At 37.9% G+C, this 144179-nt stretch overlaps 7 protein-coding genes and 1 long non-coding RNA gene across 10 annotated transcripts; all 8 read left to right on the top strand.

The window, feature by feature from the left end:
- Positions 1–5632: 5632 nt before the first annotated feature.
- On the top strand, positions 5633–48239 carry hmga2 (high mobility group AT-hook 2). The gene is made up of 5 exons (XM_055190721.2): positions 5633–6644; positions 10478–10564; positions 16175–16225; positions 36694–36726; positions 46482–48239. The coding sequence occupies exons 1-5, from the start codon at positions 6534–6536 to the stop codon at positions 46524–46526; spliced, it is 327 nt and encodes a 108-aa protein (XP_055046696.1). The 5' UTR covers positions 5633–6533; the 3' UTR covers positions 46527–48239.
- Positions 48240–52036: 3797 nt separating this feature from the next.
- On the top strand, positions 52037–62822 carry LOC129431717 (uncharacterized). The gene is made up of 3 exons (XR_008639905.2): positions 52037–52141; positions 59663–59766; positions 59856–62822. It is a non-coding gene; the product is annotated as an uncharacterized lncRNA (long non-coding RNA).
- Positions 62823–64634: 1812 nt separating this feature from the next.
- On the top strand, positions 64635–66505 carry b2m (beta-2-microglobulin). The gene is made up of 4 exons (XM_055189774.2): positions 64635–64866; positions 65490–65762; positions 65842–65872; positions 66008–66505. Exons 1-3 carry the CDS (start codon positions 64803–64805, stop codon positions 65853–65855), a joined length of 351 nt encoding a protein of 116 aa, XP_055045749.1. The 5' UTR covers positions 64635–64802; the 3' UTR covers positions 65856–65872; positions 66008–66505.
- A 2431-nt stretch (positions 66506–68936) lies between these two features.
- irak3 (interleukin-1 receptor-associated kinase 3) lies at positions 68937–77759 on the top strand. Of its 3 annotated transcripts, XM_055189771.2 has the most exons (13): positions 68939–69188; positions 69974–70156; positions 72573–72616; positions 73388–73454; positions 73829–73980; positions 74071–74135; positions 74249–74360; positions 74471–74589; positions 74878–75076; positions 75153–75206; positions 76578–76745; positions 76924–77365; positions 77442–77759. In XM_055189771.2, exons 1-13 carry the CDS (start codon positions 69074–69076, stop codon positions 77573–77575), a joined length of 1854 nt encoding a protein of 617 aa, XP_055045746.2. In that variant the 5' UTR covers positions 68939–69073; the 3' UTR covers positions 77576–77759. The 3 variants fall into 3 exon arrangements, with proteins under 3 accessions (XP_055045747.2, XP_073725107.1, XP_055045746.2); XM_055189772.2 differs by lacking the exon at positions 77442–77759 and having other exon boundaries at positions 68937–69188; positions 76903–77044; XM_073869006.1 differs by lacking the exons at positions 72573–72616; positions 73388–73454 and having other exon boundaries at positions 68938–69188.
- A 1328-nt stretch (positions 77760–79087) lies between these two features.
- helb (helicase (DNA) B) lies at positions 79088–97644 on the top strand. The gene is made up of 13 exons (XM_073869016.1): positions 79088–79678; positions 79844–80200; positions 84269–84507; positions 84653–85552; positions 85726–85903; positions 85979–86120; positions 86249–86385; positions 89699–89783; positions 90081–90140; positions 90272–90548; positions 93119–93267; positions 93659–94277; positions 96631–97644. Exons 1-13 carry the CDS (start codon positions 79468–79470, stop codon positions 96748–96750), a joined length of 3474 nt encoding a protein of 1157 aa, XP_073725117.1. The 5' UTR covers positions 79088–79467; the 3' UTR covers positions 96751–97644.
- Positions 97645–98625: 981 nt separating this feature from the next.
- dera (deoxyribose-phosphate aldolase (putative)) lies at positions 98626–107311 on the top strand. The gene is made up of 9 exons (XM_055189773.2): positions 98626–98783; positions 99261–99358; positions 99484–99631; positions 101171–101266; positions 101385–101519; positions 101918–102046; positions 106562–106674; positions 106754–106903; positions 107012–107311. Exons 1-9 carry the CDS (start codon positions 98753–98755, stop codon positions 107066–107068), a joined length of 957 nt encoding a protein of 318 aa, XP_055045748.1. The 5' UTR covers positions 98626–98752; the 3' UTR covers positions 107069–107311.
- A 26025-nt stretch (positions 107312–133336) lies between these two features.
- mgst1.2 (microsomal glutathione S-transferase 1.2) lies at positions 133337–136456 on the top strand. The gene is made up of 4 exons (XM_055191147.2): positions 133337–133493; positions 134023–134182; positions 135935–136029; positions 136111–136456. The coding sequence occupies exons 2-4, from the start codon at positions 134066–134068 to the stop codon at positions 136355–136357; spliced, it is 459 nt and encodes a 152-aa protein (XP_055047122.1). The 5' UTR covers positions 133337–133493; positions 134023–134065; the 3' UTR covers positions 136358–136456.
- A 1375-nt stretch (positions 136457–137831) lies between these two features.
- On the top strand, positions 137832–139771 carry mgst1.1 (microsomal glutathione S-transferase 1.1). The gene is made up of 4 exons (XM_055191146.2): positions 137832–137948; positions 138411–138547; positions 138630–138724; positions 138801–139771. Exons 2-4 carry the CDS (start codon positions 138422–138424, stop codon positions 139045–139047), a joined length of 468 nt encoding a protein of 155 aa, XP_055047121.2. The 5' UTR covers positions 137832–137948; positions 138411–138421; the 3' UTR covers positions 139048–139771.
- The last annotated feature ends 4408 nt before the right edge of the window (positions 139772–144179 follow it).

Consider the following 144179-nt stretch of genomic DNA (forward strand, 5'->3'; position numbering starts at 1 on the left):
AAAAAATACACAAAATGACAGTTTTACAATATAAAAAGTGATTGTGGACTGGATTGTTTTTACCTTTTTCATAGTCTTGGGCTAGATGAGTAAAAACATTGGCTTTGATGCATTTTTAGTTTTTGTGTAGCATCATATTTTATTTATTTTTTCTCCCTAATTAGTTGTTCGTGGCCTTTTTTGCCCCATTGACTTCAATTATAATTACATTTTTTTGATTGCAAAGCCATGACACCTTTTTATTATGCATTCTTGATTGTTGGTGTTTTTCCTTTTGCTAAAAGGTGAAATTTGTCATTTTAACTGTTGATCACCATGTGGCACAATTAACCCTTAATTATTTAATTTGTCATCAAAAAATGACATTACAATGGAAGTCAATGGGGCAAAAAAGCCACAAACAACTAATTAGGGTAAAAAAATTAAATCTGATGCTGCACAAAAACTAAAAATGCACCAAAGCCAATGCTTTTACTAATCTTTGACTGTGAAAAGGGTAAACAAAATCCAGTCAACAATCACTTTTATATTGAAAATTGGTCATTTTGTGCATTTTTTCCCCAAATCAAATGAACTTGGTTAAAATCATATAATTTTTGTAAACATTCGTTTTGATCAGTACTGAGGGTGATTAACATATTTATGCAAAAAATAAAAAATAAAAACAACTGATACATTTTTACAGCTGTTTAATTTAGTGGCTTGTTTGTGCACGGGTATGTGAACAACCCACAAGCTTTAAAATGTAACAATTTTTTTACACTGCATGTTGTTATTGTAAGTATTAGTAAAATTTTAATTTAGATTTTAGTTTATATAAAACACAACAATGTCAATGTGGAAATAAAATGGTCCCTAGCTGTCACTGGGTTGGTACCTTTTCAAAAGATAGAGTTAATAATACCTCATTGATACAAAATGTATACATATCTTTACCTAAAATGACCTTTAAAAAGGGTATATTTCCCCAGTGACAGCTCAGGACCATTTTTGTCTAATCAAAAGTCATTTCAAAGTTAAATACCGTGAATTAAATTGACAGCGAACCATCTCCTCAAAGACAACTCCTAAGTCATATCAACACAAGCTTTCCTTTGCTGCGTTAGGTAAATGTTGCGTGCAAGATGTCTTTTAGTACGGTCGGGACACTGGACAACATAAGGCTGTTGTATTACACTAAATTAGTTTAACATCAATAACTTAATAAATAACTTAAATTAGCAGATTAGGCAAGAACAAAGACAGTAGGAAAACAGATGTCCCTTTCAGGTAATGTTTGATCATGAGGATTTTTCCTTGCTTACCGGTCAAGCATCATTTGTCAAAGATTTTTGGATAAGTGCATGCACCATCTTGTTTGCGAGTTCTGCCATATCCGATAAGATTGTTTGCGAAGGTTTGTTTGTGTACCACCTCGGTTAATATTGACAACCCAAGCAGATACCAGGGATCATTGGAAGAGATGAACTAGTCGTGGATTGATAGCAGATCACCTTTACTTTCGGCTCCTTCACCTGCTGGAGTCCCTCAGGGTGGTCCATTGTATTCAATGTTTGTGCACAAACACAGCTTCTCATGGAAATGGAGCTGCCCGGGGTCAGGCCCTCGGGGTCCTGGGAACAGAAGTGTGCTAGGGCAAATTCTACCTGTTGCATGAATTAGTATTTATTGTAGGTTCTGCTGGGCTGTTTAAGCATTGTGGCTGTTCGTTTACACACTCAAAAATGGGGTTTCAAAGTGCAAGTTTTTGATAATGGCGCTGTGTAAATTATGAAAATGTGAATCTGTGATAACAGTGACCACATGCGCTTGTGTTCAGCTTATGGGCATGCACGAGTATAACCAAAACAACAATGGACTGTGTAACAATGGACACTAGGACTGTGTTTGTGTTGCTCAAGATACTGAGTTTAACAACGCAACACCTACGAAATTTTGCCGTTTTATAGTCACAAAACAACCTCTTTGTAAACGTAAACAAAACTGGTGCTTTCGTCGTCTTGATTCTTTGTATTTATGTGCGCAGGCATGCATTGTTTCTTTACAAAGTAACATCGCCATCTACTGGCCTGGCACTCATAATACAGCACTTTTAGTTGTTTTTCACTGATCTGTGTTAATACGTAAATATTGGATAATGTTGTCGTGCATACGTAAAAAAATTAAAGGGACACTTTTTTTTGAAAATATGCTCATTTTTAGCTCCCCTGAGTTAAACATTTGATTTTTACCATTTTGGAATCCATTCAGCTGATCTTCGGGTCTGGCGCTGCCACTTTTAGCATAGCTTAGCATAATCCATTGAATCTGATTAGACCATTAGCATCACGCTCAAAAATGACCAAAGAGTTTCGATATTTTTTCTATTTAAAACTTTTACGCATCGCCCGAAAATAGTCCCATTGGTAACTTTCAATGGCAGGGGACTATTTTCGGGCACTGCGTAAAAATTTTAAATAGAAAAAATATTGCAAAGTCCTTGATTATTACGCCAGAATGAGAGTATAGTTCCTAGCCATATCGGCCTAGAAAATCACAACTTTTAATTTTCCGTCAGTCTTAGTACACGATGTAATTACAGAAGAGTCAAGTTTTACAATTTACATAGGAAAAATATTCAAGCTCTTTGGCGATTTTTTAGCGCAATGCAAATGGTCTAATCAGATTCAATGGATTATGCTAAGCTATGCTAAAAGTGGTAGCGCCAGACCCGGAGATCGGCTGAATGGATTCCAAAACAGTAAAAAAGGAAACACTTTTCAGTATTTTATCATTGTCGCGTAAACGTAGCCCTAAAATTTTGATTCTGAAAGTATTAATTAATTTATTAATTGTATATAATTAGTAGGATATAAGTTACTAATTCCAACTACACGTGCCTCCTAAAAAATTGTGCTAGGTTGATTAAAAATGCAACATCCAAAAACTGTATCTGTGAAAATCAACTATTATAGCAAAAAAAGTGTTTGCACTCACAAAATGATATCGTCAGTGGTCAAAAGTGCATTGCTGCAGATTTAAGCCAAAATATTCACACGGCTTCTAACCAGGCCATCTAAACCAAGCGCACCCTCTCAAGTGCTTAGGAAAGGTGTGATTCCCATGTGTGCCATTTCCATATACACACAGGCCACTCTTGCCTTAACCGTGCTGCTACATTAGGAATACGAGCGAGAGGCTATGAATAGACCAGTGGACCCTGCTGTTCACAGGGGACTCAAGTTTAGCAAGGTGGGAGCTTATTTGAGCTTACGCATTGGTCCGTTGTCTCTCCGAGGTGGCCTAGGAGCTGGCCAGACGTCCGTGTCACTTCAGAAGGAAGGGAATGACAGAGGCAGCTTGAGTTGATAATTTGTCTTTATGACCCCTTGTGACCTTTAACCCTTTGACAGGGAGACCGACCCTAGATAGTCTATTCCTGCGTGACCGAACATGCAGTTTTACAGTGTGGCTAGTGAATGCACCCTGCAATCTAACACATTTTAAACAGATTCAACAGTTTTCCGAAAATGTGGATTTGGTCAGTGGCCATGCAGTAATAGGATCTGGCCCATGAGCAGGTCCGTTTTTTTTCTACCTATACCACTACTTGTATAGGTTAAGACTTAAGTGAAGAGGAAAATGCTTTTACAGTTTGATGTGTGGCTGTAGGCCCCCGGCAGTTGACTTTTTATAAATGTATTGCATATGTGGGGGCCGCTTTGAGGCTGTCTGGGGGTGAAATGGTTAAAATTGACATCGGGTGGCAAGGGGGCTGTGGTTGGTCTTGAATCTTTTTAGTGTGCCGCGGTGGACGAGTTCTCCCACAATTTGCCCAGAGCACTCCCCTCTCCTGTCCGAGAAAGAAAAAAGGAAATGTGTGTCCGACCCGAAGAATGTCTTTTGAAATGCACATGCTCCTGGTTGTTTACACCCTGTGAGCGCTTTGTTTCCTTCACATTCACAACTTGGGTTGCATTTGTGTGATTTACCACCAGTCATTACTTTAGTGGTTAAAAAAAACAGCACATTCAAAAGGAAGTTGTAATGCACATGGAGAACTTAATTAAATGCAAAATCTTTACATAAATTTACATAAAATTTTGATTTTGTGCATATGCATGTGTATTATATGAAGCCTATTTAAATCGTAAAATATGTATAAACAGCAGCCTATATAATAGGATGTTCATGCGCGCATTGCAATGGAAAGCTTTTACGCTCTTGATCCTTGGAAAAGGGGAATTCGCAAAAGGAAGAGTGACGTGCATTTTGCACAATATGTATACATTCAAGTCATATGTCTCCATATACCGACAAAAGTTTTAAAGTTGGCCGTAATCGATCTTGGTAGTACTTTGGGCAGTAATTTGCGGCTGGGGCTATTGATCGTATTCGTTTCATTCGCTGGCGGTCCCGACGCCGCTCTGTCTGGGTAGGAGTGGTCTGAAATTCCTCTTCTCCACCTTCTTTGGGGGTCTAAGAGCTGTTTTTTATGAATGAACTGAATACCAACGACAAATTAAGCGCGCTCTTTCACAAGAAAGGTGCTTCTCGTTTCATTTATTATTATTAAGGGCATGCAAAAAGCATATTTATAATACAGAAGTGCCATGTTGTGGTGTGTTATAATAATTATTTGATTAATAATGAAAATTCACCAAGCACCCATAAAAGTGCGCAAGGCGTTACGCACACGCGTTTCTATGATCGTGCATTAATCACTGATAAACTTTTTGTTACAAGTTCTTTCTTTGCATCGTCGTTGTCTTGCAGTGCTTGGAGTTCAAGATCCTCAAGCTCTTGGTTATAAAGTCCATCTCTGACTCAATTGTATTCAGTTGGAGAGGGTAAGGGAGGACTTCGCCATCCCCCCACCCCTGGTCAGATCGTGGGAAAGGCCCTCCAAGTAAAGCAGTTTATTCTTTGACACTGTTGTTGTAAGTGTAATTGATCGCACTCCACATCGATGGGCGGAAGACTTCAAAGACGCGCGGCTGTTGGAGGTCGCTCCGCTTGCGTTCGCGGCCTCGAGGGACAAAAAGAAGCGCTTCACTTCTGTGGCGACGCACGCTTTTGATAAGTGTGCAAAATTACTTATAGTACATGCTCGTAGTTTGTATGGAGCTGTGCACGTGAAGCATGACGCGTAATATGCGCGTATGGTTTAAACGACTCAATCTGGGCTTCGTTAAATTATACAAAATATTGCTTTTTTAACCGCGTATTTCATTTACAAAAAGTTTATTCCTGCATAATTGTTCCAATAAAAAGTGGTCGCGCAGCACTTACAAATGGTTTTATTATAGTACAAATATAATAGTATAGTAAATATAAATATTAATCATGCCTGGATGAAAAAATACTGTAGTATATTTTACAACAGGCCTATTTATATTACTTTGTAGTATATTATAAAAGTAGCCTATTCTACTTTATCAATCATAGCCTACTAACTTAGTAGTAACAGTAGTAATAACTTTTAATATTTATCTTAGTAAGGGTCAAAACACTAAGAATTTTACTACAGTTTACTATAAACTGTAAATAGACCTAGTAGTGCTTTTTAATGTTGGTGTCTTATGGGGAATGATTATCATTTGTTTCTATTACAAATATCACGGTAAAACCATTGTTACTGTAGTAAAACCATGGTTAATTTGTGGCTGAAATTAATTTAATCATGATCACTAGCTATGGTCTAATGCCATTTGCGTACTGGTTACAATTAAACAAATAAATAGTCTTAAATAACAAATAAACACACTATCTAATGTGCTGTTTCTTTAAACTATCTGGATTGCAGCCAGTTACATGAATGGTGTTGGACACGTGAGTTTGTCTCGATGTGGTGTCTCCTCTTAGCGCAGTATTTCTCATGTTTTCTCTGGCTGTTCTCCAATTCTCTCTTGCGCGCTCTCCCTCTCTCTGCGCTTCTCGTGCCCCCTCCCTCCTCGTGTTATCCACCCACGGGAAAAGTGATTTTCGCCTCTTTTTTTAAATGTATATACCTCACTCTCATCCCCAGTCAATGGACTTATTTCCGTGTGGGCAGCAGGGGTGCATTTAAAATGCCAACGTTCTTGCCTGAACCCATCCGCGTACAAAGTGTTTCCCCGCAAATTCAGGAATCACCGTTTCAGTAGCGTGAATCTGACCCTGCACTGTCAAGGTCCCCCCTCGCAAATGTCTCGTTTGCACAGACGGTGACCGAAATCCCAATCGATCACTCGGGCTTATTTTATTACCAAAGCCACCCCCACTCAATTCCACAGTGATTTTTTTCCCTCCGTGTATCTCTGTGTGTGTGCGAGGGTGCGCGCGCGTGCCAAATTCTCAATCGAGAGCCAGCAGCACGTGCTTCTCACGGTACCGCGTAAAGGCGCGCGTTTAATTTCTACCGTTTGCATCCCGTTTCACGTGCGCGCCGGTTGTTCAGTCGTAAGCGCGCGCTGCCCGTTCGGATTCCAGCAGCGGGACGTCCGGTGACTGACGGAAAGCTCGTGCTACAGCAACGGAAGGTGCGCGAGACTCGGTTTGGTACCACACGCACGATGAGTGAGCGCGCCGAAGAAGCCGCCGGCGAAGCTTCAGGATCGCAGCCCGAGCCCGCCCCGGCCGAGCCACCGAAGAGGGGACCGGGCAGACCCAGAAAGCCGCAACAGGTCAGTTTGTGCATAGTCATATCATTAAGCGTTGTATATAATTTTGAAATTGCCATTAGAGCGAATTGTGTTGTATTTTTGCTGCTTTAAGAAAATGTAGCCTATTATGTTTTTGTGTGCTGGTTTATGAAGTTATAAGGGGACGATATAGCTACAGACATAATGTATAGCTCGCGCTACTGTTGTAAAGACTGCAAAATGTGATTATCAAGCAAATACAGGTGTGTTTGGTAAATTCATCTGGTTTGCTTTAAACATTTACTAGTCCAAATGATCTATAGCCCACCAGTGATTTTAGGCTGTTTGCATTTACAGATTACCACAGAAAACTGTGCGTAAACGCGCCGTAAACGCACTGTTGCGCGCGGCTTGTTTGTATTTTTTTGGACTTTATACTATATATGTATGTATGCATGTATGTGTATATAGTCTATGTATGTGTGTGTGTGTGTGTGTGTGTGTGTGTGTATATATATAGAGGCTATACCCCCCTATCTCTTATAGAGAACTTATAGCTATATATAGCGCTTTGATGGTATGTTGTGAAGAGGCATAGATAGGGTGAGCAATGCTATATATCGGTCGCTGTTTTAAAATATACCTGTTGATACCTCAACCTGAATCGGTCATTGATGTGAGAAACGGTTACTATAACAACACGTGTGAAATAAAAATAATGTCACGAACATCTTGCTGTTTAGTCATGGACACATTCTTCAAAATACTCACTTTCTAGTGTTTATGATGAGAGGATGTGATTCAGTATTTTAAGTAATTCCCCAATGAGTCACTGCGATCTAATTGAGAGATCCAATAGGATGAGATGGCGAGTCACCAGATCACCAGTTCACAGATTGAATTGGTATTCCTAAAAGTTTCAAATTAAATATAAAATAGCGATGTTTTACATGAAACATTTACACGATTTGTTCTCATTCACTTGTGAATTTATACAAATAAAACGTGTTTTTGTAGCTAAGAGTTGGTGGATTTTCAATGTACCTAGGACATTAACATCACGTGATTATTACCCTGGTATTTCCTGCCATAATGCTATATATAGGCGTGTAATAAAATGAGCAGCTGTTGTAATTAGGTGTAAAAAAAAATCAGTTTTTTTAAACACTGTTAAATATAAATAAAACTGGTTACAACTGTGTTAATATGCAAAATATAAAATGCAAAGGAAATGAAGAACTTAAATGATTGTCATTTTGTCCTGGGTGCCCACACATAGATGCAACCGAGTGCAGGGGAGACCACCAGTAAATGTGTGCATGGTTAAGAAGGATCCTGTCCTTTTGTGAGTGAGTTTTTTTTTGGGGGGGGGGGTGAATAATAGAGGTTGGGCCCAAATGAACACTCAAACCACTAACAAGTAGCAGAATACCAAACCAAATGGCGTTTGCAGACGAATGCTTCCAACGTTTACTTTTCTCGGACATTTTTGGGAGTCCTTTGAAACCACTGGCCTCAAGGTAATTTTTAGTCGAACTTTTAAGTCAAGTTCACACAGGTGCCTTAGCAAGGTAGCTACAAGTGTTTCAAACACAATCTCATGACAATTTGTATGTGTTTTACGAGGTGGCTAATTCGTACGACCACATTTGTACGTTTTTGCATACCGTTTGCTTTCACCCCTGTGACGTTGAGGTTAGGGGCGGAGTTTTGTTATTGTTTTCCTTATAATAATCATACATTTTTGTAAATGAGCCCACTCGTAAAAAATACGTACGAATTCATGTGAGATCAAACTGGAGTTTTACAATTAAGGGCCAGATTTACTAAATGGGGCAAATTAGCGCGAAAACACAATTCCAAAAAAAGTGCAGATGGGAGTGGTGATATTAGTGTATTATTTACTAAAAAGGCGCAAAAAAAATAACGCAACAGCTGATTTCCAAAAATGACCAACATAATCTACTAAGAGCAGCGCAAATTAGTTTAGATTCGCAAATAAGCAGAGCTGATTTTCCTTAGGTGCGAGTGATCTACTAATGCATGATGCGCTGAATGAACTTAATGCGCTTGAGTTCAGCACCACGGACATCTCAGTTGAAAATTTGTGGTGTTAAATCCCAGCTAACAAAGCCGTGGTAAACTGAAAAGAGCCGGAGGACAAAAAATAAGGTTTACAAGAAGTTTTGAAACACCTGGTATTGTATGTCTTCTCCTAGTGATCCTCCAGCAAATAAAAAAAAACATGGCTTGGCAAACAATATTTTTGTATTATATGCTATGTATTATATGTTCCTCTGGCATTCCAAATAAACTGTTACGTGTTAAAAAAATCTATGTGATGCCTCTCCTATCAGCAACAGTTGGAGCCATTTAAAGTGCAAAGTAATTTAAAACATGCTTTTTCCGGCGTTAAATAATGGCGCAAATACCAGTAATATCACACGCGCAAACATTAGTAAATCACATTGCGTGAATCATTTCAATAATCTCCTTCCATAAATTTTGCGTCTGAAAGGTAAACTCCTAGAAATGCATATGCAATGAGGTCAGTCACAAAAATAACTAGATCACCCCTTTTCAGCGCTAATTATTTATTTAATGACAAAATGATGGTTTGTTAGTAAATCTGGCCCCAAGTGCCTTAATTTGAAACAAAAATAGCTAGAATAAGTTTACTTTTTTTATTGAAAAGGTTTCAATAAAAAAAGCAACACTATGTAGTTTTTTTACCTTTAAATAATGTCTCTAAAATTATTTCAGTGATAGAACAACTTTTAACTGGACAAATTGTACTGTTGCTGCAACCTGAGCAGCCTCCTAGCTGCTACAAGCACACTCTGAAAGTGGCGGTGGAGGGTAGAGCACACAGCCCTGCCCCTCCCCCTGCCTGCAGAAGAGTGTCTGATACCAGGCACTGTTGCGCTTTTCAACCACATGGGGGAGCTGCAAGTCATTTTTACATGGAAACTACATAGTGTTGCTTTAATGATGTTTTTATTTGATATTTTTGATATTTTGATTTATAATGCAGTGACATACCAGCCCAGTCTCACGAAATGTCCTTATATAGTCACGTAAATTTTTGATTCTTTTATCGTGATATTATCATGAATTTTTGTATATTATATAACGAATTCCTGTTTTCGTGTGATTGTCACATATTGGTTACTCAACTGTTTTGTCCTATTTTCTTACCATTGTCGCTATGGTTTACAGTTAGAATTACATAAAATGACATCCTTACCCAAACCCAACTCTAACCATAACGCCAGGTGACATATAAAAAAAATTAATCAGAAAAAATAGTATAAACCAATTTATAACGTGACATTGTAATGCAAGCACCAAATCTAACCCTAAACCGAAGCGACAATGGTTTGAAAATAGGAAAAAGCAGTTGAGTAACCAATACGTGATAATTACATGAAAGGAATTCGTTATATGATCACGAAAAAACGCGGAAATTCGTGATATCACGAAAAAGAATAAAAAATTTACGTGACTACATCACGAAACCTCGTGAGACTGGGTAGCACATACATACATTTAAAGAGTTTGGTTCCAAAACGAGATAACTCCGTTTTAAAAAAAATAGTCGAAACGTTTATATTTATGTTATCACGTTTTTATTGTGCTACTTAGTTGTATTTTTTAGATATGAAGGCTTAAATCAAAACGAACCAACTGCAATTTGATTAATATTAATTGGAATGCATAATCAAAAAACAAGATTTTTGAATTATCTCGTTTTGCAACCAAACTTTTCATTTGCTAGGGTGACCACCAACGTGTCCAAGTACTTTTTGGTGCCATTAAGACAGACCTTTTCTGTTTCCTGACCTCATGGCGCGTTCACCTCTTTTCCTCCTCAGGAACCCACAGGAGAGCCTGTCCCCAAACGGCCGAGGGGTCGCCCCAAGGGAAGCAAAAACAAGGGGCCCTCCAAAGCAGCGCAGAAGGTGAGAGACACTTACAAACATACTCAGACACACATTACCTAGCTTACGTTCGGCTCTGGTAACGCATTAATACTAAATTAATCTTACCTTTATATTCTGTGTTTCACAGGCATCAATCAAACGTGCCATCAAAAAAATTTTAAGGGACTCTTCTTAGTTTTTATCAGTCACAGTCTGTATCAGTCTTTCTACCCATCTGTCTGTTTGTTTTTATATTCATTGTACTTACAGTGTTATATATATACAGTATATGGGGGTTGCCTCCATAGCCTGTAAGCGCCGTTTCATCACAGCAGTAAACACCTAAGCTCCAGTAGTAGGGTGACATACACACCTTTAAGTACAAACTTACATACACATGCTCGCACAAATTCTCTCTCTCTCTCTCTTTCTCTGCAAATGACCACAAACATGGAGCTGCACACACGCTCGTGCATTAACTGGATACACTATGAGGGGAACATAGAGCACGTTCTGTTACATATTGCCAAAAGACCTCTGTTCCCATTCCTTACTAATGCCCGTGCAAACAGAAAAGCAAATTGCAGCATCACCGAAGATTTACATTGCGCACAGGAGTTTCTCTAAATGCGACTGTCAACATTTCTAATTGCCCAATAGTGTTTATGTACGGGGAAAACCTTTAAAGACGGGTTGTTCTGGAGAGCTTTTCTTGATGAAGTCATTAACATTTCTTCCTCGCTGGTGTGTGTGGTCTAGCCTGGCATATGTTTGTGGGAAGTCCCTGACCCCTGCCAACTGTCAGTGCATTTGGTTTAAGCTGAGCCGCGTATATGCGGATTCGGTACGCGTTGATATCCGACCGAAGGCTCGGCTCGCGTTAATGTCCTGCTTTGAAAAGCCTAAGCACTTCTCTGCCTCGTTTGGCATTGTTATGATGTGCGTCAGGATCATAAATCTTCTGAGATGAAAAGCGATAAGGCGCCTTTTCACAAGATTTGCTCTTCCACCAGGAATTGCTCATCTTTTAGGATCTTCACACCGAGTGCTTATGGACCGACCCCCAGACTGGTGCAGCACTTGCTAACATAAACATTGGCTAAAAACGAATTATTGCATGGCAGAAAAAAATGCTACAAGTAGGGCTGTCACGGTTATGAATTGTCTAATAGATTGCGACAATTATGACGATTAATTGCCTGTTTTAGGACTTTGATGGTTATGACGATTAATTGTCTGTTTTATTGCTTTGAAATTTAATTCTCATACCTTTTTTGTTTGTTCATGAAATAATTTTCACACATTGTTGGGATTATTTAAATGAAATCTTTTGCAAGGTTTATCTGGCAGTAAGTTTTAATACAGGTAACACATATTTAAAAGTAATCTGATACTGTCTCGTTTATAGAGGTGCTGCAGCTCCCCCTTGTGTTTTTTAGAGAGATGTGCAATCATTGCGGTGATCTGAAATCATCACGATGATGTCAAACAATCGCAATGAGACGATTATTTAATCATTGTGATAGACCTAGCTACAAGTTACGCTGCAAGTTGTATTTCCTTAAGGATCTCACCTGGTCAGGTGTAGAGACAAACTGTGCAGTTGTAAGTTGTTTACGGTAAAAGTGACATAACTTACTTATCCTATTTGCAGGTGTAGCTATATCAGTTGGAAAATAATCATATTTATAATGTATCACTCGTTGCTTTGAGTCTTTTGTTTTATAAAGTGATGCTGTTTTTGCACGATGCATTAAAAGTACCTTTTAATTTTGTGTACTATATCTTTAATAGTATTTAATTCACAAGATTTTCCAAAATTATATGAATTTGTGATTTTATATAAGATTTCGGGGTTAACTTTTCATAAAACAAAAATTTAAAACACAAAATTACTTTTGTTGACCAGTAGTGCTGGGTTTCGATTTAAATTTCAAGAATCGATTCGATTCCGATTCTCAAGATCTTGAATCGATTATCATTATTCGATCCGATCTGATCCGATCTTCGGGATTTATAAATGTTTTTGTAAAAAGCATTATTTTCCAGCTGTTACCGGAATTACAGTTTTCAAAACAACCACTGACTTGCTTAACGTTACTGACCGCCATGTTCGTTGTTTTAATGTCCTTCCATGCATGCGTGAATTCAATGACGCATGAAGTTATTAATTATTAAATCGATCCTCTGAGTTATGGATCGATCTTTAGAAATTAATATGAAAATCAATTCAGAATTGATGAATTGATTTTTTCAACACAGCCCTATTGACCAGTACAGCAAAAACGTAGCAGTCAGTCAAGCCGCATTAATAACGCATTTTATAAAATGATTATTTCTGGTCTTTAATTGTGATTAGCGTATATTTGTGTTTTAATTAGGGATGCACCGAATCCAGGATTCGGATTCGGCCGAATACTGGGCTTTTTGGCGGGGTTCGGGTTCGGCAGAATCCTAGATTTTTTTTCCACCGAACCGAACCCTAGGCTTGCGCTACGATGGTCGACGTCACGCGGCCGTTGATTACACACATCGGGTGCTGACGTGGAGATGAGCTTTTTCTTTCGGTCAGCCTTAGGGGCTGGACACGCCAAAACTTTTAAACACCGCTGAAAACGCCTTGAGGACCCCAAATGCCAGCTGTTTTTCAGCCGAGCGCTTGGTAGCTGTGATGCTTCAGCTGTGAGCCGGTTGGTTGCTGTGGTAATGTCCCGCCCCTCCTCCACTGTAATTGGACGGCCGTGTGAAGACTGACATTGACAAGCGGAGCTTCTCACTCAAAGTTAAATATATTTTCAGCGCGGAGCTGCTTGCTTATTGGAAAAACGAGCGTGTCGCAACGCATCGCTTTCATTGTGCATAGGCTTATGGTAATTGTCAAAATAGTTTTTCCAACTTGTCATCCTGGCATAATGTACAGTTAAAATTAAATAAAATGAAAGTAGGATTCGGTTTCGGATTCGGCCGAATCTTAAACGGTGGATTCGGGATTCGGCCGAACCTAAAAAATCTGGATTCGGTGGATCCCTAGTTTTAATTTACGATAAAACACATCTATGACTGCGCCGCACCCTTAGCAACGTAAACACATGTGAAATATTCACAGTCGGTCAGGGACTATTTTTTCTTTTACTTTCAGTAATTTTACATCATGAAAAATGTTTTTTTGCTTTCATATTTGTATTGTTTTATAAAAACAATAAAGTCCAATTTTGATACCCAAATTCCAGAGATGGGCCGGCCTCAAACTTTAACAATGGAAGATAGGAGAAGGATTTCTGCTGTGTTCAACTATTGTGCACACGTATGAACCTTGCGTATTAACCATTCTTTCCGTCAATGACGCACCTAAACACAACAAGCTCATTACGACTTCAGAAGTGGAAATTATCCAATTTCTAAAAGCGGGTGAAGGCAGCATTAATGTATTATGGATTCTGCCATTGTCCGACTTAATTGCATCACAGAAACCGTATCATATGAACAATCCAGACCAGGATATACCTCATTGACGATTCACACAGTTGTGTCTGTCAACAGATATAACCTGACAAGTTTCCGCCCTGCTCCGATCATTCGATATCAATACGTCGGCCCTAATGACTAACTGAAATATTTTCCGTCAACCAGTCATTGTTGGAACTCGACACTGGGCACCCGGAGGCTAATTTTAACCTCTACATTTGCAAAAGGGGCGAGACCGCCCCTCCCTCAAAAAGCGACGGCCTCTCCGCTCAAGCACGCCTGGACGTCTTGGTGTCAAAGAGGACACTGAGCGTCCAGGCGTGTGTCTGCTGGGACCTGGCTGGATGAGACGAACACAAACATGATTTATTTATCAGGGTGTCGGTTTGCAGACCATTAAATCTACTGATTAAAATTGCAGCATCCCCAACTAAGGGCAGAGACAGAGATTGGCCCAAGAAAGACAGACAGGGATGCACAGAATAAAGACACAGATAAGGAGAGATAGAGAGAATAAGGTTAAAGACGTCGTGAAATGGAGAACATGTATGTCAATGCAGTACAACGTTAGCGTGATTAGCATTAGCTGGAGAATTAGCTAGCAAGTCATCAAAGGTGTTTTTACACCATTTCAAGTAGGGATGTCATGCATCCATGTGCATTTTGTAATTCTGTAGCACTTAGTGCCTCAGGTGACGGTAGGACGTGACCTAAATAGCACTTTTAGTCCTTAGCATATGTGCAAAGGTGCAATTTTTGCTTTGCGGGACTGGCAAACGTTGAGAGGAGGCTTGACAAAATGAATGACATTTAGATACCTGAATGCATAAAACTTTAAAGTTGCATTTAAAATGGCTTCTAATATAAAGTGTTGGTCACTAAAACCAGACTAACCAATGACCGGCTATGGCAAGAACTTTGTCGCTCATTTTTTATTTCTCCAACCTATCATGCTTGTGAAGAACGGTGAAGCGTCCTTGGGGTATTCAAAACAAACTGTGCTTGTTGGAGAAGAGGTAATGTGAGCCTTGACAATGCTTGCATACTTAGCCAGGGCATACAGACCGAACGAAAGACGACCGAACACATCGTACAGAACACGGATACCTGCAGAGATGCATTCAGATCATCCAAACCATGAGAATAGGATTTAAATAATGAAATCACATTGTAATTACTTTTGACTTAAACCTAAAAAGAGTGCATATTAGTACCCCAAAGGTGTTAAATGTATACATATCTGTTCCTAAATGGTACATAGTATTGTATATTGTGTTTCTTTTCAGTGTAGCAAACCATGGCATTGTTAATAGACAAGTGTCGATTTGCGACTTTTGGTTGAACTTGCTTGACAAACATGATACCTCCGACCCCTACCCTTCCTCGGTCATTTGCAGAATTCATAGATGTTTGATGATTTGAGTAAGGTTACGCATGACAAAAGCCCACAGCCAGTAGAAAACTTTATATCCTATAAATAATGAAGACACGTCTTGTCTTGTTAATTGCGTGGGACCGTGGCGGAAAGGCACCATCGGGGTAGATCCTCCTGCTTCCACCTTTGGGGGGAATCATCGGACAACCCAGAACATCTGCGTGGGATTTTTAATCAAACATTCAGGGTTGGGGAAACCCTACACTTCTGTTCGGGCTTTGGTGGTTTTCTTGTGCAGGTGCTACGGTGTAGTTAGACATCACTGTAGTAGACGCTTTAATCCAAAGCGATTTACAGTGCATTCAATCTTGTGTTTTTCCCGAAAGAAAGAAAACGAGATGGGTTTGGAGTTAGTAAATTAAGAGATTGGACATTTTTATTCATAAAGATAAAACTTGAAATGTATAGTCTCAGTGCTCGCTTATTATTAGGCTGTGATGGAAAGCACATAAATGTCTTTCAGAACCCTTATCTGGGTGCTTTTGCTGATAAAGGTGCTCTTATTTACACTTGAATGGCATAAAATTCCTCAAGTGAAATATTACGCTACACAGACCAGGAACTCGAGCGATGGAGACTGTTCGACGTTGGAGGCCCGCATATAAGTTACAGACCTGACACGGTTCTCATTGAATGCATGAAACGTAGCCCCTCTTCCTCTGTGCCCATATATGTTGTGGACCCGAAAAGTTTGTTTATACCACGTGATGAAACGCTGCCCACTAATTCATATTATTTGGCATTTGCAGAAAGCCGAGACCACGGGGGAGAAAAGACCCAGAGGAAGACCCAGGAAATGGGTGAGTTTCATTACATACATTTTAGATAAACAGACAAAGTAATTTTTTAAGAACTGGTTTTATATACGTAACACAGGTATCATAATTAAATAATGACTATAATTAGCAAGCAAAAAAAATTATGGAAATTAATTAAAGGGACACTCCACTGTTTTTAAAAATATACTCATTTTCCAGCTTCCCTAGAGTTAAACATTTGATCCTTACCGTTTTGGAATCCATTTTTTGCATTGCTTAGCATAATCCATTGAATCTGATTAGACCATTAGCATCGCTCTAAAAAAATTAATAAAGAGTTTAGATATTTTTTTTATTTAAAACTTGACTCTTCTGTAGTTACATTGTGTACTAAGAATGACGGAAAATTAAAAGTTGCAATTTTCTAGACATATATGGCTAGGAACTAAACTCTCAAACTGGCGTAATAATCAAGGACTTTGTTGCCGTAACATGGCTACTGCAGGCGTAGTGATATTACGCACTGCCCGAAAATAGTCCCCTGCCATTGAACGTACAAGGGGACTATTTTTGGCTGCTGCGTAATATTGCTACGCACAACTCTTTGGTTATTTTTAGCGCAATGCTAATGGTCTAATCAGATTCAATGAATAGTGCTAAAGTATGCTAACAGTGCTAACGCCAGACCCGGAGATCAGCTGAATGGATTCCAAAACAGTAAGAATCCAATGTTTAACTCTAGGGGAGCTGGAAAATGAGCATATTTAAAAAAAAAAGTGGAATGCCCCTTTAAATGTATTGTAAAGTTAAGTATTTTTTATTATGACATTATTGGAGTTGCAAAAAAGTGCATTCTTTAAAATTATTTTTAAACACTCCAGTATCCATAATGACTTACAAAGACATGAATTCATTGGTCGAAAGTTGTGTGAACTCCATAAATCGGTATTGACGTAATTTTTACTACTTCCGGTTTTCCCTTAGTTTGTTGCCATTTTGCTAATTAAAGAGAAGTTTGTGCAAATGTTTGCACTTCTGTTTAATTCCTCAGACGTTTTCAGCGTTTATCAGCCTCCAAGTGGCGTGTTTAATTGATAGCTAAGGGAGTGAAGCCGCAGGCGGGTAAAAGTGCCACCAGCAAAACTGAAGGCTGATATGGCTTTGTTGCATGCCGACTCTCTCATGTGTCCTCCTTATAGATGTTTCTAAGGCAGACAGAAAAGCAAAGCAAAGCGTACAGACGCCCCTGAACAAACATCAACTTGCATTCTTCAATATGATATATATTCGATGTGGATTGGGGGTCGAAATTATTTTCAGAAATTTGTACATTTGTATTGCATGAAAACATAACCCATCCCATGAGCCAAGCTCTTCCAAAATACCCTACAGATCTCAGCTGAGACCCTTAGCTAACTTCCTATAATTTAGCGTTTACCCATGAACAGTTATTTTTTAACATGTACCTGACAAATTGATAGATTGGTGAAAATTTGCGTTTGTTTCAGTTAGATATCATAATGAAGAGAATTGGAGACATTGGGAAATGCTTCGAAAAACTTCCGAATGCACGAGCGCTAAAATTTGGCATTGCCTTTGTGCTAATATTTTTGGCTCGTGTGTGATAAATTGCATGCGCTTATTCTCATTTGTCAGGTCCTGTTTGTTCTGGACACGTTTTTGCATTCAGAAATAGATCAATGTAGCAGAAGAGAATGGAGGGCAGGTCCTCTAAAAGTTGTAATTTGTCAAGGCTTTGAAATGGTGAGAAGCATTGCAATGAGATCCATTTGGCACATTCACATGTTCAAGCAATAAAAAAGTGTTTGTGTTAATGTACAGTTCGATTTGAATTGCTTTTAAACCAATAAATTACAAAAGGCTCAAGTGAATGTTACCACATACCAGGATTGAATGTGACCCAGCCGTATCTGTTTAAATGATAAAGCGCAATGGTATGTGAACGATTGGTCAAGTCGTGGGTTTCAACTGCGGTTGAGCTCTTTGAACTCAACTGATAAAAGTTTACATTTATTGCCCTATTTCCTTTTGCACCGATGCCGAAGGTGCATTCGGCTGTGCTTTCATGATGGCTGCGTGATGCAGGTACACACTCCCACGCTGCACATTGCCCTACCGCACAAATACACACATACACCCTTCATCCACCCACACATTGATGTCATTTAGTCTTAAACAAATAGATAATGGGGTAAAATGCTTTTTCATGTGCATAAACAAGAAAGTAAAGAAAATGTTGGGTGCTTAAAAAATATTAATGATCAACAAAGTAGGAGGCTTTTATTTTGAAATGCAAGAGAGGTTGAGTTAGATAACAAGTGCGTTGAAAGATGTTTGGTCATTTATAGCTAAAGTATTGATCAGGGGATGATTTTTAACCCAGTTTGTGAAAAGCCAACTAAAAATGCTAATAAAATCAGCCTAAATAATGTAAAGAAATTCGAAAAATATAACCGTGATATCTTTAATATTGACTGAGTAAGGTCATGTCAACGTGTTTAGAAAGTTTTTGACTTCTTTAATGCTCCTTATATCACATAAATAACTTGGTTTTAGTAGAAACTGATGTTTCAATTCAAAATGAATTCTCTGGCTGTTAATCATCGCTCAAATTGAAATACCAATGTAGATACTAATGCCAATAAATCAAAGCGGAAGATATTGTTGTGATCTCCGGAGATGTTTTTATATAATTGGCATCTGTTTCTAAGGCATATTCATCAGACTGTAGTCATACTACAAATATCCTGAATGTGAAGTGGGCATAGTGGTATGACATCCTGTGAATGAGTCTGAGATGCACTTGTTGCCAAGTGTATGAATGAGTATGAGTCAGAGATGGAAAACAGAGAGAGATCGGCTTTGATTTAAATCCTGAAAAAGTTACCATCTGCAAATATGCAAAGACTTCACTGGATTCAGCCAATGGAGTTAAAGGCAGAAATCCCCCATTTTTTTTATGAATGGGCAACGGGAAACATGCCTCTCTGTACTTTTGTATGGGTCATTGTGTTTGGGTTATGATCTGTTTAGTAAGTCACACATGAATGGCATGGTCAAGAGGTCCGCCTTAGTTGCACGGCGGTCTTCACATACAACATGGCGGACAAGAGCTTTACCATACCTCTTCAAGTCGGTTTTCTCCATTCAGCTGCCGCTCGCCCTCCTGGAACTAATTATAGCATATCCTTTTTGGCTACAAGGGGCTGTTGGAATGTTTTCCTTTGCCCCCCACCCCAAACCAGCATCCATTCCCTTAAATAGTTAATATTGGATTGTTTAACTGTATCAATTCCACTTTTTCTATTTCAGCCTATTGAGTGCATCGAATCCTGTCAATTCTCCAAATTCAAGTGCTCACCTGATATTCAGCCACCTTTGTTCATTCTTTATTTACAACAATCCTAGTAGCTAGAGGCTTATTGAGATGGATGCATTGTGCATTGTAGTTTTAAATGGGAAATCCAACACTCTAAAAAATGTGTTTGGTCAAAAAGGGATCTATATTCATGGCAAGAACCGGTTAATCCATACACAAGTTAGGGGAGGCGCAATTTGGTATCATCAATTCACATAACTTGCATGTTTTTGGCCTGTGTGAGGAAACCAGAGTACCCAGAGCAGACTCCACACAGAAAGGCCACCTGACCTAGCCGGGGCTCGAACCGGGGACCTTCTTGGAGTGAGGCAACAGTGCTACCCAATGTTTATATTTGAGCCAACAATGGGTTAACAAACCCAGCATTATTTGTTGAAACAATCCAGCATATGTTAAATTACAACCAAAAGGGTTGAAAGGGTTTCAGCTGGAGAAGAAGTCTGCCACTTGTTTTTGTTTTTTCAATATTTCACAGGTGGCACAGCTGATATGTGAAGATGCTAGTTTGCTATGAGGAAACTTTCCTCCCTAGAGTGATAAGAATTTAGAGCCGATAGAGACCTTGAGTTGTTGATTTCACTATCAGAAATATTTCGGCGAAAGAAATTCTTTACTAAATGAGTTGCTCAACACGCCAGTTGCTGCGTCTTTAACGTACGGATATCAACAATGACCTTTTGTTTTATGGTTATGGTCCAAATTTACAATCGCGCCAGGTGCATTTTGGTCTTGAAAGGGGATCTTGAAGTATAAATAACTCCATTCATTGGGGGTAGAATTGCATTATTTCTGCTGTAGTCCTTTTGTTATTTCTAAATCAGGCCAACAGGAAGTCCTGCAAGAGAGAGCATTCTTTGGATCCTCTACGGCAGGCGTAATGTTATCTGCTAGTTTTGCTTCGGCAGCCAAAAGTCTGATTTATTGACCCTCTCTTCCTTTTCCGGGTGCTCCTCCTGCACAGGTGCGGAGATGGACCGAGTTGTCTGTGCCAAGCGCACAAGCCACACTGTGTTTTGGAAGTGGGGGCATGTTGGAACGGGCTATCTCTGTCCTCGAACAGCTAACATTATTCACTTGTGCACTGCAGTTCCCCTTTCATAGTGCCAATTGGCTTGCGTCCACCGAGTTTACGTGTCTGATTTCTCCACAAGCGAGTGAGACTAAATTGGAGGGAGAAGTTCATGCTTCTTGTGTTTTCTCTAGATCTCCTTACTTAGCGTTCGACAACACTGCCTGTTTGTCGCCACGGTAATAAATGGGAATGCCGGCAAATACAATAGATTTACTTCCCATGGTGTTTTTTCCTAGAAGTCAATCCGTGAGGGATGTCACATGCGCTGAAAAGATCAGGACAAGAGTTTGAAACCGTGATGTTCAACTCATTTTCCGCCAAGAATTCCTTTGATATGAGGTTTATGACAACGTCTTGATTCATGCTTGCTTTTCTCCCTGGTGGTTCTCTCCACCTTCTTGTTTATTGACGGTGTTTATAGCTCACTTCCCTTTTTACCTCTTGAAGCTGAATGAACATCTGTCACCATGAGCAGGTCGAAGTCAAACCAAGGTAACATCATCTGTATGGTGACAATGTATAAACAAAACGACATAAATGTTGAAGTTGGTGTGTTGCATGATTGACTAATTGGTCTTGTTTGAGTGCGTTTACATAAGAGTTTGGCTTAATTGATGCATTTTTAACTTGACGGCTTCATAGTGCCTTAAAATGCCGGACATATGGGTAATTAAAATTTAAAAAGAAAACTATTCGACTTCAACAAATGACTAGTCGTGACCCATCACTACTTTAAATCTGTCATTCACCTCATAAGTGAGCTACTGCAGATTTGTAGCAAACAATTATCGTAAACCTTACACTTGCAACTTCGACTCTACCACTTCACATCTAGGAAGAGTAAATGAGCAAACTAATGAATGAAGAGGCACGAATGAGCAGAACAGGGGAGTAACTTCTTTCATCTCACACAATGATCTGCTGCTTTTGGCCGGAGGACAGACAGTGTTGTCAGGTGGTAAGGAGCGGAATCAGAGCTGAGGGAAATGGGAGGGAGAGTCTGGCAGGGAAGAGTGGAGGCAGTCGGCTTTTGGAGGTTGGTGCGGAGGGGGAATGAGAGCCGCAATTGGGAGTCATCCAACAGTCTCGAACTGGTGGGGAGGCTTGGAAAACCCTCAGCCGCTGCCAAAGTGTGAAAAGATTTTACTCTTTTTTTTCTTCTTTCCTTTTTTAATGTGTGAGGAAGGAGGAGAGTATTGTGAGAGGAATTTTGTGTCAAGCATCAAAACCTTTTAATAGCTTTTGGAAGCCTCTCGGGCAAAATATTGAACTTGGCCCCCCAGGCATCCTAGACAGGAGACTCGGCAGTCAGCTCAGGACTGAGTCAAAGTGTGAATCAGTGGTTTGGCCTTTGCCTTATTTTTTCAGCATTTGTTTGTGTTTACTATTGCACATTTAATGGGACTGAAATACTAAGAAGCTGTCAGCTTTTGTTTAAACAAATAAACAAACTCCAACATGTGACCATAGTGCAATGTTTTCTTTTTGCAGACACTGTAAAATAATGTTTAAATTTGAACAAATTTTTTTAATGCTACGGTATAAACCTGTTACACTTAAAAAAAACTTGAAATATATGTGATAGGCCATTACATAAACCCATAAAAGTCTCGCCTAAAGTTAGCACAGTCACTTAATGCTGCTATGGGACGCCAATTTTCATGATCAAACCAATTCCTGATCATGTCCCACCCTACTTTTTATTCGTCATCTTTTCCATTTAAAATATCTTTCATTGCAAAAATAAAATGACACATTGAGTCGAATTATCTAATCGGTTAAAACGGTTCAGTGAGTAATAGTAAATCATCATCACCTGCTTTTAGATGGAGCAGCATTTACTACACAGAGCCGTATTTCACCGAGAAGCTAGGCAAAATCGTATACATTATCGGAGGTGATTTTCCATGATTATGAACGTGATTGTTGGTGAAATTCGTCTCTGTGTAGTAAATGCCATCTGAAAGCAGGTAAAGGCAATTTACTACTAATCACCGAACAGGCTTTACTGATGAGACACGCATGAGACACGCAGATGATTTTTCCTACCAGACATGTAGGTAAATCTCACGCCCTCTCAGTCAGTCCTACAGTTTGCCAGCATAAATAATCAAAAGGTCTTGTGGGTTAGAATGAACATTTTGTTTGTTCAACATGTTCAGAAATGTCACCTCTCGTAGTTTTGATTTCGTCTGGCAAGACTCTCCTAATTAAACAGATTTTTGTAACTAGCTGCAATGTTTTTTTTAAAACCTTGGGGTTTTGAAGCATGCACTTGCAGAAGCGTAGTTTACACTGTGGCTCGGAGCCATTTTTTGTCTCTCACTTGGATGGCTGTGCAAGCTCAATGCAATGTGAGGGAAAGTGGACATCTCTACCTCATTCTCCACATTCCCTGAGCCCCCCAACCCCCATCTCTAAAACTGTGGGCCGTAACCCTAAATTCCTGCCAATAGGGGCGTGTATTCGGTCCGTAACTCTACTCGCACAACAGGAGTTTACTGGGACCACCTTAACGGATTTCCACCAGTCACCCTTGTGACCCCTTTCCCCCCATTTCATCTGCTATTCCCCCCTTCTTGTTCCAACCTCTGGAAGCTCTTTACTCATTTTGCTTTAAGCCAGTGACCATAGCATCTGCCTCAATAGGTGCTTTAGAGATGAGAATGTGAGAAAGGAGAGAAATGGAAAGAGAGAAAAAAGATGAATAATGAAGAAATAAAATGATATTAAAACAATAACATAGTTTGCCACTGTATGTACTTTCTGAGTGCTTGTTATCCGTTATCAAGTTAAAAGTTAGGATAGTGCATTATAGACAATAATTTGCCTAAAGAGCTGCTTAAGGGGCACATGTCGTGCCTAAAATGCGTGAAAAAACCCTAGGCGTGCAGATTCTTGTCACATGACCTGCGGTGCGCTTGCGGCATTCGAAAAATTTTAATGTTTTTAACTCGATGCGTTACGGACACGCCTCGAAAAAAAACGAACATGTCGCTTCCATAATGAGCGCGTGCGCCACATTTTAAATAACGAACTTAAGCGCTCAAAAGATACGATATGTGAATCATATAAAATTGAATAAGCGATTGAAAACGAAGTATTTGTGTTTGAAGAACAGGGAAAGTATGTGGTATATGTTATTGATGGTGACATCTCATCAATGCAAGACTTTTATCGTACAATGGCCACATGGGAAGTGGTTCACACAGAGGGCTGGAAACATGCATTCTTGTCTTTCTCCTGGACGTTTCCACTTGTATGCCACAGTGACTTTGATTTATGCACCCCAAATCCAAAGAAAAACAACCCCTCTTTGAAACCATGACTTATGAAATGGCTCATGCATTTTTTTAAAAACCTTTTGGGCTGAAGATCTGCAGAAACCCGTATGCATTTTATAAGTATGCACTTTGTATGGGAATCAAACTTATGTTGGCATTGCTATAGACATGCTACAGGAAAACATCAGATGTTTGTTTTCATCTCTTAGATTTTTGTGAAGAACACTAGGGATGTGCAAATTTACGTTTTCATATTTAACTAGTTTGTGGGTTGTTTGAATCCCACTCTGGGCACTCAACTGGGGTTGTCTGAAGCGCTACTGCTCTTTATGTCAAAGCACAACCCATAGGGAGATTGGTTCTGACAGACCAGTAATTTTTAATGACTTATTTTTAGTAAGAGAGAGATCAGGTTCACCTTTATTCAGTTTCACTTAGTCCAAAAACTGGAAACGGTTTGCTTTAGGAATTAAAAAATACACAGCAGTGTTTCAATTCAATTCAAATTCAAATTAAAATACATTTCCCTGTGGTGATTTGCAAAAGCATAAAACTGTCTAAAGTGTTCAAACAAAAGCATCCAGGCCATTTTTCAATCTGTTCCCCTGTACGAACATATATTGATCTTTATGTCATTGCGGTCTTTGCGTGACTAAAATGTTGAGACAGGAAGCCATTCATTGTAGGTTAATCCACAACATCTGCATTGATCTTCTTGAAGACCTTTGTAGTCCATTGTTCACATTCATATACACTGAATGTGCATTGAGTTTAGCATTGTATGTTAATCTCAAATTATTCTAGTATGTTTATGGACTAATATATTACACACTCTCACAGAAATGGACTTTGATGACTACGTCAACATCTATAAATCTGTATTTTCATCTGTAAATTGTTCCGATGGACCAACTGAAGTATTGAAGCAGTTCCCAAACTTAAAGACCCCTTAAAGACTCAACAGGAAAGTTGTGTGGAACTGAAGTAAAACTTGAATTACTGCTGGCCCCCATCCCTTTCTCCCTTTCTTCGAGAAACTCTGGGAACTGATTTCACATCAAACAGCAGAGGCTCTTGAACGGACCAGATCCAATTTGTCTGCGCTTTTCTTTCCCTTCAGAACAACCCCCCCTCCCAAAAAAAAAAAACTCAACAAAAGGCTGCTTGTCCTGCCAGGAATTTTCCACATTCCATGCTCTGGCAGACATTTTTCTCCTCTACAAAGGGCCCTTCGGCAAATTCCCCCTAATCGCAGGATTTAGCCAGGCTCTGATAGGTGGCATTCATAGCACCGTTCGGTTGTAAAGGGTGGTTGATTCGGAGCAAGATGTGTGTTGGGAGGTGGGGGGTGGCACTCGGACCTGGAATCTTTTCAGGATCTGCCGAACGAGTGGAAGCATTCCAACGGAGATCACAAAGCCAGTGCTGTGGCCCTGTACCCTGGAGATGTCTGGCTTGTTTTCCTCACTTCCACCTCCAGTTTAACAGAACATGTGGCCTTTATTCACAGGAGCGAAGGGGGCGGAGAGGCGTGCAGTTACTGGGTGGCTCGTCTGTGGGGTCTGCCTCTAGTAAGGGAGTCCTTGGATACGTTTGCCTCATCAAATCAAGCACTAGTGTTTTTTTATGTTTCCTGTCTTTGTGGAATTTCTGTCAGCAGCCTTAAGGAGACTATGTTCAAGTAAGGTTTTGCACAAACGCAAAACATATGTTAGCGGTTTAAGTTTAAAGCAAATGTGAGACGCATTCCGTTGCTCTAGACTCCCCCCCATATTTCACCAGGCAGCCAGGTAAATTAATATAGCTTATGGGCAAAAAAGGGTCTTGTACCATGTTAGAGAGGAAACTTTTTCACAATTATATGTGTTGATTTTAGGGGAAAGCTGCAGAATTGTGCATAATGAACTGAAACATCAATGGCTGTAGATTCCCTGTTGAACTAAGCATAAGCTGTTGCAGGAATGACACAAAAATAGTTTAACATTCACAATACCACAAGAGCTGCTCAAGAAACTGAGTTTATTAACACGTCTCCAATGAAGTTTACACAGCTTTGGTGCTTTATAGTCCAGGGTCACTTGTAGTAATAAACCTACATCATTGTTCGTTTAAACAAAACTGCTCGATGCTTTCAGCGATTTATTGCTCTGTAATGCGTATGTGCGCATACTTGAACATAATACAGCAGATTAAGTCGTCTTCGCAGATCTGCGTAAATGCGGATCTTTTTGACAGCATCGTCATCTGTACGTGGAATTTTTCAAAAACGCAAAGGAAAGCTTTTCCGTTTCTCACTACATCGTTGTTGTGTAAACATAGCCCTAGCGTAAGAATAAGTAAACTAGATTTCAACCTAGCAGGTAACGTTTAAAGGGACATTTCACTTTTTGAGAATATGCAAATTTTCCAGCTCCCCTAGAGTTAAACATTTGATTTTTAACGTTTTGGAATCCATTCAACTGATCTCCGGGTCTGGTGGTACCACTTTTAGCATAGCTTAGCATAGTCCACTGAATCTGATTAGACCATTAGCATCGCGCTAAAAATAACCAAAGAATTTCGATATTTTTCCTATTTAAAACTTGATTCTTTTGTAGTTACATTGTGTACTAAGACTGACAGAAAATTAAAAGTTGTTATTTTCTAGGCGTATGGCTAGGACTATACTCTCATTATGGCGTAATAATCAAGGACTTTGCTGCCGTAACATGGCTGCAGGAGGCGCAATAATATTACGCAGCAGCCGAAAATAGTCCCCTTAGTAACTTTCAATGGCAGGGGACTATTTTCGGGCAGTGCGTAATATCACTACGCCTGCTGAAGCCATGTTGCAGCAGCAAAGTCCTTGATTATTACGCCAGAATGAGTAACTTTTAAATCGTAACTTTTAATTTTCTGTCGGTCTTAGTACACAATGTAACTACAGAAGAGTCAAGATTTAAATAGGAAAAATATCGAAACTCTTCGGTTATTTTTGAGAGCGATGCTAATGGTCTAATCAGATTCAATAGATTGTGCTAAGCTATGCTAAAAGTGCTACCCATAGACTCGGAGATCAGCTGAATGGATTCCAAAACAGTAAAAATCAAATGTTTAACTCTAGGAAGCTGGAAAATAAGTATATTTTGTTAAAACGTCGAATGTCCCTTTAACATTGCGGAGAGTTATGTCCTTAATTTCAATACTCTTGGAATGTAGCTAATTTGAATAAAAGTGGAAGGATGCATGACACCCACCAAAATTGTCATTCTAGATTCATTTTTGTCTTTCCTCAAATTTTAAATAATGAATGTATTCATGAAGTGACATGCTTCTTTCAAAGTGAAAGCGATAGTGTCTGTTTTTTGCCATCAAGAGAAAGATTTCAGGGACCATGAATGAGAGAGGAGACAAAAATATAGCAGATTCTTGTGTAAGGGAAGGAAGGGGGTTCCCCACAGTGTAAGCTTTGAGTAAATGACTCTTGGCACGGAGAACGGTTTTGGTAAGTCATGCCAGGTTTTTCGAGCCGGCGTCTTCCGCTCGTACTGTAGCCGCTTGGCTTCGCTCTGTCTCAGCACGTTCTGTCCTGGAGCTGATCAGACTTGCAGCTGCACGCTTTCAGCTTTTGCCCCAAGGTACCTGTGCCAGAGGCTGACTTACAACCATTACATAATCTCTTTGTGCAACTGCCCCAAAGACCTTCTCGTATTCTTAGCGAAGAATGAAGGATTCGCAAACTACAGAGAAACCTCGTCTACCAAGAACTTCTCTCCATTCACAGCAGGTTGAGGGAAAACGTGGTTCTGCAGACACATTCATCACCTTTGACGTCTGAGAGCATTGAGTGAACGCTGGGAAATTTAATGCCGATAATCCAGCATTTCTTAGAGACTTATTCTCCTTGTATGAACGATGAATATGATTCCTTTCCTTTTGATGGAAATAATGTGGATTGTGATTCCGTCAGATTTTTTATTACTCAAAGTTGAAGTCATAGCAAAGAAAACGTTGTTGTGTGTCAGACCTCAAAACTAGTTGCTAAGTTACAAAGTTATATTTGTTTTGTAGCTCATAAATCAACACTATCTCATTGTATTAATTTGTAAGACCACATTTGTACTTTTTTGTACAATTTGCCTTGACCTCTGTGACGTAAGGGTTAGGTGTGGGGTTTCGTTATTGCTTTTTATGATAACCGTACGTTTTTGCACTGAAAATTTATTTCGAATTTATACAAATTAGCTAACTCATAAAATATTTACGAATTAGTTTGGGAAAATTCTGATTTGTTTAAATAGGGTCGGCTTATGATGCTTATCTTACTATTTTTGCTTAATTGAAAAGATGGGATACTACCGAGCCATTGACATTGTCTAAAGTTTAGTTTTATGTGCTCACGTGAAACCTTCATGTGCAGAATTTTTTTAAAGTTTAGTATTAGAAACTAAACGCGATAGTTTCACGTGCGCACGCGAAACTAAACTTTAATTTTTGCTCCATGTCCCCTTAGGGGCTCCGTAGGATACATGTGTCAAGTGGTTTTAAGAAATTTTTCTGTCATCATTTACTCACCCTCATGTTGTCATAATCCTGTATGAGTTTCTTTATTTTACACACAAAAGAAAATAAGCAACAATGGTAAGCATACAGTTGAAGGTACCAACTGACTTCCATAGTATTTGTTTTCCTACGAAAGTCTGTGGGCACCATCCATCTTGTGCTTACCATCATTGCTCAGTCCCTCCAGAAAAATGTGATTATGCGATCGCATGATTCAATGCATAATCAGCCAAAGTCCACATATTTATGTCCAATATATATTTATGCGGGGGCCGCATTTTTTGAATACACGCACTTTCGCCGCATAAATTACAGATTTCTGCTAGCAAAATATGCAGGCTTGTATGATTTTCGTAGCCAAAAATCATATATATCTAAGCAGAAAGTTGAAAAATGTTGCATTTATTTCACACATGGCAGCCATGTCCCCTGTTGTCATAGGAATGTTAGGAAGTGACATAATTATACGACGTGAACATCAATGAAAAGCTGCAAACAGTTTTTGCAAGTTTACGCAGTTTTTGCAAGTTCTCGCAATTTCATAGCATAAAATTGCATAAATATCCCGCATTTTCCATTGCATTTTTTAAGAAAACGTGCCGCAAGATCCAGAATTTTTTCCTGAAACAATCACAAAAAATTCTGTTTTTCTGGAAGGACTGATTGCTCAAAATATCTTCTTTTGTGCTTAATGAGGGTGAGTAAATGATGACAGATATTTTATTTTTGGCTGAACAATCCCTTTAGCGTTGCTTGTTTAAAGATATGGGTAGTCTGAAAATAAAAAGAAATTAGGGCCATTTGCCATTGTATTTTTTATTTTGGAGTTACTGTTCATTAATGTTATCATTCCTGAGCACGGTGGGTGTCTCCGCTTTTCTCCGTTTTCCTTGTTTCAAGGCATGCGTAACATTGTAGACTGGAAAATAAATCACAGTAGTGCTTGTTTCCAGTGTGGCGGGTTGTGGCAAGCAATGAATTTCATGGCCAGTTGGCAGTGTAGTGTTAAAGGGACAGTTCACCTAAAATTAAACATTATTTACTCACCCTCATGTTGTTCCAAACCCACACTGTAAAAAGCGAAAAGTTGGATCATTTAAAAAAAATACTTCAATTGGTAACACATAAAAAATGTAACCTAAAGTAAAAAAAAAGTGTTATCAATTAAAGTAAGTTAATCCAACTTTTTTACTGACTTTCTTTCTTAAGCAAATGTTTTGTATTGTGTTTTTTCTAGTAACGATTCTTTAATAAGAAAATGCAAACTAGAATGAGTAAGCTTAAAAATATTGTACAAAATCCGTACACTGTAAAAAATACTTTGCTGCCTTAAATTTTTTTGTTAAATCAACTCGGATTTACAAGTCATTTCAACGTACTATTATTTATCTTGATTAGAGATGAGTTGTTATAACTACAGGTGAGTTGTTAAAACTTATCAAATTAAGTTGACTTTTCTCAACTATATTTTATAAGTTGTGACAACTCATCTCTGTTGACATGACTTGTAAATCTGAGTTGATTTAACAAAATTTAACTAATTTTTCCTTTTTATAGTGTTGCACATTGTCAATTCATGAATGGATGATTCATTTGAGTTCTTTTGAATGAATCGTTTGTCCTATTTAACTGAAAATGATTGTATGATTCAGTGTGATTCATTTACAAAGACTTGAGATTCATGACTATGTAATTTAACACATAGGTCAGTTTGAATCAGTTGCTGTTATTGTCTTTTGGAGCATGACGGACTAAACAATAGTATAATTTTCATTTTTATTGCACTGTTCCTTTAAGATTCCTGAAAATCTTATCATTTCTATGTAACATCAGAAACTGTGAGAAAGTAATGGCCTAGCGCTTGTATATATCATAATTTTAGTGATGTGATAGACGACACAAGTTTTTTTAGCTTGTCGTATAGATGTGTACAAACCGACCTGTATGTACCAAAAACAATTCTGGACATTGTCGATCACTCCAACGGCAACGTTTCCTCGCCGAATGATGAATGTGACCCATGACTTAAAATAATATTTGAGCAGTCGCTCTGTTCTCATGTTGGCATAAAACTTTAATGGCCTCTCAGTTTCTGTTCACTTATAAACACACACGCCTTTACATTGGAAGTTCACCTGCTGAAAGGCGAGGCAGTTAAAATCTAACCGTGCAAATGGTTTGGCATTCCTGATTTTAACAGCCTTCATATTAGCACACGGGATCTAATTTGAAACATGTATGTGTGAAAACTAAACTTGAATTGTTTGTTGCAAACTAATAGCCATCTATATCAAGTCCTCATTTACCAGTAAGGAGGGTATAGTTATATTTGAACCGGCTGAGTAATTCATGCGTGTCCTTTTAAAGATTGTCCAAAGGCAACCAATCACATCAACATTTAACTCGACTAACCCGCGTACAATACAAAACTACAATTCTCTTACAAGATAATGAGCTTTTATCTTATGGCAAGTAGTTTTCTTTTGGTCACCGACCGTAACTTCCTCTATTAAAACCAAATCCTATTAACAATAAAATGAAAGTGTGCAAAATGTTCCTGTATAGCTCAGTGGTAAAGCATTGTTTTAGTACACTGTACAAAAAGTTGGTTCAACTTAAAAAAGTAAGTTATTTGGTTGCCTTAAAATTTTGAGTTTTTTTCCTGAGGCAAATAATATTTTTAATCGGGTAACTTACTTTTATAAGTTGGACCAACAAACTTTTTGTTTACAGTGTAGGGCAAATGTTAATGGGTTCAAATCCAGGGAGCACACATACCGATATAAAATGTATACATTGTAGCAGTGGCGGCTCGTGACAAATTCAAAATAAGGTTTTAAGTTAGTTCATTGCTTTTAGGAGATCACACTAATTTATGGCTCTTTTTTATTTCTGCAGTCAGTCCACACATTAAAAGCAAATCATTTTGATCTCCGGGCTTTAATAGCTACCATGCATTTAGAAGTAATTACACAAAACTTACAATTGGGATGCAAATTGTTTCTGAGAGCTTATTCAAGAGTCAGTTTGAACTGAACTACATGTACAATGAAAAGCACTAATTTTAATGTGTTTAAAGGTCACCTATTATGCAAAATTCACTTTTACAAGGTGTTTGGACATAATGTTTGTTGGCAGTGTTCTTGTCCTTGTTTTTAAATCCCTATTTAACCAGTCTCATTAGACATGCCGTTTTGACTCTCTTATCAATGTGAGGTCACATTGATAAAGCCCCGCCCACTTACAGTCCTGCATTAGCATAGTTTCCACCCTCAGCAAGTCATACTCTGTCTGTTAGATACTATTGTCTCAGACTGTATTAATCAGATCTATTTTAAATGAAAGCGCTCAGTGTCTGTTTGTAAGGGAGGGAGGAGCTGTGGCTCATTTGCATTTAAAGGTACAGACATTAAAGGCGCTCTAAGCGAATTGACGCGTTTTAGACCATAAAACATTTTTTGTTACATACAGCAAACATCTCCTCACTATCTGCTTGCTGCCTGTCCGCTGATCAAACTGTAAAAAAACGCGATCTCTGTAGACAGCTCAGGCTCGACAAACGGCAATATCAACATAGTGGCCAAACCTAGCACAACAAAACATAACAAAGTGTTCCAGCCAATAAACGACAAGAAGGATTTGGGCGTGAGGGTTGGGCGCGTTCACGAAAGCACGGATGGGAGAGGGAGGCGTTAGCTACGCTCCGTTTGTTTGAAAACAGTTCAAACATCAACAGGAAGTGACGTCGCACATTATTCGCTTAGAGAGCCTTTAAGGCTACGTTTACATGGAAACGATCTAAAGAGAAAACGCAAAAGTGGCGTTGCATTATCACTTTTTATTCCGCGTTTATACAAGCGTTTTGGGGGGGGAAATCTGCGTGCATATGGTGACGCAAAAGTGTGTGCTATTCGATGAAGTATGCACTCCAGGCGGCTAGGTGGCAATGTGAAGCACTGACACACAACAACACCAAGTCCACGCGCCTGCGTAGCGCCAAAAACGCCGTCGGCGTGTAAACGAAAGGCACATCTGATAAAATATTTGTAAGTTTTCACCCTCGAGCGTTCTCGTGTAAACAGGGCCTAAAACAGCGCGTTTTTGCTCCCACCCAAATAGGGGCATTTTGGACATGCTATAATAAATCATCTGTGGGGTATTTTGTGCTGACACATCCTGGACACACCTTAGACTTACATTTTGTAAAAAGGCCATAATAGGTCACCTTTAATCTAAAATATGCATCCAGTCATAATTGAAGGTTTGTTACGTTTTGACCTGGACATGAAAAAGCAAGCACCTGTTGTTTAGTAAATGACAGATACATCTTGTGAGTTTAAATCTCACTTCAAATGGCAGTTTCCTATTGATTCATGAAGGTCAGGTGCCAGTGGGGTGAGCGCACATCCAGGTGTATTTCTAGTCAAGTGTTGGGTTTCAGGGATGTCAGGGTGGTGGCTTCCTAAAGGTTTTGTTTTGCACTGTTTTTTTAGAAACAAATTTTTGGATCTTACGTGTTGAACCATACACGTGAGGGTGACAAGGGCCCCTCAGGTCTTTTGGTTTTCTTTTGGCCCTCATCTCAGCAAAGCTTGCAGAAGTTATTCGGGGTGTCAGCTACTGTGTCAGTAACTTCAAAAAGTGAGACAATACTGTGATGTTTCCTTTTGTGATGGGTGGCAAGGGACGATTTCACACGTGTCTTTGTGCGTAGAGGAATGAGTTCAGTGCCACAAAGCAAAGGACTTTATAACATGCATATTTTTGGTTTAAATTATTAAAATAATGCATGTTAAAATGTGCAGAATTAATTTGACATTTACAACAATAAAATGTATTACTTAAAATCTTCCCTGTGTTTTTTCCAAATGGATAAATGTCGGACATGAAGTGGTTCATTTCCAAGAGCAACACATTATGCCATTCAGAGGGCACGCTATGGGCATTAGATCGTCTACAGGCATTCACAGGCAGTCAGCCCTGTATATAATCCTCGGTTTAGGTCAATGCAAGAGGAAACAGGGGGATGTTGGCTTGTCAGTCAGGAAACTTCATACTTTCAAAAACCAGTTGCAGGAGCCAAGCGTGATGCTCAAAACATAATGTCAGGCTCTCCCACATTACTTCATGTTGTCTTCTTGTCATGTCTTGTTATGTAGAAGTTAGGTGTATATTTGTATATGTAAGGATACGATAGATGGATGGATGATAGACGGACAGACAGTCAAACCGGCAGACAGACACATACAGTAGATAGGCAGACAGACAGTTAATTTGATACAATAGATGGATGGATGGATGGATGGATGGATACATGGTAACAGACAGATAAAGAGAGGGATATGGTGGATGGATGGATGGAGGGACAGACAGACAGAAATATAAAAATGAATGGAAGGATAGATTGATAGATGGACAGACAGACAGAGAAAGGATATGATATATGAATGGATGAATAGATAGACAGACAGACATATAAAAATTGATGGATGGATAGATTGATGGACGGACAGACAGAGACACAGACAGACAGACAGAAGGATATGATGGACGGACAGACAGACATATAAAATGGATGGATGGATGGATGGATAGATTGATAGACGGACAGATAGAGGCACAGACAGACAGACAGAAGGATATGATAGATGGACAGACAGACAGACAGACAGACATATAAAAATGGATGGATGGATGATACATGGACAGATAGATAAACAGACAGAGGGATACGATAGATGAATGGACGGATGGACAGACAGACAGACATAAAAAAGGATGGATTGATAGATGGACAAACAGAGACAGGGATACGAATAGACAGACAGATAGAGGGATACGATGGAGTGATGGATGGATGGATGGATGGATGGATGGATGGATGGATGGATGGATGGATGGATGGACAGACAGATAGACAGACAGACATATAAAAATGGGTGGATGAATAGACTGATTGATAGATGGACAAACAGAGACAGGGATACGATGATAAATGAATGGATGGATGGATGGATAGACAGACAGACAGAAACAAATGGATGGATGGATAGATAGGCAAGTTTTATTTGTATAGCACATTTAATAGATAGATTGATAGATGGACAGACCGAGACACAGACAGACAGAAGGATACGATGGACGGACAGACAGACAGACATATAAAAATGGATGAATGGATAGATACACAGACAGAGGCATACGATGGATGGACAGACAGACATAAAAATGGATGGATAGATACATGGACATACAGACAGAAAGAGGGATACGATGGATGGATGGATGGACAGACATAAAAATGAATGGATAGATAGATGGACAGATTGACAGACTGATAGACAGAAAGAGGGATACGATGGATGGATGGATGGACAGACAGACATAAAAATGAATGGATGGATAAAGTGATAGATGGACAGACAGACAGACAGAGGGATACAATGGATGGATGGATGGATGGATGGACAGACATACAAACATAGATTAATAGACTGACAGACAGAGACACAGATAGACAGAAGGATACGACAGACGGACAGACATATAAAAATGGATGAATGGATAGATGGATGGATAGATAAACAGACAGAGGCATACGATGGATGGACAGACAGACAGACATAAAAATGAATAGATAGATAGAAAGATAGATAGATAGATAGATAGATAGATAGATAGATAGATAGATAGATAGATAGATAGATAGATAGATAGATAGATAGATAGATAGATGGATGGACAGATAGATGGACAGACTGACAGACTGATAGAAAGAAAGAGGGATATGATGGATGGATGGACAGATAGACAGACATAAAAATTGGTGGATGGATGTATAAATTGATAGATGGACAGACTGATAGACAGACAGAGGTATACAATGGATGGATGGATAGATAGACAGACAGACAGACAGATATAAAAATGGATGGATGGATGGATGTTTAAATTGATAGATGGACAGACTGATAGACAGACAGACAGAGGTATACGATGGATGGATGGATGGATGGATGAATGGATGGATAGATTGATAAAAAGATGGACAGACAGACAGACAGATAGAGGGATACCATGGATGGATGGACGGACAAACAGACAGATAATGGGATACAGTAAATAGATAAACAAACAGACAGACAGACAGACCGAGAAATACAACGGACAGGTAGATGGATGGATGGATGGATGGATGATGGACAGACAGACAGATACAGTAGACAGACAGATAGAAGGATACAGTGGATAGATAAAGTAGATGGATAGAAAGGGACAGACAGACAGATTTCTGACAGTTTGTAAGAGAAAGTATCTTGCAAACTGTCTTACAGCTAAAGCACAATGTGCTGTCATCATGCATAATTAAAAATAAAGTAAACAATAAAAAAGAAATACATTTATGACCCAGTCTGTGAAAGCTCAACTAAAGATAGATGGATACAGTAGATGTTTGCGTATGTGTGTGTGTGTGCTTATTCCATGTGTACTCCATTTGGAACGTGTGCATCATTTTCACATTTTCCCTTTATCGCCTGTTACATTCCTCGCCTGCTCCCATCCGGTGTTGACATTTACTGTGTTACAGCCTGATAGCATTCCAAGCGGAGCTGGCACAAAACACACCAGCTGCTCGCACCGATCCCAAGTGTGTGTGCGTGTGGGTCCAATTCCAAACACTGGGGACTCTCATGGTTTTATTTTTGCCTGGCACTCGGAGCAGCGGAGAGCCCTTCAGCTGTCAAGCTCGGGTCTTAGAAGCACTTCCTGCGGGGTGGCGGAGCTTAGTGTCCGTGATGTAATGCGAGGAGGGGACAATCTGGGCTTTGTACTGTATCACTGCGATGGACCCCTGTATGTGCACACATGTCTATACTATTTACTCTATACTGCTCGTGGATTTTAAAGGTCGCTGGTCGGGTTGTATTGATTTGTCATGTTGTGAGTGATCTTTATCATGAGAACTACACATTTTCAAAATCAACTTCGTATAGGTTTACATAAGCGAAAGCCATTTATAGTCGGCAGGAGCTTCTTACATAATGTGTGAAAATATAACTTTGACATCTTTAATATTGACTGTGAAAGTTTGAAACCAATAAATGAGCCTTCAGCCTGATTGTGTGTAGTAGTATGTGTATTACGTCTTTCATGTGTAGCAGCTAGTCATTGTGTTCATAAAGTAGTAATCGTTTTTCTTTTTGTTTTCCAGCCACAACAGGCAGTCCAGGAAAAGCCCGCTCAGGTATGTAAAGTCTTGCAACATGCAAAATGAATCCAGCAGATGTTGTGGCACATGCACATTTCCTTATACACTTTTTTTAATGTGTGTCCAGTATCAAATGGAGCTATTGGCTCTTGTGGTCAAGACCATACTGAACAAAATACACATTGCTATTGCTAGGTGTCTTTTATATTTGAGTATGTGTAGAGGCTTTACTAGTTGGGGTAATTTAAGGGAGTAATTCCAGGTTGATGAGGGAGCTACATTTGATCATTAATGCTGATCATAGCGCTATGTGTTCTTCAGTTTGATCCATTTATGGATGGATTAGTCCTTCCAGAAAAACACGGAGTTTTTTTGTGATTGTTGCGGGCAAAAATCCTCGATTTTGCGCCACGTTTTCTTAAAAAATGCGATGGAATATGCGGGATATTTATGCGATGGAATTGCGGGAATTTGCGAAAATTGCGGAACTTGCAAAAACTGCAATGATGTTCCTGTCACATAATCACGTCACTTCATAACGTTCCCATGGCAATAGAGGACACGGCTGCGCTTTTGGGAAGTAAATGCAACATTTTTCAACTTTCTGCTAATATATATGTGACTTTTTGCTACGAAAATGCAGAGATTATGAAATCATGCAAGCCCACATATTTTGTGATCGGAAATATGTAATTAATGCGGCGAAAGTGCGTCGTATTTGGAAGAAATGCAGCCCCGCATAAATATGCGGACTTTGGCTGATTATGCAATATATCGCGCGATCGCGCGATCGCACAATCGCGTTTTTCTTGAGGGACTGATGGATATGCAATCTGGCAGATAGGATTGGTTTTAAAGAGGCGACCCTCTTTTTTACAAAGTACTAAATTACATCAAAATAACATACATTTTCTACACCAACATTACATAAAATAATTTAGGCATTCGGAGCTGATGATGTAGTGGGCGGTGCACCGACATATGGTGCATGCGCACTTTCGGCAACCTGAGTTTGATTCCCGGCTCTTGGTCATTTGACAATCCCATACCCCTTCTCTGCACCCTGTACTTTTCCGTCTTCTCCTTACACTGCCACAGATAAAGATAAAGGCAAAATTGGACAAAAAATTACTTTAAAAAAAAAACTTACATTTGAGGGCTCCCAAAAGAGGTAAAAAACAGTACCCTTTCAAAAAGTACACATCAGGTACCACACAAATACCTGTGCCCTCCTACACACTTCCGCTCAATTTCATTTTCCTTCAGTACTACGACTGGGATTTCCGTCTATTCTAGCGTTTCGAGAAATCTAATTTTTGTAGGACCAATCAGCGAACAGAGGGAGTGGCTAAGAACGATGACGTGAGAAAAGCTATTCGGTCCGTTCTTGCAAAACTGCAGAATATACAGAAGTTAAAGCCGGAGCAAGAACAATGTTTGCTAAGTTTTGTTGGTTTGATCATTCCGACTTGTTGTTTCCGGCGCATGATATACGTCACGACCACACTTTAGCGATTGGCTATGGCAGATCCTGAGTGACTCTGGGCAGATCCAATAGTGTTGAACTTTAACAGAGAACCCACGTACAAGGAAGTAAACGTTTCTCAATGGAGAGAGGTCAGAATCTCTGTACAAATGAAATGTACGAGAGTCTGGTAGAACCAGGACAGCTTTGCACCTTTATTTCTGACAATGTACAAATGAAATAAAATAAAGTAATTCAATAAATTTTTTCTTGCTTTATTTATTATTTAATGGCTAGACCAAGTCTATAATATTTTAATGAATTTACTTGCACTCTTCCGCTAATATCAACGTATTGCAGTACCCCTGTCAGCTTGTAGGTGTCCCCCCTTCAAGCACAACTGTTAAACTCCGCTTATGGGTACCACAACTCAACATGATCTCACGGAAAGTCATTTATTAGATTAATTTATTCGTGTCCATGGCACGAAATTCAGCTTTTTCATGCCTTGAACACAAATGTCTTTTTCGTGTCATTCACACAAATTATAGTCTATAAATAGTTTTTCGTGTCCGTGGCACGACGTTCTTTTTTGTGTCATTTTATGTATTGTTTTGTCATGTTTTTTCCTCCAATTTTTGAATCATTGTTGCTTGGGGTTGGGGTTAGATTGTTTAGAAAAAACAATGAGAAAACAATACATAAAATGAAACGAAAAAGAAAGTTGTGCAACGGACAGGAAAAAGCTATTTATAGAAATTCGTGCTCAAGGCACAAAAAAAGCTGAATTTCGTGCCAGTAGAATTTTGTCATTATCTAAATAATGATTAAATACCTGTGTGAATTGTTTGGTATTTGAATTGTTAACTAAAGTAATTAGGGATGCACCGATATGGAAATTTTGGCCGATACCGATAACCGGTAACTCTTTATATTTTGGGGCCAATAACCGATATATATATATATAGGCCGAAAAATTTATTCATATTAATTTCACAATGAAAAACTCCCAGACCGCGGACATCTTGTCTTTGCGCTAGACTAGCATACTCTTCTTAAGCCCGCAACACGTGTCATCTTCGTGCTATGTCACAGAAAGCACCAATCAAAACTCCACATGGCCAGCAATGAGCAAGTGAAGTGGCTCAACAAACCAAAATAATCCATCATCTATCGGCTTTCATTTATCGGCCTAATTTTGCTATCAGACCGATAACCGATAATATTAAAAATAAGCAGTTATCGGCTGATAACGATATGTCGGCCGATATATCGTGCATCCCTAAAAGTAATAGCCTCCAAAAAAACAATGAATCAGTAATTTCTTCTCAGTCTGACTGTAATGTAAATGAAAACGAAAAAATGTCCAGTGTTTGTAATAATTTGTCTGTCCAGGAAAAATGTGAAACTGTCCGTTTAATTTTGCGGTGGCCTGCAGTAACAGAAACCAGTCAATGGACAAATTGTCCTTTGGTTTAGTTAATAAATGTTAGATGTATAATGGTGTGTAATGGTGGTTTTATACATTAATGGGCACAGGTGTCTTGATTAGAATTCCCACAATTCCGAACCTCCCCCACACCAACTTCCATACATTTACCAGGAATCTGCTCACCTCCCCTTGTTCGCTGGTGCGGACCAGTTTACAGTGTGAATGCATAACTGCAGCCTGATTTGTTGCGATGTGGGAACGCAAAGGCACTGATGGCTTGGAGCCATACTGGAAGCTATAACATGTACAAACAGTCAGTACACACACATTACTTCCCTGTTAAAAAGAGTAATGAGTACAAGTGCTTGTAATGACTAGCAAGCATTATAATGAAAGATGTCTATGTTCAACAGGTCATCCAGAATAATCAAGTAAAATGTATTTATTTATTGTGGTTAGTTTTTCTTCATTTATATTTTAAAAATAATAATGGATAAGTTGATTAACCCATATTTTAGCAAACAGTTTTGACTGTAAATACTGGTTAGATGAGTCACGTTCGAAGCTCTTGTAAAGAAACGCGTCTGTCATCGCATGTTTTATATTAATATGTATAATTAAGTGTAAGTTTTAAGTTTCTGTGTTGCTTCGTAACTGCAAACAGCCTACGGTTAGAATAATGAGCTATATTGCTAGGCAGCAGATTTGTTTATTCAGATTATCATTAATAATAATTGTGTAAATAACAGTTTGTGCTGTTGCTGGATGATTCATAAAGCATTTATCCACTTCAGTCTAGTTAACGTGACTAACATGACGTTTGAAAGTGTCTTAACTTTTGTCTGGATATTTCAAGCCAGTATGATAAAGACATATATCACAAAAGTCCTAGAGCACTATACAGATAACAATATAAAAACAATAACACGAAACATAAGTGTTCTGTAAATGCATACGTTTTACAGGAATTCCTACGTGTTGGCTAATTTGTATGAATTTGTATGACGTGAATTGTAAAAAAATATATATGATTATTATTACGATTACAAAAATAACGATTATTATTGTAAAAAAGAAAAACAATTATTATTGTAAAAAAACACACCTAACCCCAACATAACATGGTGGAAGCAAATCGTACAAAAACTTATGAATATGCTCGTATGAATTAATAGCCACCTCGTAAAATACAGAAGTACCCGTATGAATGTGTTTACATTTATTATAATTATGGATTAATCAATGGGTCATGACAGTCAATATGTTTAATTATGTATCTGTACTATATCATAGTGTTTTTAATACAATATTTTAAATGTATTTAATATTTAAAACTTTTAAGTACAAGTTTTACTTGGGTAAAAGTTAGAAAGTGGTAAACATTTTTGTACTTAAAGGTGCCGTAAAACTGTATTTATCTAGGCATAGATAAATAATAAGAGTTCTGTACATGGTAATGACATATCGTGAGTAATCGTTTTTTTTTTTAATTGGTCGATTCAAAATCGATTCTCAAAGGCCACTAATCAATTTTTTTTCATATTTATTTCCGCAAACATTGAGCGTAAGATTAACGTTAATCTAATTAGTCTTCTCCACTAGACTGTTCTGACTTTTTCAGCATACATTTTTCATCAGAATTGTATTGTATTTAACATAATTGTATGCATTTGAAAATGCATAAATGCATAAAGATGGGTTCTGTTTTTAATGTACCCAAGTGTACCTAAAATAAATGCGTTTAATATACAGGTTTATGGCTCTTAATTTCATTTTATTAATTACCCCGTAAATGTATGCTCACTGTTCTTTTTTTATAAATATAGATTTGTATTAAATCTATATTTGAAGAGTTTAGTTGCAAAACGAGATAAATCCATTTTTTTTAACATTTTTGACAAAACATGTTTATTATTATGTTATCATGTTATTATTTTGTTTTATGGTGCTACATAGCTGTATTTTTTAAGTTATGAAGGTTTAAATCAAAACAAACCAACTGCAGTTGCATTGAAATTAATTGGAATGCACAACCAAAAAATGTGATTTCTGAACAATAAAAAAAAACGGTGGTTATCTCGTTTTGCAACAAAACTCTTCATTTATTGAGTTGAATCGAGAATCGAGTATAAAAATCTATCCGAGAACCGGAATCGAATTGATGTTATAGCCTGTGAATCGAATCGATCTGGAACATCTGAATTGATACCCACACTGTAAAAAAATTCCGTAGAAATTGCAGCTGGGTTGCCGGTAATTTACCGTAGATTTACATTTATGTTATTTACTGGCAAGAGTTTGTTCAAAGTGAAATGAACATTAAACATTTACAAGTCTTTGTCTTTACAGAGTAAAACTAAAAAAACTGCATCAAGCAAAACATTCTGGGAAACAAAATCTGAAGCAAAAAACAGAAAAAAGTTGATGATGATTTCTGATTCCCAGAATGCTTTGCATGAGGCTGTTATTGTATAGTTTTATTCTTTAAAGATAAAGACTTGTTAATATTTAAAATTTATTTAACTTTGAACAAACTCTTGCCAGTAAATAACATAAATGTAAATCTACCTTAAATTACCGGCAACCCAGCTGCAATAACATTGAAATTTCTACGGAATTTTTTTACAGTGCAGCCCTAAACGTGAGCCTCAAACACGATTGCTTCATCCTCCTTATATGCTAGTTAATGCTATATGCTAGCGTTTAGGCTGAAGTTCTACTTTTGACGTTACAGTTACGTTTTGCGGGTCCATACTGAAAAAAACACACAAACTTACCACTCAGAAATGTCAATTAACAATCTTCAAACAATTGATTATTCCTCAGATTATGTATTTTCGTCTGATACAGTCTCAAACATAAGGTCTGTTTACACACACAGAGAGCTACTGAAGGAGCTGCTCTGAGAAACAGCCAATCAGAGCAGAGCTCAACATTATTATTCTTGACCCTTTCAAATAAAGTAATAATACACCAATTCATTAAGGACAAATCCTAGGGTTTTAATGGACACGTAAAACCGTCTCTGGATAATTTTGCACTCAATAAAGCCACATATGTCGATATCAGAAAACAATCTAACATATTATTTAATTTCATATTAGGCATTCTTTGGCACCTTTAAAGGAATAGTCTATTCATTTTCAATATTAAAATGTGTTGTTGCCTTGGCTGGGAATTGTTGATGCATCCCTCTGTCATCTGTGTGCGTGTGCGTGGGCGCTGGAGCGCGCTGCGACGCCTCGATGGCATTTAGCTTACCCCTATTCATTCAATGGTACCATTCAGAGATAAAGTTAGAAGTGACCAAACACATCAACGTTTTTCCTATTTAAGACGAGTAGTTATACGAGCAAGTTTGGTGGTACAAAATAAAACGTAGCGCTTTTCTAAGCGGATTTAAAAGAGGAACTATATTTTATGGCGTAATAGCACTTTTGGGAGTACTTCGACTCGCCTGAAAAGTGTGCTCCCCTTCTCACTCTCATAATGGGAGAGGGAGGGTGTTACTGCGCCGAGTCGAAGTACTCCCAAAAGTGCTATTACGCCATAAAATATAGTTCCTCTTTTAAATCCGCTTAGAAAAGCGCTACGTTTTATTTTGTACCACCAAACTTGCTCGTATAACTACTCGTCTTAAATAGGAAAAACGTTGATGTGTTTGGTCACTTCTAACTTTATCTCTAAATGGTACCATTGAATGAATGGGGCTAAGCTAAATGCTATCGAAGCATCACAGCGCGCTCCAGCGCTTACGTGCAAGCACACAGATGATAGAGGGATGTATCAACAATTCTTAGTTAAGGTAATAACATATTTTAATATTGAAAATGAGTAGACTATTCCTTTAAGGTTTATATGTAGAACATTTAATTAATGAAATGTAGAAAAGTAAAAAACTAGCTTAATAATCCAGGGCTTCCTTCAGACAAGTTACTGAGTGTTCGGGCAATCTACCAACTAGTTGTTAAATATTAAGTTTTGCTCGACTTTAATAATACTAATGATTTTAGGTGTTGTATATTTACTGTATATTGGTTTTGCTATTAAATTCTTGTCTCTAGACCCTTAAACATTAAATTCCAATCGAAATTGTTGCACATTTTCTGGTCCGATTGCCACTTCAGTTAAGCATGGACAGGAGGTGGGGCGGATGGGGGGGCTTCCAGATATGATTAAAGAGGTTTTTTTCTTCTCTCTCCCCTCCTTCTCCATTCTTTCTTTCACCCATGTCACACATGGTAGCGCTTAGCTGGTGCTTAACAGCTGAAGTGTCTGCCGCACTAATGAATGGAGTTTGGCTCATATAACACAGGCGGGCTTTCGCCACAGCTTCTCCTCTGAATGGCAGCAACACAGCGACTTGGGAAAGGAAGAGGGTTATAAATTGTGTCAGTTAGCCTCACCAAATAAAATGAAGCCATGTGGAAAACGAAATCCATTTCATTCTGAAAACTGCCCGGAGCTAAGCGCCTTCCAAGCCCCCTATACAATGCCTTCCTCTCTCAATGGTGGTCATCCCAACAGCAACTGTGGGATATTCAGGTTCGACGCATTTGAACATTTGTAAGCATAGAGAATTGATAGACCAGAATAATGAAATAGACAAAATTTAAAGAGTTCAGATGGAAAAGTGCGTCTGGCATGTTTTCTTGTAAATGAGCGTTTTATCAGACTCTTATGTTTAGGTTAAGTCATTTCAGTTTAATTGCAATAAAATGTTATTAGTCCATAATCGAAATGCCTTATTTTTTACAAATGTCACTTTAGTCAGTCATTAGTATTTAACAAACTTCGTTCATTCGCTGCAAAACCCTCTAATGGCGCTTTTCCGTTGCATAGTACCCCATGGGGTAAGTTGGGCCAATTCACTTTTGGGGACTTTTCCACTGGATACCCGATACTTTTTTTAGTGCCTTTGGTTGGAGTTCCAATCAAGCTGAGCTGATGCTAAAACGTGATGTGAAAACACAGACGATCACTGATTGGTCTGCGAGAATCGTCACTATCAGCGTCATCGCTAAATGCAAGGTTAGCTTTACCTTTGTACTTGCGCTGTCTGCGCTGTGCTTTGTTGCAAGTTTCCAAACTCCCTTTTAGCGATGAAAACATCCACAGGCCGAGAATCAGGAACACCATCCAGGTGTTGCAGTTTGTGGCGGGACATCCGTGACGCGCACATCCGCATGTATGCGCTGCATTTTTGCAACTTGAATGAGGCTCAGTGAAGCGCATAGACTGACGCCACAGGTGTTTCTACAGAAACTCATATGAGACAGAAGTAGTGATAAACGCAATGCGCAAACATCTATTTGTGGTGGTCAATTTTGATTTTGTAATGGACTGACTGACAAATAAATTAATGTACAGGAAACACTGCATTCCAACAATGCTTGCTTTGTTGCTCGCTCCTACTTTTTGTATGATGTCACAGAGCAGTAGCCAGCGGAAACATGACGAGACGCCTTATAATCCGTCCCACTCCGAAGTGGTACTCAACTCAATGTAAAGCTAACTGAGGCAAAGTAAAGTGAACGACACGACCTGACCCGCGGGGATCTATGCAATGAAAAAGCGTCATAAGTGCGTGCGAGCTTTTTTGCAAAAACCTCCACTTCTTTGGACAAAAGAACAGTTGCAAAATCGCTAAAGATGCAACTAGAAACTTCTGAAATTATGAAAGTCAGAATGGTAAATGTAAAAATATAGAAACCGAAGCACACATTAGGGGGCGCTATGATGGATGTGACTGGCACATTCGGGTCATATTCAGGTCCAAGTACTCACAAGGATCCCAAGTTTAAATGTCGTTTCACATTTGTCTTCCATGCACTTTGAGGGTTTTGCTGAAAAATTGATGTGGTGTTTAATGGATTCTGCCAAAAAAACGATGAACATAGGGATGCACCGAATGTTCGGAAACCAAAGTTCGAATACATTTTGATGATGCCATCAAATAGTAACCAGCGCAAGAGGCACGCAAATGCAGCAAACATGTTGGTGAAAGCATCTTAAAACATACAGCATTACAGGTTTCATTTATCGTTTAAAATTAAGACATCCTGAGCACCATGCAGCGTATAAAAAAGACACTGCGGCGGAAATTGGTATTTGTCTGCTGAATGCACAAGCATGGAGAACGAGAGATTTTGGCTCATAGAGCGACGAAGAGCGGCAGCGGTATGTAATAAAAACTTCCTAAAACCAGTAAAGTCCTACAATGACAAACACGCTTATATTAAACGAGAAATAAAATGTTTAATAAGCTTTTTGTTAGACCGCTTTGCTGAGGACTTTTTCCTCTGTCATCTCCTGTCAATCTTGTCGCCGTCTCTCTCTCCCTTTGCTCGTGCTTGACCGTGCACGCAGGCTGCTCAACATACAGTGATATATAAGCGTTGTTGCAAGAGTAATGAATAGGTATATCCCATTTTGCTCGGAAATAGAAGATTGGATTAATATCTGTTTAGCCAAGACTAATTTATGTGTTTTAACAAGTCTATCTATAGCTGTCTGATCAGAGAAGTGACCAGGTGTAAAAGGCCCTATAATGACTGCTGGAATGTAAAAAAGTATAAAATTTTAAATTATAATAAATTGTAAATAAAATAAAAATTGAAATAAATATAGTTAAAAGGACATTCGGAAAATGTAACTTGTGCAATGGTGAGAAAATTGGCAAAATATTAAGGCTGTTTTTAATTTTATTCGACTTTGGCCATGAATTTTCTTTAATATAATACGTGCCGAGAGTATTCGGTCAATATTATCATCAAATTTTTGAGAAACATACTTATTACTGATAAAAAATGTATAGGTTGGATCCCATTAGTATGCCGTGCTTGGTTGTTATGTACATGCAGCCGTTGACTGATCATCTGTTGTGTTTTGCAGGAAGAAGAAGAGGAGGAGGAGGAGGCCGAGCCAGAAGAGGACTAAGCAACCACAGGATTTCACCTCTACCTCATTCAGCTGTCAGCTCTCTCCAAGGGAAAAGACTGCCTTGACCACTTATTATTGACTTCTCACTTTCGTTTATTTTAGTTTTTCCTCATTCGTTTATTTTGGTTTTGTTTCGTTCATGATAAACACACACATACACACACACACACACACACACCACCTCAGTGTGTAAACCCCCAAAAAGACGTAAACGCAAACAAACATCTTGCAGATGACAATAGGAGCCGCCTTGCTGTTCCCACTTCAGCGTTTCAAACTGCTGTAAGCACACAAAGTGGTGCAGGGGTTAAACACAGAATATGTGCTACAGCGGTTTTTCTTGCGCCACACACACTTAAAAGCACACTGATGTTTTTACATCGGTAAAGAAGATACAAACCGTATGGTTTTGTCATTCAGATGGTGCCTTAAATGGAAATACACAAATGTATATACAGTACACACACAACCCCCTCTCTTCAGAGCACCATACCACCAAAGACAAAGTTAAAATAGACACTACAGATACAGATAGTGTACCCACTGATGAATTGGTTAAGCAAATCTTGTCGTAACTCAGAAGTAAGTCCTCCAAAGACTAAAATCCAATGAGGTGTTTAGCACACGAGAGGAAAACTGGTGCGATATAGTCCCATCTATGAATAAATGTTTTTAAAACGTTTGTAAGATAAATAAGCTGTCGCATGTAATGCAGTGTTCGCCAAAATGACAGGGAGCTTTAACATATTTGACTTAAAATTCCAACCAGAGCCTCCAAACTGTTATGCTGCGTACACACCAAACGCAAAGCATCGCGTTCCTCGCTCTAGGTTACTCGTGGGATTTAACTTGTCATGCGCATTTTTAGCTTGAGTTGAATATTTACAAAATTTGAGGCGAATTGTGCGTTTTCGCGCCATCCAATTTGCGTCATTTGTATCGCCTCGCATAAGTTTGCATCTATTCGCGTCTTTGCATTGACTTTGTATGTAATCTACTCGCGCATGAATTAGCATTTGTTGTGTACGCCCCATTAGTAACATTAAAGAAATATATTTTATCAACTATTATGTAACCAATCATTAGTTTAAATTAACCTACAAAATGTCCATACTTGACCCAACCATGCGTTGAATCAACCCAGCATAGGTTCATTTAAACCCATTGGTTGAGTTTGTCCATATTTTCCCCAACTGAGCAGAATATCCAAGTTGCTTTTTAGTGAAGTCAGCGGTGACACAACTACAATATTACTTTTGGGTCGAACTATCCCTTTAAAATCGCCATGTCCTTGGTGATAAATGTAAACTTGACGCTTTCTTTTAGTTTTTCCCGCCATCGATAAATGGCGGGGAAAAAATGCCACGCCGCTCAACAAATCTTCGCAACGTTGGCTTCGCTTAATTTACAAACGTGTACATAATCGTGTTTTATTTTCGTTTACGGCATAGCTTTAAGAACATAACTTTTTTGACGAATAGGGAAAGGGAAATGTATCAACTCAGTCTGGTTCATGACCTAAACCTCAATAAATACAAAAACCACAGGAACAAAACCACGCTATACCTCATTACGCAAAAAAGATACCTGAACAGCAGTGACCGTGTGATGTCGGAAGATCCAGCCTGATCTCACAAGAAAACGTACATATTTTACGAGTTGGCTAATTCGTATCAATTCATACAAAGTTGATCGTGCAAAATTGTACGATTCTCATGAAAAAAATAACAACAACGAAACCGACCCCTAACCCCAACATCACAGGGGTACAGGCAAATCGTACCAAATCTTACGAATGTGATCGTATGAATTATTAACAAATTAGCCAACTCGTAAAATATGTACGAATTCTGGTGAGATAGCGTTGGAAGATCCCGTCAAAGAGTCCTAACGTATGCGAGCACTGTCACCGATGCAATGTCTCCTTAACGTTTCGAAGCTACCTCTGATTTCCACGACCAGCTCGAAAGACGCACGCTGCTATACAGTTCTCATTACAAAGCAGGGAATGGCATCGAGTGCCAATTTTGAAAACGAACCTTGTCGTGATGTTGTCGTAACTTGTCATGAGGGCGGGCGATGCTCTGCGAAATGTTTTTTTGCGAGAGTCGTAATAGAAATCTGAGGTCTGTTTGTAGTCATATGTCGAACTAATCATGCAGCTAAGGGAAAAAGTACTGTTTGTTTGTTCGTTCGTTGTAGTTAAATTTTCTTTTATTTTTCACTAGCGTATATCTGACATTTGTAACAAGACACTCTGCCTCTACAACCGGGATGTCTGTTTTACATTTTTAACTTGAATATATATATTTTGTACTGATTTACTCAATGGTTTCTAAAGATCAAGTGCTTGTATGACACTAAATGAAATTGTTTTGAATTTATTATCTTCTCTTTGATTTCTCCACTTTTGCTCTGAATTTATAGTTTTAGTTTCTTCTGAAATATGTACTTTTCAGATATGTACCTCAAAAAAAGAAAAAAAAGAAAAAATGGACTAATAATCAGCTGACAAATACCTACCTCCAGTCTTAAAAATGGATTGATTTTCACTCGGTTTGTTTCAGTGTATGTGCTGAAAAAACACGTTAACTGCACAAGATCCTGTTTTACAAAATAGTGTTCATCCTAACTCATATGGGCGAGAAGACGGCTATGAAAAGCATTACACGATGAAACGACAAAAAAAGAAACAAACAACTTGAATCTTTCAGGTTTAAAAAACATGTTTGGGTTTTTGTATATTGCATATATGAATATGTTTTTGAAAATTAGTAGATATTGAGATATACTTGAGTAGTGATTTTTGTGTACTTTACACAAATGTGATTTTCTTTTCCTGTTATATGGTTTAAACAGATGTATATGTACTGCGTATTTAGTGAAAAAATACACAATTTTTAACCTGTCACCATGTTAAACCATGGTATTCTCAACTAGGCCTGAGGTAGAAGCTAGTGGAACTGTTGGCATGTCCCTTGATTTCACAACGACATGAGCGTTTTTACATGCGGCAGCTCGGCTTTTGCCACAAACCATCATTGACCGTGACTTAAACACTGTAGTGCTACTACCTAAATGGTTACAGTTCTTGTGAAAGTGGCATGTCAGTTATCCGAATAGACCGCTACGAGTTAAACCGTGGCTTGACTAGACGGACGGCATGTCTTTTGACAACCTCAGAGTTGGCGGTGATTGCATTGTAACACTGTTTTGAGATCAGTCGACCTCAACTCTTACCATAACTTTTACACACGACGCTTAGCGCTGCCGATGTGCACGGCCGATGTTTGTGTCTTTGTTGTAACGAAAGCCCCATAGTGTTCAAATATTTCCTATGCTGGTTTGAATGTGTATCCATACGAGCCACTGTTCATAGGCTTTCAACTCTGGGTGTCTTAATGAAGATAAAGTTAAGTATTTTTATGACAACACGTTCTAGTACAATCGAATACACTTTTCTACCTCCGAGAGGGCCTCTTGTTACCTCATTTTTCAAACTTACTATCTGCTTAAAATTCAGGTGCCGGAGTCCCGAGAGAACGTCATAAATTTATATATATTATATAAATATATATTCATAGTCTATTTTTGTGTGTGGGGGATTTTTATAAGACTTTACCTCTATGCCTCTCAGTCACAAGTTAGATAAGACTGGATGTTTGACTTTTTTAAGCGTTGTCTTACATTATGCAATGTTATGTCGTTTCTGCAGCTGTAGAGATGGAGAATGTCACTATTGGTGGTTACTATCTCAATTTTCTTCTTCACTTGATATAACTTGTTTTCTAACAATAATGTCTGTCTCACGTAGTATTGCTGTTTGTGATTTCACTTAAATTTGCTTGCTTGTTTTAAAAGAAAAAAAAGGACAAAAAAGAAACATATTAGAAAAAAAAGTCCTCTTTATACATATCCACCACAATAAAAAAGATGCCTGTGATTGTTGTCGTGTATGAAGTCAATTGCATGTTTGATTTATAAATATTTCATTTTTATGATAAAACTTTTTGTATAACTACATTGAAAAAGTGACTTTGGACGGGTATATTTGTAGCAACAGCCAACAATACATGTGTCAAAATTATTGATTTTCTTATGCCAAAAGATATTGGGTAATATAATTTTAAAATTTATATATATAATCATGTTCCATTAAGGTATTTTGTAAATTTCCTACTGTAAATATATATATATATAATCTATCATTAGTAATATGTGTTGCTAAAGACCTTATTTGGACAACTATTATTATATAATTATATATTTAAAGTATTTTGTACCCTCAGATTCCAGATTTTCATTTATTCAGCTTTTAGATACTTTATAAATCTCAATTTAAAAAAAAATATTCACCCTTGTTACTGATTTTGTGGTCCAGGGTCACATTTATGGTTTTCTGATACCAAAAATTACTGACTCGTTTTTAAATGTATTTGACCAAATGTAACTATGTGCAAATATTTTTGTATTTTAATATTAGTATTTTTTGCTGGTAATAAGACGGCCATATTGGGCCTTTATTTTGACATATATTGCCGTGTGAGTACATTAGGCTTGTTCGACTGCCTGCGGCGCCGCTAGAACTGGCAGGCGCATGACGTTAAAGTGCCGCGAGAGCGAGATGAGCAGCAGCCATATCACCCTGTAGCCCAAGACAGCTTGCCCACTGAAGCTAAGCAGGGCTGAGCCTGGTCAGTACTTGGATGGGAGACCACCTGGGGAAACCAGGTTGCTGCTGGTAGAGGTGTTAGTGAGACCAGCAGGGGGTGCTCACCCTGTGGTCTGTGTGGGTCCTAATGCCCCAGTATAGTGACGGGGACACTATACTGTCAAAAAAGCACCGTCCTTCAGATGAGACGTTAAACCGAGGTCCTGACTCACTGTGGTCATTAAAAATCCCAGGATGTCCTTCGAAAAAGAGTAGGGTTGTGCCCGGCATCCTGGCCAAACTTGCCCATTGGCCTACTAATCATCCCCTCATACAAATTGGCTATATCACTCTGTCTCCTCTCCACTAATAAGCTGGTGTGTGGTGGGCGTTCTGGCGCAATATGGCTGCCGTCGCATCATCCAGGTGGATGCTGCACATTGGTGGTGGTTGAGGAGATTCCCCCATTCATATGTAAAGCGCTTTGAGCACTGGAAAAGCGCTATATAAATGTAACGAATTATTATTATTATTATTATTATGAAATTACACCTCGTATGATTTCTCGAATCGTTCTCGCGGTACTTTGACGTCATCCGGCTGTATGTTCTTACAGCGCCGCATGCAGTCAAACAAGCCTAGTATCAGATAAGCTACGTTATGTCACCTTCACGTGCTATCGTAAATGTAAAAATTTCCACTTCTGTTATTATTACGAGCTTATCGTGTTTTGTTGTCAGGGTCTTTGTTGACGGAAAACACGTAGTTCATACTTGAGTGTGTCTTGGGAAAATGTTATTTAAACACAATATACTTAACAACAAGACAACGCAATGAACTGAAGTCTGAGGCCCGTCTTGGGGTATAAAAATTATTTCCGAAATTCCCAGCGGTAAACAACACCACATCAGAGATTTTTACCTGGGAAACTTCTGACAGCACATTAAGGCAACCAATTCAGGTGTGTAAAATTAGACATATTTGCAATGGGCCGAAAACCCTGCTATTGAAATGACCTGTTTGCAAATGTAGTTTGAACTCCATAATTGATTTACAACGCAACCATTTTAAGTGTAAGTTACTAGCTTGTGTTTCTGTAGCGTTCTTGGTAACGCATTAGCAATGTAAAGGCCATAGGTTTGATCCCATGAAAGTGTTAGTAACTTAGGATAAAACTAAGACTGGCTGCAGATGACACTGGGCTGGGCCTAGCCGCCTTTTCATTGCACACAACAAACGACGGCCGATAAACCGGAAGTCATTTATTTCCTATGGAGACATTTATTTCCTATGGAGACAAGCAAAGGGGCTGCGTGAGGTGCCCACCGTCTGTGGACAAAAAATTTTCAAACAAGATTTCTGAGCACTTCCACATAGTCGTGTGATTGATGAATCATTTGGTGATGTGTTGGGGCGCTCAAACAAACAGAGTTATGTTTTGATTGCCAATGTTTAGACGCTTTAGGAAATCCAGCCCTCGAATGACTTACTTAAAGTTGTCTCTTCATATTAAGCTAACAAAACATTACTTCTTTAACATCAAACTAAAACAAGCAACCCTGTAAGAAAGATATATCAGTTTTTAATATATCAGTTATTTATTTTAGATATTAAGCTTTGCGTAAGTCTCCTGCGTCTCAGACATTTCTCCTGAGAATAAAATTAAATCTAACAAATATCTTTGTTGAAGTTTTAGAAGACATCGTAAGAATGTCACAAACTGATTTGCCAAGTCAAAATCAAAAGTTATTTATTAAAGAATTAATTTTTGAAGAATTGTTATTTTAATAAAAACTAAAACATTTCTCACTAAATTGAGTAAATTAAGATTTATTTACTTTACTATCCCTGTCCCAAATGGGAACCTAAACACTCACTGTCTTCCTACAAGTCCCCACTTTCGTTACGTAATTCCGGTTTCACTCTCGTGAAGGAGTCTGCTGCGAAGCTCACAATTGCGGACTCGTGCGCATCAAGGGTGCATATTGACCTAAATGGGGACGCCCATGAGCACCCCTTTAACACCTAAATGACAAATGGGACACCCTACGGTCTTGTGGACTTAACAGACACACGCACGCGGTGGCCATTGTAAGTCAATAAGACAGCAAGTCTGCATGATTTGGGATGCAGCCACTCTTATGTATTTGAACAATTGTCTCATTTGTGTACAATTTAATTTCACGCAAGTAATTTTAGAAAAAACCTCTGAGGTATTAAAAAGCAGCAACACATGAGCAATAACATTTTCCTCCAGTTAGTCAACACAGAAGTGTCACCGTTTTTAAAGCAAACCCATAGCAAAACACTGCGGCTGTATGTTGAGAAACCGAGAGGCCAACTCCCATGTATGGAACTTCTAGGTACACAATGTTACGGAATTTAGATGACTGCTTTTTTCCCCTCGTCCCTCCCCTGTTCCTCTTCCACAGTCTCTCCCCCTCTTCCCAATTCCGAAACATCTCTTTAACTCCGATTCTTTGGTGTATTCACGGGGGAGACATAGCCCACCCTGGAGCCCCTGACCTTTGCTCCACAGCACAGTCTGTGAACGGGACAGCGGCCCCCACTTCAAAGCTCGCCGTTTTCTGCACTTTGACAGGGCCCGTCACTCATCCCCCACGCCCCTTAGTCTCGAAACCCCCACCACTTTGCTACCCTCCACCCGCTTCCATACAGAGGATTTGGTGAGCGCCGTGGTGAATGTGCTCCATAATTCCTTTAGATTGACCCAAGGAAGTTTAAAATCTGGGTGGAGACGGTGCTCACCGCTACCACAACCACTTTCAGGGGTGGTCTTGTCACCTCTTTGGGTCTTTGCATGAATGAGACTTTCCTGTGCTCTCATTAACAAAACATAGAGCTGTTTAAAGGACAAGCAGAGGCCACCGGCAAAACTTTCACTTGTGCTTTATTAGGTAATGTCTAGATGCAGATAGCGGACTTGCCAGCCTGATCTCATGGCAATTCGTACGTATTTGTACAAAGTGAATTCTAAAAAAAAAAAACGTTATAATGAAACCTCGCCCCTAACATCAACGTCACAGGGCCGAAAGCAAATCATACAAAAAGGTGTGTGGTCGTAAAATTTAAACCCTGGGTAAAGTCTTTTTTAGGCATATGCAAGCGTACGCGCACAGTCGAAAGCATAGCTTTCCGTTTTTGTCACTGACCCATAAGCCAAATAATTGACTGTGCTTAGCATCGTGCCGCATGACCAACTTGGATGTGCATTATTTTCGAGAAATTCAGCGGCCCATTATCAATTATTCCTTACTTAAAGGAATATCTACTCATTTTCAATATTAAACTATGTTATTACCTTAACTAAGAAGAGTTGATACATCCCTCTATCATCTGTATGCGTGCACGTAAGCGCTGGAGCGCGCTGCGACACTTCGATAGCATTTAGCTTAGCCCCATTCATTCAATGGTACCAATCAGAGATAAAGTTAGAAGTGACCAAAAACATCAACGTTTTTCCTATTTAAGACGAGTAGTTATACGAGCAAGTTTGGTGGTACAAAATAAAACGTAGCGCTTTTCTAAGCGGATTTAAAAGAGGAACTATATTTTATGGCGTAATAGCACTTTTGGGAGTACTTCGACTCGCCTGAAAAGTCCGCTCCCCTTCTCCCTCTCATAATGGGGGAGGGAAAGTGTTACTGCGCCGAGTCGAAGTACTCCCAAAAGTGCTATTACGCCATAAAATATAGTTCCTCTTTTAAATCCGCTTAGAAAAGCACTACGTTTTATTTTGTACCACCAAACTTGCTCGTATAACTACTCGTCTTAAATAGGAAAAACGTTGATGTGTTTGGTCACTTCTAACTTTATCTCTAAATGGTACCATTGAATGAATGGGGCTAAGCTAAATGCTATCGAAGCGTTGCAGCGTGCTCCAGCGCTTACGTGCACGCACACAGATGATAGAGGGATGTATCAACAATTCTTAGTTAAGGTAATAACATAGTTTAATATTGAAAATGAGTAGACTATTCCTTTAATGCACAATGAACTAACGTGAAAATTTAATTTGCATTAACTAACGTTAATAAAGATTAATAAGTGCTGAAAAACAGTATTGTTTATTGTTAGTTCATGCCAATGCATTTACTAATGTTAACAAACACAACCTTATTGTAAAGTGCAAGGCTTGTTTTAAGTATGTTTGCATATTTGTACTGATTTTCCTCACACTGTCTCTGTCCGAGGCGTCAGAGATGAGTGGTACATAAGTGTTTGTTTCTTGTATCTTCCATACTAAAGGATGTCCGTCCACTTTGCTGAGCAAATAAAACTCACTTCCTCTCCTCTCTTGTCTGGGTGCAGCTGTTGTAGAGGACCGACTCCGACACTACTGTCTGCCTAATGTCCTTTATAACCCAATTCATTCTTTTTACAGACCTTTTAAAAACCTCCTTAAGACACTTAAATTTGTGGCTGTAAGTAGTTTAATGACCTTTTTTATAATATGTTCATTTAACATGAATAAGGTTCTTTAGTTTGATTTAGAATATGTATAGATTTAATGCAATGTAAGTAGCTTTCGATCAATGCATCTGAATATTTTGCCTGGCAAAATTGTGAGCGTAATCTCTTAGAAGAGTAATTCTTATTCATCATTCATTTTATCATGTTGATATTAATTCCTATATATTCCTATAAACCAAAGTATCTTGACCTGAGCATGATTTTAATGTACTTAATAGTTATTTCAAATGTTCAAACAAGATAAACATTATTCCTAACAGTTTATTATTTCCAGCTTTATCCATTGAAGGAACATGACTGAAACACAAATGCCCCAAAACGGTTAAAATGAAATCCTTTCAAAAGTGGCACACACATATATGATGAGCTGTATCTGTGTTGTAGTGTTTTGTTGTGGGTATCGTGTGGTTTACTCCTGAAACCACGGATGTGTGGATTGTCTGGGAGTTGAGGATCCAGAGGGGCTGAAGGGGTGGGGTTGTAGCAGTTTTGAGGCCATGTTACGGCTGGGTGCTTCCTGCAGATGAGTGTTTGGAATGGGTCGTCTGGCTGTGAGGAAGGCCAGAGCTGTCTGCTGCATTGTTCCACAACAGGAGGAGGGTTAAGGTTAGCTGCATTGGCCTTTGTCAGGGTTAATGTATGTGTAAGCACACACACACAATGTTACAGAGCTATAAAAACAGTTACAGAGTGACGTGTTCTCAGTCACATATACATTACACGCACACACGCATACCTCAAAAAATCCAGATAAACACAATCCCAAAAGTCCTTCAACTCCAGTGATAGACAGAAAGATGGATGGACGGATAGATAGACCGATGGATATAGAGATAGGCAGACAGACACATATAGATGAATGGATGGTTAGACAGACAGATAATAGATAGACAAACAGACAGAGATATAGACAGATAAGCAGACAGACAGACATAGAAAGACAGACAGACAGATACAGATGGATGGACAGATGGAAAGATAGACAAACAGACACACAGACAGATAGATGGATGGATGGATAGATAGACAGATAGATGGATAAACAGACAGACAAATAGACAGACAGATTAATAGATAGGCAGACTTGTTAGACAGACAGATAGATAGACACAGACATAGAAAGATAGACAGACAGATATAGATGGATGGATGGACAGACATATAGACAGATAGATGATAGATAGACAGACTGAAATAGAAAGATATACAGGCAGACAAACAGATGGATGGATGAACAGATGGATAGACAGACAGATGAATGATGGAAAGAAAGACAGACTGACAGATAGATAGAGATAGAAAGATAGACAGATAGATAGATATGGATGGAAAGACAGACGGATAGATAGATAGACAGGCAGACAGACAGATGGATGGACAGATGGATAGATAGACAGATGAATAGACAGCCAGACAGAGAAATGATGGATAGACAGACAGACAGACAGATAGATAGGCAGACTGACTGACAGACAGACAGATAGATAGACACAGACAGATAGACATAGAAAGATAGACAGACAGATATAGATGGATGGATGGACAAACAAACAGAGAGATGATAGATATACAGACAGACATAGAAAGATAGACAGACGGACGGATGGATGGATGGATGAACAGATGGATAGATAGACAGACAGATAGATGGATAAACAGACAGACAAGTAGACAGAGAGATGAATGGATGGACAGACAGACAGACAGATAGGCAGACATATAGATAGACAGACAGACAGGTAGACATGGAAAGATAGACAGATATAGATGGATGGATGGACAGACAGACTTGACAGACAGATAGATAGACAGACAGACAGGTAGACATAGAAAGATAGACAGATATAGATGGATGGATGGATGGACGGACAGATGGAAAGATAGACAAACAGACATAAGGATAGATGGATGGATAAACAGGCAGACAGACGAATGCATAGATAGATAGATAGGCAGACTTGTTAGACAGATAGATAGATGGATGGATGGACAGACGGATAGAAAGATAGATGATAGATAGACAGACTGACTGACATAGAAAGATATACAGGCAGACAAACAGATGAATGGATGAACAGGTGGATAGATAGACAGGTGAATGATGGATAGACAGACAGACAGATAAATGATGGATAGAAAGACAGACAGATAGATAGGCAGACTGACAGACAGACAGATAGATAGAGATAGAAAGATAGACAGACAGACAGATATGGATGGATGGATGGACAGACGGATAGATAGATAGACTGACATAGACAGGCAGACAGACAGATGGATGGATGGACATATGGATAGACAGATAGACGATAGATGGACTGACTGACATAAAAAGATAGACAGGCAGACAAACAGATGGATAGATAGATGGATGAATAGACAGACAGACAGAGAAATGATGGATAGACAGACAGATAGATAGACACAGACAGATAGACATAGAAAGATAGACAGACAGATATAGATGGATGGATGGACAGACAGACAGACAGACATAGAAAGATAGACAGACGGATGGATGGATGAACAGATGGATAGATAGATAGATAGATAGATAGATAGATAGATAGATAGATAGATAGATAGATAGATAGATAGATAGATAGATAGATAGATAGATAGATAGATAGACAGACAGACAGACAGACAGATAGATAGATAGACAGACTGACAGACAGACAGACAGGTAGACATAGAAAGATAGACAGATATAGATGGATGGATGGATGGATGAATAGACAGACTGACAAAAAGACAGACAAATGGATGGATGGAGATACAGATAAATAGATAGATAGACACAGACAGATATAGATGGATGGATGGGTGAACAGAAGGATAGAAAGACAGATGGATAGACAGACAGAAAGATAGACAAGATAGACAGAGATAAAGATAGGTAGATAGACATATAGATGGAAAGATGGACAGACAGACAAGCAAATAGACAGAGATAGACAGACAGACAAATACATTGACACAAATAGACATAGAAAGCTAGACAGACAGACAAATAAATAGACGGATAGGCATAATAGATAGTGGATAGATAGACAGACAGATAGATAGACATAGAAAGCTAGACCGATTGATAATAGACAGAGAGACAGACAGACAGAGAAATGATGGATAGACAGACAGACAGATAGATAGGCAGACTGACTGACAGACAGACAGATAGATAGACACAGACAGATAGACAGACAGATATAGATGGATGGATGGACAGACAGAGAGATGATAGATATACAGACAGACAGACATAGAAAGATAGACAGGCGGACGGACGGATGGATGGATGAACAGATGGATAGATAGATAGACAGACAGACAGACAGACAGGTAGACATAGAAAGATAGACAGATATAGATGGATGGATGGATGGATGGATGGATGGATGGATAGACAGACTGACAAAAAGACAGACAAATGGATGGATGGAGAGACAGATAAATAGATAGATAGACACAGACAGATATAGATAGATGGATGAACAGAAGGATAGAAAGACATAGATGGATAGACAGACAGAAAGATAGACAGAGATAAAGATAGGTAGATAGACATATAGATGGAAAGATGGACAGACAGACAAGCAAATAGACAGAGATAGACAGACAGACAAATACATTGACACAAATAGACATAGAAAGCTAGACAGACAGACAGACAGACAAATAAATAGACGGATAGGCATAATAGATAGATGGATAGATAGACAGACAGATAGATAGACATAGAAAGCTAGACCGATTGATAATAGACAGAGAGACAGAAATAGACTTTGATTGATGGATTAACAGAAGGAAAGATGGATGGATGGATAGTCACTTTTACAGATAAAAATCTTTCTCTAGTTTCTGTGAGAACAAAGCCTTTGTACCGAGAGTTAACAATCGTAAGAGCTGTAGATAATTGATCAGATTGGTATGTCTTTGATATATATATTCTTACATAATAAATGACCATATAATTCTCTTTCTAAAGCCTTCAAGGGACATGTCTGATTCAAACTAGCACACTTGGATGACCCCGGTCTCATTCATGCCATTCAAGAACGTGACATGACTTCCAAGACTGCTCTAGTCGAGGTGAGTCAGCAGCAGATCTGTACACAAAATACTACAGCGGTGAGATGTCTGAATGGCTTTCTGACATATGATCTCTCTCCATTCACAAGGGCTTGTTTATAGGAATGAGTCACTGGACATCAAAACTACAGGCTGTGTAATCCTGCCAGCTTCCCTTTCCAATACGGAGCGGATGCGACCAGGTCCGGTTTCTCCAGTCTGTGTGTCAGAGCCCGGCTGTTGCCGAATCTGCGCTGGAGCTTAGCGTGGGCTGTGCTGGAGGTGGGCGTGGGTTACAAACCCTGCGTGTGTAGAAGTGGAAGTATGGATGTGAGTGGGCGTTGTTCCCAGTGAAATACATTGGCTTTTTTATATTATGGTAAGACAATGCATTGTGTGTGTCCAGCATTTTTTTTTGCATTTGCAGATGCTTGTAACCAAAGTGACTACTGTGCATTCAAACAATGCAGGTTTTTTTGGGAATCGAACCCGGACACTCAACCAATTGAGCTACAGGAACAATCCGAGCAATATATGTAATCCCGTGCACTACTGCGCTTTGAACTCCTACCTACATCCGAGTATAATTTCAGTGTTTATTTGTATATAGACAAGTAATGCATTTCACTTTGTGAATCAGTCTGTGTGGATCTGCGCCTTTGTTTATGTTGTATGACTGATGTGTGTTTGTACGCTTCTGTTTGAGGGCGTGTCACACCACCACTGACTCACGCCGGTGGTCCTGACTCATCCCAACATCACCAGCACCGTAGGCTCGCGTGCCGGACCGCATAATCCAACCACACTCGCACAGTCATCGAGGAGCGATTTCCCCTTACTTCTCTCCCTCGCTGTTGCTCCGTGTGACTCATCTTGGTTTCATTTTGCCACCCTCCTCCACCCAGCATTCAACTCTCCTCCTTCGCTCCTCTATCTCTCTTTCTTTTCTCCTTTCTCATTCCTATTCTCCCTCTCTTTCCCTTTCCTTCCTGGCTCTGTAAATGACCTCATTTTAATGAAGCCCAGACTTGGCTGGGACACCAAACCGCATGGCTGGAAGCTCCCTTTCTTTCTCTCTCGTTGGTGCTCTAATCTACCCTGTACTTCGTATCTGGCTTTCATTCCCAGAGCTAACAGAACCGATCGGGAAGTCTGGGAATTCTAGAGTAACTCCAAGAATTCCACAATAAATGTTTGATTGCGTTCCATAACTTATGGTAACAATACCACATGTAATAAAACTCCAGCTGCAAGATGAAGCTCACATTTGCATAGGATAGGCAACGCAACGTGATCCAAAACATAAAACATGCCGATAATCTGGGAATCAAAACTGTACTTTAAATAATATTTTAAAATGTTTTTCCTTATGCAAATTTGCTTTTTAAACTTGCACATAAATGGTTCTTGTAAACACGTTTTTCTCAAAAAGTTTTTTTTACTTCCCAAGAAGTGCGCACGAGACGGGAGCAATGTAAAACATTTGAGAATGGGATTACATGAATCATCAGGCTTTGTACAAACTTGAAAGTCCATGCTGGCTTACGGGCATGCCGACGAACATACCACATAAATTGTAAAATAATTAAAACTTTTTGAAATGTTATTTTGATAATACACTTATTTAATACAAAAATGAATCATTGGCAGTACCCGTGCATGTACGATTTTGGCCTAGACTTTATGTGCGGTGCAAAAATCTATTGGCTCCTGTTTTCACTTAGGCCACCTATGTGCTAGACACCGCATATTTGCAGTGAAAATAGCTGTATTTTTGCACAGACATACTTGAAGCCTCTACGCCCCTAGGTCATTGCAAAAACATCCCTTCAATAAGGCGTGAACATTTTGTTATGGTCTCTGACCTCAGCCTTTATGAGACCGTGAACGCTACCACATGCTCGCACAACTGTCCCACGCGGCTACACCACAAACGTTGAAGATTTGATGATGTATTCTAGATAAAGTTGTTACATTTGAGTGAATCTTTATCTGAACAAGAGCAATGATTTCCTCTATTTGACATTAACTAGGAGATCTTCTATTAAAGTTTAAGCTTTGTGTTAAATAGGCTCATTAAGTAAACGTAAAAGTTTAGATTACATTTTAACTATTACAGTTTACCAGCGCAAATCAAACAAATATAACACACATTGTTAAGGACACAAATATGCACAATATGCATGTGATCCAAACCTCTGACTCGGATTAAATTCTGTGCATTTTTCAGTTTCACTTCTAATGCTGGTGCAATGCTGATAGCAAGTGGACAATTTGTGTCATTGCAATTTCCCCCTGTTTTAAGAAAGTCAAAAGCAGGAGCCGAATGTACCAGTTCAACAGAAATTGGATACAATTTTTATTCTCAGTTAAGCCACGATTTTGGATTATTAATATAAATTTCCGCACATATATAGGTCAGTTATAAAACAATAAAAAAAATTCCCAGCTATCACGTGATTTCTTGGAGAAGATCAAGAGTTGGCATCTATCTACTTTCGCTTTTGTTTATACCGTGCCCACAAAACATTTTTGAAGACTTAAAAATGTTGGGTTATTTTCAACACAGCGTTGTGTCAAATAAAGGGATGAATCCAAAAAGCTATATGCTGCACTGTCAGAAATCTAGGTACAAAACTGTACATTTTTTGTCACTGGGGTGGTACCCTAAGGTTTCGTTTTGTACTTTTACAGGTATACAAAACATAATACAATATTGTACCTTTTGTGTACCTTTAAATGTATAGTTAAATGAATGTAACTGGTACAAAATTGTCTTTTCTTTACACAATAAGTCCTTAAGGTTCAACATTTTAATGTTTTGTATACTTATAAAGATACAGAAACCAACATTTAAGGGTACCACCCTTTTTTTCTGACAATGTGAGTTGTTTTAACCCGTTGTTGGGTCAAATATAAATATTTTATTTATGAAAACGATCCAGCATTTTTAGACTAACACACTTAAATTAATACATTTTATTGTATTAAATAAAATATCAAAGCATTTGTGACAAACAAGTAACTCCCATTTTTGTGATTATGTTCAACCAGTTGCTCCCAAGGCAAATTTTGTATAAAAAATCTATTCTTAAAAATCTTCCATCAAGTTTCACAATACCTTTCATAAGTAATGTTAGTTTAATTTTACTTTTTATAAAGTGTTTTGCTTGATATGTGTTCAATGTTTTCATATTTAATCAACTGACATACATTGTAAATGTGGGCACTATATTAAAATTTTTCATTAGAAGGCGAAACAACATTTTACAAAGATCCAGAAATGTGCCCAGGCTGGTATCTGCTTTGGCTTTAATCACACACACACACACACACACACACACACACACACACACACACACACACAAACTGATATGGCCATAAAAATACAAATATAATATTAGGTTGTATACTTTCTGTGTTTCCCACATCACTGACGCTAAATATCCATTGAATTAAACTTTTTTTTATTTGCTTTTGGCTAAATTTGAAATTCTCCCAAAATAGGCCTAGTGTCCACATTTGTAAGCACAATATGGCAATATTTAGCTGAGATACAACTATCTGAAAATCTGGAATCTGAGGGTGCAAAAAAATCCAAATATTTAGAAATTCGCTTTTAAAGTTTTCCAAACTAATATATATTACTAATAAGAAATACATTCTTTATATATTTACAGTAGAAAGTTTACAAAATATCGTCATGGAACATGATCTTAATATCCTAATGATTTTTGTGATCCATTGTCACATTTCTGGAAAGACCTCTGGTAATTATTAAGAGAGATAACAAAAGAGTGGAAAAGATAATGTTTTTGTAAAAAGTTTTTGAATGACTTTTAAGTAAACAACAAGATCAATTATTAAAGAAAATTTTGTTTATTTTACATGCTGCACTCTAAAAAAAATCCTGGGTTATTTTCAACCCAGCGTTGGATAAACAGGGACAAACCCAGCCATTGGGTAAATTAGAGCATTTTTTGGGATATGGATACAGCAGTCAACTGATATTTCAAGTCCAAAAATTAATAACCTCTTTATCCATCCTTGCATAATATATATTTGAGAAAGTGACCAATAACATGGGCATGTAAAAATAAATTCATTGTAGATCAAGTTTGTACAAATGTACAAAAGTGTGTTTAGATGGCACCAGTTCTTACTTTAGCAGCTACTTTGTCACTAGTTAGTTAGATCGGTAAGATCAGTGGTTCTCAAACTTTTTCAGCGTGCGGCTTGTATACAGTACAAGAAAATGTATGACATAAACTTAAAATTTGTGTTACACAAACCATATTAAATTATTAAAGTGCTGTTGGTTAGTAGCCTTATTTTTCTGAGAATTAATTAACCAGAATTTATGATAAATTAATTTATTTTATAGTCATAATAAGTCATTTTGGACCCGGTACAGGGTCGGCCTTGTTGAGGAGGTTTTTAAACCGGGTCCCCCCATCTCAGGACCCCAGTTTGAGAACGACTGTGTTGGACACAAATTAAATCCACAAGCTTATAAAAAGGCATGCCTGATAGCTACTTTATGAATGTTTATCAAATGTATACTAGAATAGGCTTATTAATATATAGCCGAACTGCAGTACACTGCTTGTTATTTTACAATAGCCTGTGTTGACTAGCATATTTGTGTGCGTGTTTGAATTATGATTTTAAATAAGACATTTGCAATTTTAGTTTCGCTTAATGTTCGCCATTTTCCCAAAATAAACATGATTCTTTGTTTAGGTTCCTGTTGGTTTACATAATGGTGGACCGGTTTTGTTTATGAGATGAATGGGAGTGGTTTATTTTGGTAAGTTTGGGTATTTCCAAAAGAGTCCACCAGATAACTGCGGCTGTACCAACCTCCCGAGTGCAAATCTACCCAACAACTTCATTTTACCTTTTTTCTATTGGTTATCACACGTCTTAGGGAGGTTGTACTGGATGTTATGACAGTGCATTTGAGGTAACCATTCTTTCACTTTAGACATTAAACGCGTTGAGATCAGAGAGCTGAAGGATTATCTGCTTGATACTCAAAAATAAAACTCGCCATAATGAAGGCGCTCATTTCTTTTGCGCTGTTCTGCGTTATATGCGTCACAGTACAAGGAAAAGTTTGTAAGTATATTATTTTGCATCATTTTTTTTTTACAGATGTTTACATTTCATTATTAGTGATGTGAAAATGAAACGTAATACCATTTCTGTCAGTAAACAAAATCAAAGTGTGAATGCCTAAAATGTTATATCAAAATAATAAGCTTATTTTATAGCAACAACAAATATTGCTAATAAAGAGGTTATGATTGTCTATATCACAGACATATAGTAGGCCTATATAGATGTTGTGTTTGTACTGTTTAAAAAGTAAAATACAAATAGTTAAATAATAAATGTACATGCATATGCAGTAATTTTGTTTTGGAAATGATTTTGGGAAAGTAACTTCCTCCATTGGCTTTGTCTAAGATTAAAATAGTAAGTTAATAGGTTGAGCACTGTAATCATTAAATCCTTTTAAAATGCATTCTTTATACTTTTTTGTTATGTTGTCATCCATGTTTTGATAATTTAATATTTGTTAAACGAATCCAACAAAAGCTCTTGTATGTTTTGGAAGTTTTGACCTCATTTCCGTGTTTTATTTGCATCCCTCTTCAATCCTTCTTAATCAACCCTTCATTGCTGATTAGATTTAAGTTACAGAATCCATAGACACATATTTTGTTTTCTAATTTCAGCCAGTCCCAAGGTTCAGGTGTACACCCATTTTCCAGGAGAGTATGGAAAGCCAAACACCCTGATCTGCCATGTGAGTGCATTCCACCCTCCAGATATCAACATTGACCTGCTGAAAGATGGAAAAGTTATTCCTGATGCCCAGCAGACCGACCTGGCCTTCGAAAAGGGTTGGCAGTTTCACCTTACCAAGAGCGTGTCCTTCACACCACAGAAGGGGGAGGCTTACACCTGCAAAGTTCGACACATGGACAAAGACAATTCTTACCAATGGGGTGAGTGTTGTGTACCGTGTTTTAAGATATCTCATGGTTTCACAATACTTTACTTACTGAATCTTTTATTTTTCAACAGAGCCAAACATGTAAGCCGAAACAAACAGCAGGTAAGTGACAGCGTGTATAATCTGTTAATTATGCAAGAATTTTAGATACAATTTTTTTGCATTGTTTTTTTGTTTTTCAATCATGACCCATTCGATAATGTTAAGAAGATTAAATGAGTGTTTCTTCTTTTCTAGGATGACCTTTTTTGGACACTTTACATCATCTGCGCAAGTCCATACAATCACATAAGCCGTCAATATGCAATTTTCAAACCAAATGACATTGGTGAAGACTCACCATTATTTTGATTCCACTAATACATTGATTATTCTGTTGTAAGCCTATGTAATGTCCTACTTAAGCATCCTATTCTTCTACATGAAAGTAAAATTATTAACCAAAATTTAGCTGCTACGTGTTTCTGTAAGGGATGATTTCTGGTTTTTGACTTGTTTCGTTCTTCTTTTTGTAAATGCTGTTTTTCAAACAGAGCAGTAGGCACAGTTTAAGTTTAATAATAAAAATGATTGTATGGTGGTTTAGAGTATTTGTAATTATAGCAAGACTACAATTGTTTCTTTAAAAACAATTTTGAAAACTTTAATCCACATTTGCTCCCATGTTTAGATTGTTGTACATTTTTAATAATATTGTTATTGTGAGAAGGGGAGAATAAAATTGAGAAAACCTAACTGTGTTTATTTGCTTCATACAATATAGACACATTTGGTTTCTGTAATAAGTTAATAAGGTAAATAACTTCATGAATGAATGTAATAACACGCTTTTATATGAACTAGTATACAGAGATTTTACAGAAAATAAAAATACCCTACTGAATTAAACCTAAAACATTAATGTCTGCCTAGCAACTGAGCGATAAAATCGGTGATTGGATAAAAAAATGCGCGGCAAGTTACTTTCACTTTCTACACGGCTGTCAAAATAATGTAAAAAAAATAATAATATGTAGCTTCAAAAATGATGTGCTATTTTAACTATCGTCACATTTGTTGTTCAAGTGTCAACATTTGTTCTGACTTAGCCAGACGTCGATTTTTCGCTCAGTTCTGTATGAGGTGAAGTCACGTGATTTCCCGGAAAATCCATATGCGTGTTAGACCGACTGCATGGAGCGCTGCGCAGAACGAACAGCGTATGACGTCACAGTAAACCAAGAGCAGCTCGAAAGCACGTTATTGATATTAAACGAGAAACATGGGCATCGTGTATTTATTACAACAATAATGCAGTAAAAAGCTGAAATAATATAAAATATAATTATGAAAATTAGCAACTTTTTGGTCATGTTTTGAAATTACTTTATGGAGATTCAGCTTAAAAAGAAATTATATATTTGTGTTATATGTGTACTCCCTACTGGAAAATCTAGCTAAGACCAGCATATGCTGGTAGCTGGTTTAAGGTGGCAGTAGCTGGTTTAAGCTGGTCCTCCCAGCCTGGCAAAGCTGGTCAAGCTGGTGAGTCAGTTGGTCTTCCAGCCTGCTTAGTCCAGCTAGACCAGTGGCCGGTTGCATAAACATAGCCGTGACGTTAAGACTGCGTCTTAAGAATAATTCTGACTAACTATCAATTAGTTAGGGCTAATAAGTCTTATTATTTGGATTTAAATAACACCAATCTACATTTCTAGGTAACATACTTAAAACATTTATGATCAGTCTTGAAGAAAAAAATTCATGACTAACTTTTAAGACTAGTCTTAAAGTTTTATGCAACCGGCCACAGCTTAAAAGGTGACCAAAACACAGCTAGACCAGCTTAAAGAGTGACCAAAACACCAGCTTGCTACCAGCAATACCAGCTAAAACCAAGCTGGGAGACCAGCTAAAACCAGCTCACCAGCTAATGCTGGTCTTAGCTGGATTTTTCAGTAGGGCTATTTGACATATCAATAAATGTGTATTGTTAACTTTTTTATTAGCTGTCCTATTTAGAGAATACTTATTAGCATAATAATAGTATAGTATAATTAATTTATTACATAATACATTTTTAAAATGGGGTTAAGCCTGTCACTTTTCAACCAAATTTAGCATTTATAGACGTCTTTAACAACCCTAAAAAGACGTCTTTTCACACGTCACTTTTCAACCAGAATTTCACGTCATTTTGACATCTGGATTTCAACATCTTTTCAACGAGGTTTTGCTGAGTGGGCAACAGACAAAAACCCAATGTTTCATTAATTTAGGTGCTAAATATCAAAGAGCATGTAGACATGTTAGCAATATCAGATGTTTTTATGAGGAGTTTGTAAATAAAGCTGTATGCTTTGCAAATAGTATGTGAACATGGAAATGTTTTTGTTTACTGATGTTGTCCCTTCCTTACCGAAATTAACCATGAATTACAGTAACCACAGTTTAGCTGTGATATTTTGTAGTAAAACCATAGCAAACACGAATATGCATCATTGTAGGCCTAACCATAGTTTAAACATGATGTTGAAGTAATATATTATTGTTAATGTCAATCAATCTGCCAAAAGACATGCATGGCTACTACTTTTACTATAGACCATTTCAAAAGTTGTAAACAACGCCGGTCCAGAAACACTTCCTGTTTCAGTTTTTTATTTCACACATATATTATCTTTAAGATGTTTGTTAAACTTTTTGATTCAGTTCTATACCCAACGTTCACATAAGCAACGTTTATCTAGTGTTAAAAAAACTGAAACAGTAAGTGCTATAATTCTATATAAGTGCTATAAAGTCTATATTAAAATCATGGTAAATGTACATACGAGTTAAAATTACAGTAATAAAAAGTAATAAGGGTAATTTAATTTGTTACATTCATTTATTGATGCATTACTGAATTAATTGCTGGCAAATTTGAACAATCATACACAACATATCAACACCATATCAAAATCTGAAAGGTAAGTAGTCATGGTAAAGATGTTTGATAAGATTTGTGATAAATTACAGTCTTTATTTGAATATTTATAAAACAATTAAACATGAATGCACCAGTTACACTTAACTATAGAGAGCACAAAAATACAACAGTATAGTGTCTAAAAATAATATATTTTTCAACATGAACTAAAAGTAAATAAAGGCCTTATGTTACCTTAGCAACAGTCATTTTTGAGGAAGTGGGCGTGGTTTGGGAATTTCCGAGTTGCAGCAACAGATGTCTACGCACGAGAGCACTATTGAGTGTTACGTTAGACATGCATGAAACAACAAACAAACCCAGACTAAACTAAACAGTTAGTTTAAAGAGCCATGGCAGGTAAAACAGAGCCGTCGATGTTTCTCTTCGATGTCCCGCCGCTGCTTATGGGCGAATTCTGTAAATTGATGGACAGCGGTGTCGATGGGCTTGGATGGCGAGATTTAGGTAAAATTATCTCTTTCATATGTTTATTATTTTAATATCTGACAAATCTGAAGAAATTTATGTTCCTTGGTTCTTTGGTGACAGAAAACTTGCTTTTAAATACTTGACAAAAACTTTATTATGGACCATCAGCTGTTTAACATTAGCACAGATACAAAATTAATTTGTACTGTATCTATGTTTTGGGTTTTATTTCAGTAGGATTTAAAGGTGTTGTATTGGTTCCCATCACACCAACAGAAGCCAACACATTACCAGCACAGCCATTATAGTTAGTTAGTTTCCATTAAAACTAATAGAATTCCCATTATAACTATTAAATCCATTGGAATTCCTTATCTGGATTTTTTTATAATTAAATAAAAGGTTGAGTTTAACAACATTATCTGATATATTTTGCCCTTCTGAAAAATCCAGCTAAGACCTGGTAGACCATAAGCTGGTAGTTGGTTTAAGGTGGAAGTAAGATGGTCCTCCCAGCCTGGCAAAGCTGGTGCGTCAGCTGGTCTTCCAGCCTAACCAGCTAAGTCCAGCTAGACCAGCTTAAAAATGACCAAAACACAGCTAGACCAGCTTGCTACACCAGCAAAACCAGCTAAAACCAAGCTGGGAGACCAGCTAAAAGCTTATGCTGGATTTTTCAGTAGGATAAAAATTTCATTGCATTTTTTTTATAAATGTGTTTTTTTGCTTCATACAATATAGACTTGGTTTCTGTAATTAGTTTGTAGCCTTATTAATGAATGCAATAACAAGCTTTTATATCCTTATCTGATTCCCTACAGCTTTCCGCATCCTTCCCAGTCTCCTGGATGTAAGGTGCGCAGACATGCATGCGGCTGCAGGGAGGAGTCCAACTCAGGAGCTCATGTGGTCGTGGGCCCAGCAAAATAAAACAGTGGGGGATCTGCTGAAGGTTCTGGATCAGATGGGTCACCGTCGTGCTAGGAGTCTTTTTCAACCACAAGGTGATAAATATTTCATCGTACAACAATTTTTGTGCTTTCTTGAACAAAAATATACAACAATAGCTAATATTTTATGACACATACCACACTAGTTTTTAAAACAAAATAAATTGAAATAAATCTGAAAGCTTATATTGCTTTAAAGGTGCCATGGAATGTAAAACTGTTTTTACGTAGGTAGGCATAAATGAATAACAAGAGTTCTGTGCACCGCTTGAAAACAGGCCAATCTCAACATAACACCAACTGTGACTTTACAGTTGAGATGTACACAGGGGCCCGGTTTTTCAAAAGTAATCCACTAGGATTGTGGATAATGGATTGGATCAAATCTTGAAAATGGGTTTTTCAAAGGAAAAAACGGATTACATAATCGGATTAGATCACGTAATCCAATCTTGGTTTTGATCCAGATCAAACCTTTAGTTTGGGTTTTTCAGAACTTTTTTGTAGCATTTGGATCACTTTGATCCAAAAAATCTGGATTAAACTGATCCCATCAGAAGGGTGGATTCAGCGTAGATTTCATTGCCAAAATGTAATTAAAACTTTAAAAATGTATCAAATAATACTATATTTGGATCATGCAGTATCTTACAAGATATCCTATTTATTCATAAGGTTTTAATTTTATTTGTTCATCCTTTAGAATACAGTGATTAGGTAGGCTTTAACATATTCAGCATTTCAGTATAGGCCTACAGCAAAGTAGAAAGAGTTTGGCCCCATAAAATAATCCCCAAACAGCTGTCAAAATTGACCAAAAACAATACGTTTTATTCTGTCACTAATTGATATATACATATATATATATATATATATATATATATATATATATATATATATATATATATATATATATATTCAGTGTTTGTGTTGTAGGTCTCAGATGAGCGGACTGCTGGTAGAGGATGGTGTGTGGTTGTTCTTGTTTTTATAATTTTTTTTAAATGTGTGTTTTCATTTCAAATAAAAATAAATTTATATTGACCCCACACTGGCTATTCTACTTGTTGCTCTTTACATATCTATAGTTCTAGATTGTGATTTCCTATCCTGTTTGAGCACTGGTTATCCAGATTTGGTATTCCTGAAAAGTTCCTATCCGGATCAGATTGATCCAATCCGATGTTGCTTTGAAGAACTGGCTCAAAAGTAAGCTGGATTACGTGATCACGGATCGCAAAAAAAAAGATTACTAAATCCGGATCAATTTTATCCAGATTAAACCTTTTGAAAAACCGGGCCAGGGGTGTAGCCACGAGGGGGCCTGGTGGTCCTTGGCCCCCTCATTTACATGTCCAGACCCTCAGATTTCCAATTGCTTAAAATAAAATAAGATTGTTGATTTCTTAGTCTGATTGATAGATTGGCCAATCAAAATGCTGTGCGATAAAATGCAGCTATTTTTAAACTTGATTGGATTAGCTCATGTCACGCGTTGTTGTGCGTAACTTATAAACTTATAACTGTGCTATAAAGTTATAAAATATATACTGTATATACAAGTTGCCCACTCATTTTAAGATAGGACCCCCTAAAATAAAATTCTGGCTATGCCCCTGGTACACCCCAACATTAAATTACACATTAAATTAACTACAATGTTGTTACAATGCTAAAAACAAAGTTGTGACTGCCGAGTTAGCGCTATATGCTAGTTAATGCTATATGCTAACGTTTAGGCTGAAGTTTTACTATTGATACAGTTACGCTTTGCAGGTCCATACTGAAAAAACAAAAACCACTCAGAAATGTCCATTAACAATCTCCAAACAATTGATTATTCCTTATATCTTCATCTGATACATGCTCAACATAAGATCTGTTTACACACACACAGAGTTACTCAAAAGAGCTGCTCTGAGAAACAGCCAATCAGAGCAGAGCTCAACATTATTATTCATGACCCTTCCAAATAAGGTAATAATAGACCATTTCATTCTAAAGGCAAACCGTAGGGTTGTTAATGGACATGTAAAACTGTCTCTAGATAATATTTGCACTTAATAAAGCCACATACCTTTTAGTAGATATCAGATAACAATTTAACAGATTATTATTTTAATTTAAAGCATTCTTTGGCACCTTTAAAAGAGACCCTAATAAATGTTTATAGCAATATTCTAGTAGGGATTGTTTACATTTTACTAGCAATGAAACTTCCTTTTATGACTAAAACATTTCTATAGGTGTGAAACATATATTGTACCTTAAAGAGGAACCATTCATGCATAAATGTGAAGTGAACCGTAAAGCAAAACAAAACAAAACACGTTCACCAATCGAAAACCACATTACCCATATAGTTCTAGCAAATCGTAACACACACAACAATAATATAACCACACCAACACCACATAATATCAATACATCTGTACATCAAAGTAACCAAGTCCATCTGAATCTTTTCTAGATTTGTGTGTGCTGAAGTCATCTTCACCTCCTCGTTGTCACAAGGTGAAAAATAAACAACCTTTTTTTGACAGTTGTGGCTTAAGGGTTATTTTTTTTAACGTCTTTTTAACATGTTGCATTAAATGAGTGGTTTTCAAAATTTTCGAAGCACATCCCCCCAAATAAAAATTCATGACATAAAAGAATTTCAAACTTAAAATTTGAATGAAACAAAACATATGAAATGATACAATGTAGTGCTGTTAGATGGTAGTTACATTTTTAATATTCGATTACACTGAATTTATTACATAGTAATGTATTTTATAAAATTTCATAAAACTGGAAACCATTTCTTGGCCCACAGTTTGCAAACCACTGCATTTGATGTATTGGAAAGTTATGCATTTAATATATTTTCATTAATAAATAATATTAATTTCAGTAAGATATATATTATATATATATATATATATATATATATATATATATATATATATATATATATATATATATATATATATATATATTTTAGTTTTACATACATAATATTTATTTTATATATATATATATATATATATATATATATATATATATATATATATATATATATATATATATATACACACATAATATTATATGTGTGTGTGTGTGTGTGTGTGTGTGTGTGTGTGTGTGTGTGTGTGTGTGTGTGTGTGTGTGTGTGTGTGTGTGTGTGTGTGTGTGTGTGTGTAATAAATATATTGTATGTAAAAGTAAAAAAAAATATATATATATATATATATATATAAAATATATCTTACTGAAACTGTTGGTGTTTTGCTTTTTATTTAGTTTATTCCAGACAGTGAAAAATCCATTAAACCATCAGCACTTCCTTCAGAGTCTGTGTATGTTAAAGGTAATATACAAAAATATGAATCACAAAAAATACAATTTTGTCGTTGTATTAATTTACATTACTGTTGCAATACAAAAAAGGTACAAAAAACTGTCAGTGGGGCGGTATCCTTGTTTTTAAAAGTACATTTTTGCACCAAAAGAGTGCATATTAGTTCATCAAGTTTACATAATGGTATCAAATGTTGAAAGGTAGATAAATGAACCCTTTTACAGTACTTTAACCTTTGTACTGTTTTTCTGAGAGTTAACTTTAACTAAAATGTACACATTGTAGACAAAGAAAACTTTCACTTCTGTTTGGCGTGGGTTTCACGATTATTTGAGATGAAAGTGGTCTCTTATGAAACTTAAATGTTAATCCCAATTCCACAGGTGAGAAACAGAAGTATCCAATCACGTATTCAGACATCATAGAGGGAACAAGAAATTTTCACCCGGAAATGAAAATAGGAGGTGGCGCGTTTGCCGAGGTCTACTGCGGAAAATGGGAAAACAAATCTTTTGCTGTAAAAGTTTTCAAACAGGTAGTGGCTACTAATCCTGGACTTTACATTGTAAAGTACTTCAATGCTTAAGATGTCACGCTGATCAAAGGTGTAATCCCTTTAACACAGGAAAACAAGGCTGCTTGGAAGGCATTGTGGGAAAAATTCACCAAAGAGATCGAAGTCCTACAACTGTAGGTTCACGTAGTCTGTGAATATTTAAATGATGCAATAAATTACTCAAGTTTGAAAAATCCCATTCTATCGTAATGATTGATAACATTATTATCCTCTGTTTTTTTTTTAGCTACCAGCATCCTAATATCTTGGAGCTATGGGGCAGCTTTTCACAGGAAGATCACTTCTGTTTAGTGTATCCGTACCTACATAATGGATCATTATTTCATAGACTTCATGAGGTAAATCATCCCTGTTTGATCTAAAGAGATCTGCTTACTTAAGATCTGCAACGTTGATTTTCATATGCTACTTTAAAAGTAACTTTACTGTACTATTGTCTTCTTTAAAGGAAGTGAAAACGCCTCTGTCGTGGCAAGAGCGACTAAACATTATCAAAGGAACAGCGAGAGCAGTTAACCATCTACACACGGCACAACCTTGCATGGTTATTTGTGGAAATATTACAAGGTGCCACTGTGAATTCAGCCTCTTTCACATAAGCAACCCAAATTCCCAGACCTGTAATGTCTGTATAGGTGTTTTTATTTTCAGTATCTAAAATCTGGGCATTTTTACAATTAATAATATATTTTTAAAAGTAACACAGCAAATATACGAGAATACAGTATAACTCATAACTTTAGTATGGACTGTTATTTGTGACACGGGCTAATCTCTTATTTTTTCGTGAAAAGATTACATGAGCAAACGTCATGCACTTAATGCTAAAGTTTTTTTATGTTTTGTTGTCAACAGTTCAAACATACTCTTGGATGAGCACCTGCAGCCCAAATTATCAGATTTTGGATTGGCTCATCTGAGACCACATACTGTCAACCAGAGCTGCACCATCGTCATGGATACCGCCTCCCGTCGCAACCTCGGCTATCTCCCAGAGGAGTACATTCGAGATGGCAAGCTGTCCGTCAAACTTGACGTTTACAGCCTTGGCATAGTAAGTTTAACAACCTATTAAAAAATAAACTGAGTACGGACGTTCAACCCTAATTTTTTATGTTTCGTGTTTGTAGGTTATACTGGAGACGTGTACAGGACAGAAGGTGATACAGGAGACCCAGTTTTTGGTAAATGTTCCCCATAACATACTGTAACAAAAAATGTATAATATGAATCTACTATGTGTCCCTTTGGATTAAAGTGTCTGCCAAATGCATAAATGTAAAAGTGATATGGAGAATCTGCACAGATGTACACTCACCTAAAGGATTATTGGGAACACCTGTTCAGTTTCTCATTAATGCAATTATCTAATCAACCAATCACATGGCAGTTGCTTCAATGCATTTAGGGGTGTGGTCCTGGTCAAGACAATCTCCTGAACTCCAAACTGAATGTCAGAATGGGAAAGAAAGGTGATTTAAGCCATTTTAAGTGTGGCATGGTTGTTGGTGCCAGAAGAGCCGGTCTGAGTATCTGCTCAGTTACTGGGATTTTCATGCACAACCATTTCTAGGGTTTACAAAGAATGGTGTGAAAAGGGAAAAACATCCAGTGTGCGGCAGTAGTGTGGGCGAAAATGTCTTGTTTATGCTAGAGGTCAGAGGAGAATGGGCCGACTGATTCAAGCTGATAGAAAAGAGCAACTTTGACTGAAATAACAACTCGTTACAACCGAGGTATGCAGCAAAGCATTTGTGAAGCCACAACACGCACAACCTTGAGGCGGATGGGCTACAACAGCAGAAGACCCCACCGGGTACCACTCATTTCCGCTACAAATAGGAAAAAGAGGCTACAATTTGCACGAGCTCACCAAAACTGTACAGGTGAAGACTGGAAAAATGTTGCCTGGTCTGATGAGTCTCGATTTCTGTTGAGACATTTAGATGGTAGAGGCAGAATTTGGCGTAAACAGGATGAGAACATGGATCTATCATGTCTTGTTACTACTGTGCAGGCTGGTGGTGGTGGTGTAATGGTGTGAGGGATGTTTTCTAGGCACACTTTAGGCCCCTTAGTGCCAATTGGGCATTGTTTAAATGCCACGGCCTACCTGAGCATTGTTTCTGACCATCCCTTTATGACCACCGTGTACCCATCCTCTGATAGCTACTTCCAGCAGGATAATGCACCATGTCACAAAGCTCGAATCATTTCAAATTGGTTTCTTGAACATGACATTGAGTTCACTTTACTAAAATGGCCCCCACAGTCACCAGATCTCAACTCAATAGAGCATCTTTGGGATGTGGTGGAACGGGCCTTGGATGTGCATCCCACAAATCTCCATCAACTGCAAGATGCTATCCTATCAATATGAGCCAACATTTCTAAAGAATGCTTTCAGCACCTTGTTGAATCAATGCCGTGTAAAAAAAAGGCAGTTCTGAAGGTGAAAGGGGGTCAAACACAGAATTACTATGGTGTTCCTTATAATCCTTTAGGGGAGTGTATATTCCTAATCAACAAATTTCAACACTGTCATTTTCCTGTAGAGAGATGTTGTAACATCAGAGTTTGAGGAGAAGGGCTGTGTGGATGCCTGTCTCCGTTTCTTGGATCCAAAAGTGGAATATTGGCCTCCCGCTGTGGCTCTGTCTCTCCTCCGAATCGGCCTAGATTGCACATCGAGCAGAATGCGAGTTCGGCCCGGCATGGATGCTGTTAGTATATACGCTTTATTAAATAAACCTGCACAATACAAGATTGTATCTGTTTACCCCCTCCATGCCTTTTATTTATGCGTGGTCATGATGTTGCTTGTATAAGAAATAAACAAGTGCACGTTGTGATAAACATTATGTGATTTATTTGTTTTAGTGAATTGTTTCCCATGTTTAGGTTCTTCAGAGGTTAAGCCAACTTCTTCCAATCCCCGCATCTCCTGAGGATCAACCACATACACTGGATGATAGCATCGCATTTCAGGGGCCCTACAGCGTCAATGGTTTTGCTTTTAGCATGCCTACAGAAGATGACGAATCGTACAGTCCCGTAGAGGGGCAGCAACCTCACGTAGTCAGCAGACCGCCGGCACCCTGTGAATGCAGCCAGTCCGAGGTGACTTTCCTGAGTGTCGGAGAAAGTTACTCGAAGGAATCTCTCTTGGAAAATGACAAATTGGTGTCATCAACTCCAGATGTACAGCCAGACTCTGTTTCTCATCCAGACTTGTATGGGAGTTGGCCTGTGGAGTGCAGCTGTACGACTGGTGCAGAAGCTCAGGGGTGTGAGGACTGCTGCGCTAATGGCTTTGATAACTCTGTCATATGTTACACTTTAGGCAAGTACCAAAAAGTCACATTACTCAGCGTTTTTGTAAAATTATTAGTAACAGAATGTATATGTTTACTTTTCAGATGATAGTGTGCAGTCCTCTCAGGAAGACATTAAGAATCCAGCAAAAGAAAAAATGAGGAATAAAATTCGCCTGTACAACCAAGGGTTAATAAAAACAGAGGAACTTCTCTCTCTAAAGTCAGACGGATTCTGATGCTTACAGGGATTTTAATCTGTGTTGTACTACTTTATCACTCTCACCTGCAGTAAAGCTCTTAATATTGATGTGTCCAGCAACTAATAAAGCTAACATATGGGATGTTGGATCTAACTTATAAAATAAATACTGTACAGTGTTCTTGTTGTTATTTTATATAAATAAATAAGAGGTAAATAAATGTTTTGTATTGTTTTTATTAGGCCATATACTCTCTTTGCTTATTCATTTAGGCTATAATTTCTCTACACATTTTGGACAGGCTTTTACTTTAGAATAATGTGATTTGCTGCTGAATTTTACATTATTATCAATATTAACAAAAGACTGCGACATTTGAAATCCAATGTGTTTATTTAGTTCAGAATGGAAGGGCAACTTTTCCCGTGTATATTAAAAAACATAACTGGTTGCATTTCAACACATTCAGACCTGATTTTCAGGTGTATAATCAGAATCACTGTGCCTTATTTTGATTGGTTGATCATCATTTTTATTGGATTGAACTGCAAAACATGATGTGGACGCAGGGTCTGAAGGGGTTAAATTTAGCAAAAGATAAAAAGGACAAACAGACTGAATGGAAATGGACTCTGTATCATCTGGACAGGACACATGTACGCCCAACATCTTCAAAAGTAAGCATCGAAATGATTTCTAAATTATATAGATTTATTTATAATATACGTCTTTTATCTAATAATTATACTTTGTATATTTAAAAAAATAGCCTAGGCTAAACACGTATGTGATCTTTGGCAATATATTTTCACAGTCTCCACCATAGATATGTATAATAAAGGCTAGATGTGTTGAGTCTCTAACGTCATCACCTGGCGGCCATCTTCCCTCGGGCAGCTCGCTCACTTGTAGCATTGTGTTTTAGGGGTGCATGTGCTTTTAAATGACCATAACTTCTACCGCTCAAATTTCTACCGATTTTCGAATGGTTTGGTTTCTTACAAACGTTATTAACGTGGCAATAATGTGGGATGCTTTAACATGTTTCATGAAAATTATTATTTTTTTAGTATTAAGTATGCAGTGTTATAGGTACATCTTTGTTTATAACAAACCAAACCGGTAGAAAATTAAGCAAATTATGGTAATTTAAAAGTATATGCACCATTAAAACACAATGCCACGAGTGAGCGATCGCTCCGTGGTAAGATGGCCGCCAAATGCGGACGTTCCCAGCAGCGTCTTTATTATACATATCAATGGTCTCCACTGTATCTCTTTTGAGTTACATATTTCAGAAATCCATCTGTGGTTTAGTGTTAAATATTTCTCTCTTTTTACATTTTTCTAAATATTACCTAACATATTTGACCAAATATGGCAACCCCCTCCTTTTTTACTTAATAAGATGTATTTATGTTGTCGTTTTTTCATTAACGGTTAACATTTATCAATACACCTGACAGCTGCATTCAGTTTTGTTTGCCTCGTGACTCCATTGACGGGACCTAAAGAATAAAACATGAAAGACTTTTATTTTGACATGATCTGATTGGCAATAAAGTGTACACCTCTTTGACAATCTCCACTATTTTGAGTTACACCTTTCAGAAATCCTGCTATGCTTTTGTGGTTTCTAAGTTTATTTGTTAAATATTTTAATTCATCGGTTAATTCTACTATTTTTTTCCATTCACGTTTTAACATTTTGCAAAACACCTGACAGCTGCGTTTATTTTTGTTTGCCTCGTGACTCTATTTTTTTACAGTCTATGCTACATTGAGGGGAAATGAAACGTGAAGTGAAGAGACTTTTATTTTGACATGATCGGATAAGCTGTTGCTGTAGGGCGGTACAGTAAAAACACTCAAATGTTACCTTTACCGCGAACTGTCGAGATCTTTAAACTCGATGCATTACAGCCAACATGCCCCAGCTCAGTTTAAACGCTGCCACTAAAGTCATATCAGGATATATTTTACCTGAAAAGCGCGTTGTACAGTCAGATCAAGAGGATGGTTCCGAAGAGGAAGATGAAGAAGAGGAAAGACAGCCTGAGTTTTTGGACATGAATGAGATGAACTCTGTCTCATCGGGAGGACAGATGTTTAATTTCTCTGTTCCGGCATCAAAAGAAGGTAACAGTTGTTGTCCTTGATTGTAGGCCTAAGTTATTTTAGTTGGAAACAGCATGTAAACAAGGTTGTAAAGCAAGTAAAATTTTGACAAACTATAACTAAGCAAACATTGTGTCATTTCTTAAAACTAAGCCATGATTTTGTCTTGTTTGATTTCATTTGCAGTGGACTTTATTGCTGGTGGTATACAATACCGGGTTGACGGTCGTTTCCCCTTACGTGACCCATGGTGGTGGATCTCGTGCACAGTTCGTCAAGGCCAGCGCAAGGTTTTTCTCAAAGGCTTCCCCTCATACAGTCTCCGCACTGATATGACATCAAAGGAAGGCCAGTCCATTGTGTCTCAGTTTCTTACAGCTTGTGATGCCCAACCTGACTTTGTTAACATGTTTATGGACTGGTTGCCCAAAGACAGACACGTGGAGCTTGGTAATGTGATAAATGCACTGCAGGACTTTGAGACGTCAAAACCAGAACATAAAGCCATAGCTGAAGAGCTGAAGTCACGTGTCAATCGCTCAAGTAGGTCCAACTACATTCATCAGCCTGCCCTTACAAAAAATGAACCATGTTTTTACCACAAATAAAACAACAAAAACCATGGTTACTGTAGTTACCACAAATTAACCAATATTTTGCTACAGTAACCATAGTTAACCCTTTGCTTTTACAAGTAGCTATCAATACTCAAAAAAACTAGTTTACAACACTTTTTTTAAATGGGTCATGTAGGGTGACCATACATGCCATGTTCGTCTTCCAGAAGTTCATTTGTCGACCGCATGGGTGATTCTCACGAAAACTTGGTTTTAAAAATGTCAAGCATGAAAATGTAAAAATTGCTTAAATTTACTTTTTTTCCCACCAGACATTGAAAAACAAAGTCTGGAGTAAATGGGAACATGAATTCAAAAACTTTTACATATCATTTAACACTTTTTGTAACATAATTAAAAAAATTAGTCCTAAAAAATCTCATTACCGCAACAGTCAGAAAACATCAACACTGACATATTTTCAAAATGACATGACAAACCTGAAAGAACATAATTTGGAGATTCTGCACATGCATTTAAAATCAAAGTATTATGCTTTTATTAGTTAAATTAACATTTTATAAGCATCTGTTGCGGTAATGATAATCAAAATGGCGTGTAAGCATTCTGACAAGACAATATTTCAAATTAACTGTAAAAAAATTATCTTACCTGGTAGCCATCTTGAAGTAACTGGTCCATGTGCTTGGTCACTCAAAATCAAACTTTATTAAAATTCTGTATGTGTGCTTAAACTGTTCTCAAAAAGTGTTGCGGAGGATGAGAACATCAGGCATGGACACATCATTTTCCTAATTTTTCTTCATTATTATTATACATGAATATTCAGTAAATATTTTTTCTGTCATCTAAAGTAGTCTAGCAAAACATCCATTTATTTTTTTCTTAATATTTTTGTGTTAATTTGATTAAATTACAACATAACGCATGTTCAAACACAGCCGGACACATTGCGGTAATGAGAATTTCAGCAGAAAATGAGATAAAATTTACAATTATAAATTCTTATGTTGAAATCACACATTGTGCAAGGTAGAACACAGTATTGTGTTAATTCTGATGCTTTTTAATGTTACTATATTACACATTTTAAAGCTAAAACCATTAGTGCCGTGGTGTTTCAATGGTTTTGTGAGAATCACCCGGTTACTGTACAGGGCTCTACACAAATATTTTTTTATACAGGGCCAGTGGTTCAAGTTTTCACTTGCCGTGCCAAATTTTTCACTCTCCCCAATTAAAACATGTCAGTGTCACATATTTAAAAATAATAATTTAAAAGTCAAATATAATTGTATACATATACAACAGACATGTTCCAACAAAAAAGTTCCTAACTTTTCTGCTATACCTGTAAACTGACAGCAAACTGTGCAAAATATTGCATAATTTTTTTCGTCGTCTTTTACCCAAGTAAATGTCTGCTTCCAAGTGGTTAAATAATATAAATTGATGAAAATATATTTTAGTGACTGAGGGTGAAGCACTGGCCCGATCGGGCAAGTGACAATGCTTTTTACTGGCCCGAACGTCTTTCACGCTTGCGCCTGGACACCGGCAGTTCTTTATGTTGAGCCCTGCTGTAGTTACCACAAATTAACCAATATTTTCCTACAGTAACTATAGTTTAACCTTTGTTTTTACCAGTGGCTATCAATACTCAAAAAAACTAGTTTACAAACCTTTTTTTAAAGGGGTCATGAACTATTTTGGCTGCGTCCGAAAGCTCCAAAGGCAGCATTCCAAGGCATCAAGGCACGTTTGAGTCCAATGATTGGTTTACTTCCTGACTCCTGAGATACCTTCATAGCCTTGTCCCACAATTCTATGCGTGGGTGTGCGCGGGTAATGTGATTTGGCCAAGCCTGGTCGAGTTCGAAAAAAAAAATGGCCGGCAAGAAAGCGGCTGAAGCACAGATTTGGTATTAATATAAAGTTTTAATTTCACTTTTTACACCATTTGATTGCATTTTTAGAGAAAAAATATTATTGTAGTTTTCAAATGGGAATAGTTATCACGAAGGCGCTGCCTGTCAAGGCTGTCTAAATGCATTTCCCAGAGATGCCTTCATGAGGCAGTGAATCAAGGCAAGCTTTTGGTTGCAGCCTTTATAGCCAAAATATATAAACACACAATGTATCAAATGAAAGAACAGACCCTCTGCTTTCAAACAAACAAAGTTTCATCCTATATTCATTTGTTCTATTTTTATCACCTGTCAAATATGGGTAGGTTTCTTCAAAAATAAAACATTTTGAACCAAAATTGCATTTTTGTAAAGGACTTTTGATAGAGATCAGATTCAGAGCGATGATCAAAAACATACACAGTTTTTACTGTTTTTGGATCAGTGGATGCTTTAGTGTTTTATAAGTTGGATAAGAGTACCACCTAGTGTGTATAATAGCTGAAATATGGATTGCCGTAAAACCTTGGCATTGGCAAGGAAGCATTTAGTCTTTTTTGAAAATATGCTCATTTTCCAGCTTCCCTAGAGTTAAACATTTGATTCTTACCGCTTTGGAATTCATTCAGCTGATCTCCGGGTCCGGCGCTAGGTTACCTTGGTTACTTTCAATTGCAGGAGACTATTTTCCGGCAGTGCGTAATATCACTACGCCTGCTGCCGCCATGTTACATTAGCAAAGTCTTTAGCTGTGTCCCAATTCAAGGGCTGCGACCTTATAAGCATGGCACCTTAAAGATGAGCACTCGGTCTTTCAAGGTGGCAGCCTCAGAAGTTCGCGATGAGAACTGAAATGAGACGGTCTAACCTTCGGACGACCCATAATTGGCGTCACCTGCTGCACGCGCCTGTCAGCAGGACATAGCGGAAACGTTTCTGACTTATTAAAATAAATATATGAAATCAGAAAAATATTAATTTAGTTTAGAAAATATGACACGTTGATGTAGATTAAACTATTCAACAGTATATTAAATTAATCAACCTTAGAAATATATGCATCATAAAAATAATAATATTAACACACAACATAACTTATAATACTAAAACAGTGACAAACTTTTTTTTTGATAAATACACACTTTTATTTAATGAAGGTTTTAATTGTTTATTTTAGAATATCCAGACGTTATATGTAGCCATTGCAGGCGCGCAATGAATCTTGGGATATTCTCGGCTGTTAAGGATCCATTCGTTCTATCCTTAACATCGCGGAGAAATGAGGACGCATTTTGAGGCTTCATTCTAAGCATCCTTTGAATTGGGACGTCCTTACCAGCCTCAAGTCGCGCTGATGTGACGCAATCGGTCTTAAAATACGTCTTTAGAAGGTCGCAGCCTTTGAATTGGGACACAGCCCTTGATTATAACGCCAGAATGAGAGTATATTTCTTAACCATATCTGCCTAGAAAATTGCAACTTTTAATTTTCTGTCGGTCTTAGTACACGATGTAACTACAGAAAAGTCAAGTTTTAAATAGGAAAAATATTGGAACATTTTGGTTATTTTTTAGCGCAATGCTAATGGTCTAATCAGATTCAATGGATTGTGCTAAGCTATGCTAAAAGTGCTAGCGCCAGACTCGGAGATCGGCTGAATAGATTCCAAAACGGTAAGATTTAAATGTTTAAGTCTAGGGGAGCTGGAGAATTTGCATATTTTCAAAAAAAGTGGAGTGCCCCTTTAAAGGGGCTTTTTTAAGATGTTAAATAAATATTTAGTGTCCCCAGAGCACCTATGTGAAGTTTAAGCTCCAAATTCCCCACAGATAATTTATTTTCACATGTGCCGTTTTTTTTAAAGGTGTGTCCATTTAAATGCAAATGAGCTAATCCCTGCACTAAATGTCATTGCCGTGGTTGGACAGTGTAGATTAATGTCAGGGGCCCTTTAAACATGGAAAAAGTCAGATTTTCATATCTTATTTAATTAACAAGGAAACTTGTTAAAGGCGGGGAAAGAGTTAAATGACAATACACTGCCCAAGAAGAACAATTAAAAATGTATGTATTTTGTGTCATTTAAAATCATAATTACTTTTCTTCTTTCTTATCCACACATTAGGTGCTTGGAAACATGTGAGAGTTGCCAGCATGTATCCTGGTATCATGAAGTACTTGCCAACGTTGCTCCCAGCCCAGTTTATGGCAATAATAAACAAAGAAATAATGAAGCGCCCACCGGAAACACAAGAGAACAGTAACTCAACTCAGCCTGCACAACAGCAACAAAATAATACAGATGTATTGGCCAAACTGGAGGAGCTTATAAAGACTGATGTTTGGAAGCTGGGCTTCAACTATGTAAGTAAGCTTTCTTCTCAGTATGTGTATGACACGAGTATCAAATCCATGACCTTTTGCCAAGCTTACGCAAATGCTCTACCAGTTGAGCAACAAGAAATGTTTAAATTATGGGAATAAATGGCCCTTCCCTTATTTTCAATAGATCATGTATAAGGAATTAGACCTCGTCCGGTGTGAAGCAAAACTGGATGCCTTTAAGCTCTGTGATCTGTTCAACACTATCCCAGAGCTGCAGAGGAATGCGCTGCTGTTGTACACGCATATCAAAGACTACTGCAGAATCACGGGAAGCACGTACATTCCGCAAGACATGCTGGAGGAGAGGATGGAGCACGTGCTTGTTTGGGAAGCTGTCCATTTTCTTGAGGAGCTAGGTGTGCTGAAGAGGGAGAGGAAGAAGGTGATACTTCGAAACTTCTTCGGCTATGAGAAAGGCATTGGTGAATGCCTTAAATCCCTGGTGGACGGAAAACCCTGGAAAATCCAATTGGATGTCCGAGAGGTTCTTTCCCAGGCTCAGCGGGAAAGATTGAGGGCCAAGGCTTGTGAATCTGATGCGAAAACGTCATTACCAGAACCAGAGCACGTGGATCTCGCTGACGTCCAGCTTGGTTCTTCAAACGTAGACCACGATGGGATAACGATGCCGTGTTTATCAGACTCTGACTCAGATTCAGATCAAGCTGTTGTCGATTTGGACCCCGATCAGGTGCGGGCGGCAGAAATGATGTGCGACAACCCCGTGACGGTGATCAGTGGAAAGGGGGGTTGTGGAAAGACCACGGTGGTGAGTCTGGTCTTCAAGGCGGCCATGCAGCAGCAGGCAAGTGACATGGAAGAGGTTTCGAAAGCTTGTAAGGACTTTCAGAATGACTCTAGGAATGGAATGATGCTAGACCAATCCATGGAAGAGGAAGACGGTATGGAGGGCGACGGTGATGATGACGAAAAGCCAATAGAAGTTCTCCTCTCGGCTCCTACAGGGAGAGCAGCTTCACTTCTCACTAAGAGAACCAGTTTTACGGCTTACACCATGCACCAGGTAAATGTTTTTATTTTATTTTGTAATGGATAACATACAACCAGTGGGTCATTGCTGCAAAATAATTCCAACAGGATGACTAGGAACTATCATGCTCAGTTGACCACAGAATGATAGACCAGTATAACCATTTGTACAAGTTGATCGTAGTTTTTTTTTACTTTTTACATCAGGTTTTATGGAGTTTCATGAATAGAAAAAAAGATGAGTTCGGGGAACCCAAAGACTGGAAGTTCTCAAAGGTGCGAGTGCTGGTGGTGGATGAAGGCAGTCTTGTGTCGGTTCAGATCCTTCACTCCCTCCTCAACATGCTTACCAAACATGCACAACTCCAGAAGTTCATACTTTTGGGTAAAACTTTTATTTTTATTTGACAAAAAAAAAAAAAAATACAATTACGTATTTAAAATGTTTTCGTAATTGCAGGAGATGTGAGACAGTTGCCAAGCATTGATCCTGGAAACACACTGTATGATCTGTTTGAGGGTCTCAGGGCGGTCCGCTGGGCCATCGAGATGCGGACAAACCATCGCGCCGAGTCTGAGCTCATTGTTAGAAACGCTGGACTGTGAGCAGATAGCTGTTTATATTTGGTGCACTAGATGAATCTCATATGATTGTGTATTGCTTTGTTGTATTTTGTAGCCCAGTCCTCATGACCTTTTAATCACATTTGTTCTTTCTGTAAACCTTTAGAATTTCAGAGATGGGTAAAAAGAAATGGTATAGCCCATTGGAGTTTGATGCCATCATAAACATGGCTGATCCCTCGACAATCCCATCTGATAAAAGGTTTATTTTTGTCCAGATCTGTGGGGAAGACTATAATACGGGTGAGTTTACATTACATTCTGATTGAATATATGGGTGATTCTCACGAAAACTTGATTTAAAAAAAAAATGATCTTACCTGGTAGCAATCTTGAAGTAACTGGTCCATGTGCTTGGTCACTCAAAATCAAACTTTATTAAAATTCTGTATGTGTGCTTAAACTGTCCTCAAAAAGTGTTGCAGAGGATGAGAACATTAGGCATGGACACATCATTTTCCTAATTTTTCTTCATTATTATTATACATGAATATTCAGTAAATATTTTTTCTGTCATCTAAAGTAGTCTAGCAAAACATCCATTTATTTTTTTTCTTAATATTTTTGTGTTAATTTGATTAAATTACAACATAACGCATGTTCAAACACAGCCGGACACATTGCGGTAATGAGAATTTCAGCAGAAAATGAGATAAAATTTCCAATTATAAATTCTTATGTTGAAATCACACATTGTGCAAGGTAGAACACAGTATTGTGTTAATTCTGATGCTTTTTAATGTTACTATATTACACTTTTTAAAGCTAAAATCATTAGTGCCGTGGTGTTTCAATGGTTTCGTGAGAATCACCCACATATATAATAAATATATAATATGTAACCTAGGTGCTGTTGGCTTCGCTGTCAGATGCATCTAAATCGCTTTTTCGGAGACATGTGTCTCCTGTGTAGGTGTGAACCAAATTGTCTCATACAATCAGTATAACAAAGAGGCTTTTTAATCAAAGAACCACTGCTGGGTTCTCAGGATGTTCTGGATAGATTTAAGGCCCTGGTTACACTTGGTATTGACATGCGTCTTGGTCAAGATCACAAGTGGACCAGAAGACTCTGTCCTGATTATTTCCCTCTGCTTTCGTTAAAACATTAGTGGGAGAAAAGGTTAAAGTTGATGCTGGCTGGTGCTGTGGTCGATCGCGGTTGGTCCATGATCCGTGCGCGTGCGGTTCGCGGATTGATACGCAAATTTAAATAGAGAAAGTTTATCATTTGAACATGTTTCGAAGGCTTTGATGAAATATAATTTGAAGTCATTGTTTTTGTTTTATTAATTATTATCATATGTATCTGTTCACCTAAATATGAAAGAAACAGCAAGATGGTGGTACAGACTTAAGTAGGTAAATTGAGGTTACTGTTTTTATTAGAAAAAGAATACTGGGGAGATAATTTTGTTTGTATGTGCCCTGTCAAGAACAGAACGATTTTATGTTCGCTTGCTTTTTGAAACGCGTCTCTCCGTGTATGCACTATTGAATGCACTTAAACGCGCGTGCACACACAGATGAAATGCCGGTTGTCTGTGAACTAGTAAAAACAAAAGATTTAATTTGAACGTGCAAACAGCAGCGACAGATCAACAACAGAACCAGGATTCATACATTATCAGATATTCACGCAACATTACCTTATTAAAAAGCACGCGATCAGTCCAGAGGATTAATATCCAAAAAGGGCAGATTGTCTCCGTTTCATCTACCACAGTGGTCATTTCTGAAGCAGGATGCTTTTCAGAAAGTTTTGCTTTTGCGTCGTCTCTTTCCGTTTGTTCAAAAAGAAAGATGTTTATGGACAAGGTCAGAGGCCATCAGCGAACGTCTGTCCGGATGCGCGCGAGACGGACTGCGTCGACACGCACCATGTATTAACAAATATTTTAACTGATAATGTTAATCGGTCATAAATTCTTACCTTCGGTTAAACGGTTAAACGGTCAATGTGAGCATCCCTAGTAGGGATGATCACAAATGACTGGAGCTGGACGAACACATTTAACCGCATTGTGCATCTGTGAGTACAGAAAGCTGCTCACTTTAGCGCCTTTGTGGTTAAATTGTTGAAATCACTTCAATGTTAAAATTTGCAAGCTGTTGGAAACTTTTTTAGCAAAGACCACGAGACTTGGATTTCCTCGAGCAGTAGTCTTTATTGCAGAAAGTGTTCTTCGAATCAGAGCATAGAGCCCTGGAGCTGCAGTAACCAAGTCTGACTTTGGGTATACATGCATTACATTTAAAGCCATTCAGATGGAAACAATGCCTTCAGATTACAATATAAACATCAAAGAAAGGTTACAGTCAGGCAAGAAAGGACAGCTGTAAACGCATCCCCTTTGATCAGACAACCATTACACCAGGAAGGGGTCTGTGTAAACGCATCCCAGATCATCCCCCTTTGAGTAGATAACAAATGGTCAATTTGCCCTATGAAAACAAAGGCATGCATTCCAGCTAATAGCTACCATTATCTTGCTGTTTCTTTCATATTTAAGTGAACAGATACATATGATAATAATTACTAAAACAAAAACAATGACTTCAAATTATATTTCATCAAAGCCTTTGAAACACGTTCAAATGATAAACTTTCTCTATTTAAATTTGCGTATTAATCCGCGAATCGCATGCGTACGGATCATGGATCAACTGCGATCCATCACAGCACTAGCTAGCATCAACTTTAACCTTTTCTCCCACTAATGTTTTAACGAAAGCAGAGGGAAATAATCAGGACAGAGTCTTCTGGTCCACTTGTGATCTTGACCAAGACGCATGTCAATACCAAGTGTAACCAGGGCCTTAAATCTATCCAGAACATCCTGAGAACCCAGCAGTGGTTCTTTGATTAAAAAGCCTCTTTGTTATACTGATTGTATGAGACAAATTGGTTCACACCTACATGGGGCATCCCGAGCGAATTGAGCATTGCCGCGGGAAACGCACAAGTGAAAAAAATCTGAACTTAGGCAGATTTCCGCACCGCTTTAACCAATCAGGACCTTGCTGTAGTAGTGACGTGATTACAGGAAGAGAGCAGAGTCTAAGCGAACTCGCATAAGCCCCTCCCATGACGCAAATTTCCGAGTGAATGTCTCAAATGACTAGATTTTTAGGCCAATGAGGCGAGTAAACTCAAATGTTCAAGTGTCGCTTTTGCCGCCTCTATGGTGTATTCACACCAGCCGCGGTAAAGATCATGCTGAACACTGTGGGTTCGCGCTAGAAGTCAGGACCAAAGGAAAAACATTCATGAAAAACAAAACACACAGTAACATTTTATTCAATAACACATTTTTGGTTCACGTTTCAAATGCCCACAGCATTTATAAATGTTTGGTTATATTAACAATAAAATTGTTAAGTGTACGTTCATGTTTACCGATACAACATTTTAATAAAGGAGTTAACTAATGTTGACAAAAACAATGAATTGACCCATCGCTGACATGACATATTTGGAAACAAAGGCTGATAAGAAATATTTATTTATTTCTATTTATTTTTATCTGTCTTTTTGATTTCTTTTGTTGCTTAGGCCTCTGGAATGCCATAAAATTTTTACTTGAGAAAGGTCCTGGACTTGAAGATCATAAAACATCACAATTTGTGGCTTTTAGGAGGTAAGGCCTCATTTAAAGATCTTTACTGTATAAGTAACTAGGAACAGTCTAGATGTGTAATAAGCAAGAATTAAACATGTTAACAAAAGTTATGACCATTTACAATGCATAACATAATTTTTGTTGCATAGGTTAGTTTGATTATTTTTAAAACGCAGAACGATATAACCATAAACATTTGGATCATCTACCCATTGTCAATCTTTGTAAACTGATTTTGTTTATTCAGTCAATGTTAACATGTCCACAATGTTACGTACATGCTGATCTTTTCAATAAAGTTGTTTTTGCTTACAGGAAAGACTGTCAGTTGATCAATGAGCTTTGCTGCACACATTATTCCAGTCATGTTACAAAGTAAGTAAAACTAATAGTAAGTAAAAAAAAAGGACAATTACCACTTCATTAAGAGGCTTTTCACATATTTTACTTTTTTAGAAGCTTATAAGGGTTAATGTAGCTTTTAATGTTTGTTTTCTTAAAAACAGGACTCACAAAAACACATTAGACTTTCGAGTGGGCGATAAAGTTTGCTGCACAAAGAACGGCTACATCTCTGAAAAAGACTCAAAAACGACACAAAACGACTCTTTGCTTGATGCAGCTGGAGCTTCTCATCATGGCTCTCAAAGTTCTCGTAACACTCTCGAAGCCTCCTTCAATGCTACTGGATCTTCACGAAATATTTCAGAATCCCAGAAAAATGACAAGTCTGAAGTGAAAAAAGAACGACTGTGCAATGGTGAAATTTTCTTCATTAAAGAGGTACAGGACTTAGACTTTAATAATGCCAAAAATCGGCAATTCTCGGTCTGAATTGTGCACTCGCTGAATTCATTCTGTGAATCAAATCTCAATAAAAGCGACTATCGTCCGATAGTTTAAAAACAGCCGATAGTCAATGCTGATATATCCTGTCAATCAAAAGAGAACAGGAAATGCTATGAATTTGAGCTCTGTTTATAGAAAATGTAAAAAAAACATCGCCAGTTTAATGTTCAATATTAAAGCCCACCTAACCTAGAAAATGCACTTTTAAATGTGTTTCTATCAGAAAATGAGTCGGCAGTGTATGAACAGAAACTTCATGTTATTATACAAATCCATCTCTTCTTCTTTGTGTAATCTCCTTTAAACCACAACAGTCACACAAAACAGGCTGTTGGGGATCCCCTATCAATGTGATGTCACATTGATTACCCCCCATCCATGACCGCTCTCAGACTCCGCCTTATGAGCGTGTAGTTCAACCTTCTGCCAGAGACCCGTGTTTTGATGTAGTCTAAAGCACATGTGTAAGCGCTCTACCCCCTATTTTGCATACGGGGAGAGGAACAGAAGCTTTCTTGCCATTTAAAGAGACACACACAAAACATTGTGTTTTATTGCAGCCACAAATGACCATGTTCAACATTGCATAATGAAAGATCTGTTGTGTATTTTGAGCTAAAACTTTACAGACACATTCTGGGGAATATTTTTATATTGCTGAAAACACCTACGTTAGGGGCCCTTTAATGGTCATTATATGAATGAATGACATTCAGAAAATTGAATCTTCTGAGTTTAGTTAGAGAAAGTAAATATAACCACCAAACTATCAGCAGATATGAGTCTGAATAATTGGTGGTAAAAACGGTATTGTTGTAAGGTTTTATATCGGTGCATCTCTAAGAATAAGTGGTACAGTAAAACAGTCTTTAACTCTTGCATCATGTTTGTACATTATGGGGTCGTTTACACATCAATGATGTCAGCTCTAAACGGTAAAATTTTTATGCGGTTTGGCTGTTTGTTTACATGACAATGGCATTTTTGGATCCTGAAAATGCTAACTTTTTGATCGTATTTGTCGCTCTGTAGAAAAATGCATACCGTATTTTTTCGGTCTATAAGCCGCAGTTTTTTCATAACTTGGCTGGTGCTGCGTCTTATAGTCAGGTGCGCCTTGTAAGTCAGTATGAATTAATTTTGACATTTATGAGGCAAGAGATAAGATTACCGTCTACAGCCGCGAGAGTCCGCCATATGCTGCTTCTGTATTTATGTAATTCAATGGATTCAGTGATGTGGAATGACGAGTCTGCGAACTTCACGCTAGTTGGCTTGTTTGGTTAATTTAGCCTATTCAACCTTCCAGTTAAGTTCTGTATGCTATGGTTTATCGTTTAAATAACTGATAATATTACTTTCTGTCTGCTATTGTTTAGTTGCATAACTTGCCTTTCCAGATTAAATGTCTGTTTTTCGGCTTGGATTTTGTGAAAATATTTACTAAATAAACGTGACATATAGTCTACTTTGACTTATATATGTTATTTAGTCTTAATTACGCATTTTTGAATGATGCGGCTTATACTTCGGTGCGGTTTATAGTCCAGAAAGTACGGTATGTGCGCAAGATCACAGTTTTTCTTTACAACAGGGGGAGGAACTAAATGGCAGTGCCGTGGTTGGATAGTGCAGATTAAAGGGACATTCCACTTTTTTTAAAAATATGCTTATTTTCCAGCTCCCCTAAAGTTAAACATTTGATTACCGACAGAAAATTAAAAGTTGTGATATTTTAGGCAGATATGTCTAGGGACTATACTCGCAAACTGGGTAATAATCAGTAACTTTGCTGCCGTAACATGGCTGCAGCAGCCGCAATGATATTACGCACTGCCCGAAAATAGTCCCCTTCTATTGAAAGTAACCAAGGGGACTACTTTCGGGCACTGCATAATAACACTACACCTCCTGCAGCCATGTTACGACAGCAAAGTCTTTGATTATTACACCAGAATGAGAGTATAGTTCCTAGCCATATCTGCCTAGAACATCACAACTTTTATTTTACATCGGTCTTAGTACACAATGTAACTACAAAAAGGGTCAAGTTTTAAATAGGAAAAATATCGAAACTCTTTGGTTATTTTTTACAGCGATGCTAATGATCTAATCAGATTCAATGGATTGTGCTAAGCTATGCTAAAAGTGCTAGTGCCAGACCCGGAAATCAGCTGAATGGATTCCAAAACTGTAAAAATCAAATGTTTAACTCTCGGGAAGCTGGAAAATTAGGATATTTTCAAATATCCCTTTAAGGGGCGATATTATCCCCTTATGACATCACAAGGGGAGCCAAATTTCAATTACCTATTTTTTCACATGCTTACAGAGAATGGTTTACCAAAACTAAGTTACTGGGTTTATCTTTTTGTAAATTTTCTAGGTTGATAGACGCACTGGGGACCCAATTATAGCACTTAAACATGGAAAAAGTCAGATTTTCATGATATATCCCCTTTCACAAAATAAGTAGTTGTATTGCTATTTTACACCGATCACAGGATTTGACAGAGGAGGACACGGGACAAAAGCCCAAAAAGAGACGATATCTTACACTAGATGATGAAAATGGGCGGATAATTACTGCCTGCTTCAAGGACCTTCAGAGAGAGTGTAAACTGCGCCACGCTTGGGCAAGAACCATACATACCTTTCAGGTATTAGATTAAATTTTAATTTTGTAATAACAGGGCTCCAAACTAACTTTTTTCACTAGGAGCACAGTGGCCCCCAACTGAAAATTTTAGGGGCGCAACGAGAAAATTTAGGGGCACATACTGTAAATCAACATGCTAACCAAATATTCACATTTCTACTAAGTAATACACTGTATTACTAATAAATACTTTAATGAAAGATGCAGAAAGTACAATGTGCTGTTTCAAATTCAGTGTCAAATCACAAAAAAAGGTCAAATTTACTGGGCGCACATGTGCAACTGGATGTAAAATTCAGTGGCACACTCTCAAATTTTGTGGCAGTCTGGAGCCCTGAATAATGTGCTGAAACAATCTACTTAACTATTAATTTGTTGCTGTTACCTTTCAGGGCTCAGAAGCAGAAACTATTGTGTACGTTCTTGGAGATTGCAAGGGTCAAAACTGGCAACATGTTTACACGGCTGTGACTCGGGGTCAGAAGCGCGTTTATGTGGTGGGTAAAGAGGTCGACATAATAAATGCCATCAAGAAACGGATCACTACTCGTAAGACGCGATTGTGCAGCCTTGTCAAGACAGCGGTCACCCCACCAGCCCCAGGTGCTGAAGAGACCCTGACTCAGTCAGGGATTAGTCAAAGTCCAGTGGTGACCCAAAATTTTGGACCTTCACAGTCCACACCAACTCTGCACACCCCCAGCTTCTCCCAGGCGTTCTGTAGCACCATCAGACCTTCATGCGTGGGACACCTCTACAAAAACATTGAAGCACCTGATACGTCATTAAAAGAGGACATGGCCTTCAGTCAAACATATTCTTGGTCACCCATGTACACTTGTGATGAGTCAACTACAACACAGAATGAAAATGTGTCTAAATTATCTGATTGTGTTGAAAATGCAGCATTAGGAGCGATCAGCTCTTCCCCAATTGAAAGCAGCAGGTCATCTAAACGCCTGGGGCTAGCAGACGACTGTAGCACACCGAAAAAACTAGCAAAGGTAACAGACAGTTTTGAATGTTGTAAAGTATATTTGTGGAAGTTAAGGTGGAATGTACAAAAACAATTGAATTTTGATGAAATTCGTTTGAATTTATGTTGAAGATTAAGTAAAAAAAGTGCTATTACTGAAAATATGAAAATTCTTATGCTGTGTACACACCGAACGTGAAGCATCGCATTCCTTGCTTTAGATTATTCGTGGGATCTAACTTCATGTCATGTGAATTTTTTGCTTGTTGAATATTTTTAACTTGCGCAAAGACGCGTTTGAGGTGAAATAATGCAAATTGCGTTATTTGCATCGCCCCGCGCGCATCTGCGTCCATTTGCGTCTTTGCATTGACTTTGTATGTAATCTACTCGCGAAAATCGTTGAATTTGTGCTTGGTGTGTACGTCCTGTTATTCTGCATGCACACAACTAGCGGAGCATAATCGTTCTTTGTACACACCAAATGTGAAGCATCGCATCCATTGCTCTAGATTACTCGTGGGATTTTGCTTCGTGTCATAATAAATAAATAATTTATATTTTCAACTTGTGCGAAGACGCGTTTGAGGTGAATAGCACATGTTTTCGCTGCAATCGTACCGCCCAATTTGCGTAATTCACATCGCCCCACACGCATCCGCATCTATTCGCGTCTTTGCATTGACTTTGTATGTAATCAACTCACGCAAATCGTTGAATTTGGTGTGTACGTCCCTTTATGCTGCATGCACACCTCTAGCGGAGCATTATCATTCTGTGTACACACCATATGCGAAGCATCGAGATTACTTGAGGGATTTTGCTTTGTGTCATGTAAATTCTTCATTGAATATTTTTAACTTGCGGGAAGACGAATTTGAGGCGAATTTCGCATGTTTTTGCAGCAATTGCGACTCCCGATATGCATTATTCGCATTGCCTCGCACAAATTCGCTTCTATTCGTGTACACACCAAACGCGTCACACCACACGCATCACATTCCTCGCTTTAGATTACTCGTGGGATTTAATGTGCGTCATTCCCATCGCCCCACAGGCATCTGCGTCTATTCGCGTCTTTGCATTGACTTTGTATGTAATCTTCTCATGCAAATCGTTAAATTTGTGTTTGTCTTATGCTTCATGCACACCAGTTGCGGAGCATAATCGTTCTGTGTACAAACCAAATGCGAAGCATCGTGTTCCTTGCTCTAGATCAGTGTTTCCCAATCCTGGTCCTCGAGGCCCCCCTCCCAGAAATTTTTAGATGTCTCTTTATTTAACACACCTGATTTAAGTCATCAGCTTGTTAGGGAGACATGTTTACCATTTTTAAAGGAGGCTGATAAGTTGAATCAGGTGTTTTAAATAAGGAGACATCTAAAACTTTCTGGCAGGGGGCCTCGAGGACCAGGATTGGGAAACACTGCTCTAGATGACTCGGGGGATTTTGGTTTGTGTTATGCAATGCTTCAATAAATATTTGTAACTTGCGCAAAGACGCATTTGAGGTGAATTTCGCATGTTTTCACAGCAATTGCGCCTCCCGATCGCGTTCCTTGGTCTAGATTACTCGTGGGATATTCCCTTTGTGTCATGCAAATTCTTTATTTTTAACTTGCACGAAAATAGCCTGGGTTTCCCCATGCAGCCTTGCGCGCAAATTTATTCACGCTGCAAGTCTAGCATGGAAACTATGGATCTGTTTTGCCCCTGAAATAGGGAACCAATCACAGAACGGGGAGGAGGCAGCAAGACGATGACGATGTCTATGCGACACACCGATTGGCTGTGAGCTACATACAGACGCATTTGATAGACATTTGTAGCGCCCAATAAACGGCTCTGGGCATTCGTAAACCACGGCTCAAATACGAGAATATGAACATGTGGTTCCCAGACCACGTCTCATTCTCTATGAGATTGGTCTGGTGTTAGCCAGGCTAGCGCAAAAATGCATTTAAGGCAATTTTCGCATGTTTTCGTAGCGTTATTCGTATTGCCCCGCGCAAGTACACACCAAACGCGAAGCATCACATTCCTCGCTTTAGATTACTGACCGGATTTAACCTGATGTCAATCGAATTTGTTGCTTGAGTTAAATATTTTCAATTTGCGCGATGATGCGTTCGGGGCGAATAGTGTGTTTTTGTGCAATCGCACCACGCAATTCTCGTCATTCGCATCCCCCTGCGCGATGTTGAATTCGCGTTCGGTGTGTACGCCCCATTACAATGGAAGCTTGGGAACTTCCAGCAACACGAGCTACGCTAAGCGTCTGCGACAGAAAGTCCAGCTACGTTACAAAATTGGCGATGTGCATGTAGCATTACTGTGCTAAGGCTTGTGATTAAATAACATTCTGTAACCTCTTTCTTTAGCAAACCAATTCCGAAGAGTCTCCATCATGCAGCACGAGGATGAAGCTTCTCTCTATCGCAAGTCCCAGCCCAAAATCCCACGGCAGGCAGCTCTTCTCAGAAAGTTCTTCCGAGAAATGAACAGCCATAGCCTTTGCTACATACAAAAGATGAAAAAGCCAAACAGAATAGGTTGTGCTCGCATTTTCTTCAAAAGATATATTTCACATAATGTGGGTTTCCAAATAATTATGCATGTAGCTGCTTTAATAATTGTAAATTATGAATAATTTGATAGTTTTCAAAGAATAGAGTGTTCCGACATGTTATTTTGGTCTTTGCATTGAAACAACTTGTAAAATCTTTTATCGTTTTTTGTAAAATACTGCACAGATTTTAAAAATTAGGTGCTCCAATCTACTGCATCCATTTATTTTCTACTGCTCAGCCATTTTTGCATCTAACAAATTGTAAATTGTGGTATAATAGAAAAATTGTAGATATATATTGTGGTTCTGTTCTTTAATTATTATCAAAGTCTAATGTCTAACTCAGATAAAGAATATCATTGTGTAAAACCACTCTGTTTAAGGTTGTATTTTACCCTGGCGTCTAAATAAATCTGGACATTTTTATCACATGTACAAAAGCTGTCACTGGGGCATTATTATTTTAAAAAGTACATCGTTTGTACATATGAGGTCATTTTAATACCTCAAATTTATATTGGTACCTCCTCAGCTGTACAAAATGGTACATTTTAGGACCTATTAATTGGGTACCATCCCAATAAAAGCATCTGCCCTTTTTCTGACAGATTTGTACTGCAGATCTTAGCAGTGCTTTAACACTTTTGAATACAGTTTGCTATACGTACTTATATTTCTTGTTATGCATTATGATGTTTTTAAACTTTACACCTGTTATGGATGTTTATTACACTTATTATGTTGGTTAGATAAATGGTTGCAAATTATCAACCCATGCAATATCAGGTTTCTGTCTATGAACATTAAAGGATGAACGTGTGCATGACTCTCCATCATTCATTTTGGGGCGGTTTCCCGGACAGGGATTAGACTAGTCCTAGACTAAAATAAATGTGAGAGCTGTCCAAACTGGTAACATCTTGCACTGACATATCTAAAAATACATCAGTGCCCTTTGTTTTGCCTCAAAATGCACACAAGTAATGTTTTTAGTAAGGCATGTTTGTTAAAACTAGTTATATTTCATAAGAAAACTAAGGTGTAGTCCTGGCCTAAACTAATCCCTGTTCGGGAAACCACCCCTTTGTGTCTTAATCACTGGTTAGTTTCACAAATCTGCTTTTTAATCGCGATACTTTGACGTCATTTGCGGATCGATTTGCGCAGCGCCCCACGCAGTCAAACCAACACGTGTTTATGGTATCAACTGCTTTTTGTTTTAGCACTGCCCTTCTGTTTCATCATACATGTTTTTTAAGTTTCTGTATTGTTTGGGGTGTCAACTAAATTTAGAAATTATAGTGAGAACCTGAGATGTTCTGTTGTCCAGTACCAAAATATATTGCGTGAGAATTTGTTTCTTTTCGTATTTGTATTTCGTAAGTGTGCTTACTAAAAAAGTATGCTTAATCGGGTTTTCTCTAAAGAACATTATGCCTAAATGTTATCATCATTATATCTTTATCTCCATCATTTCGGCCGTTTCAAAGGCTGAAGCCTGCGGAGGTTGCAGTCGCAGTCTGCATACGTCATCAAACCTGAACTATTTGAGTTAACTGAGCAGTACATTCGCAAATCATAAGCATATTACAACAATTTACGATTAACTAAGAATAATATTTCAAAATTTTAACAATTATTATTATTATTATTATTATTTTTGTAAATTTTAACAATTATAAAGTTAACTAAGTCGTATTGATGACGTATGCAGCCTAGAAATGCGACCTGCGGAGGCTGCAGCCTTCCCAGAAACGGCCATACTATAAACGTGATTACGCGCTCTTTGCGGTTCTGTGTAATGATTGGTTAAGAGCGTGTCGCGGGGCGTTACCCGGAAGTTGCAGCAGTAGCGTGAAAGCTGTCAATGTGCGAGCAGTCTCTGATAAAATCTAACGTTTATCTTAATTAAATTAATTAATCTGTTCTTCATCATGTCTGCTAGAAATCCGGGAATGCATCTTGGTGAGTATTTTAATCGCTTTAATGTCACGTTATAGTTTTGTAACTCCTTCTGATTAAAGCTATATTTGTACACGGTAGGTGGATGTTTAGTTTAAGAAGACACAAGACGTAAATAATAGTTCCTTGCAAACTAAAAGTGAACTTAAAACATTGTGGTGCACTTTGTGATACGTCTAGCATTGCACACATATTGTGCAAAGTTTATACAAAGTGTTGTGAGTGGTTAATGTATAACTCACTGCGACCAGTTTACTAAATCAACATTCACTTGCCCTGTGTAGATGTTCTTAGATGCATATTTTATTATTTATTTATTGCATGCAATCGAAACAATATGGCGATTTTATGTTTCTTAATAAATATCACATGGTACATGATGTTGCATGTGACTCCCATTCAGTAGAGGGCAAGAACAACACAAAGCAAAACATACCTAAGGATTTCTTCCCATTATTATTCGTTCTCGTCCTGTTTTAGATCTGGAATGGGTGTCAAAAGTCCGAGTCAACACACAGGCTGTTCTTAAGAGAGCCCAGCAGATACAAGGACGCAAAGTTGCCAAAAAACAGTGGCAGGTAATGAGTCAGATCAACTGATGCATTATATCAATGGTTTCATGTTGTAAATAGTTGTATACACGCATCCTAATTGAAATGTTTTGTTACTTGCACTGTAAAATCACTTTCGTCCTCTGCTGTAGGCGGCTTGGCTGCTAAAGGCTGTCACGTGCATTGATCTCACCACCCTTGCTGGTGATGACACGCCATCTAATGTCCATCGCCTCTGTATGAAGGCCACACAGCCCATTCGTCATGATCTGCTAAAGAGCATGGACATGCATGAACAAGGTTTGCTTATGTAGGAACTAGAAAAATGATTACCTAGTCTTGCATGATACAAATTTGTGACCATGCCTGTAAATACCTGGCCCTTTTTGTGTTTTCTACATAAAATCACACTATAAAGAACATTCAGTGAAAATATAACCTTGATATCTTTAATGTTGACAGAGTAAGGTCATGTCAAAGATTGAATAGCATTCATATAAAACAGGGCTAGTCAACTGGTGGCCCTCCAGTCATCTAATTTAAAAGCAGCGTGGTAGCCGCCTATCCACTGTACATGATCTCTCACATGTTGACAACGATTTACAATTAAACTTAAATTTCCGAATGTAGTGTACAATGGAAAGGCGGTTTAGCCTATATATCTTTAAAATATTAAAAAAGAAAACATGAAGTGCAGTTTTTGTCATCGGGAGAAGACTGACTATAGGTTGTGAACACTTTAAAAATAATAATTTATGAAAGTTAAATAATTCTGCATGACAGTTAGTGCTATACAAAAATACATGTGTTGATTATTTATAGTTGATTATTCATAGTTGAACTATTAACATTTGGTTCTTGCAATGCTAAATGCAATTGTTTTTAAAATAATAAAAAAGAAAATATGAGTTTTCAGTAATTAAAAGCCAAAATACTGGATACAGAATGTATGCATCTTTATTCATGTTTTTTATATGACCTATAACGAAAAAATAACAAAAACAACATACTTTATAACATATAATTACAATAATAATAATAATAATAATAATGATTATTATGGGCATAGATTAATCTATATTAATCTCATACAAAATAAAAGTATATATATACATTTAAGAAATGTTTTATTTATATATAATTATTTTTATTTGTATATAATTTAGAATATATAAAAATATAAATATATATTTACACATGTAAATGTTTCTTAAATACATACATGAATGTGTGTGTATTTATATACATACATAATATTTACACACAGTACAAACTCATAGATTATGCAAAAAATTACTTTTATTTTGTATGAGATTAATCTAGATTAATTTATTTCCAGCACACACATATATATTTATTTATGTTTATGTTTATATTTATTTATGTTTATATTTATTTATGTTTATATTTATTTATGTTTATATTTATTTATGTTTACTTATTTATTTATTTATTTTTATTTTATATTTTTTATTTTTTTATTTATTTATTTTTTAATTTAATTTTTTTTATTTAATTTTTTTTATTTTTTATTTTCTAATTTATTTTTTATTTTTTTAATTTTTTAAATTTTTTTTTTAAATTTTTTTTTTATTTATTTTTTTATTTATATAAAGTTTGGACCGCATCATATTTACATTTTTAAAATCTGGCCCTTGAAGAAGAGTAGTTGAAGACCCCTGAAAAAATTACATTATTTATTGTCGATATACATCTGTCCACAAGAGGGAGGCAAAGCTCTCCACAAATCTTCAGACAGAAGAGATCAGTTTGTGACCAGACACATGCATGTAATAAAAACAAACAAATAATGCTTAATTTGTGTGTGAATACTCCTAGGTATCACAACCGCTGCTGTTTGCGTATATCCATCACGGGTGGCCGATGCAGTAAAATCTTTAAAGGCAGCCAACTCCAATCTTCCTGTTGCATCAGGTAAAATATTTCAAACTTTACACCCAAACCACACTTGGTTTCGAGAGCCTCTTATTTCTAAAACATTCAGAGAGCATGAACTGCATTGTCTGCTTTGTGTTTTTGTGTTGGCTCCTAGTGGCCACTGGTTTTCCTGCTGGTCAGACGCCATTAAAGACCCGTCTGGAGGAGGTCCGTATGGCTGTGGAAGACGGTGCTATGGAGATTGACATCGTAATCAACCGGACTTTGGCACTTACGGGGCAATGGGCAGGTGTGCACAGTAGATACAGTTTGCAAGAATTATGCATAATTAAAATGAATGGGGTATGCATAATTAATTAATGGCATATGCCCTTAAATATACAATTGATGAAAATAATAACTGCATGTAAGTTTTTTGACCCATAGTATGTTTCCGTTTTGGTTTTATGACTACGCTCTTAAAAAAAAGGTACTCAAAAGCCGTCACTGGGGTGGTTCTCGTTTTTAAGGTACACCTTTATGCCTAAACGATGCATATTAGTACCTCAAAGGTATATACTGGTACCTAACAGGTACCTAAATGATACAAATTAGGGCTTTTTTTAAAAAAGGACCATACCCGTGACATGTTTTGTGCGTTTTATCTGACAGTTTAGACTGAATTATTGTCTCTCATGATCTCTTTAGCCCTGTATGATGAGATAAAGCAGTTCAGAGAGGCCTGTGGGGACGCTCATATGAAGACCATCCTGGCAGTGGGAGAACTGGGAAACTTCACAAACGTCTATAAAGCCAGTCTGGTGTCCATGATGGCAGGTGAATATAGTAACACTATTAGTTATGGTTGGATAAGTTCAAAAGCCACTAAACACCACCTCCGTCAAATGTGAGATAATATTGACCCAATAGAGATTTTGCATGCACTTAGAGCAAAGTCTTCAACTTTTTCTAGGCCAAGGACCAATTAAAGAGGGGGTGCATGATTTCTGAAAGCCAATGTTGACATTTGAAATCACCTAAACAAGCACGCCCCTACCCCAATAGAAACTGGACCTTGTTTTGATTGACGTGCCCCACACATACGCAACCCAGGCAAAGATGGCGATTAGTAGACACGCCCCTTACTGCTGATTGGCTACAACTGTGTTTTGGTACTCGGCCCGACTCCCTTTTCCAAAGTGTTTTTCAAAAATCATGCACCCCCCCTGGATAGAGAGGAGGAGGACCCCCAGTACATTTTAAGACTTGATTTGCATATTTTGTTATGATGGTTAAGTTACAAAGATATTAAAATGATATAACTACATAACATTTTATCCTGGGAATGTTACGCTCTTCATTTTAATCAAGTTTTATTTTTTTATTATTAGCCTATTTATGAATTTTCATTTGATGCCCAATTTCATTTTTCCCAAAACATTTTTTTTGCATTCGAACAATATTCAGAGGACCCCCAGTAATCCCACCACGTCCCTCATCCCCCAAGGGTCCCCAGACCCCTCTTGAAGACCCATGAGTCAAATTTGTTAAACATTTGGAAAAATAATGCATTTTAATTACAGATTTTTCATTGCCATCAAAGTTTCTAGAAAAAAATGCTTAACATAAATTCAGGATCGATGCAATTTGATGTTTTGTCCACAGCGTGGTGCTATTGTTCATCCTTTACTCTCCAGATGCCCAATGGCACATACACGGGGTAGGCCAACAGCCACTGTATGCTTAAATAGCCATCGCACATTAAGCCGATTACTGTACCCAATTGTCAGCAGCTCTGATAGGGATCGTTATTAAAATGCATTGCTTTTGTCGCCGCGCTCGTTCCTTAATCTCCCCTTGTTCCTATGAATTGCGTATGAGGTTTCTGAAATTGAATGATAATTTCACCTATTAATCTGCGATGCCGGAGCTATTTTACTCCCACGCGCTCCGGCAGTGTCCCCCCGCTCCGGCGCAAATGAATAGAGCTTCATTACTGTCGCCCGCGCTTAATAACCGTTATCCATTATCGTGTAATTAAGACTCCCCAGAACGAATCTGAAGGATTATGTCATTTCGAGAAACAGGCTGAGGGATGGAGCGCAAGCGCGTCTGAGGGAAGAGAAAGAGGTGGATAAAAGATTGGAAAAACACATAGAACGTATCTTTAATGAACTGGAAAATGTTCATCTTGCTCGGGAAGGTAATGAACGGTCATTAGACGTGAGAGGCGGGCGGGACGGAGCTAGAACCGCTCCACAGTTTGCGCTTCATCCATTAGAAGCGTCATTTTATCTTCTATTTTTATCGGAACGCTGATAAACCGTAATTGGCTATGAAGGAGAGGAAGAGAGAAATGAAGGTTCTTATTGATGAACGAATGCACACCCACTGCGCCCTGCAGACGGGACCATATGTTCTTGTCTGGCCTCTGCGGGCATCGCGACTAATGTCCTGTCGGGATGCAAAATCTGACGACTCTCCGACGTGCATGAATCAAGGCCCTAAAAATGTGCAGGAACTATTATCAGAGCTTGTGTTTGACCTGTCAGGCGGGAAAACACAAGTTGCTAAACGATTACAAAATTTCTAATGTGCAATTGTGTTGTGTCGTCCGAATTATAGTGAGCATTATCGAGTGCACTTATTCAATCCCTTAATTCACCCCAATAAATAAGTCAACGGCTAGCCGCTAAGCCTTCACTAGCTGTGGTGCCATTGCAGATTTGCGCAGAACGTAAGCGTCATTTACAAATGTCGACAAATATTGCGAAATGACGGCAATAATGATTTCCATTAACCGATGATACGCGACTGAAACATTTTTGTCCTCTCGCAATAAGTCATTCCAAACATCACCTCGACTGATGTTTGTAGGTTTACTAATAGCACATACACGGCACGCCACGCATATTTTTTGACTGAATGAGATGTAAGACTATTATCCAAACATTAATAGCCCCTTATACTTACGAACTGCAACGTATAGGTTTTTCTTGGATGTAATAATAGTATATTTTAAATCAAAAGAGATGTAGGAGTGTTATCCAAACATTATTGGAGATAAAGAAAAGGAAAGCCTTTTATACTTGCGAGCAGATAAGAATTGAGGTGTTTTTGGGAGGTTTTATTACATACCGCGTCATTTTCAAATGCGAATAAACTGTTTCCATTGCAGTTTTGGGAAATACCTTTTCCGAATTGCCTGAAAAACCACCTAATGCAAGCATGAAAACCTATATGCCATATATAGGAGTTTTTGCGAAGTTGATGCGTTTCCATCGGCCGTATTTTCAATTTGCAATTTCAAATTGCGCAATTGAAATGGTAATGGAAGCACAGCTACTGTGAGACGCGTGCCAAGTCGACACAAGATGGCGCCCGCAGCCCTTCCGGCGCTTGGTGTCCGAATTTACCGTATTGTCACGAATAGAAGACGAGTCTTATTATAAGATGACATTCCTTTTGGAAAAATGCTTTTTGAAGACCAAGCCTTGTCTTTTATAAAGAAACTGCTTTAATTTGAAAATACTTTTTATAAGTTAACGGATACCTGTTTGGTTCCACCCAAACTTCAATACTTTTCATTCCATGTATAACCATATATAACCTGCATTTAATCTGTATTTAATAATAAAAATAAGCCTGGGCTGTCCTTCTCATTGTGAAAAAACACGTAGCCTTATAATAATTTATTAACAGTCTTACTATAAACGACTGTAGTTTATCAGATTACCTTACGCTGCGTTTACACCAGCCGCAGTAGAGGCGTGAAGCGCGAGTGATTTCAATGTTAAGTCAATGGGAAGACGCGTTGACGCGTGTCTGGAGGTACGCGTGAATGGTGCTTTTTGTGCATTTTGTGTTTAACGCGAATTTGGCAGCTGACGCCTGAGCTATACGACAAAAGTTCTTATTTCTATAGAGACAGGAATAAAAAGGACCTCGCTTGGAAGAGTGTCAGTGAGGACATCCGGCAACCTGGTAAGTTGTAAATACACATTTAACTTTTGAGTCACGTGACATTTATCGACCTGTGCCGTTTATTTTCCCCCTATTGTAAGGTTACCAAATACAAACTGGTAACGCTCTCGATAAATGCACAATTAACATCAGTCATCTTGCAAACAGACAACCGCATAGCACTTGCCCCTCCCACAAGAAGTGGAGTTTGCCTCCGACGCCCGTCAAATGCTAGCTTTTTCCGCGCGTCTACTCCGCTCTACACGCGCGAATACATTCAAACTGTTCAAGCGGCAAACTAGGCGCAGTAGACGCGATTTTGATGCTTGAAACGCGGTTGGTGTAAACGCAGCATTAGTCCAGAACGTGTATTTGGTGCCACCTACCTCATATTTGCAGTCTAGAGCTGGAATATAAGACAACATAATTTATTAACTCATTCCCTGCCAGATATTTTTTGTGATTTTTACAAAAGTTTCACAAAATGCCTTCCAGGAAAATTTTCTTCTAAAAATATATAAATGTACAAATAAATTAAATGAAAGAACAGACCCTCTGCTTTAAAAAAAAACTATAAACAAACAAAACAGGGAAAAAACATTTCATCCTATCTATATTTTTCTAAAATTCTTATTTTTCTTTAAAAATAAAATTTTTCTGAAATAATTGCATTTTTTGTGAAGGAATGTTGTTAGTGATCAGATTCAGAGCAAATATCAAAACATACACAGAGCTTAAAATTAGTAAATAACATTTTGGCTTCAGTTTTTTTCTCCAAAAATTTGGGTAAGTGCGGTATTGCAGATTAACATAAAAATTCTTCAGAAACACGTTTTTTTTATGCAAATGTTTTCTCTTAATTGATGAGATAACTTGTCAATAGCGGGGAAAGAGTTTAGAGACATTTCTATAAAAAAGTAATCTTGTATTCGGGACAATACGGTATTCACTTATCTTTATGTAATCATTTAAGTGGACTATGATGTAGGGAATAGTGAATGAGCATAAAGGGTTAGACTATTCTAATAATAATTGCTTATAATTTACGAGACTATAGCCGTTTCTCAATACCAAGTACGCCAAACTCGGACTTGTATCCTTCGTAGTTCGAACTTGCAAGTTCAGACTCGGAAGAACGAACTCCTGACGCGAAATGCATTCTGGGAAACTTCGCTCTCATAAGTCCACACAAGTCTCCTCTGATGCATCCTCGATAAAATGGGCGGATCAAGAATACATCCGGGGATTTTATGTGAACTTGGGCTTGATGCAAACTTTGAATTGGAACAGTACTTGGGCCGCGACTGATGACGTTTCACAAGTCCACAAGAACGCAAGTACAGACAAGAACGCATATTGAGAAACGGCTCCTGTTTGCTTTCCAACCAGGATCGGATTTTATCAAAACTTCAACTGGGAAGGAATCGGTCAACGCCACTTATCCTGTAGCTGTAGTAATGGCACGAGCCATTCGTGACTATTACCTGAAGACAGGCCATAAGGTAGATGACCCATTGTACTAATTTTACATCCAGATTATCCAGCAGGGTATTTGACTCATTTTTTTTGTCTCTTTCTCAGGTGGGTTTCAAGCCCGCGGGTGGCATTCGTACGGCTCAGGAGTCTGTGGTGTGGCTGACTCTGATGAAAGAGGAACTTGGTGACGATTGGCTAAATCCTCACCTTTTCCGAATAGGAGCAAGTAGCCTGCTCGCTGACATTGAACGGCAGGTAAATAAAGCAATGCTGTGATTGCCTTGGACTTCTGTGGCCAATCAGATATCGAGTAGCTTTTGTTATTTAAATGCACTTTCTTTTTTCTGTCTTTTGTTAATGCAGATTTATCACTACGTGACTGGGCGCTATCCAGCATATCATGAACTTCCTATGGCTTGAACCTCCATGGCCTAAAGCTTTAAATGGTTATAATCACGCAGTAACGCTATGGGAAGATGATCTTACACCGGTTCAAGTCAATTATGAAACTACATTAATTGTCTTAGGCTGAAATGAAGTACATTGGAAATGTACCAGTATGCCTAATATTCACATCAGCACAAGCTGTATATTTTATTACACTGTAAAGACTTTTTAAAGCTATGTTGTGAAATAATGCACAAAGTAAAAGCGCTCATTTTACATCAGTTTAAAGACTTCTTGCATCACCACACACCCAGCAGTCATTCTACACATCCGGGAATCTTGTAAGCCACATCCGGCCTGATGTTACTCGACTTCAGCCGTGTTAATTTCATTAACCGAGAGACAGATTTCTGAAGTATGTGTTTGGGATTAATTAAGTGAGGTTAAGAGAGTTTAAATGATCTGATAATGCCTCCATTCCAGCTTCGTTTGAAGACGTCTTTTCTTCTTTAATTAAAAGATCTCGGGCCGTGCCCTTGACTGGAATCGGAGGATAAATGACCGAATTAACAGTGGAATGAGAAGAAAACTTGGAGAAAAGTGAGGTATAGTCTGTCAAGTAGGTTTAGAAAACTGGAGCGTGAACAGATTTGTAATTCATGGGGAAACATTAAAAGCTATTCTCGTAAGAGCTTCGTAATACCTGCATAAGCGCTATTTTAGAGCTGGCGTTCCTGAGAGACCCACAAGATCAACTGTGCAAGAAGCAAGAACCAGACCGAATTAAATCATTAAAGGAATAGTTCACCATACCAGATGTATACGATTTCGTTTCTTCAGTTGAATACATAAGGATAAATTTTATATTAAAATGCCATCATGTTAATCTCTATGGACCAATACAATCTCATGGCAATTCGTACGCATTTTACGAGGTGGCTAATTCGTATGACCACATTCGTACGTTTTTGTACTATTTGCTTTGCCTCTGTGATGTTGTGGTTGGGGAGGAGTTTTATTTTTTTCCGTTTTTGTACAATTAATTTTGTTACAAATTATTACGAATTAGCCAATTTATAATGCGTATGAATTCCTGTGAGATAAGGCAAAGTAATCTTTAGTGGGTAAATATATGCTTTTGAAGTCATATGATAGGTTTCATTCTGAGAGATGGCGTTAATACTTCGATAACGCATTTTATGAGGTGTCTAATTAATATGACCACATTTCTACGTTTTTGTGCGTTTTCTACGTTTTGGGAAGGGGTTTCATTGTTGTTGTTTTTTTCTCTAAAAATCTTAAGATTTGTACGATTCGTTTTGTACGTATTAATACAAATTAGTCAACTCATAAAAATGCGTACGAATTCCTGTGAGATCAGGCAGGCTCGACATGTCAAAACCTCATACATACAACATTAAAGTAATCTTAAAGGAAAACACCACCGTTTTTCAAAATTTTACTATGTTCTTACCTCAACTTAGACAAATTAATATACCCCTATCTTTTTCAATGCGTAGACTTAATTTTTGTACAGCGCGTCGTGAATGTGTTAGCAATTAGCCTAGCCCCATTCATTCTTATGGCTCCAAACAGGGATGAATTTAGAAGCCACCAAACACTTCCATGTTTTCCCTATTTAAAGACTGATAAATGAGTAGTTAAACGAGTAAATATGGTGGTACAAAATAAAACTTTAGTTTGGATCCTAAGGAATGAATGGGGCTAGGCTAAATGCTAACACATTTACAAGGCGCTGTACAAAGATTAAAAGTGTACGCATTGAAAAAATATAAGTATGCATTAATTCATCTAAGTTGAGTTAATAACATAGTAGGATATTGAAAAATGGTGGTGTTTTCCTTTAATGACTCCAGGGGTAAATATGTTTTTTGAAGCAAGATGATACGTTAGAGTCTCATTGGTTCTTGTGTGTCTTGTAACGCAACACGCATTTGACCACCATACCAGATGTATATGATTTCGTTTCTTCAGTTGGTAATTTTATATTAAAAGGCCATCATGTTTATCTCTATGCACCAATACAATCTCACGAAAATCCTTAATAGGAATTCGTACGCATTTCGTACAAATTATTACGAAGTAACCAATTTGTAAAATGCGTACGAATTCCTGTGAGATCAGGCAGGCTCGACATGTCAAAACCTCATACATACAACATTAAAGTAATGTTAATGACTCCAGTGGGTAAATATATGCTTTTTAAAGCCAGATGATACGTTTGCGAGAGTTGCCGTTAATACTTCGATAACTTAGAATTTCATTGGTTCTTGCGTTTCTCGTAACGCAACACGCATTTGACCACCATACCAGATGTAGGATTTGGTTTCTACATACAAATACATTTATATTAAAATGTGATCATGCTAATCTCTATGGACCAATACAATCTTATGGCAATTCGTACGCATTTTACGAGGTGGCTTATTTGTATGACCACATTCGTACGTTTTTGTACTATTTGCTTTTGCCTCTGTGAAGTTGTGGTAAGTGAGAGGGGTTTCATTATTGTTTTTTTTCTCTAAAAATCTTAAGTTTTGTACGATTCATGTTGTATGTATTAATACAAAAAAGTCAACTCATAAAAATGCGTACGAATTCCTGTGAGATCAGGCAGGCTCGACAATTCAAAAGCTCACACATGCAGCATTAATGACTCCATATGTCTTTTGAAGCCAGGTAATACGTTAGAATCTCATTGGTTCTTACGTGTCTCGTAACGCAACAGATTTTATGAGGTGGCTAATTCGAATGACCACATTCATAAGTTTTTGTAAAAATTTCTGTGACGTCATGGTTAGGAGTTTCAATATTGTTTTTCCTCTAAAAATCGTATGTTTTGTACAATTAATTTTGTTTGAATTAATATGAATTAGCCAACTCATAAAATAAGTACAAATTCCTGTGAGTATCATAATAATTAAAGCGCTCAGCTTAAGAAATTGATTTACGTTAGATACTATTAGAAAGTGTGTGACGACTTGTTTTGTCGAAAATGGGCGGGCCTTGATACCACGGCTCCACCTCACAATCACTAGTTCACGGTAATGACATCATTAGCGCAAGATGTCAGTCGACATTTTTAAGGTATATTTTGGCTTCATTTTTTATAATGGAAGTCACATGTCCATCTTTTATACAGCCTATGGTGTAAACGATGATCATTTTAACAACGTTGTCGTCTGTATGTGAAAAACGCAAAGGGAAAAACTCAGTTTTTAGTACATAATTGTCATGTAAACGTACCCTAATGCATGATTTCATTATCCTCGCATTTCCGTAGCAAAAAGTCATATATATCTTAGCAGAAAGTAAAAGAAGTGTTGCATTTACTTCACACATGCGTAGCCATGTCCCCTGTTGTCATGGGAATGTTAGGAAGTGACGTAATTACGCGGCGTGAACATCAATGAAAAGCTGCAAACAGTTTTGGCAAGTTCCCGCAATTTCATCGGATAAAATTGCTTAAATATCCTGCATATTCCATCACATTTTTTCAGAAAATGTGCCGAAGGATTTTTGCCTGCAACAATCACAAAAAAACTAGTTTTTCTGGAAGGACTGACTTGGGTCTGTCTGTCTACCCGTATGTCCGTTTGTAGTCTCTCCTGACTGTAGTAGTTTATGAGAGCACACTGGCAGGGTGGAGTAAGTGATGAAGTGCCTGCGTTCCCTTCAGCTCTCTCCACCTCCCCGAGGCCATGACAGATTAGCTTCACTTACATAAAGGCATGTAGATCATCTCCAATCTGGACCCGTGGCCCACGCCAGCAAGCTAGATAACGCTGAGGGATTGAGTTAGCCTGCAGATTGATCTCTCCTCCGCAGACGACACGCTCTTCTCACACTCTTTCTTTCTCTTGGTTTTCTAGTCGCTCGCACAGCCCTTTACTCCATCACTTTCTCTGCTCGAGGCAGTGTATCTTTTCCTGCCGAGTTGTGTGTTTTAAATTTTAAGCAAGCTGATGGAGCTGCCAGATATGCAGTGGGATCCAAACATATGATACCTCAAGTGATTTTTCCTTCATTTGTTACATTTTAGAAAGTTTTATTATCCAAGTGCATAATTTTTTAGGATATTGAAAGTCTCAGCATATATAATGGTTTATAATGACAGCATGCGTGTGTCCTGTGACTTCATAATTTTAAATAAAATCTGATCATTCCTGTCAGGGTGTTTGAGAAAGAGCATCTTGCATGCTTTAATGAAAGATTTATTTTAACATGGTCATCCATGTTTTATGCATTACATTTCATTTATTTAAAATTTTTATTGGTCTCAGACTTTTGGACCACATGCTATATGTGATCCTGTCTGTGAAATCCAAGATGAAGTCTCATAATCGAATTGTGGGCATCAAAGTTTAATTTTAATAATTGATTTCATCTTTGACATGATCTTACTTAGTCAATATTAAAGATATTAAGGTTATATGTACACAGACTGATCTTTCAATTATGTAGTATTATTTTATGTGGAAAACAGTAAATCACAAAAAACGACTTTAACTGCAATTTTGTTGGTTCAACTTAAAGGCGCAATGATATTATGCAGTGCACGAAAAAAGTCCCCAGCTATTGAAAGTTACCTTGGGCGCTGCATAATATAGGCAGCAAAGTCCTTGATTATTACGCCAGAATGGGAGTATAGATCCTAGAAATTTCCGCCTAGAAAATCGAACTTTTAATTTTCCGTCGGTCTTAGTACACGATGTAACTACAGAAGAGTCAAGTTTTAAATAAGAAAAATATCAAAACTCTTTGGTCATTTTTGAGCGCGATGCTAATGGTCTAATCGGATTTAATAAATTATGCTAAGCTATGCTAAAAGTGGTACCACCAGACCTGGAGATTGGCTGAATGGATTCCAAAACGGCAAAAATCAAATGTTTCACCCTAGGGAAACTGGAAAGGAGCCTATTTTTTTAAAAAAATGTTGTGTTCCTTAAAAAATGTAAGTTACCTGGTTGCCTTAAATTTTTAACTTCAAAAATGTTTTTTGTTGATACAAAACCTTTTTTTTGAGTCAACTAACATTTTTAAGTCAAATCAACGTAAAGTTTTAAGGCAACCACACTATAACTCTTATGATTTTCACAAAAGTTTAATGCCTTCCAAAAAATATTCTTCTTTAAAAATATAAACATACAATATATCAAATAAAAAAACACACCTCTGCTTTCAAACATAAAGTTTCATCCTACCTTTATTTGGATTAAATCACTGTAAAAAATACTTTGCTGCCTTCAATTTTTTGTTAAATCAACTCAGATTTACAAGTTATGTCAACAGAGATGAGTTGTCACAACTTATAAAATATAGTTGAGAAAAGTCAACTTAATTTTATAAGTTATAACAACTCACCTGTAGTTATAACAACTCATCTCTAGTCAAGATAAATAATAGTAAGTTGAAATGACTGGTAAATCCGAGTTGATTCAACAAAAATTTTTAAGGCGGCAAAGTATTTTTTACAGTGTACAATTGAATCTGATTTCTAAAAAAGTCCTTTACAAAATGCAGATTGATGATCAAAACATGAATATTTTTACTGTTTTTGGATCAGTGGATGCTTTAGATAACGTGTTCACCTAAGCTTTTACGCCCGTGGCCAGCGTTTTTCAAAAAAGCCAACAGCTAGCTTTTTTTCGTGCTGAAAGCCGGTGCTTTGCGTTTTTTCAGCGCTGAGAGTTGAAAAATATTCAACTTTGGGTGAAAAGCTCAGCTTGTCAATGTCAGTTCTCACACGGCCGTACAATCACAGTGGAGGAGTGGGCGGGACAAATATCACAACAGCCAACCGTTGCATCGTACAACGACTGTTAAACAAAGCAGAAGTATCACAGCAACCAAAGCGCTCAGCTGAAGAAAGCTGGCAGTCGGCTGAAATAAATCTGCCGGTCTGCGTCCATCAGGCGGTCGGCCAAGTAAAAAAGCTTTGGTGTGGACACCTCCTTCGTTTTTTTATAAGTTGGGTAAAAGAACGACCTAGTGAATAATAGCAGAAATATGGATTGCCATAAAAACTCGTCATTGGCAGGGAAGCGTTTTCTCTTAATTGATGAGATAACTCCTCAATGGCGGGGAAAGAGCTAAGAGTTATTTTCATCCTAACGTTGGGTCAAAAAGGGACGAGCCTAGCCTGTGCTGGGTTAGTTTAACCCCATTGGGTCAAATATAAAAATGTTCTGGGTTAATTAAACCCAACCGGCTTGGTTCGTCCTTTTTTTGTGCCAATACTGGGTTGAAAATAAACTTTAAGTTAAACCAACAAATCTTTTTTACAGTGTGCATGCAAGAAAAATATCAATTCCCTTTGTTTGTATGAATGTGTGCCCTATGAAATTTTTATTTCAATATTATACAAATGTAATCTTTATGAACACATCAATTTGTTATAGCGGTCTAATTTGATTATGGGGTCATGCAGTGAATGAAATGTAAATTTGAGAAACATCGGAAATGCCAGAGGGAATGACTGAATTACCTGTGAATTATTCATTCTTCATATGTAGGTCTACTGTTCAAGAGAGTCTGTTTTGCATTTTAAGCATTTCATTACATTTGACATATGATTCAACTTTTTTTTACTTTAAGTTTTTCCAGCATTATCAGTAAAAACTGACTAAAAACTACAGTCGGTTTGTCATTTGTATGTTAGGCATGGATCAGGTGGCCGGTAAAACCCTCTTTTGTACGTTGTAGCATTAACTTGGTTGTTTAAAAAGTGTGATTGATTCTGTCAGCGGGTCAGCATGCGTTTCACTCGCTCTGACAAATCTCTTTTTTCAGATTGATTGCTTTTTCTGCTGTTTTATTCATAAATGTTTTTTCCCTTTGTTCCTCGAAGCAGTTGTGAAAAATGGTGCGCTCAGGGTGACGTTTTGAGGCAAAAAAAATCATTTTTAATGACACACTAGTCACCTGTCGACTACATTTATCATATAGGCCGGAATAAAGATTTGCTTGTGTGCTTTTCACGTGTTTCCCGCCGGTGGCAACACTAACCCACCTCATAATCAATTGCTATGGAAAGATGTCATTCTGTGTGATTAATTATATACACGTGTTACGCTTCACTCATTTGTCTTGGAGTGCCTCAGATCCGGATGGAGCCTTAACAAGCATTGAAGAGCGTTTTAGTCGGGTGAAATAAGCCGTGCGGTTTAATACTAAAAGCATGTCATTCCTTATCATCTCCAGGCTGTTGAATTTTAATGTATTGTGAGACTAAAGGAAGTAAAATGGCTGTAGAAAGCTCTGTGACAAAACGTCAGTTCGTGGCAACGTCTGCGAGGTGAAGAATAATTGTTAACGCTTGTTTGGTTGACTTATGACAGTGATGCTTTGACAGTTTCGTGTCAGTTGTATGTTAACGTGCTTGTTTAAACATCCTCGATTTTGGAAATTGACAAAACGGGTTGTATCGTCCGATTATGTATATGTGCGGTGTCAAGTCAAAGCTACTTCGAAGCCGTAGATGGCCGACTACTCATAATGTAATGTATAGTTCTGCTGCTAAGCGTTTTGATAAAGTTGACAGATGCACTGCACTAGGGTAATAGTTTGACTTCTGGCAGGTTCATGTGTGTTTTTTTTGTCTGAGCTTGTTTGGTATCTTGTGGATGTTAGAGTACATGATGTATAAAATCGAATGTGTTTGTATGTATGTGTATATCGTATGTATGTTCACGTATATGTATAAGTGTTTGTGCGATGATGTGTGTTTGTTTTTTGGGGGAAGTGGGTGTGTTTGTATGTGTGCGTGTGTGTTTGTGATTGTTTGGGGAGGAAGGGTTTGTGTGTGTTTTTCTGTTTGTGTGTGTGTTTGTTTGTTTGTATTTATGCGTGTTTGTTTCTGTGTCTTTGCTTGTGTTTATTTTGTTTGTGTGTTTGATTGTTTGTATGTGTTTGTTTTTGTGTGTGTGTTTCTGTTTGTGTCTTTGGGTGTGTTTTTCTGTTTGTGTGTGTGTGTGTGTGTGTGTGTGTGTGTGTGTGTGTGTGTGTGTGTGTGTATTTGTTTGTATGCGTGTTTGTTTCTGTGTCTTTTCGTGTGTTTTTTTTGTTTGTATGTGTGATTGTTTGTATGTGTTTGTTTTTGTGTGTGTGTGTGTGTGTGTGTGTGTGCGTTTCTGTTTGTGTGTCTGTTTTTGTTTGTATGTGTGGTTTGTTTTGTTTGTTTGTTTGTTTGTACGTGGTTTGTTTGTTTGTTTGTTTGTGTGTGTTTCTGTTTGTGTATGTGCGCGCGTGTGTGTGTGTGTGTGTGTTTCTGTTTTTTCTGTCTGTCTGTCTGTCTGTATTTTTGTGTGTGTTTCTGTTTGTTTGTGTGTTTTTCTGTTTGTATGTGTGATTTATTGTGTGTGTTTTTGTTTGTATGTGTGTTTGTATGTGTGTTTGTTTCTGTGTCTTTACGTGTGTTTTTTTGTTTGTATGTGTTTGTTTTTGTGTGTGTGTGTGTGTGTGTGTGTGTGTGTGTGTGTGTGTGTTTCTGTTTGTGTCTTTGTGTGTGTTTTTCTGTTTGTGTGTGGGTGTGTATTTTTGTTTGTATGCATGTTTGTTTGTTTCTTTGTCTTTGCGTGTGTTTTTTTGTTTTGTGTGTGTGTGTGTGTGTGTGTGTGTGTGTGTGTTTCTGTTTGTGTCTTTGTGTGTGTGTGTGTGTGTGTGTGTGTGTGTTTTTGTTTGTATGTGTGGTTTATTTGTTTGTGTGTTTGTTTGTGTGTGTGTTTGTTTGTTTGTTTGTGTGTTTCTTTTTGTGTGTGCGTGTGTTTGTTTGTGCCTGTGTGTCTTCTGTTTGTATGTGTTTGTTTTTGTGTGTGTGTGTGTGTGTGTGTGTGTGCGCGCGTGCGTTTGTTTGTATGTGTGATTGTTTATATGTGTTTGTTTTTGTGTGTGTGTTTCTGTTTGTGTGTCTGTTTTTGTTTGTATGTGTGGTTTGTTTTGTTTGTTTATTTTTATGTGTTTGTTTGTTTGTGTGTGTGTGTGTGTGTGTGTGTGTGTGTGTGTGTGTGTGTGTGTGTGTCTGTGTGTGTTTCTGTTTTTTGTGTCTGTCTGTCTGTCTGTCTGTCTTTTTGTGTGTGTGTGTGTGTGTTTCTGTTTGTTTGTGTGTTTTTCTGTTTGTATGTGTGATTGATTGTGTGTGTTTTTGTTTGTATGTGTGTTTGTTTCTGTGTCTTTGTGTGTGTTTTTCTGTTTGTATGTGTGATTGATTGTGTGTGTTTTTGTTTGTATGTGTGTTTGTTTCGGTGTCTTTGCGTGTGTTTTTTGTGTGTTTTTTGTGTGTTTTTCTGTTTGTTTGTGTGTGTGTTTTTATTTGTATGTGTGTTTGTTTCTGTGTCTTTGTGTGTGTTTTTCTGTTTGTATGTGTGATTGTTTGTATGTGTTTGTTTTTGTGTGTGTGTTTATTCTGTTTGTGTTTTTCTGTTTCTGTCTTTGTGTGTGTTTGTCTGTGTTTTTGTTTGTGTGTGTATTTGTTTTTTTCAGTATGTGTTTATGTCTTTTGTGTGTTTTTCTGTTTGTTTGTGTGTGTCTTTGTGTGTGTTTTTCTGTTTGTTTGTGTGTTTTTTGGCAATATTCTAATATATTGGGTAAACCTCCTTTAACGGGGTAAAAAACTCTTGCACCTTGACGTATGAGAGTCGTCGTTTATTCAATTCGTCATTCCATGCGCTTAGAGGACTTTGCCGAAAAATCAACATGGCATTTAACGGATTCTGCCAGCAAACCGGTACACTGAATCGCCTCATACCATTGTAGCCACAGAAAACACGCTTGGGTTGAAGGCCATCAAAACTCACACTTTACACCTTATGAACACAACAAAGCCAAACGTGACCCAGATGGAGAAGACAATTAATCTTAATGATATTAATGAAGCAATTAAAGCGCACGCTTGCTTTTCCTGTAAAAGGAGGGAAACCGCGAGTGACAGCGGCTGTCTGGGGACTTCGCTCGTGTCAATCCAAACCCTCTGATGCTCCACTGATGCACGCCGCGGCTTTCATACCGCTTCTCACCGCGTGCATTTGTCTTTGAGTGTTGACCTTGGCACGCTGCTCCCCAGCGAGCGAGTAGTGAAGGAATACATGTATACCAGATCAAATCTGTGCTCGGGTCTCACCTGGCATCGGCGGTCTGATGTCTGCCTCTCAAACGAACCTTTGCTCCATCCACACTTGTCAAACTCTGCAGCTGAAATTAAAAAGGAAAAGGTAATGAGCTTTGATCTCTCTCAGATCTGCACTGGATAAATTATGTGTCATTGACAGATTGGCTGAGTATTTATAATCCATTAGGGTTGAAGATTAATACCATTCACAAATCAGCATCTGTCTGCAGCTATCCGTTTTTGAGATCACAAAAAATGAAACTTTTGGCATTATTAGTCAAGTGCTTACCACAGTAACTAGAAAACCCCAAACAACACTTTAAAAGAAATTGTGCGTTTGGGTTTTGAAGAACATTGAGAAACGTTTTGAGTTCAAAATGATACGAGGGTAAAGCAATAGCCGCCATTTCTGACCCTAGGTTATAGACCCGATATAGTGCGGCTATGAGTAGCCAAAATTAACTTGAATTTGGTTACTTTTGCTAAAATAACTTGCATCATGTAAGCAAAGTCAGCAGTGATTTACAAGGGGTTTGGATTCATTTGTTTATTTTATTTATTTTTTCAACGTCTATAAAATTTTCACTGACAGCCCAAATATTATTTTGTTTTAGCCTATAAACATCTGTACTTTGTTTGGACGGCTATTTGACGCCTTTTTAACGCAAATTGCTTGCTGGGTAATGCTTAGTTAAATTTTTGTATAATTCATGCCTGCCCAGTCTCGCGAAATTGTGTACCTGTGGTCACGTGTTTTTTTTTGTTCTTTTTTGTGGTGCTGTCACGAGTTTCTGCGTTTTTCGTGATTGTAGCACGAATTTCTGTTTGTGTGTCATTGTCACGTGTTGGTTACTCAACTGCTTTTTCCTATTTTCAAACCATTTTCACTTCGTTTTAGGGTTAGAGTTGGGTTTGGGTAAGGATATTATAAATATTTTATGTAAATTTAACCCTAAACCGAAGCGACAATGGTTTGAAAATAGGAAAACCAGTTGAGTAACCAATACGTGACAATGACACATAAACAGAAATTCACAGAAATTCGTGACAGTATCACGAAAAAGAATAAAAAATTACGTGACTATAGGTACGTCATTTCGTGAGACTGAGCTGACCATGCCTTCAAATTGTTTTCAGGTTTTAAGACTACGCTTGTAAAGATTTGATCAACAACCTGATGCATTTACAAGACCAAGGGTACAAGACCAGCCACAACAGGGCCACAGTCATAATGTAATCCATATGGAAATATCTGTCTGTGCTTCAAATAAATGAAAACCCTGCCATGGACAGGCTTGAACCCTGAAGGATCAAACTCCATCCACAGATTTGATGGATACCGCGAAACCATGAGAGCAATCTTTATCGATCTGCTTTTTTCTAATCACTGAGTGTAATTATCGATTCGGTTTTTGACTCCTGTGTGGCCATTTGCGCAATTTTATAAATGCCGTTTTAAAATTCATGATTCAGAGTCAGGCCAGACTAATTCTGGGCAAACAATTACCAGTAAAAAAGAACTCTGATTGGATTTCAGTTCTCCAATGAGAGAATTAAATGAGCTTGTGGAAATATGAAGACAAGTTCTTCGTGTGAAGCAGTCTTTACGTAGCTAGAACTTTGGGCCTAGTTTACACAAAATCTGGATTAAATGTTTTACCTTTTGTTAAGTCGAAAATAAAATAAAATTTTAAAATTTAATTTAAAATAAAAAATTTTGAGGAAAATATTCCAGGATTTTCCTTTTCTTTCTCCATATAGTGGACCTCAACAGTTTACAGTTTCAATGCAGCTTTAAAGGGTCCCAACTGAGGCATAAGGGTCTTATCTCGCGAAACGATCGTCAAAAAATATTTACTTTTAAACCACAACTTCTCATCTTGCAATAGCACGCCTTGCGTATTAAGTAATCACATCAAAATGTAAAACGCACACTTGCAGACCATTTTTTTCCCAATAAACTGACACGAATACATTAATTTGTATCAGTCCACATACAACAACATTGGAACGGTGCTCTTTTACCACACGCGTAAACATCACTGTGAAAAAATTCCGTAGAAATTTTCAGCTGGGTTGCCGGTAACTTACCGTAGATTTAAATTTATGTTATTACTGGCAACATTTTGTTCAAAGCTAAATGAACATTAAACAGTTACAAGTCTTTGTCTTTACAGAATAAAACTAGAAAAACAGCATCAAGCAAAACATTCTGCGAAACAAAATCTGAAGCAAAAAACAGAAAAAGGTTGATGATGATTTCTGGTTCCCAGAATGCTTTGAATGAGGCCGTTATTGTATAGTTTTATTCTGTAAAGACAAAGACCCGTCAATATCTAAAATTTATTCAACTTTGAACAAACTCCTGCCAGCAAATAACACAAATTCAAATCTACGGTAATTTACCGGCAACCCAGCTGCAATACCATTGTAATTTCTACAGATTTTTTTACAGTGTACGTCATGCGTGACCTTTTGACGTGTTTATGTAATGCATAGGGTCACGTTGGCGCGTCTCATGGCAAGTGCAAGACGTGAGTTGTGGTTGAAAGGTACTTTTATTTTTTTTGGGGGGGGAGGCGAAAATGACGGTTGTTTTGCTAGATAAGACCCTTATGACCCCGTTGGTATCGTTTAGAGCCCTTGAAAGCTGCATTTAATCTGTAAACCAGAGGTCCACTATATGAAGAAAAATCTCTAAAATATTTTCCTCAAAAAACTTAATTTCTTCTCGACTGAACAAAGAAAGCCATAAACCTCTTGGATGACATGGTGTAAGTAGATTATCAGATTTTTTTTAATGAAATTAAAATATTTCTTTTTGTAAGAGTCTGAGACCGAGTAAAAGAGAGTACAATCCAAACTGACTCTCCAGGCATCTTGGTTCTCATGGGGTTACCTTCTGGAAATCGCCATTGGTGCTGGTCGTTTTCAAATATTAAACTTTCTATTACGTTTAAAAGTACCAGCGAGGGACAAAATATTGCATGTGCAGTTGCACTGATGGGTCGCTGGACGCCTTTGATTTTCCCTCATACTCCGAGATGACTTCAGCCAGTATGGAAGAAGTGGAGTAATTGGTTGAAATGGGGCATCTCAGCGGACTCTTCTGAGCCAGTCAGCTTGTGTTTGAAGTCTGTGCTGACATTGGAAAAACTCAAGGGCAGAGGTTGAACAGGAATCAGGCTCTCAAATGAGAAAGGGGGAAGTGAGGGATGGAGAAGAGGAAAGAGACAACAAAGACAAAGGCTAGTTCACTTGAAGCAGAGGTTTCGGTTCAAACACTTGTATGTATTAAGGCTGGTTTCTCTGTTTGTATACATTTGTTATGATTTGTTCTTGAATGAAACCAGAGACTGAGATGCATCCCAACCTCAAGGACCCCATGAAAGTCCTTCAGCTTTGCCAAAATTTCATCATCATTTAGTCAACCTACATGAAAGAAGATGTTGAAAGTTAGTCGGCATTCAGGTGGGTCTGCCTTTATCCGATATAAAGTGTGAGAATTTGAAATTTGGGCAGCGCTATCGTGGTGGTGAAGTGCGACCTGCGGTGTTGTGCACGCCTCAAACTATGAAAAATATCAAGTACAATCTCGCCCAGGGAGATGTCTTCAAGTTTGTGTAAAGATATTCTCTCTTGGTCACTCAAAAAGTATCAATCTGCGCTACCAGTACACCATCAGAACGTGTTTTTCAAACATTATAACTACAATAAGATTCCTCACTTGAACTGTGTGTTGCTTTAAGGATGGAAGTGCTACAATAAACACACACATAGGCACAGATCCCGTGGGTGCTCCGGGGCTTGATTCGAGCACCCACCGAAATGGCCAAGCACATATGCTCGCTTGCTTCACATTTGCTTCAAATTTTGCATCTAAAACCACACGGAAAACGTGACTGCGCCACTTTCCTTTTCAAAGCGCTTGGGTGCTCCAGAGCGTCTGCCGTTGCATTGCTTAAAACCCATCAGCGGAAAAAGAAATCGACGCCAATATCAACACATACGTTTTTTAAGAAAGGTATATCTGATCATGATTTACATTTTATATATGTTAAAATATATGTATGCATTATATATAAGCCTATAAGCATCAACCACCACAGTGAATTACCTTTGCGGTGGTAAAATACTGCCGCAGTTACAGCCCTAGTTAATTCAACTTAAAAATGTTAGTTGACACTAGGGCTGCACGATAAATCACATGCGGTTTCATGCGCATCTCATCAGTAATAGACCCGTAGTTCACTGACAAGCTGGGCCATAGGAACCGGCATTGCTGAAGAAATGCGCATGAAAATCATATGTGATTTATCGTGCAGCCCTACTGTAGTTGACACAACAATTTTTTAGTGAACTCATATTTTTAACTCAAAATTTAATCAGTAAGTCAACCAGGTAACTTACTTTTTTAAGTTGAACCAACAAATCTTTTTATTACAGTGAATGTATAACAAAAATGATGCTATAGTCTCTTCATACACACATGAGGATAAATTATAGCGAACAACAAAAAGTTGCACGAAGTGTCCCTTGGTGTCCTTGTGACAGGCATCGAACGGCTTAAAATGGCACACTGCGAAAAGAGGACAACCCACTAGGCAACGAGACGAAAGAGGAAACAGTCATGAAGTAAACATGAGTCTTTTGGTCTGATCCTCGTCACATATTAAAACCGAACGAGGCTAGAAACGATTAAACAAAATCTACTGTCGAGGGAAAATACATATGAAACTTTTTATCTATCAGTCAAAACTGTGACAGAATTGTCACAGATTGCTTTGAAGTTAGCGACGGAAGTCAACCAGGGACCTCGCGAGCGGGTAAATAAAAGATGGAGCGTTCCTCCCCTACTTACGGTGGCTGGTTGATAGGGTAGCACCCGCTGATCAAAAGAACATTACAGTTAGTTTTGATTAATCAATCAATGCCCCTGCGGTCCGCTCAATCCTGACAATGGTTGGGAACGAATGAAGGTTAGTGTATAATCAGGAAGACCCCTCCTCACAGCATGCAAAAATTCATCTGAGTAACTCACGCTGCAGTGCCATGCCAGCCCAAATCCTCAGAATCAATCTTTAGTCCTCTTTGCGGCTTTAATTTGGAAAGCTTTTCTGGCTAATGACTGCGTTTGATGTGCACTTGTTTTATTTACCTGAGCAGAAATACTCTCTTAAAAATGCTGGGTTGTTTCCAACATAGGGACAAACCAAGGTTTAAATTAACCCATAATGAGGCGGTTTCCCAGCAGGGATAAGACTAGTCCTAGACTAAAATAAATGTAAGAGCTGTCCAAACTCAAAACAACTTGCACTGACGTACCTTAAAATACACCAGTGTCCTTTGTTTTGCCTCAAAATGCACATAAGTAATGTTTTTAGTAAGGTATGTTTGTTAAAACTAGTTATATTTCCCAAATAAAATCAGGTCTAGTCCTGGCTTAAGCTAATCCCTGTCTGGGAAACCGCCCCAAAGTGTTTATATTTGACCCAACAATGGAACAACATTTTGCGTTGAAACATCCCAAGATAAATGTAATTACAAGCCAATGGGCTGGGTCGTCCAGCCTGATCTAACGAGAATTTTTTTATTTTAGTAAGTCGTATGAATTCGTACGAAGAAAATCGTACAAAACAATACCGAAACCCCGCCCCAAATCCCAGCGTTACGGGGCAAAAGCAAATCGTACAAAAATGTACAAACGTGGTCGTACGAATAAATGCTAATGTGTCACCTCGTATATAACGCACGAATTGCGATAACATGGCGTTGGCTTGTCCCTTTTTGATCCAGTGCTGGTTTGAAAATAAACCAGCGTCATCTAATTTTGTGCTTTTGTCATTTAAAGTCGTTTGGTCGATTTATTGTAGTCACAATGGTGGTTTAGTTATAATATTGTAGTTAACTTTAGGGATGCACCGATATGGAAATTTTGGCCGATACCGATAACCGATAACTCTTTATATTTGGGGGCCGATAACCGATATATATAGGCCGATAAATATTATTATTATTTTCACAATGAAAAACTCCCAGGCCGCGGACATCTTGTCTTTGCGCTAGACTAGCATACTCTTCTTAAGCCTGCAACACGTGTCATCTTTGCATCATGTCACAGAAAGCACAAATCAATACTCCACATGGCCAGCAATGAGCAAGTGAAGATGTTCAACAAACCAAAATAATCCATCATTTATCGGCTTTTATTTATCGGCCTAATTTTGCTATCAGACCGATAACCGATAATATTAAAAATAAGCAGTTATCGGCTGATAACGATATGTCGGCCGATATATCGTGCATGCCTATTTAGAAACTTGTTAGATGCAATGCAATATATTTTACGCACCTGAAAAAGTTTAAGAACCATATAATCGAGCATATAACAACACATTCAGTGTGATCAAAGCTGTTGGTTATTCTTAAAAAGTTGGGTTTTATAACCCTACTGGTTTTGCTGGCCTGCTATGCGATGTATATTCAAATGAACGTAATTTTCCTTGACAGGGAAAGTAAACTTTCTTTCCGGAGTTCTTCGTGTAGGGGGGCTCCCAGTGGGGGACGGAGCGTTGAAGAAGCCCTGTTCCAATTCTGTCATTGTCAAAGTTTGACATAATAAGCTATTGTTCGCGCGCCTTTGTTGCGTGATACAACACAGAGCAGAGTCCCAATTCCTCACCGTTAATTTTTTGTTTAAAGAGAAAAAAACACGAGATGTCTATTCCTTTAAGGGATGCTTGGCAGTGCTTATGCTAAGTAATATAACAAACCTGTCGTGATGTCTTCTTGAGCACCTTTTATCTTCCCAAAACCACAGGAGGGCTCTACCTTTGCCACGTCGGAGAAAAGCAGCGCCTCTGAAATAATTAAAGTAGCCCCTTTTTGAAAGCCCGGAGAAGTTAAGAGAATTCATATCTAAGATCAAAGCTTTGCAGATGGAGTGCCACCGGAGTAAGTATTGGCTTTCCCGCTTTCCATGTTGTGATTAAGTGCTGTTGGTTTTTTTCTTGTTGGTTGAAAGGCTTTCCTAGCATTAACTATAATGTTGAGCATGTTGACTGTCCTGCCCTGGTGTGTTTGTGTGAATAACAAATAAAATGGCAGGACTAACTGCATGATGTCTAAGGATGGAAAGCAAATATTTATCACAATCCAGCTGCCGTTTGGGGACCAGTGTAAAGAACCATGTCCCTTACAAAAATTGACCATGTTTTTTGTGGTAAAAGTGTATTAACCATGTTTTTTGGTGTATTGTTTACTATAACAAACCATGGTTTTCAAAAGCATAATGTATTACATAACGTAATATCTGCACATAATGTAGGGTGTTAGATAATTGTTGTAATGAAATGTTCATAGTGTAATAATTTTCTCAAAATGTAATAACAAGCTAAATTAAAAAAAGAAATATTACATTTTAAACTCACCAAAAATATTGTCAAAACTATAATAGTTTTTTTAAACATCGCAAACATATTATTTGTGGTGCTTGCATTTATGCAAAGCATCACTTGTGTACATAATAGAGACATGGGGGTGGGCTTGTTTCACAGCCTGATCTCACGAATTTCCGTGGGATACTCACGGAATTTTTTGCTCATTTTTCCTTGGCATTCTCACGGATTGGTTACGTAACTGTTTTGTCCTATTTTCTTACCATTGTTGCTTCGGTTTAGGGTTAGATTTTAATGACATTCTTACCCAAACCCAACTCTAACCCCAACGCCAGGCGACAATTGTTTAAAGTTTCGAAAATATAAAAGAATAAATTGGAAAATTTGTATAAACCAATAGTTAAAGTGACATACTAACGCAAGCACCAAATCTAAACCGAAGCGACAATGGTTTGAAAATAGGAAAAAGCAGTTGAGTAACCAGTCCGTAAGAATGCCACCGAAAAAGACAGTCTGTGGCAGGGCCACGGAAAAATGCGGAGATCCATGAGAATGCCATGGAAAAATGAGCAAAAAATTCTGTGACTATCCCATGGAACTTTGTGAGATCGCGTTGTTCACTAACCATAATCATTGGTGGATGCCAATGTCGGTCCCTAGAAACCAAAATGAGTACCCTAGCAACCGTTTAGCGAGCCCTATATTTCTGTATCAGAACATAATAGAAACATCTGGGTGGTCTCTTTTCCTTTATGGCTTGGACTGTTTTTATTGGTGGATGCCAATTCACTCCCTAGCAACCACCCTGGGTATCCTAGCAACCGCCTAGCAGCCACTTGGGTACCCTAGCAACCGCATAGCAACACACTAGCAACTGCATTGCAAAAGCCTAGCAATCACCTGTGTACCCTAGCAATCACATAGCAACAGCATGGCAACCACCCCAGGTAACCTAGCAACTGTATAGCAACACCCTAGCAACCGCATAACAACACTCTAGCAACAGCTTAACAACCACCCCGGGTACCCTAGCTACCACATAGCAACCAAACAGAATACCCTAGCAGTCGTTTAGCAGGACCTATATCTCTGAATCAGAACATTGTAGATATATGTGTGTGCGCTCTTTTGACTCATGTTAGCAAAGGGAACGTCCTGAGATTTGCTACAGTAAGCACCACTTCACATTTTCTTTAGAAAATCTAGTTGAAACCTGTGAAATTAAAGGGTGAGATTGTGAGGACTTTATTTATCATACAATAAGCTATTACTTTATCCGAAAAATTTTATTACAATGAAAAAAATTTATTAGATTTATGAGCTCAAGATTTTAAGATGACATTATGAACATTTAATTACAACACTAAAGAAAGTTAATACATTATGTGCAGTTATTACATTGAGTTGCTTCATGGCTATTTTGCAGTAACTATGTTTATTTTTTTTGTTTTAACAGTACTAAAACCATGGTTAAGTTTTGTATGGTGTCTCTCATACCTTTTTATAGTCTGTAGAGCCATTTTCTACTAGACAGAAAACACCATTATTACGTGTACGGTTAAAACTGAGAAAGTTTTTTCGCTAGTTGCTTTACTCATCCTTCCTGACAGACAAATCTGCTGGGATTGTCTTTTTTTCCTTACACAAGAACATCTCTAATTTCATCAGCTCTTCTGACTGACAAGCATCATTACGGATAAAATTATCTCGGTAATTATCCTGCCGAAAAGAGATTTATTTCCCTTTGTGAGGAGGAGAGCGGATTCGTGGGGCAGCGCAGTGATCTGCAGCACGGAGACGCTTCGTTAAAATAAGCATCCTAATGAGACGAGCCCTCCTGTGGAGCGCCGGGGCCCAAACGTTACGCCTAGCAGGAGCGCTCGCTTTTGTTCGGATATGCATTAAGTAAGCGTGAACGTGGTATCGTCTCCGTTTGGAGGGCCACTTATCGAGAAATTTGCAGTATGTAATTATCTCAATTTGCACCCTTGAGCCACATCCGATGCAATGCCTATGACTATTGTGACGTAAGTCCCTTGTAGACCCCTGCCACGAAAAGGGGTCAAGCTACTGTCAGATATTAGAGATGATTACCAAAGTTCATTGTATTTGCGATAAAAGCAGAGGGAATACTTAGTTCAGAAAACTTTTCTTGCAGTTTAAAATGTGAACGCCTTAAAAAGAAAAGTTTTGTCTCTTAACCTTTCCAGGTAAACCAGAACTTCAAAGCAACGTGGGCAACAGTCATAAATGGTATAAAGATATCTTCAATTCATAAACTCAACAACATGAATGCCTGTTTTAAAATTTACAATTTGTTGAATCTACAATCATACATGTAATTAATCTATAGAGCATGTCCGAAAATTCATCTCCACCTAACCGCTGTGTGTTTAATAGTTAGATGATTAGCAAACTGTTGTATAGGTTGACTAATTTGGCAATTAAATGCAGTTTAGGTGAGGCTGATGGGGAAAACAAGCTCTTTAGGATAATGAGCATTAGTGTTTGCCATCATTAAGCGTAAAACAAGTGGCCTTTTCTCATAATGGCTCTGCTTTTTGCTGGGTCATTGTCGATAGATTGTTAGAATTAAATACTGACAGAAATAGTGAGAAACAGGAGCTGCAGTACAACTTTTTGGAGTATAGTAAAGATTTTTAATTAATTTTAAAATGTCATGTCATTACAGCAAAAAGCAGCAGACACACACACCTTAAAGGGACACTTCACTTTTTTTGAAAACATGCTCATTTTCCAGCTCCCCTAGAGTTAAACATTTGATTTTTACCGTTTTGGAATCCATTCAGTGGCGCTACCACTTTTAGCATATGATCTCACGAATTTCCGTGGCATAGTCACGGAATTTTTTGCTCATTTTTCCGTGACATTCTCACGGATCTCCGCATTTTCTTTTCCATGGCATTCTCACGGATTGGTTACTCAACTGTTTTGTCCTATTTTCTTACCATTGTCGCTTCAGTTTAGGGTTAGATTTACACTCTAACCCCAACTCCAGGCGACAATTGATTCAAGTTTAGAAAATATAAAAGAATACATCAGAAATTTTTTTATAAAACAATACTTAAAGTGACATACTAACGCAAACACCAAATCTAACCCTAAACCGAAGTGACAATGGTTTGAAAATAGGAAAAAGCAGTTGAGAAACCAATCCGTGAGAATGCCACGGAAAAGAAAGTCCGTGGCAGGGCCACGAAAATATGCAGAGATCCGTGAGAATGCCACGGAAAAATGAGCAAAAAATTCTGTGACTATCCCACGGAACTTTGTGAGATCATGTTGATCTGATTAGACCATTAGCATCGCGCCTAAAAATAACCAAAGAGTTTCTATATTTTTTTCCGGAAAATTAAAATTTGTGATTTTCTAGGCAGATATGGTTAGGAACTACTATACTCTCATTCTGGCGTAATAATCAAGGACTTTGCTGTTGTAACATGGCTGCAACAGACGCAATGATATTACGCAGCCTTCGAAAATAGTGCCCTTAGTATCTTTCAATAGCAGGCGACTATTTTCGGGCACTACGTAATACGGCTGTTTTTGACTAAGGATTTTCATAGTCGAATCTGATTCGTTAGATTGTCATCCATGCGGTGAAGCTTCTCAGTGCTGCTGCTTATTGGTTACATAACACTTCCCTACTATTCGACTATGAGGTTCATAGTCGAATCAGACCTCTCCGAATCGAATCGTCAAATCCTCGACTATAAGAAGTCAGCCCTACTATGTAATATCATTGCGCCTCTTGCTGCCATGTTACGACAGCGAAGTCCTTGATTATTACACCAGAATGAGTGTAAATGGCGTTTTCAATATAGTACTGCTGCAATACATTGTAAAAAGATTTGTTGTCTTAAAAAAGTAAGTGTTCATGCTGCCTTAACACACAATTTTAATTCAACTTAAGAATAGTAGTTGAAACAACAAATCTTTTTTTTACAGTCTGTGCATGTTGCGTTTTACTTTTGTATATTTCTAAGGTTGGTAAATTTTATATACTGTTCAGTAGAAATAAGAAGTTTGAAACATCTCTGCTGTTGTGCTCTGCCAGCCTGATCTCATGTGAAATCGTACATATTTTACGAGTTGGCTAATTCGTATAAATTCATCCAAAGTTAATCATGCAAAATCGTACGTTTCGCATGAAAAAAACAACGAAACCGAACCCCTTATCCCGCACCTAACCCCAACGCCACATGGGTCAAGGCAAATTGTACCCAAACTTACGAATGTGGTCATATGAATTAATACGAATTAGCAAACTCATAAAATATGAAAGAATTCTCGTGAGATAGCGTTGGTTCTGCTGACAGACGCGGTGGCCGGGAACAGGAGGTGACACAGAAATTTCTTTGTAGGCTAGACCGTCTAATTTCAGTTCGCTTCATGGACTTTGGAGGCTGTGTCCTTCGAAGACCGAGTCCTTGCCTTCAAAGTCCACGTCGTTCGAAGGATCCAGCCTTTGAATTGGGATGCCCCCAGTATTGGTACCCAGTTTTCAGAAAGTGACTATATCTGTCAGAATAGGATTTTATCAACATTAAAGATGATATTTTGATAAATTATAGTACCCACTGACTCCCATAGCATTTGGTGCACTTGGTACACAGTGACACTTCTGTACATCTTTCGATGGCTTTCACTTGTCTGTTTGGACAACTTATTCAATCCTAAATATGCTTTCCCCTAGCCTGACTACGTCAGACTTCGTACTTCCGCTAAATTTCATTACGCTTCTGAAGCGAAGCAAAATAGCAGAGGATGGTATTACCAGGCTAGCTTTCCCCTATCAGTCCTATCAGAACAGGTCACCTCCACGTACTAATTGCGTGATGGGAAATTTATGTCGTGCACATAAATCGAGGCCACGTGTTTGTACATACTCAGCATTCTGCTTTTGAATGCCCAGGCATGGTGCATGTGACAGGACAGGAAGAAGTGTAGACGCCGCCTTGGGTCGATTAAAAAAAATGTATGTGCTTGGAGCCTGGGAGGCATTCAGTAATGAAATCAATAGCTGTGCTTGGCTCCTAGCATTAAGATCATTGGTCTGGCTGTTATTTAGTCATCGTTGTCCTACAACCTGGGCGCAAGTTGGCTACCAGTGAAAAATCAATAAAGTGACACCACAGTCGGCATCCCAATTACTGGTGAGACTGGTGAGAGATCAATTCATGTGTTGGCCATTAACGGGTCCTTTTGGGAAATCATACTGTATTATTTGGCTCGTACAAGCTCTTACTCTTCCTGTCTCTCCGAAACGGGGTGAATTATACAAATCAACGAGAGATTGTACAGCCGGAGACCTATAGTTACCTTGTTTTGCTTTGCCGCATGCGACACATACATCAATTGTCCTGCCATAACATCTATTACTGGGTTGTTAGCAATGTGTGCTGCACCTGATATGTGTATGTGAGGTTTTTGTTAAAGGAAAGAAAATGCTACGTGTAATAAAACTGATAGCTCTGGTGTGTCTACTTTTTTTTTTTTAAACGTAAACGTTTAGCATTCTTGTGTTCAAGTAAGATGCAAACCAAACACTAATGGTATGTGTCTTCCAACATTACTATTCTGATGGTGAGCGTGTTGACACCTGCCATAGACCAATCAGTTAAATATCTTACTGCGATGCGACGTCTTTAAATCCCCTGTCTCGCATTGACTGACATCTTTCATGTCTAGCTCTGGCGAAGTAGCACCGATTCACATTTCTCTCCGGAACGGTAAACACGAGGTTAGACGTGTTACTCAGAGAAGCCAGCAAACATCAGCATGTCAGTAGGAGAATATCTCATCAGTCCATGTTCTTTATCAACCGTTCTACGCGCGGCACTTTTTGTTGCAGCTCATGCATATGTAAAGACCTTAATATTTTTCGGCATAGATAAGAACGTCACGTTACTTGCGAAACGGCAGCACAATGGCGACATGACGTGGACCCATTTAGTGTGACAGTGGCATAATTGTATGATGCCAGATGTCGTCTTGGTATTCACTCAGCCTAACTTCTAGCTTTGAGATGACAGTCCCAAAGAAAAACTAGATAGTTATGTGACATGAAGCCTTTGATTCGCAGTTGATGGAATAAGGCCAAACAGAGCAGTTATGTTAAATGTGTCCAAGCTCCCAACAGATACAGCAAGTGCCAAAGCATCATGTGATGTTTAGCATTAACATAATGACAAAACCTGAGCCTGTGTCTGAAATCGCCTACTTTTATACTCTCTAAGAAATGCTGGGTTATTTTTAACCCAGTGTGGGGTCAAAAAGGGACGAGCCCAGCAGCTGGGTTAAAATTAACCCATAAATTCACCCAACATCGGGTTAAAACCCAGCATTTTGGGTTGAAACAACGCAGCATGGGTTAAATTACAGTGGGCTCATCACTTTTTGACCCAATGCTGGCTTGATTTACTCTTAAAAATGCTGGGTCGAAAATAACCCAGCATTGGGTCAAAAAGAGGTGAGCCCAACTCGTTAGGTTGTAATTTATATGCTTGGGTTGTTTCAACCCAAAATGCTGGGTTGTTTTAACCCGTTGTTGGGTCAAATGTAAACATTTTCTTGGATAATTTAACCCAGTGTCTGTCCCTTTTTGACCCAATGCTGGGTCGAAAATAACCCAGCATTGGGTCAAAAAGAGGTGAGCCCAACTCGTTGGGTTGTAATTTATATGTTTGGGTGGTTTCAACCCAAAATGATTGGTTGTTTTAACCCATTATTGGGTCGAAAATAGCCTAACATTTGGTCAAAAAGAGGTGAGCCCAACTCGTTAGCTTGTAATTTATATGGTTGGGTGTTTTCAACCCAAAATGCTGAGTCATTTTAACCACCCATTGTTGGGTCAAACGTAAACATTTTCTGTGTTAATTTAACCCAGTCTCTGTCCCTTTTTAACCCACTGCTGGGTCGAAAATAACCCAGCATTGGGTCAAAAAGAGGTGAGCCCAACTCGTTGGGTTGTAATTTATATAGTTGGGTGGTTTTAAGGCAAGGCAAGGCAAGGCAAGGCAAGGCAAGTTTATTTGTATAGCACATTTCATACACAGAGGTCATTCAAAGTGCTTTACATAGAAATGAGAAAACAATATATAAAAGAGAAAAAAGAAAATTTAAAAAATAAGAGATACACAATAAAATCACAATAAAAGCAAAGATACATGACAATTTAAAATAACAATTAAAGAAAATATATTTGATTTTAATAAAAACTGTTTAAAATTTTAAAAAGAATAAAACAAGAGTAAAAGTGACTTGAGTTAAAAGTGCAGTCAGTGTGAAGCAGCACAGTGCTCATTCAGTAAAATGTTTAACCCAAAATGCTAGGTTGTTTTAACCCATCTTTGGGTCAAATGTAAAAAATTTCTGGGTTAATTTAACCCAGTGTCTGTCCCTTTTTGACCCATTACTGGGTTGAAAGTAACCCAGCATTGGGTCAAAAAAGGTGAGCCCAGCTCGTTGGATTGCAATTTATATGGTTGGGCGGTTTCAACCCAAAATGCTGAGTTGTTTTAACCACCCATTGATGGGTCAAATGTAAACATTTTCTGTGTTAATCCCAATGCCTGTCCCTTTTTGACCCAATGCTGGGTGAAAAATAACCCAACATTGGGTCAAAAAGAGGTGAGCCCAACTCGTTAGCTTGTAATTTATATGCTTGGGTTGTTTTAACCCATTGTTGGGTCGAATGTAAACATTTTCTTGGATAATTTAACCCAGTGTCTGTCCCTTTTTGACCCAATGCTAAGTTGAAAATAACCCAGCATTGGGTCAAAAAGAGATGAGCCCAACTCGTTGGGTTGTAGTTTATATGGTTTGGTGGTTTCCAACCAAAATGCTGGGTGGTTTTAACCCGTTGTTGGGTCAAATGTAAACATTTTCTGTGTTAATTTAACCCAGTGTCTGTGCCTTTTTGACACAATGCTGGGTCGAAAATAACCCAGCATTGGGTCAAAAAGAGGTGATGCCAACTTGTTAGGTTGTAGTTTATATCCTTGAGTGGTTTCAACTTAAAATGCTAAGTTATTTTACAACCCAGCAGGCTGGGCTCGTCCCTTTTTGATCCAATGCTGGGTTGAAAATAACCCAGCATGTTTTAGTGTCTAGTAGCTTTGTAGTACACTACAGTACACTTTATTGGTATATTGTTATTGTAACTCAATTGGTAGAGCATTGCATTAGCAGCAACTTTTGGTTGGCCATTGGGCTGGTTTTGTTACGCAGACCTGGCCACCCTTTTTTAATGGTCATAATATACCTATTTAATTCAGTATACATTCACAGTGTGATGCATGGTGAAAAAAATGATATTTTTATAGATGCTGAGGAAACAGGTGTGGCAAAATTCCCCACAAACTTTGTCTAAGACTATAAGTCATTTGAACAATATTTCTGAACAAGAATGATATGGGAAAATAATAGCCGTCTGTGATTTTGAGATGAATTTGTATTTAGTTGCGAGTATGATTTACAAACAATCTGATATTGTCACAGTGAATCAGCACTTACAGAAACACTCTGTTACTGCCGGGGTAGAAGGCAGAGAAAGTGATTTTTCTAATAAAGCGTGGTTTGACTTTGAATTACACTGTAAATCCCCACTGCTGTGTTACATAACGTGACAAACAAAAGGTTTAAAAAGTAAGAGGTGCATGCCAGCAGTGTTATGCATTTGCAGAAGCTAATCATTTATTTTACTTGCTAAAGTAAAACAAATTATACACACACACAAAACAAAAATTATTTTAGCCCTCTTTCAGAAAAAAAATCACTGTCAAAACGTGTTGCAATGCACTGGCTTTGGTCCAAGTAGGCTGTCCTACACGCCATAGTTGTCTGGCTTTTCAAGTTCATTTCCTAATGCACGCGCACTTGTGATCGCACTTGTAAAGGCATCGTCGTCCAGGTAAGCATGTCGCAACTTTTATAAGTTGATCTGATAACCTTTTTTGATAAGCGACTACGCAACTTTTAGTTCAAACTATCTCGCGCAAACGAGGCAATTGTTTAATATAAACTCGCTTGCAGTTTAAACAACTCGTTCGTTTTTATCGCATGCGATCTTGTATGAATGTGATGGGAAGTAAAAAAACACATGCATTAGCGCAGACAGCTTAACTTATGATAGGTTTCTTGTTAAATGGCAGGAATAGGCTATAAGTAACGCAGTATAACAAACTACTGTAGATACAAATGCATGCGCTGTTGCATGCATTAATAAACTGTTTTTTTACGCGTTGTTTATTCGTTTAGGCTACAAGTTGTAAAAGTTCATGGGCAGGTTCAGTAATGTGGTATTTCCACTAACAGACGCCTGTTATCTCGAAACCACTGTGACATTTATCCTACAGCGTTTAAACGACGTTGTTGTTGTGAGGTATATGCAGTAATCTATGCCTTAACGTTTTGTGATATATATTTTTTGTCATTTTTAGATTTCTGCTGTGCTTGCATAATCTTGGCAGGATTTTAGGGAAAATGGCCCAACTGATAAACAGTGATGTGTTCCTGGCCTTCTCCACGTATGCCACCATCGTCGTCCTCAAAATGATGTTCATGTCCTTTCTGACTGCATACTACAGGTTCACAAGAAAGGTGCACTTGCTTTATGCTTAATTATATCTATGTTCAATGTAAATGAAAGTTATGAACCTGTTGCTTCTTTATATCCTGTTGATAATATCAGCAAACAAATCCAACTATATTTTAGTTACTTACAATGTTGTGTATGTTTTACTAGCAGATAATTCATTCTACACAGTCATAATTTAAAGGGGACATTTCACAAGACTTTTTTAAGATGTCAAATAAATCTTTGGTGTCCTCAGATTACATATGTGATTTAGCTCAGTATACCATATAGATAATTTATTATAACATGTTAAATTGCCACCAAATTTTATCATTTTAATGCAAATGAGCTGATCGCTGCACTAAATGGCATTGCCTTAGGCCCTGTTTACATTAGAGCATTTGTGTTTTAAAACGGCATTTTAAAATGAAAACGATCCTCGTTTATACTGGCATTTTAAAAAGAATCTTCATCCACACTATACACGACCATAAACACATGAAACATGACCAATAACGTAACTGGGCATGCGCATAAAAGTGTAAAATAACTTATTACTCTAATAATAGCTTACCCTCGGCATTTTTGCAGCCTAGGGGTGTGCGATATTATATATAAAGTATTAAAAATTAATATGACGTTAATTTTTAAAAGTGTGCGAGGTCCGTGCACGTCCTCCGCTAGCAACACAGAAATAGCAAAAAAGCACAATCGGCTTTGATTTTATTGTTTTCATTAATATTGATAATATTTACAAAACGTATTAACAAAACATCGATTAAAATTAAGAGACAAATTATATGAAACGAATTTTAAAGTAGCAAACAAAACTTAAATTAAACTCGAAAATTATGTCTGACCCATTACAATTCTCCTTTCATATTGGCCTTAACAACGCCCTATATGATGTTTAAAATTACAGTCTATCTTTCGTAATAAGTTAACTAAATTTAAACAAAACATAAACGCATTACAACAATATTCAAACCCAGCAATACTCAAACATAAATATAAAACATACATTATCTATAATGATACATGTTAAAACAATCTGATATAGCGTTTATAATAGCTGGTTGGTAGATGTTTACTATTTTTGGCAAAATCTCTGTTACAAACCTCCATTTACCTGAATAGAAAAATAATTTTTACTTTGAAAATGATGTGCTGTCACGTTAACATCCGCTGTTCGTTTTTGTCTACGTTCATTTACACTGCATACGTTCATTGACATCACAAGGGGAGCCAAATATTAATGACCTATTTTTTCACATGCTTCCAGAGAATGGTTTATCAAAACTAAGTTACTGGGTTGATCTTTTTCACTTTTTCTAGGTTGATAGAAGCACTGGGGACCCAATTATACTGTAGCACTTAAACATGGAAAAAGTCAAATCTTCATGATATGTCCCCTTTAAGAATTAAAGTTTTTTTTTAAAGCAAAGTTTTTTTTTTTTAGAAATAACACCCTGTTGATTTTACCTCTTGCATTTTCTATGCACCCCTTATATTGTTAAAATAATATTACAACCTTAACAAAACCAATCTTACATATACCAATCGCATACACTTGACTAATCCATAACAATCATTAACTTAACATTGCTTAACAATCTTAAACATTTGTAATAAACTCTTCTCCTTTAGCTTCAGGCCTAGTTGTAAACAATTGTACGTTTTAAAAAAATTTATAAATCCTTAAATAAAATACAAGTTGTTATTGCAAAAAAATGATATGGTGATTCCAGAAGTCAAATCTTTTTGTTGTTACACAGGCCTTTTCAAACTGGGAAGACACTAAATTTGGTAAAAACGCAGAAGAAAGAAAAAAGATGCTCCAGACCAATCCAGATGTAGAGCGTGTTCGAAGGTAACACCAAAGGACCGGTCTAACCTCATTTAACTTGTCAAGTCAGATTCTTTATGGCTATTTTTTTCTCTTTGACCGCAGGTGTCATCAGAATGACCTGGAGAACATCATTCCCTTTGTGTTAATCGGTCTTCTGTACGCTCTCACGGACCCGGATCTCTCCACGGCTCTGTTGCACTTCAGGGTGTTTGTGGGTTCACGGTTTATCCACACGGTGGCTTACGTAACGTCTATCCCCCAACCCAGTAGAGCTCTGACCTGGCTTGCGGGAATGTTGACAACCTTCTCGATGGCATACCGGGTCCTCACTACTGCACTTTTTCTGTAATTTCCACTGCAGGGGAGGGATTGCTTTAAATAAATGTTTTCTCAAATCAACTATAATTTTTAACTCTTTGCAATGTGTAATAAAATCAGTTTATCTGTATTATTGTTTTTATGATGTTCATTAGTTTCAATGCATGAGTCTTAATTTCAAATGCCATGAATTGTTTGTTTGCGGTTAACAAAGAGTCACAATGACTCTGCATTTAAAATGGGATTGTTTGCATTTATTGTTTGGACATCATTGCATTCCATGTGCTTAAACTACAATAAGGTTTCACGTTTCAGTGAGATTTTTTTCATATAGTCATTTCTTAAATTTTCTAACATGACTTGCAATTATTTACCCTTACGAAAATTGGTAAAAATGTAGTAACTATGTTTTTTTTGTGTATTGATTACTATAAGCAAAACCATGGTTTTACTACAGTTTACCTATGGTTATTATAAACTATGGCTTACAAAACCATGTTTATTTTGTGGTAACCATGGTTTTACTACAGTTTACCTATGGTTATTATAAACTATGGCTTACAAAACCATGTTTATTTTGTGGTAACCATGGTTTTACTACAGTACCCTGCTGAAAAATCCAGCTGGGACCAGCATGGGATGGTGAGCTGGTTTTGGCTGGTTTTAGCTGGTCTTCCAGCTTGGTTTTAGCTGGTATTGCTGGTGTAGCAAGCTGGTCTAGCTGTGTTTTGGTCACTTTTTAAGCTGGTCTAGCTGGACTTAGCTGGTCAGAGTGGAAGACCAGCTGCCCCACCAGCTTGACCAGCTTTGCCAGGCTGGTAGGACCAGCCTGGACCAGCTCCTGCCACCTTAAATCAGCTGGAGCCAGCTACCAGCTTTTGCTGGTCTTTGCTGGATTTTTCAGTAGGGTAGGCTAACCATGTTTAACTGTAGTAAAACCATGGTTAATTGTGGGTATGTATCAGGTTAAAAAATACATTAATGCAGGGCATTACAAAACATTTTTATTTCACATGCTCAACATAGCAGCATCTATTAGTCATTATGAAGGGAAAAGATGTTTCTGCTAAGCTACAGAGAAAAAAATATATATAATGACAAAATTAGACAAAAAATATTAATAAATAGTAATCAAAGAGACATTTTTGGTTCCCCATAGATTTTTTAAGTCAGTTTGTCACATCTTTTTTCATTTTAAATAAAAAACTTATATTAAAACGTATATTTTTAAGTGTAGTTTAAAATATAAGTTTATTTACAGGTATAAAATATAAAACAACAACACCAAAACGTCTTTACATACAAGTATAAAATGTAATCAATAAAACAAAACATAAATAGTGCAAAGCAGATGGAAATATGGGAAAGTTATAAAGCGTTTTTGTTTTTCTTATACGTTTTATAAATCGTTTTTTTTTCCTTATAAGTTATAAATCGTTTTTATTTTACTTATAAGTTTAATAAAAATGTATACGTTTTATAAATGTTTTTTTTTCCTTAAAGTTATAAATCAATGTGGTTATTTATCGTTACTTATTACGTAAGCAGAAAGTGACACGCCCACCACCTCACGTAAGTTCTGGAGTTGTCTGTTACTGAACTGGTCGCGTGGCTGCTGAAAGGTAAGCAAACGCATCCGGAAATATTTTCTGTTATATTTCACAAGTTCACTTATATTGTATTTGTGTTTTGTTTATGCGTATTCTTTTAAAACATGCAGGTTTCCGACATTTTTGGCATTCCACAAATACCGCTTGGGGCGTCATTTGCGTTAGCTCTTACGAAAACTAACCATACAGTAGCCATAGTTTCGGCTACCTATGATATTTGGAGAAATCCACACTTTTACTATAATAAAACCATGGTTTATTTTCATAGAGGGGATCACCAAGTCCATGTGTATATACAAATTATGTTTATAATGATGCATCTAAACATGAAATCGTTTCAGTTGTGATCAAACCAAATACATATTGTTCTCCTTTACAAATAATACAAAGAGCTTGTAGAGTTAAAACAAATTTCATTTTGTTTTATTAACCCTGCTCACCGTTTACCTTGTTGATCATTTGTTCTCATTGCAGTTTAAATAAAGATGGCAGATGTCGTTCACATGATTGACACCGAGGTCTTCCTGGCCTTCTCTACTTATGCAACCATAGTCATCCTCAAAATGATGCTGATGAGCCCCATAACTTCTTACTTTCGCTTAACAAAAAAGGTATTGTAAAAAATAAGATTGAATATTTTTCAAATCCCAAATGAATGAATAGGTTTAATGAATCTACTTCTTTTCTGTAAAGGTCTTTGCAAACTTGGAGGACACCGGCTTGGTCAAAATCACAGAAGACAGGAAGAAGTTTGTCAGGGTGGATCCAGATGTCGAACGAGTGCGAAGGTACTGTAAGCATATAAACTGTTAACTGGACTACCGATTCAGGCACTGATGCTCTGCCTGTGCTTTTTAATAACAGATGTCATCAGAACGACCTGGAGAACATCGTTCCCTTCGTGGTAATCGGTCTTCTGTACGCTCTCACGGGTCCGGATCTCTCCTCGGCTCTGTTGCACTTTAGGGTGTTTGTGGGTTCACGGTTCATCCACACGGTGGCTTACCTGATGTCTCTTCCCCAGCCCAGTAGAGCTCTGGCGTGGATTGTGGGATTGTTCACAACCTTCTCCATGGCCCACAGGGTCCTCACTACTGCACTTTTCCTTTGATAGCTAGCACTTGGAAACTTTTAGGGCAGTCTCACGCTGAAACATGACTTGAATGGCTTGAAATGCTGCATGCGTGTCATTTATTAAGTTTTTTTAAGCCTTTAGGTGTATATCAAAAGTGAAATACAGTTTTCACTGCTAAATAATTGAAACTTTTTCCATGCACATCAAGACAATTTGGGTTTCTGTTACTTATTTAACATTATTGGGCAGTTTCCTGGACAGGGCTTATTCTAGTCCCAGACTAAAATGCATGTTTGTTCTGCCTTAATTTATAAACACCTTGTACTGACGTATCTTAACGTATATCAGTGCCATTGTTTTGTCTCAAGATGCTTATTTTTTGTAAGGTTTGTTTGTAAAAACTACTTAAATGTCCTAATATAACTAAGGCCTGGATTAATCTAAACCCTGTCTGGGAAACTGCCCTATAAGACACTAAACAACAGTGTTTGGTTGTCTTTTAAGTTTGGCCCCCATAACTAACTAAAAATTACAACATTTGAAGTGGTTTCCTAAAAGTTGTCTTAAAATGATGAACAATAACCATTCTTGTGACTTTTTTGATCCACTTCAAATGTCGACTAGTGTAGTTACTTGTATGTAAAGGTACTACATGTGTTTAGATGACGGACAGATGAAAATATACTGAGGTGATTGCAAATTGACATAAAATCTTGTGAAAGAGGTTTAAGGATTAAATAAAGTTTAAACATTTCTGACAGCTGATTGCAAAGATTTTATATTCAAATGTGCATAACAGTTCATGCTTTACCCACTAGAGGGCGCTAACTGAAAGCTGTAATGTACTGATGTAATGTTCATGTTTGTCTAGTAGTACACCCAAGCTCATTGGTGTCCCTGATACAGCTTTGGTAAGTATTCACAAAACAATCTGACTTTATTCATGAGTCAACACAACACACACATACAGATATTTAACGAAATCTTTAAAACATAATCACTGACCCTATGCAACTTCAGTCTTTCAAAGACTGAAAATAAGTTTATTTTTTATATAGGGGTTGGATTGTTTGACATGAAAATGTGCATTGCATGCTCAAAGTAGCAAAAAAATCCTGAGAACTCAAAACCTGACATTATGGCCTAAAGTAAAACTAAGGTATGTGGAAAATGCATCAAATACAGCCACAGAAAAAATAGACCATTTCTCAAAAAAGACCAAAGGGTCACCCCCCTTTTTAAGTTTGTGTGTGTGTGTGTGTGTGTGTGTGAGAGAGAGAGAAAGAAAGAGAGAGAGAGAGAGAGATGTGCATCTTCAAATAAATATAACTATAAATGGTCTACAAGCCTAATCTTGGTCTTGTTTTAAAAAGACAATTAAAATAATTTTATTGGAGTTGAAAATTATGAATAAAAAAATTGTTATAGCAGTTTACATTTATTGTAATAAATAAATATAATTCAATATAGTATACATAAAATTATAAAAATATTTTTTTTATCCCAGAAATGCTACAAAATTTAAGTTTTAAGTAGTTGTGATACAAATTTCAAGTTAAAATCACAAAAAATGAAGTTTATGTCACACTTTTGTGGTTTTACCAACAACAGCCACTAGGTGTCAACGGTTTGCTGCATGCTCTTGTCACAAATTAATAAATTACTGTCACTGCATTATTATAACAGCTAAAACGTTTTTAAATATAAAAACTACATTCTAAGGGGTTGTGCACACCAAAGCTTTTAAACACGGCTGAAAAGCCAGGTGACTGCCAGCTTTTTTCAGCTAATGGCTTTAGTGTTATCATACTTCTGCTTTGTTTATCAGTCGTTGAACGATGCGCCGTTGGTTGTTGTTATTTTTTTCTGCCCCTCCTCCACTGTGATTGGATGGCCGAGTGAGAACTGACATTGACGAGCTGAGCTTTTCACTTAAATATATTGAATATATTTCAACTCTTGGCGCACAGCATGGAAAAAACGCAGGTGCTCAGCGTGAAAAGAAAACGGCGCGCTTCCAATGGAAATAATTAATAACATACACCAGTCGCTGGCGTAAATGCTTCGGTGTGCACATCCCTTTAGAGCTTTCCAATGATATAGACGCTGCGTCCAAAACCACCTATTCAATTCAATTTTATTTATATAGCGCTTTTTACAATTGGTAATTGTTTCAAAGCAGCTTTACATTAATTGTAGCAAGGAAAAACACAGAAAAATCGACAGATAGCACAACATAATACAGATAGCATAAACAGCAGAATTTGCTGCGGTTACGAATCAACATTATAAGTGAGCATATTACTAATGTAACGTATAGAAGAGGGTGCTAAGTTAAGCTAATGAAGGCTGACTCTATGGGTTGGAAAACCCCCTAGGAGAAAAAAACCTGTACTTTTTTTAGCCGGGAGAAAAAAAGTCCTAGGAGGATAAAAACCCTTGGAATATATATATATATATATATATATATACTGTATATATGTAAATGAGTAAGGAGATTAAGCGGGTTCTGCCGGTGGTCATTGGTCAGGCATCAGCTGGGCATCACGTTGAAGGACGGCTAGTAAATCAGGGATGTTCCGACCTTCACATTTACCGGAACTGGGTCTGTTTGTCTCATCGTTTTCGGGATCGATGACGAGAGAGGGAGAGAGAAACAAAATCCTATTAGCGTAGGGGCCGTTCACATTTAATGCAAGTGTCACACAGTGATGTGGTTTAAGTCAGCTCGGTTCCAGACAGGCTAACTATTGCGGCATAAGTATATTACCCATAGTTGAGGATTTAGCAAATTTGTGGGCCCAGGGCGAATATATGTATGGGGCCCCCGTCTGATCTTTAAAACAGAAACAGAAACTCGTTTGACTAAGGCCAGAAGCCCCACTGTCGTTGTTAATACTAACGTACAAAGTAGTGCTTTTCGCCTACTATATAGTATGGAAGTAGGCGATTTCGGACGCAGCAAAGTCAACATTTTTGTAGATTTATACTAGGATATAGTGTTATGAATATATATTAAGTAAAATTATAATTTTTGTTTCATTCTGTCAACCACCGACAACATTTCTGCCAAATTCTTAATAAATTTTTTTTTTATTATTTATTATTTTATTTGCATTTATTTACTGAACATTGAAATGGGGAAAAACATGGTCAAAATAATAACAAAAAAAGATCCGATCCGATCTTCAATACTACAAACAAGTTCAAATTCATTTTTCAATAACAAGATACTACTGTTTTACATGTATTTTATGAAAATTAAAAAAAATTCATGGGTCTTGTCATGCTCTCAGTCTTTTACATTTGCTGTTGGGTGACTTTATTTTACTCCCAAAGTTTGCTTTTGTTGAAAAGGACTGAAATGGTCACAATACATCTAGAAATGATGATTAATGTCAAAACTGGAGTGGTGCCTAAATTTTTTCCATGGCTGTATGTTTGTTTAAAGCACTACTTTATCTTACACCAGTGATTAGATCGATGTGCAATTAATTTAAAATTAAAACCCATATCACCCTAAAGTACTGTCTGTCATCTCCCTGTTAGAGGTTAAAGGTGACAGTTTACAGCACCCTTCCTGTTTCATTTTTTAGCACAAGCTTTTCCCCCAAGGTCGCCATGGCTGGCCATGCATATGCCCCGTATAGCCTTTTTCTCATTTGTTTTGGGTCTGTGCCCAGCTTCAGGGTGTGTAATATTTCAGTCAAGCAAAGCATTTTACCAGCTGGCCAGATGAAATGCAGCAAAACCTTGGTGTGTGATCAATAATAACTGATCCGCCCACATAGGCCACTCCGCCGGTTCGGTTCTGTTTGGGTCCGGCCTGATGCTCGAAGCTTTAAAGAGCCTTGTAAACCTATATCTCAAAGACCCGTAAGGGTTCGTAAACATTCGAGAAAACCGACATGCTTGAATATCAGTGCCATCTGCACCAACACCGACCGATAGACAGATGCTTGCACCTTTGCTCCATTCTTCCCACACGGTTTCTATATAACAGAAGAAATCATATATTTCTCAGATCTTCTCTCGGCCGTATTGTAAGGCTTGTTAACTGTACAGGCGCTTAATTAGGCGGCACTTCAAAGTCACGCCGTGGACCAGTATCAAGGTTTAGCTGAGATTTATATCCCACAATGGCTCCACGGGTCTTGAAAAATTAATGAACGCTTAGTCGGGATCCGACTTGTAGGCGACGCGCCGCAATATAAATCAATTTGAGTTTGAGCCTTGCAATCCAGAACCGAGCATATCTGCTGGACTCGACATTTTTAGAGCATTTTTGAACATCAAGCCACGGTTACATTAAGGTAATGCGGACACCGATCTCCTCTTTGTCATTCACAGAAAGTAATGTTGAAATAGGTCAGAACGCGAACACGTGGCCTCGTGACTTGTTTTCCGTCCTCGCGCACGTAATGGCTTGTGAGTTTATGTGAAGTAATTGTAGGCCCGGAGGTCACACGTAATCACGTCGATACAGTAAAAATCCCAGGTCAGGATCAAGCGTTCGAGATCAGACTTCAGTGGATGGCCAACATAATAGGGACTAACTAATGCCTTTCGGATTGCTGCCCTTCGTCTTCACTGAACCCCATTACTGTGCAATTGTGTGAGCTTTTCATTTTCTTTTTACACATGTCAGTGCCATTTATACACAAAAAGTCATATTATCTCATGTGGGGGGAAACTCGTCGAAACGGCCAAATAAATCTGCCCGAAATGGTCACTGAAGCAGATGCCCTATGTGGACTCCAAGATTTCAGTGTATTTATCTCAACATATGACCTAATTGATGGCCTTTGTGGGCCAAAAGTCATTTATAAAGTGGTGCTTTATCTGGCATCTGTGATTTAAAACAATTCGTAGCGTCATTTTAGTATCATCGCAGCACAAACTCATTTATTTTATATTATTTGTAAAAACACATTGAATAGTGTATTTATCAACACAATCCTTTGCGATAAATAATTTAAAATAATAGCGCAAACTTGTTTGAAAAATATATTTTATGCCTCAGACACACTAGACTTTAAACATGCAAAACTTCAATGCACAGCCATTTGTATATATTTATTTACACATCATGGTTTCTTGCAACCGTGTATAGCTCAGTAGTATAGGTCATAAACCCCGCCTCCCCCATGTTATTCAATGGGACTTGA

The sequence above is a fragment of the Misgurnus anguillicaudatus genome, chromosome 1, assembly GCF_027580225.2.
Source record: "Misgurnus anguillicaudatus chromosome 1, ASM2758022v2, whole genome shotgun sequence".
In the NCBI taxonomy this organism is placed as follows: domain Eukaryota; kingdom Metazoa; phylum Chordata; class Actinopteri; order Cypriniformes; family Cobitidae; genus Misgurnus; species Misgurnus anguillicaudatus.

Coding starts and splice junctions, on each gene's coding strand:
- hmga2 (XM_055190721.2), top strand. CDS start 6,534: ATGAGTGAGCGCGCCGAAGAAGCCGCCGGCGAAGCTTCAGGATCGCAG. Junction 10,565..16,174: donor CCTCCAAAGCAGCGCAGAAG/GTGAGAGACACT, acceptor TGGCATTTGCAG/AAAGCCGAGACCACGGGGGA. Junction 16,226..36,693: donor GAGGAAGACCCAGGAAATGG/GTGAGTTTCATT, acceptor TTTGTTTTCCAG/CCACAACAGGCAGTCCAGGA.
- b2m (XM_055189774.2), top strand. CDS start 64,803: ATGAAGGCGCTCATTTCTTTTGCGCTGTTCTGCGTTATATGCGTCACA. Junction 64,867..65,489: donor CACAGTACAAGGAAAAGTTT/GTAAGTATATTA, acceptor TTCTAATTTCAG/CCAGTCCCAAGGTTCAGGTG.
- irak3 (XM_055189771.2), top strand. CDS start 69,074: ATGGCAGGTAAAACAGAGCCGTCGATGTTTCTCTTCGATGTCCCGCCG. Junction 73,455..73,828: donor AGAGTCTGTGTATGTTAAAG/GTAATATACAAA, acceptor CCAATTCCACAG/GTGAGAAACAGAAGTATCCA. Junction 74,361..74,470: donor TATTTCATAGACTTCATGAG/GTAAATCATCCC, acceptor TCTTCTTTAAAG/GAAGTGAAAACGCCTCTGTC.
- helb (XM_073869016.1), top strand. CDS start 79,468: ATGCCCCAGCTCAGTTTAAACGCTGCCACTAAAGTCATATCAGGATAT. Junction 80,201..84,268: donor GTCACGTGTCAATCGCTCAA/GTAGGTCCAACT, acceptor TCCACACATTAG/GTGCTTGGAAACATGTGAGA. Junction 93,268..93,658: donor TGGGCAAGAACCATACATAC/CTTTCAGGTATT, acceptor TGTTGCTGTTAC/CTTTCAGGGCTCAGAAGCAG.
- dera (XM_055189773.2), top strand. CDS start 98,753: ATGTCTGCTAGAAATCCGGGAATGCATCTTG. Junction 99,359..99,483: donor TTGCCAAAAAACAGTGGCAG/GTAATGAGTCAG, acceptor CCTCTGCTGTAG/GCGGCTTGGCTGCTAAAGGC. Junction 101,520..101,917: donor ACTTACGGGGCAATGGGCAG/GTGTGCACAGTA, acceptor TGATCTCTTTAG/CCCTGTATGATGAGATAAAG.
- mgst1.2 (XM_055191147.2), top strand. CDS start 134,066: ATGGCCCAACTGATAAACAGTGATGTGTTCCTGGCCTTCTCCACGTAT. Junction 134,183..135,934: donor ACTACAGGTTCACAAGAAAG/GTGCACTTGCTT, acceptor GTTGTTACACAG/GCCTTTTCAAACTGGGAAGA. Junction 136,030..136,110: donor GATGTAGAGCGTGTTCGAAG/GTAACACCAAAG, acceptor CTTTGACCGCAG/GTGTCATCAGAATGACCTGG.
- mgst1.1 (XM_055191146.2), top strand. CDS start 138,422: ATGGCAGATGTCGTTCACATGATTGACACCGAGGTCTTCCTGGCCTTC. Junction 138,548..138,629: donor ACTTTCGCTTAACAAAAAAG/GTATTGTAAAAA, acceptor TTTTCTGTAAAG/GTCTTTGCAAACTTGGAGGA. Junction 138,725..138,800: donor GATGTCGAACGAGTGCGAAG/GTACTGTAAGCA, acceptor TTTTAATAACAG/ATGTCATCAGAACGACCTGG.